Below are 144,179 nucleotides of genomic sequence, written 5' to 3' on the forward strand. Positions count from 1 at the left end.
AGACAACACACAAATCCTCATCCCTATCACAGGCGCCCATTACATAGATTCAGACACTCTCAATGCCATATATCTAACCATTCAACCCTGGATGGCTCACCATGGTCTTTGCCTAAATGACAAAAAGTCGGAACTGCTCCTCATAGGGTCACAACTCTGTCTCACTAAATTGAACGACACCTTTAAAACCTTCAACATAGATGGTAACATTACCTACATCCGCCACATCTACCATCACTATCCATCAGATCTACCGCCCTTCTGGTAATACCACGACCTTCGAAGATGACATCTCACACCTACTATTGACCAACACAAAATGTAAGTCTCAAATCATAATCTTAGGAGACTTTAACCTAGATCTGGACGACCCTAAAGACACTAAAGCGTCTACCCTCAAGGACACCATTTCGGATTTGGGGCTTACTCATCGTATTACCAGTCCAACACACAAGAAAGGCTTTACGCTCGACTGGCATAGCGGACCTTAACTGTAGTATCAAGTTACTGGACAATAATAATAATAATTTCACATTTATATGGCGCTACAAACCCTCAGGTATCTGAGCGCTGCTTATTATTACCCACAGTGTGTGGTGCTCATTTATCGACCTTGGAAGGATGAAAGGCTGAGTTTGGCCCCGCCGGGATTCGAACCTGCGTTAGCAGGCTCTGCACGGATATCAAAGCGAGCGCTCTACTCGCTGTGCCACTTGACCAATACACCACGCGCATGAACTGACCACCACCTTATCACTTTTACCTTAGACAAAGTCATACCGTAAACTACACCAACACAACCGCAGGCATTAATGACATGAAGTAAACGTAATCTTACGTTAGAAAACTATTACGTCCTATAACGCATCCTACTAATACCCTTTCAGACCCATCAGATCTAGTGAATCTTTACAATGACACTTTCCTCAATGCCATCAATACAATAGCCCCACTCAAACAACAGAAATCAAAGCCCCTTGCCCACATCAATAAATGGTATACACCACATCTAAAGATTCTCAGGAAAGAGAAACGTTCAGCGGAAACCATATGGAAAAATTCCCCATCTAAACATAAAAAAGATATCTTCAATGCAGCCTCATTCAACTATAAAATAGCCATTGTCCAGGCAAAAAAAGATAACTTTAATGATCGAATAGCTAAAGCTAACTCCGGTACTAGAGAATTGTTCAATATACTAAAAGAATTGGAATCGCCTGCCCCTATGCCTGACTCTTGTACAAAGGACACTCTGTGGTGTACTAAAAGTCAGAACGCCTTACAAGACAAAATTACACTGCTACTTAACAAAATATCCATTAAGAAAATCTCATCGATAATGCCTTACCACAGGACCCGCCACTCACCTCAAACCCTAATCTCCCACAATTTAGCTTCAAACAACTATCTATAAAGGAAGTAGAGAAGATTATACTTAAACTTAAACCATCTAATTGTAAGGGTGATGTCTGCCCAGCTACGCTCATTAAGGAAGCAGCCTCTGCACTCGCTCCCTTTATCACTACATTCATCAATGCATCATTTGACACCAGCTTTGTTCCCACTAATCTGAAAGATGCATGGGTACTCCCACTATTGAAAAAACCCACACTGGACCCGAACAATCCGTCCAATTATAGACCTAACCCAACGGTCCCTTTCCTGTTAAAAATACTGGCTCATGCAGCATACCTCCAGATCCAGCACTACCTGGAAACAAATAAATTGCTGCGATTAAGACAGTCTGGTTTCAGACCCAGATATAGAACTGAAACTGCACTTATTGATTTAAAGACTCGAATCCAGCGATTAAAAGACAAAGGGAAATCTGCCCTTCTCTTACTACTTGATCTATCTGCAGCAAAAATCCTTTGTAAACATCTGTCATCTGATGCACACTTCTCCAGTCAGGCCAACTAATGGATCAAATGTTTCCTTAGCAATAGATCCATGAAGGTCTTTGCACCAACTGCCTCAGCCACCCCTACACCAGTCTCATGCGGAGTCCCACAAGGCTCCTGCGCATCCCCGACGCTCTATAACATTTTCACCAAGCCTTTATTTGATATACTTGATTATCTGGGTGTCACATACACCAACTATGCAGACGACACCCAGATACTCATCCCCATTACTGGTGATTACGCAATGGATAGCAAAATGTTGAACGACATATACAGTACCATAAAAATATGGATTGCCAAGAATGGTTTATGTCTAAACGACGATAAAACTGAACTACTTCTGCTAGGCACCCCAGCCAAACTAAACAAATTAGGATCTCCATTCAAAACCTTCAATATCGACGGGAACATCATCAAAGTAGCGAATGATGTGAAAACACATGGTATCTATATTGACTCAACACTATCTCTTAGAAGACAAACTAATGCTTTAGTATCCACAACCTCCTACACATGTAAGCTAATCACAGCCTGTCGTCCATACCTATCTCCGGCCAACTGTATCTCAGTAGCAAGATCCCTAGTATTATCCAAGCTAGATCACTGTAATGCGCTCTACCTAGGAAAGTCCCAACAAAACATTAACAAAAAGCAAGTCATGCAAAATATGCAGTCAGATCAGCATGTAATATACCTAGAAAACATCATATTACAACAGTGAGACATGACTTAAAATGGCTGAACATTAAACAAATTAAACAAAGAATAGACCTCTAATCAGTTTCACTAACACACAAGTGCCTCCACAATCAGGCACCTTTATACCTCTGTGACACCTTCTCACTCCACACATCATTGCGACCTAGCAGATCTGCCCAATCTCATTGTGTCACCATACCCCGCTTTAACCATCAACAAGCAGGTGGGGTCAGTTTCCCAGCTATGGCTGCAAAAAAATGGAACACACTTCCTTCTATAAGAGCAGAACCCTCTTTCATGGTCTTCCGTAGCAAGGTCAAAGCTTGGTTACTGGACCAGGCTCATAACCTTTCTACTTAAAAACTCTTGTTTCACAACATCACTATCTCAACTGTAAATATGTTTGATAACTGTATCTTCTCATGCTACTGTACATAATTAACTGTTCAACTGTAATATTGTATACTGTGTAAGAAATGCGCCCAGTTGCCCCAGTGCTCGATGTGCTATACAAATAAAATAAATACAAATACAAAAGCAAATTATAAAAGTGTCCGAAGAAGTAAAAACCCTGGGATTTTACCTGGACTCCTCACTTACATTATCTAAGCAAGTTAAAGCCACCGCCTCAGGGGCAGCCTACACCTGTAACCTCAACAATGCCTGCAGACCTTACCTGTCACTCGACAGTTGCACCACTCTGGCTAGAGCCCTGATTCTGACCAGATTAGACTACTGCAATGCCCTTTATGCTGCCACTAAGAACGAAAACATGAAAAAACTTCAGGTAATACAAAACAAAGCCTTAAGAGCTGCACTTAACATTCCCAAAACTACCCACAACTCCAAAATAAGACAGAATGCTCGCTGGCTTCTGGTTCAAGAACGTATCATGTTCAAAACACTCATCCTGTAACATAAAGGCCTCCACAAGTCTGCTCCGACTTGCCTGTCAGACAAAGTGTTCAGATCCCAATTTAACAGGCCCATATACTCAGCAAACATGCAACTGCTAGCCACACCGAGATTTAAACTACAGAAAGCAGGAGGCAGCAGCTTCCCCACAATGGCTGCCAACCATTGGAATAATTTACCCGCCAAACTGAGATTATACGACTCTTTCTGGACCTTCTAAAAATAACTGAAAACCCTTCTCTTTAGACAGGGAACATGTATCTAACTCATGCCACCCAGCCAGTAAGTCAGCCCCAGCACCACAATCACCAACAAGCCTACACACCATTCACAGACTAAGTCGTCTGATCGGCTCTTCACAGAACCATGTAAATTACAGTACTCTCTTGAGTCCTTCTAATATGTATGTATGTAACTATGTAAAAATCTGTACCTAAACGCGCCTAGATGCCCTCATGTTAGGTGTGCTATATAAATTGCAAAATCAATAAAATAAATAAATTATGAACAACAGCAAGGTTGGGCTGCTGATGTTGCTAGATCTTTCAGCAGCCTTTGACCTTGTTGGCCATGGAAGGCTTATAGGTCAGTTGAAGAATCTCACTGGCTCCTCTGAGGAGGCAGCCCTCTGAATTGAATCCTTCTTGCAGAATAGAATTTCTAAAATTGTCTGCGGTGAAGCCCGCTGCAAACCACAGAGGCTACAGTATAGTGTGCCTCAGGGTGCCTGCCTTTCACCAGCCCTTTTTAATGTATTCTGCCATCCGCTATGTGATTCGCTAGATACCTTGGGAGTTACCTTTTCTAATTATGCTGACGACACACAGCTGATTATAAATATTGGTGGGGACCATGAACAAGACTCTTACCAAATTTCAAGGATCTATGGTACCTTTCAAAGCTGGATGTCTTATAATGGCATGTGCCTCAATGCAGTGATATATGGAGTTACTTATGTTCGGCTCAGCTCAGGCACGCCCGAAACTCGATGACAAATATTCTGGCTTTCTGATTCAAAATCATCAAGTCTGTACTATTACAAAGGTTAAGACCTTGGGAGTCATTCTTGAAGCCTCTCTCAAAGCAGATGCTCAAATTCAATAAATTATAAGCAAGGCACAATATCACCTAAGATTACTTAGGTTAGTTAACCCCTTTGTCTCAGGGGTAAACTGCACTACCATAGTTCGTGCTTTGATCAAGCCACGCACAGACTATTGTATTGCCTTACTGGGTGGTGCAGGTAAGGGCTGCATGCAAACAATTAAAATTCTGCAAAATGATGCTGTGCGCATGATAAAGAACATGTCTAAGAGAGAACACATTTCAAGGCATTGTAAAAACCTACTCTGGCTTTCGGTAGAAGCCAGGGTTCCTTTTAAAGTTTGTACCTTAGTACATAACTGCCTTTATGGCAATGCAACAACCAACCTGAAAGATTCCATAGCGTCGCCTGATCTAAAAGAGTAACAAGATCTAGTGACTCCTTTTGCTTGGTCATCCCAAAGAGTAAGCGGGTGAAGGGTCTTGAAGGTCGTTCCAAGCGCAGGCAGTATGTCTATGGAACAGCCCTCTGAAGGAATTGTGTGCAGCCAGAAACCTTTTGACCTTTAGGAAACAACTGAAAGCAGTGCTTTTCGAATAAACAACCCTTTGAGCTGGAATGCTGAATAGACTTCTGCCTTGCGCCCTTATGCCAGCGGGCTCTGGCGCATTATTAACAAACAAATAGAATAAATAAATAATTACAGAGGGCCAGCCATATTCTTAAGAACTGTGAGGCTTACAAACATGACCCGATTCCCCATTAAAGTCACTTCAGGAGCCATAGGGGGTGACCTATATTGGACGAAGAAGTTATTATCACTCCATGAGGACAAACCATATCATGGACTGCTTTACAAATGGGGATACTGGGGGGACCTATGGAACAGTGGCTCCAAATTCAGGGTTGGCTACTAAATATGTTTTCCTTAAGAGTAGCAGCAGGTGTTATTGATGAAGATTACAGAGGGGAGGGAAAAGGTAATTCTGCTGAACCTTGGGAACATCCCCTTCATTTTAAAACATGACCCACCCATAACATAACATGTTTTTGGGTAGATTCTGGTCCCAGAGATAAAGAATGTGTAGATTATGGAACCTACTCAGTGGACTGTGGGAGGCGTTGATGAGCACAGGAAGAAGTAGTCCAGCCTAAGTGTTACCAAGACACACTTCACTTGAATTTACACACTTCACTTGAATTTGCAGAAACAGTAAACAGATCCTCTTTGGAATAAGCTCAGAAAAGTCTAGTTTCATAAGCCGATGATGCAAACACTGAAGAGCCCCACTTTGTTAAGGATTCCTGTGTCAAATCATTGTGAATCCTAGAGGGAACAGTGTCTTAAGCAATATAGCTCTCCAATCGGGGGAACAACTTTCTATCAAACTGGCCCTCTCCCACACAGCCACTTTGAATCTACATCTTATTTACAAGCTGCCGGGCCCATTCTCTCAATAGAGGAAGACTTAATATCCTTCCTATCCTCAGAAACTAAACCCCTATCCAGAATTGCTCTCCTCTGTAACTTCATACTTGGTCTCAATAACCCGGCAGACATCCATGCTCTGTCCCTTGCAAAATCCCTAAGCACCTTGGTCTTCAATCATTGTATCAGTGAATCCACACGCAATAAATGTCAGACACTGGATTGGCTGGTGGAATGCAACAGTGATATCAAGATACTAACCAACCTGCCATGCCCCTGGTCAGAACATAACATCATCGCCTTTGCCATCCTGTGCAAACTTATGCTTTCGCATATATCACTACCTTACACTCAAGCACCCTGAGACTGCACCACCCAACCATTTGACTTTGCCAGGCCTCTGATTTGGAGGTAAAAGAAATCTTCAGCTGTCATAAACCATCTAGATGACACATGTTGAGCCTCGGTCAACAAAGACTGCATCGCAGAGTCAGCCCCCTATATCACAACCATTGTAAATTCCTCCTTCGCCACTAGCACAGTCCCCACTAACCTCAAAAAGGCATGGGTCCTCCCTCTTAAAAAAAAACTTTCTTTGACCCCCTACATCGCAACAAACTACCAACCGATATCAAAGGTCCCTTTCATCTTCAACATTTTGGAAAGAGTAGAATATGTGCAGACCCAAAAATATTTAGAATCAAACAACCTTCTTGGCCTTCGCCAATCTTGCTTCCATCCATGCCATTGAACGGAATCAGCCCTCCTTGATTTAAAGATACAAATGGACGACTGCATTAACAATGGAAAAATGAATCTCCTCCTCCTTCTTGACCTCTCAAAAATGATTCGATCCAGGTTATTGCCTTAAGTGAGAAGTGAGCTGCCGGGACTAGGTGGCGACACAAAGGCCTTTTGAGCTGGTGGACCAAAAACCTTTGTGTCGCCACCTAGTCCCGGCAGCTCACTTCTCACTTAAGGCAATAACCTGGATCGAATCATTTTTGTTCAACGGAACCATGAGAGTATTCTAACCATCAACCTCAGCGGACCCTAGCAATCTTCCCTTGCGGCGTCCCTCATGGCTCCTGTGTCCCTCCCATGCTCTACAATATTTTTACGAAGCCCCTTTTTCGAACACCTTGACTCCATGGGTATCTTCTACACTAATTATGCAGGTGATACCCAAATCCTGATCCTTATCACTGGCAAATATGACACTGACACTAATGCTCTGAACTCCATCTAGCAAAGCATCCAAGTCTGGATGGCAACTCACACCCTGTGCCTCACTGACAATAAAATTGAGCTCCTGCTCATTGGTTTTCACAATCGACTAAAAAATTTTACAACCCCTTCGCGATAGATGAAAACTTCATTCCAATCTCCAAAGCAGTAAACACTTTGGTAATTCACCTGGATGCCTCCTTTGCACTAAAGATTAGGTCAACGCTACAGCCTTCTCCTCAGCCTACACCACCAAATTAATCAATACTAGCAGACGCTTCTTATCTGTGGACAGCTGCTTTACAATAGCCAGAACCCTTTATCATCTCCAGACTGGATTATTGCAGTGCCCTCTTTGCTGGAACCTCCACCAGTAAATTAAAGAAACTCCAAGTTATCGGAAACAACGCTCTCAGAGCAGCACTGAATATCCAGAAAAAATACCACATCTCTTCCGCCAAAAGGAATGTCCATTGGCTCCCCATCCGTGAGAGAATCCACTTCAAAAGTCTGACTATCACACATAAATGCCTAGCTAATACTGCCCCTAAATACCTCAACAAGAAATTCATTAAAGATCAAGCAAACAGACTAACTAGAACCTCCCAGTCTAGCATGCTCCTAACACCTAAATTCAAATTGCAAAAATCAGGTGGACGTAGCTTTCCCCTAGTAGCAGCTAAACATTGGAATGGACTACCTCCTCAACTCAGATCTGATACCTCCTACTGGTCTTTCTGTAGAAAACTCAAAATGTGACTATTCTCACTAGACAAGGAACAACCAGTTTATGCCACTACAGAGCATAACGTCACTACCAGGATTTAGCAACTGGTTTGACTCATTTTTATGCATCTGAACTGTGTATATTACCCCTGACCTATGTAATGTAACAAATGCATTGTCTTGCTCCTACTGTAACTATGCCTACTTGTAACAGCACCCTAATGCCCATGGGGTTGGTGCGCTATACAAATACACACATAAATAATAAATAAATAAATACAATCTATCATCAAGTATTGGTGCTGAAGCAGGTCCAGAAAGTTGTGTTGGAACAACCTCACTGCAATCTGATGGCGGAACACATTGTGCTGGAAAATATCAAAAAGATTCTGCTGAGCTGGTTCTATTGGGGTATATACAGAGACTAAATAGTTATGTGCATGCTGTCCAGTGTGTCAGAATACCTCTCCTGATGATGCACCTTGAACACTACTTCAGCCTTTATCCATCATAGCGGTCCACTTTTCACAAAATCTGCATTGGAAGAAGTCAGCACCCTGGAGCCATCAAAATCAGCAAATTGATATACTCTGAATGGCTACTACATGACCTGAATTCCGGAAGCCTTCCCCATGCAAAGCAAGACCACCAAAGCTAACTTGAAGGTCCTCAGACCCTTCTTCATAAGAGTAGGTTTTTCAGCAGAAATCCTCCTGGACCAATGAAACAGTCTCATGTCGAGGCTCATGAACAAGATGAAAACATTGAAGAACATCAAAACCTTCTGGATGTCCATTTACCACCCTCAGACCAAAAGCCTTGTGTGGCATTTTAATCACACTTTCAAGGGTATCCTCAGGAAGCTGGTTTATTAAAACAAGTGGATTTGGGATGATATAGTCCCATGGGCTCTATTTGTCGTCGGTCCAGAACAAACCACAATCTTTCACAGAGTTCTAACCGTTCAAGCTCGTCTATAGCAGAATCCCCAAACACATCATAGACATTTTAAGACAGGAATGGGAAGGACTGGACAGTTGACAAACCAGTGACCATCCCATGATAAGGAATACACGGAATTCTAGGGAGAACGTCTTCTAGCTGGTGAATAACCACCTACAAGTGAATCAGAATCAAACAGAAAACGTATAACAAGGAAACCAGGTTACAAACTTTTCAAGTGAAAGACCAACCGCACAGAATAAACTACTTGCAAGCTGGCATGGTCCCTATGTCATTACAGAAGTTGTTTCTCCACTAACCATCAAAGTGCAACAAGCCGACTGAAGGAAGACCCCCCCCCCACAAACATCCCCCCGGGATATCATATACACAAGCAATTTCCATGCTAAGCTTTCATTTGGTGAACACCGTTAAGCACAATTTAAAACATTCAATAGAAAAGACAGAGTTGTGTGGGCCTTAATTGTCCCTGCTCGCTCCATGATGGTGTTCCTGGTTTTACTCTACACGTGCGTGACATGTGTCCTACTAATCCACAAATCCAACACACTGTCTGTTCCCTACTCTGCCATGGAAAGCTTCCTGTGTTGTCCTGGTATACTGGTTGACCGGTGGGGTAGGAATTTCTAAGTCCTCCCACCTGTTGTTGTGTGTTATATCCGTATCCTCTCCCTCTCATTATTCCTCCTCTACCCCTGTTGTAATTATAATACCCAGCTCCTGGCATTGAGTATCCTCCTCCCATGTTGGTCGTGTATGGTTGGAGTGGCGGCACCTGTGGTGTTATAGTCTGTGAGGATGGTACTTGGGAGGGATCTTGTGCAGCCACTACTTGTGTGGGGCTTTGGGTCATTGTTGTAGGTGTAGTTATTAGTGCCCCTTCCATTGTGTATTTAGTAAGTTTTTCCTGTACTAGTTTAGCCTCTTCCGTTTTCCTGTCCTCTTCCTTTTGTTTCATTTTACCTTGCCATGTCCTACAATGATGTACTATTGTTAGTTGTATTTCTGGCCATGCTTTTGCTTCCATTCCCACCACTTTCTTCAGTTGTTTTTGAACTCCTTCTGGGAGCCCTTGTACTAGTATATGATAGAATATTGCTGGTGTTTTGTCCCATTGTTCTCTAGTTTCCATGCGCCACTTCTCTTGAATTTCCTGGATATAATCAACAGGATCTTCGTTCTCACGCATCTTGTGTGAGGTAATTGCTCCTATGTCTGATGTGTCTGGGTACTGTACCCTTAGTGCCTGCCATAGTGCATGTCTGCAGTTTGCGAATGGTGCCCCATCGTGCGAAGTGTTGGTTATTGTTATCCCAGTGAATCCCGCTCTCTTCCAAATGTCATCCGCTGCATCCCCTAATATAGATATTAGAAGGCCCTTTACATCCCCCACTGCCAGTTTCTGTCCTGCGGTGTGTTTTTCCATTTCATATATCCATTTACCCGCACCTCCACTTAATGATGGGAGCCTGCACTTTATATTTTCTTTGTCTGTTTGCTTCCAAGGGACGTATTGTGGTCTGACCCCTCCCCTCTCCAGAAGTGGCATTAAGTTATGTCTCGTTATATCCCTTGGGTTCCATAAAATTGAGTCCCCACACCCCACCTCTTCTTCCGTCTTTCTTACATCGTCAATGTCGTCCGTAGTTCCCCTGCTCGTAACTCTTTCTTCTCCATCTTTTCCCCTTCTGTCATCATTTCCTGTATTTAATGTGGGCGTGTGTATTCGTTCTTCCTGTCTGCGTCTAGGGAGGTCTCTAAGCCTATTTACATAGGGTGTCATTTCGTTTGTGAAGGGCGCGAGTTTGGTTGTACGTAGTGAGCGTGAGGTGGTTGACCATGTAGGGTGGGACGGTGACGGCGTTGTTTCAAGTGTCTGTCTTTCCGCTATTCCTCGCTCTTCCTCCCCACTTCTCTCCAGTTCATCCCTTCTCATACAGATCCATGGTGAGTTTGTATTGGTCTGAGTGGTGTATAGTTTATCTAGGCTCTCCCTGTCACTATTTCTTCCTTCCTTCTCCATTCCTTCTTCCTCACTACAAAAGTCATCTGTATGTGGCGGCCCCCACTCTGTCTTTCTCCCCTTGATCGTTACTGTTTTTAAGTCCATTAGGTCCGTGTCTCCCTTTTCTCCTTTACCAACCGCTCCCCTTTGTGCTGATGTTGTGGCTACTTCTGTATCTCTATATACATACCTCCTTACTTCACTCTCCCCTCTCCTATCTTCTCTTTCCCCTTCATTTCTCGCCTCCATCTCTCTACCAATTTCCTCCCTTTTCCTTTTTAATTCCTCCATTACTTCACTACTCATCTTTCCCAATGCCCTTTCATCCTCTTTCTTCCTTTCCCATCTCACCTTTTCTAATATACTCTCTATCACCCTCCCTTCTTCGTATTTCCTGGTCGTTTCTGATAGTACTCTCTTCTTCCACATTGCCATTTCCTTTTCTTTCTCTTCTTCTTCCTTTTTCCTCTCTCGTAGTACTGCTCTTGATACCCTTTCTGCTGCTGCTTTTACCCTTTCGGCTTCTCTCCTTTGCTCCTCAATTCGTTCCCTTATTCTTTCCAACTCGTTCTTACCTTCTTTCCTTTCCCTTGCTCTCTCTTTTTCCTCCCTCTCCAGCTGTTTGATTAGTTCATTCTGCTCATCCCTTAGCTCTGCTAGTCGTTCCTCCAAAATCTCTTCCTTTTGTCGTATCAGCTCTTCCCCCCTCATGTCACTCTCCCTGGTATTATCCTCGTCCATTTTCCTCACTACCTCCCTCTCTTCTCCTGTTAATGTACCTCGTAATTTAAATAGTATCTGCGCAGCTACCCACTCATCATGTCCTATTTCCTCAGTTTGTTCTTCTCCAGTCCTCCCCTCCCCCTCTGACATCTTCCTATAGGCTGATCCCGTCGTACTAGTCCGCCCCCCTCCCTTGTGGACACCTGTCACTGCATATGGTGGCGGGCTGTATGTCGGGTTCGAGTACCCCTCAGCTGCCCTTAGTTGTTCTCTTCCTATTTCTCCTAGTTCTCTTAAAGGGTACAACCCCCCTCCCTCTGTTTTCACTACCTTTGCTAGGGTTATATCGTCGCTCTGTTCCTTTTTTATTTCATTTTCTTTTGGGTTGTTATTCTTTTCTCCTCCCTCTTGTCCGTTCCCTGTGTTCTTTGGGCCTTCACTCTCCTTTTCCCCATTCTCTCCTTCCTCCTTGATCTCTTTTTCTTCCGGTGTTTCCCCCACAGTGAACATTCCATTTGGTCCTGGTCGGGACCCCTGGAACATCCTCCATAAGTTAAACACCTCCACGTGGTGCGTCAACTTCTTCCCCTTGTATGTGTTATGCAGATGGTTTAATAGTGAATGTTGGGTATATGGATCAAAGCTACCATTCGGCGGCCATGGTGTTGTCATTTTGTTGTCCGTCCCCTGTGTCCAATCTATGCTATATTTGATCAGTTTCTCCCTATGGGGTGACAGTGTTTTACATATGTGTTGTAGTGGGGTAGTGAGGGTGTTCCCCCACCCTCCCGATCCTGCCCCGTAAAACATAGTAGCGCTCCACTCGTTATCTTTCCCCTATCTGGTAGCTATTACTTTACTAATACTTACGATACACAGCTTTATACCTTTACCTGGCCCCGTAAGTTTGGGGACTTGCGATAGTCTGCTGAGGAAAATTATTAAAATATATTATTTACATTTGTATATTCTTTTCTTTCTTTTCTTCCTTTATAGAACACCCTTACGGCCCCCTGCGGCCGAGGCGCACGTAGCCCCCTGCGGCTGCGTATCCCTTGTGACGTTCTTATATAGCCGTCCTATTTTCATTTGCTCCTCCTCCCTCTTCTACACTTGCCGTGGCCGGCGTTCTCCGTGCGCAGCCACGTCCCCCGTTTCGCCTTCCCCCGATCAACTCATTACCGTTTATCTCCGTTTCCACTCCCTTACCACAATTCTCTTCCCCACCACTCTCAGAAAGAAAGATGCCTTGTGCTCGGGATATCCTATGAAAGCCCTACTGGTGACGTCACCGATCTCTTCAAATTACTAGTAAGTTCTTAATACACTTGCACTCTACCCCCGTTAACCCCACAGCTGTCTTCCTGCCACGCCTGGAACAAGGTAATCAACAATATATAATCGGACTGCGCACGCTGCGTCGCCTCACGTGTGATACGCCCCTCGACAGGAGGGCTTAACCAGCCAATTATCTTCCGTATTGGGCAACTAGCTAGTTACCGCCTACAGGGAAACGTCATCTACCTATCGAGTTTCTTGCTCGAACAATAGGGATCCTCATCTACTCATTGATCAATAATTACCAAATCGTAGGAAACCGCGCACACACACACCCTTACACGTAGTCGCGACCCAGGCCAATCAGTGTCTACGAGCGGCCGCACGTGATGTTTTCGTGCTCCGCCCCCCTCTCTCGCGTAAGGTAGCCGACTGCTCTCGCACTCGTTCGGCTACCATTCATTTCATTGCCAACACTAAATTGTCAAACCTTTGCCGCGCACCTGTGCAACACCTCCCACCTCCCGTATTTAATTCCTCCCCCCTCCCTCACAATGTCACATTGCTTGTTGTGCGTGGCATGCTCACCAAGTTCTCTTGATGCGGGGCCGCTCGACTGCGTGCACCCCTCCAAGCGGCTCGCCACCTCCCTCGTCTGGACCACGTCTGGACACCCGCCAACCGCTGACAGGATACTTCTCAACCGGCTCCCGACGGCCAATATCCGGATTGCGCTGTCCGGTCTTCTCGCAGTTCCGCGATGGTCCTGTAGTCCTCAGAAGGGGACAGCGGCAGAGGGGGCCGCGCCGCCGGGCCTCCTCGCAACCAGACTACCTGGAAAAATAAAAATAAAAAGCAGATCTTAAACAGATCTCAGCAGTGCCTCCAACTTGTCGGGGGGAAATTCTGCCGGGGTCGGCCGGGCTGTCCGCAGACCTCCGGGCAGGGAGGCCCCAACTCCTCCCGTATATCCCAAAAAAGAGATAGAGTATGAGACACACGCAAGAAGCAAGGTGATTCTGCTGTTTATTAGACAAAACGGCAGGGATGGGTCAAGGATCGTACGCGTCCGTCCTGACACACACACAATCGTGGGGTTCGCAGGCCCTTTTTACCTTAGTATGACGCGCTACTTGCGTCACCTTAGAAAGTTAGCAAAAAACCTATCTTCACTCTGGATTGGTTACTCGAGTGGTAGGGTTAGTATAGCATACGTATAGAGAACGGTATTAGTGGTTGAGGGTTAGTCAGGTGATATACTTGGGTTGTCCCTTCAGTTCGATACATGAAAATTGTTACATGAAAACCCCTGGGGATTGGTCAATGCTAATGGCGTCAGTGATAAAAGCCCCATGTTCTGATTGGTCCGCTCGCGAGCCTCCCAGTCTGGGACCATCGCTGTTCCCAGCTCGCGGTGTACCTGTCATTTGCAACAATGTTTCACTATGGGTAGGTGCAGACAATGTGAGGATTTATTCATATGCTGGAAGGCCGACTACTCCCACTGTCGCAGATGTCCATTGAGTCTTTTAATTGTATCTGCCTGTGTCTTGAAACGTGGGATTCAGGCGTCTCTTTCCCCTGGCTTTGGCATCCTGTCAGGTTTGGCTTGGTCACGTGAGGTGGGACCGTGTTTGAGACAGAATTCTGCACAATTAATATTGTTTTTTCCACTGTGTGCCTGGTTTAATTTGCAGGTGCGACCTTGACGTCGGCTTGCGGCGTGCGAGATTGCAACATTGTACCCTTGGCTGTGTGCTTTCGCCGGGCTCATTCTGCAGGGTCAGCAACTGAGCTCTTGCTCATTCAATGTTCATGGAAGCTTTTGCTTGCGGCCTACTTGGGCCTAGTGCATAGGTGGAACCGTTGGTGCACTGCGCTTTAGGTTACGGTATCATATTGCTCTATCCCCAGTATCGTGTCTTCGTTATATTCTTCATTATGGTACATGGTTTTAGAAGAAGCGTGAGCAAGCCTTTTTAGATACTGGGGGGACATATGGAACAGTGGCTCCAAATTCAGGGTTGGCTACTAAATATGTTTTCCTTAAGAGTAGCAGCAGGTGTTATTGATGAAGATTACAGAGGGGAGGGAAAAGGTAATTCTGCTGAACCTTGGGAACATCCCCTTCATTTTAAAACATGACCCACCCATAACATAACATGTTTTTGGGTAGATTCTGGTCCCAGAGATAAAGAATGTGTAGATTATGGAACCTACTCAGTGGACTGTGGGAGGCGTTGATGAGCACAGGAAGAAGTAGCCCAGCCTAAGTGTTACCAAGACACACTTCACTTGAATTTACACACTTCACTTGAATTTGCAGAAACAGTAAACAGATCCTCTTTGGAATAAGCTCAGAAAAGTCTAGTTTCATAAGCCGATGATGCAAACACTGAAGAGCCCCACTTTGTTAAGGATTCCTGTGTCAAATCATTGTGAATCCTAGAGGGAACAGTGTCTTAAGCAATATAGCTCTCCAATCGGGGGAACAACTTTCTATCAAACTGGCCCTCTCCCACACAGCCACTTTGAATCTACATCTTATTTACAAGCTGCCGGGCCCATTCTCTCAATAGAGGAAGACTTAATATCCTTCCTATCCTCAGAAACTAAACCCCTATCCAGAATTGCTCTCCTCTGTAACTTCATACTTGGTCTCAATAACCCGGCAGACATCCATGCTCTGTCCCTTGCAAAATCCCTAAGCACCTTGGTCTTCAATCATTGTATCAGTGAATCCACACGCAATAAATGTCAGACACTGGATTGGCTGGTGGAATGCAACAGTGATATCAAGATACTAACCAACCTGCCATGCCCCTGGTCAGAACATAACATCATCGCCTTTGCCATCCTGTGCAAACTTATGCTTTCGCATATATCACTACCTTACACTCAAGCACCCTGAGACTGCACCACCCAACCATTTGACTTTGCCAGGCCTCTGATTTGGAGGTAAAAGAAATCTTCAGCTGTCATAAACCATCTAGATGACACATGTTGAGCCTCGGTCAACAAAGACTGCATCGCAGAGTCAGCCCCCTATATCACAACCATTGTAAATTCCTCCTTCGCCACTAGCACAGTCCCCACTAACCTCAAAAAGGCATGGGTCCTCCCTCTTAAAAAAAAACTTTCTTTGACCCCCTACATCGCAACAAACTACCAACCGATATCAAAGGTCCCTTTCATCTTCAACATTTTGGAAAGAGTAGAATATGTGCAGACCCAAAAATATTTAGAATCAAACAACCTTCTTGGCCTTCGCCAATCTTGCTTCCATCCATGCCATTGAACGGAATCAGCCCTCCTTGATTTAAAGATACAAATGGACGACTGCATTAACAATGGAAAAATGAATCTCCTCCTCCTTCTTGACCTCTCAAAAATGATTCGATCCAGGTTATTGCCTTAAGTGAGAAGTGAGCTGCCGGGACTAGGTGGCGACACAAAGGCCTTTTGAGCTGGTGGACCAAAAACCTTTGTGTCGCCACCTAGTCCCGGCAGCTCACTTCTCACTTAAGGCAATAACCTGGATCGAATCATTTTTGTTCAACGGAACCATGAGAGTATTCTAACCATCAACCTCAGCGGACCCTAGCAATCTTCCCTTGCGGCGTCCCTCATGGCTCCTGTGTCCCTCCCATGCTCTACAATATTTTTACGAAGCCCCTTTTTCGAACACCTTGACTCCATGGGTATCTTCTACACTAATTATGCAGGTGATACCCAAATCCTGATCCTTATCACTGGCAAATATGACACTGACACTAATGCTCTGAACTCCATCTAGCAAAGCATCCAAGTCTGGATGGCAACTCACACCCTGTGCCTCACTGACAATAAAATTGAGCTCCTGCTCATTGGTTTTCTCAATCGACTAAACAATTTTACAACCCCTTCTCGATAGATGAAAACTTAATTCCAATCTCCAAAGCAGTAAACACTTTGGTAATTCACCTGGATGCCTCCTTTGCACTAAAGATTAGGTCAACGCTACAGCCTTCTCCTCAGCCTACACCACCAAATTAATCAATACTAGCAGACGCTTCTTATCTGTGGACAGCTGCTTTACAATAGCCAGAACCCTTTATCATCTCCAGACTGGATTATTGCAGTGCCCTCTTTGCTGGAACCTCCACCAGTAAATTAAAGAAACTCCAAGTTATCGGAAACAACTCTCTCAGAGCAGCACTGAATATCCAGAAAAAATACCACATCTCTTCCGCCAAAAGGAATGTCCATTGGCTCCCCATCCGTGAGAGAATCCACTTCAAAAGTCTGACTATCACACATAAATGCCTAGCTAATACTGCCCCTAAATACCTCAACAAGAAATTCATTAAAGATCAAGCAAACAGACTAACTAGAACCTCCCAGTCTAGCATGCTCCTAACACCTAAATTCAAATTGCAAAAATCAGGTGGACGTAGCTTTCCCCTAGTAGCAGCTAAACATTGGAATGGACTACCTCCTCAACTCAGATCTGATACCTCCTACTGGTCTTTCTGTAGAAAACTCAAAATGTGACTATTCTCACTAGACAAGGAACAACCAGTTTATGCCACTACAGAGCATAACGTCACTACCAGGATTTAGCAACTGGTTTGACTCATTTTTATGCATCTGAACTGTGTATATTACCCCTGACCTATGTAATGTAACAAATGCATTGTCTTGCTCCTACTGTAACTATGCCTACTTGTAACAGCACCCTAATGCCCATGGGGTTGGTGCGCTATACAAATACACACATAAATAATAAATAAATAAATACAATCTATCATCAAGTATTGGTGCTGAAGCAGGTCCAGAAAGTTGTGTTGGAACAACCTCACTGCAATCTGATGGCGGAACACATTGTGCTGGAAAATATCAAAAAGATTCTGCTGAGCTGGTTCTATTGGGGTATATACAGAGACTAAATAGTTATGTGCATGCTGTCCAGTGTGTCAGAATACCTCTCCTGATGATGCACCTTGAACACTACTTCAGCCTTTATCCATCATAGCGGTCCACTTTTCACAAAATCTGCATTGGAAGAAGTCAGCACCCTGGAGCCATCAAAATCAGCAAATTGATATACTCTGAATGGCTACTACATGACCTGAATTCCGGAAGCCTTCCCCATGCAAAGCAAGACCACCAAAGCTAACTTGAAGGTCCTCAGACCCTTCTTCATAAGAGTAGGTTTTTCAGCAGAAATCCTCCTGGACCAATGAAACAGTCTCATGTCGAGGCTCATGAACAAGATGAAAACATTGAAGAACATCAAAACCTTCTGGATGTCCATTTACCACCCTCAGACCAAAAGCCTTGTGTGGCATTTTAATCACACTTTCAAGGGTATCCTCAGGAAGCTGGTTTATTAAAACAAGTGGATTTGGGATGATATAGTCCCATGGGCTCTATTTGTCGTCGGTCCAGAACAAACCACAATCTTTCACAGAGTTCTAACCGTTCAAGCTCGTCTATAGCAGAATCCCCAAACACATCATAGACATTTTAAGACAGGAATGGGAAGGACTGGACAGTTGACAAACCAGTGACCATCCCATGATAAGGAATACACGGAATTCTAGGGAGAACGTCTTCTAGCTGGTGAATAACCACCTACAAGTGAATCAGAATCAAACAGAAAACGTATAACAAGGAAACCAGGTTACAAACTTTTCAAGTGAAAGACCAACCGCACAGAATAAACTACTTGCAAGCTGGCAGGGTCCCTATGTCATTACAGAAGTTGTTTCTCCCCTAACCATCAAAGTGCAACAAGCCGACTGAAGGAAGACCCCCCCCCCACAAACATCCCCCCGGGATATCATATACACAAGCAATTTCCATGCTAAGCTTTCATTTGGTGAACACCGTTAAGCACAATTTAAAACATTCAATAGAAAAGACAGAGTTGTGTGGGCCTTAATTGTCCCTGCTCGCTCCATGATGGTGTTCCTGGTCTTACTCTACACGTGCGTGACATGTGTCCTACTAATCCACAAATCCAACACACTGTCTGTTCCCTACTCTGCCATGGAAAGCTTCCTGTGTTGTCCTGGTATACTGGTTGACCGGTGGGGTAGGAATATCTAAGTCCTCCCACCTGTTGTTGTGTGTTATATCCGTATCCTCTCCCTCTCATTATTCCTCCTCTACCCCTGTTGTAATTATAATACCCAGCTCCAGGCATTGAGTATCCTCCTCCCATGTTGGTCGTGTATGGTTGGAGTGGCGGCACCTGTGGTGTTATAGTCTGTGAGGATGGTATTTGGGAGGGATCTTGTGCAGCCACTACTTGTGTGGGGCTTTGGGTCATTGTTGTAGGTGTAGTTATTAGTGCCCCTTCCATTGTGTATTTAGTAAGTTTTTCCTGTACTAGTTTAGCCTCTTCCGTTTTCCTGTCTTCTTCCTTTTGTTTCATTTTACCTTGCCATGTCCTACAATGATGTACTATTGTCAGTTGTATTTCTGGCCATGCTTTTGCTTCCATTCCCACCACTTTCTTCAGTTGTTTTTGAACTCCTTCTGGGAGCCCTTGTACTAGTATATGATAGAATATTGCTGGTGTTTTGTCCCATTGTTCTCTAGTTTCCATGCGCCACTTCTCTTGAATTTCCTGGATATAATCAACAGGATCTTCGTTCTCACGCATCTTGTGTGAGGTAATTGCTCCTATGTCTGATGTGTCTGGGTACTGTACCCTTAGTGCCTGCCATAGTGCATGTCTGCAGTTTGCGAATGGTGCCCCATCGTGCGAAGTGTTGGTTATTGTTATCCCAGTGAATCCCGCTCTCTTCCAAATGTCATCCGCTGCATCCCCTAATATAGATATTAGAAGGCCCTTTACATCCCCCACTGCCAGTTTCTGTCCTGCGGTGTGTTTTTCCATTTCATATATCCATTTACCCGCACCTCCACTTAATGATGGGAGCCTGCACTTTATATTTTCTTTGTCTGTTTGCTTCCAAGGGACGTATTGTGGTCTGACCCCTCCCCTCTCCAGAAGTGGCATTAAGTTATGTCTCGTTATATCCCTTGGGTTCCATAAAATTGAGTCCCCACACCCCACCTCTTCTTCCGTCTTTCTTACATCGTCAATGTCGTCCGTAGTTCCCCTGCTCGTAACTCTTTCTTCTCCATCTTTTCCCCTTCTGTCATCATTTCCTGTATTTAATGTGGGCGTGTGTATTCGTTCTTCCTGTCTGCGTCTAGGGAGGTCTCTAAGCCTACTTACATAGGGTGTCATTTCGTTTGTGAAGGGCGCGAGTTTGGTTGTACGTAGTGAGCGTGAGGTGGTTGACCATGTAGGGTGGGACGGTGACGGTGTGGCTTCAAGTGTCTGTCTTTCCGCTATTCCTCGCTCTTCCTCCCCACTTCTCTCCAGTTCATCCCTTCTCATACAGATCCATGGTGAGTTTGTATTGGTCTGAGTGGTGTATAGTTTATCTAGGCTCTCCCTGTCACTATTTCTTCCTTCCTTCTCCATTCCTTCTTCTTCCTCACTACAAAAGTCATCTGTATGTGGCGGCCCCCACTCTGTCTTTCTCCCCTTGATCGTTACTGTTTTTAAGTCCATTAGGTCCGTGTCTCCCTTTTCTCCTTTACCAACCGCTCCCCTTTGTGCTGATGTTGTGGCTACTTCTGTATCTCTATATACATACCTCCTTACTTCACTCTCCCCTCTCCTATCTTCTCTTTCCCCTTCATTTCTCGCCTCCATCTCTCTACCAATTTCCTCCCTTTTCCTTTTTAATTCCTCCATTACTTCACTACTCATCTTTCCCAATGCCCTTTCATCCTCTTTCTTCCTTTCCCATCTCACCCTTTCTAATATACTCTCTATCACCCTCCCTTCTTCGTATTTCCTGGTCGTTTCTGATAGTACTCTCTTCTTCCACATTGCCATTTCCTTTTCTTTCTCTTCTTCTTCCTTTTTCCTCTCTCGTAGTACTGCTCTTGATACCCTTTCTGCTGCTGCTTTTACCCTTTCGGCTTCTCTCCTTTGCTCCTCAATTCGTTCCCTTATTCTTTCCAACTCGTTCTTACCTTCTTTCCTTTCCCTTGCTCTCTCTTTTTCCTCCCTCTCCAGCTGTTTGATTAGTTCATTCTGCTCATCCCTTAGCTCTGCTAGTCGTTCCTCCAAAATCTCTTCCTTTTGTCGTATCAGCTCTTCCCCCCTCATGTCACTCTCCCTGGTATTATCCTCGTCCATTTTCCTCACTACCTCCCTCTCTTCTCCTGTTAATGTACCTCGTAATTTAAATAGTATCTGCGCAGCTACCCACTCATCATGTCCTATTTCCTCAGTTTGTTCTTCTCCAGTCCTCCCCTCCCCCTCTGACATCTTCCTATAGGCTGATCCCGTCGTACTAGTCCGCCCCCCTCCCTTGTGGACACCTGTCACTGCATATGGTGGCGGGCTGTATGTCGGGTTCGAGTACCCCTCAGCTGCCCTTAGTTGTTCTCTTCCTATTTCTCCTAGTTCTCTTAAAGGGTACAACCCCCCTCCCTCTGTTTTCACTACCTTTGCTAGGGTTATATCGTCGCTCTGTTCCTTTTTTATTTCATTTTCTTTTGGGTTGTTATTCTTTTCTCCTCCCTCTTGTCCGTTCCCTGTGTTCTTTGGGCCTTCACTCTCCTTTTCCCCATTCTCTCCTTCCTCCTTGATCTCTTTTTCTTCCAGTGTTTCCCCCACAGTGAACATTCCATTTGGTCCTGGTCGGGACCCCTGGAACATCCTCCATAAGTTAAACACCTCCACGTGGTGCGTCAACTTCTTCCCCTTGTATGTGTTATGCAGATGGTTTAATAGTGAATGTTGGGTATATGGATCAAAGCTACCATTCGGCGGCCATGGTGTTGTCATTTTGTTGTCCGTCCCCTGTGTCCAATCTATGCTATATTTGATCAGTTTCTCCCTATGGGGTGACAGTGTTTTACATATGTGTTGTAGTGGGGTAGTGAGGGTGTTCCCCCACCCTCCCGATCCTGCCCCGTAAGACATAGTAGCGCTCCACTCGTTATCTTTCCCCTATCTGGTAGCTATTACTTTACTAATACTTACGATACACAGCTTTATACCTTTACCTGGCCCCGTAAGTTTGGGGACTTGCGATAGTCTGCTGAGGAAAATTATTAAAATATATTATTTACATTTGTATATTCTTTTCTTTCTTTTCTTCCTTTATAGAACACCCTTACGGCCCCCTGCGGCCGAGGCGCACGTAGCCCCCTGCGGCTGCGTATCCCTTGTGACGTTCTTATATAGCCGTCCTATTTTCATTTGCTCCTCCTCCCTCTTCTACACTTGCCGTGGCCGGCGTTCTCCGTGCGCAGCCACGTCCCCCGTTTCGCCTTCCCCCGATCAACTCATTACCGTTTATCTCCGTTTCCACTCCCTTACCACAATTCTCTTCCCCACCACTCTCAGAAAGAAAGATGCCTTGTGCTCGGGATATCCTATGAAAGCCCTACTGGTGACGTCACCGATCTCTTCAAATTACTAGTAAGTTCTTAATACACTTGCACTCTACCCCCGTTAACCCCACAGCTGTCTTCCTGTCACGCCTGGAACAAGGTAATCAACAATATATAATCGGACTGCGCACGCTGCGTCGCCTCGCGTGTGATACGCCCCTCGACAGGAGGGCTTAACCAGCCAATTATCTTCCGTATTGGGCAACTAGCTAGCTACCGCCTACAGGGAAACGTCATCTACCTATCGAGTTTCTTGCTCGAACAATAGGGATCCTCATCTACTCATTGATCAATAATTACCAAATCGTAGGAAACCGCGCACACACACACCCTTACACGTAGTCGCGACCCAGGCCAATCAGTGTCTACGAGCGGCCGCACGTGATGTTTTCGTGCTCCGCCCCCCTCTCTCGCGTAAGGTAGCCGACTGCTCTCGCACTCGTTCGGCTACCATTCATTTCATTGCCAACACTAAATTGTCAAACCTTTGCCGCGCACCTGTGCAACACCTCCCACCTCCCGTATTTAATTCCTCCCCCCTCCCTCACAATGTCACATTGCTTGTTGTGCGTGGCATGCTCACCAAGTTCTCTTGATGCGGGGCCGCTCGACTGCGTGCACCCCTCCAAGCGGCTCGCCACCTCCCTCGTCTGGACCACGTCTGGACACCCGCCAACCGCTGACAGGATACTTCTCAACCGGCTCCCGACGGCCAATATCCTGATTGCGCTGTCCGGTCTTCTCGCAGTTCCGCGATGGTCCTGTAGTCCTCAGAAGGGGACAGCGGCAGAGGGGGCCGCGCCGCCGGGCCTCCTCGCAACCAGACTACCTGGAAAAATAAAAATAAAAAGCAGATCTTAAACAGATCTCAGCAGTGCCTCCAACTTGTCGGGGGGGAAATTCTGCCGGGGTCGGCCGGGCTGTCCGCAGACCTCCGGGCAGGGAGGCCCCAACTCCTCCCGTATATCCCAAAAAAGAGATAGAGTATGAGACACACGCAAGAAGCAAGGTGATTCTGCTGTTTATTAGACAAAACGGCAGGGATGGGTCAAGGATCGTACGCGTCCGTCCTGACACACACACAATCGTGGGGCTCGCAGGCCCTTTTTACCTTAGTATGACGCGCTACTTGCGTCACCTTAGAAAGTTAGCAAAAAACCTATCTCCACTCTGGATTGGTTACTCGAGTGGTAGGGTTAGTATAGCATACGTATAGAGAACGGTATTAGTGGTTGAGGGTTAGTCAGGTGATATACTTGGGTTGTCCCTTCAGTTCGATACATGAAAATTGTTACATGAAAACCCCTGGGGATTGGTCAATGCTAATGGCGTCAGTGATAAAAGCCCCATGTTCTGATTGGTCCGCTCGCGAGCCTCCCAGTCTGGGACCATCGCTGTTCCCAGCTCGCGGTGTACCTGTCATTTGCAACAATGTTTCACTATGGGTAGGTGCAGACAATGTGAGGATTTATTCATATGCTGGAAGGCCGACTACTCCCACTGTCGCAGATGTCCATTGAGTCTTTTAATTGTATCTGCCTGTGTCTTGAAACGTGGGATTCAGGCGTCTCTTTCCCCTGGCTTTGGCATCCTGTCAGGTTTGGCTTGGTCACATGAGGTGGGACCGTGTTTGAGACAGAATTCTGCACAATTAATATTGTTTTTTCCACTGTGTGCCTGGTTTAATTTGCAGGTGCGACCTTGACGTCGGCTTGCGGCGTGCGAGATTGCAACATTGTACCCTTGGCTGTGTGCTTTCGCCGGGCTCATTCTGCAGGGTCAGCAACTGAGCTCTTGCTCATTTAATGTTCATGGAAGCTTTTGCTTGCGGCCTACTTGGGCCTAGTGCATAGGTGGAACCGTTGGTGCACTGCGCTTTAGGTTACGGTATCATATTGCTCTATCCCCAGTATCGTGTCTTCGTTATATTCTTCATTATGGTACATGGTTTTAGAAGAAGCGTGAGCAAGCCTTTTTAGATAAGTTCATTATGCGTCTTGCGTTTCTGCATTTTGAGAACCTATGTGAAAAATAATAAAGATGCACGTCCGTGGGTGTGTCCGTCGCCTACGTCATAGCACTGAGTATGTTCTTCGTGTGGATTGGTGTGGGAGTGTCCGGTGTATACGTTTTGCACAGGCGTGCTGACCCTTGACTAGGTCGTCATGGCATCTCTAACGATGTGCTGGTTTAGTCGAGTTGATCTATGCCGCAGGCGTCGGCATGGGCAGGTCGGGCTGCTGGGCAGGTGGGTGGGCACATCCGTATGTTCCTGTACCAGGGTATTTGGTCGTCTGGTAGATAGGCAACTCCTCTCGTGGCGGGTGTCTAGGCCGTGATCCTCTAGGCCAAGCGCGAGAGGGGATTGGCGGGAGCTTGTTCTTCCATTCTCCCACTTCACCCCCCCCCCCAAACATCCCCCTGGGATATCATATACACAAGCAATTTCCATGCTAAGCTTTCATTTGGTGAACACCGTCAAGCACAATTTAAAACATTCAATAGAAAAGACGGAGTTAATACATTTCATATACACTTTTTTTTTAAATAGGTAACCTAAAAAATAAGCACAGGTCAGAATAGTTAAACATTTTAAAACTGGCAAAAAGTGATCTAATTAAGGGAAACCCATAAAGGAGAGCATGCTTGCAGGCTCTATAATAACCATCAATCTAATCAATCTATAGCCATGCACTACTCACCAATCAACTATTTCTGTCAAGTAAACTCAGGGCACTTAGCTACCAAGGACATTCTAGGAGCTTTGACTGCTAAGACTATTGGGCTTACTTTCCAGGGCCTTCTTTCCTTGCAGCCAAGCTCTGTAAGTATATCTAGCACTGTTTCTGTCAACAGTTTGTATATTGCAGCATGTGTTTGTCGGATGCCTTTTTCCTTCAGCAGTGGTCTTGGAATTCTATCTCAGATTCAATGTTGCAGGACAACTTAACAGATAGTGCAAGATGGTTTTGTTTGCCACTCAGCACACTGGACAAAGTCCTGAATTCTGGGTTGGCCATGTTTCTGTGTACCAAGCTGCATGTAAAATTCCATGCCTGAGGAGGACATACAAAGATCTCTCATATTCTGGGACTATTGTATCCAGAAAAAATGTACTGTTGCCCAGTAAATTGACAGGTTTTTCCTTCATGAGGGCCAGTCAGTCAACAGTCAACACACATGCTCTGGACTTCATTTGGGTATTTGCTTTCAGACATGATTCAGAGGAGGGCCCACAACTGCCAGCAGGATCATCCTATAAAGCACCGACACGCAACGCAGTCAACTTACATTTAACATGAACGGACCAACTCCTTCAGAGACAACATTTTTTACAGCGCCTCGCGATATAATTACAACCCCTGAGAACACACGCTAAAGAGCTGTAAGGAAAACAGCAACTCACAACTTTTTCTGTTACACTTTAACAATGCAAGGGAGACAGCTTTGCCATTTTAAGTAAAGAGGTTAACCATACCAGTTGGGCTATCTACCAAACAACACCAAAAGTTAGCCCACTGGAATAAAGGTTATTCCGACATAGTTGCTCTGAAACCCAGATGTGAGCCCCAAAAGCTCATTTTCACCCTGGTTTTGATCAAAGATTGCCAGTAGTTGGTTTAGTATAAAAATGCCAAACCGAAGAACGCCATTTACATCCACAAAGGATTGCTGAAGTTCACAGTCCTACCCTTCGGAATCCATGAAGAACCTGCAACATTGCATAGGTTGATGGGTTGATGGACGGTGTCCTGACCCCGTTTCACGCCTTTACTGGAGCCCATTGGATGATATTGTCATCTATAAGTGTCCATAAGAGGAACATCTGGGGCATCTCATGACAGTATGTGAACAACAGAACAGAGTGAAATATCTGTGGTTCAAGTAGGAAACAGACAAGTGCTTCCCCAAAATGTTAGGATAGAAGTAGTCCAAAAAGTCCCAGACCAGTCAAGAAGAAGGAAATTCAAATTTTCTTTGGCCTGGTTAACCATTTTCACAAATGTATGCCAAACATCTCAGAGAAAGCAGGAACTCTGACAGATAGCTTGGGGAAAAGTCATCCCAAAATCATCAAATGGGACAGCATTGTCCAAACTGCCGTCGGCCAGTTGAAAAGAGCTTTAAATCAGAATCTAATACTCATCATGCCAGACTTCAAGAAGGAGTTCATTCTCCAGAGCACCACTTACTTTATTAGACTGGGGCAGGGTTATCACAAGGAAATGAGGGGAGGGCGAAACCATTCATTTACATCAGCTGCAAGCTATTCCCGTGCGAGAAATATTACCCGATAGTAGAGATGGAGTTCATTGCTAGCAAGTGGCTCCTTTATAGTTTGCAATATTGTCTAGCCTAGCCGGCAAGTCAAACAAGTGACAGATTATACTCTGCCAGTATGGCGGCCCAGAATAAAGACATAACTCCTTGCAGAATGTTCTGGGCTCTACAACCATTCCCATATAAAGTAAAACATCAAGCTGGTAGTAAACAAGTGAATGTAGATTCCCTGTTCCACCAGTGGACAGAGATAGGAGGAAGAGGTATATGACGGGTCAGAAGTGTGTGACATGGCCAGTATCCAGGAAGGGAACCCCTCTCAGTCAAGGGTGTTTTAAAGTCAGGAGAGAAAGGGATGGCCATAGGCCACATTGAACTCTTAATAAAAACCCTTGGCACATCTGTGAGGTTTGGAGTTTTACTCGTTCCAGCAGAGACAGGTTGGATAGATTATTGTTGTTGTCTTTCTTAACTTGGATTTATCCATTACAATACAGTCATGTTAATACAATATACTAATAAAATCAACATAATATTTCTAACCATCAAATCTTACACACAATGAAGGACAACAGACAAATAGTTGGTCCACAAAGTACAAAATACTATAATTGATTCAATTCTGGTATCAAAATGAACATACTTTACAAAGTACAATTTCTTTCTAAAAATCCCTTTAAATAAGTGCCAGGCCAAGGAGGTCAAGAATGACAAAACCAACCCTGGAGATGGCTATGAGGGTCGGAGGCGTGGGGGGTTGCAAGCTGAGAGTGATCAATAGATAGATATCATGCTGAACATTGATTGGGCATCATGTTCACACAGGTCCTGACATTGGTGCCTTGTACACTGATTGCTTCTGCCACCCCTCTTCCTCATAATCCTAGTTCTGTGAGTGTATGCGATTCAATCTTGACAAATCAGTTAGAACAGAAACTAGGGATGCCCGACCAGGAGGTGATGATATCCCTAATGGAAGACCACCCTAGCCCAGGGACAAAAGCTACTTTTTTATCCCCATCCCTGAAATACCAGTTGTTATGATAGACCCACTAAGCAAGCCCAATTTTGGGTAGTCAGAGGGGATGATAAAAAAGTACATTATCGAGTGGGACTGAGCATGTAACAACCTTTGGGTGGTAATATCACACCTTCTGCCTACCTGGGGTTCATTCCAGTCAAGCATTTGAGGGGGATACTACCATTTCTACCCATCTGGCATTTATAGAGGCTTCTTTGGTAGTAATAAAAGGCTTATTATTGAATCTTGCAACTGGGAAGGATAAAGCTCAAATCCTGCTGGACACATCCATGGGAATATTGGACAGACTGGCCTCTGCTCTGGAACTATGTGGAAGGTCGACAAATGTGGAGTCTACTGAACCCCCCAGGATAACATCAGCAAATATAAACCCCAGGGGTTCCCTCATTCAAGTATGGCCAGTATCACTGCCAGAGAAAGGGGGCAGACAAGGACGACACAAGTGAAAGATACAAAAGCACGACAAATGGAGGGGGGGTTTAGTTGTGACAATAACAGCTTGCAGCTAACTGTTCGTGCCACGACAGAAGGTAAAGAGACGTCCCCAATGCACCCCTACACCGACAAACATAGATTACTAACTGTTGGGGAAAGCAAGCACCGTGCAGGACATGGTAGAAATGCACATGCTCCCAAAAAATCCAGGGGTTGCTGAATGTGATGATGAGTGATGCTATTAAACAATTAAAGCCTGTCCCCCAATTGCCAACTGAAGGGCAGGTCCACGGTTTGGGTGCTAATGCCCCAGTAGATTCACTGGTGGGCTGGAGAATGTTGAATTTAATTTGTACCTTTCGGATTATCCCATGGGAATAAATATTCATACAAGAGGTCCATTTTAAATGTTTTACCAAGCTATTGTGGGTTAGTGAATTTTCTTTGAAAATGTTTTCTTCTGTTTGTATTTTATCTGATTGTACTGTGATGGTTGCAATGTACATATAGAGACTTTAAGAGAGTTTACGCATAAACGATATCATAGTTTTTCTAAATTTGCACAGAAGGGGCTAGGGGAAGACGTGCCTGGGCCTAACTACGCTAATAAGGTGTGCCTTCCCTATTGGTTGTCTTAAAAGCCCCAAAAGACCAAGACAGGTTATTGTTAGTGAATGTCCATTTTCCCGCTAAAAAGGGTAAATCTATTGATGAAGTGATAAAGAAATTGGCTGAAGGCATAGCTAGATACGAGAAAATAACTAACATAATTATTATGGGGAATTTTATTGCCAGGTAATGTACCTCAGGGTATATAAATAAGGACAGGAAGTTATTAGAGGATACTTGTAGAATTCCAGCTAGGAACCTTAAAAATCAAAGACAGGATTTGAGCTTGACTCTTTTAAGGTTGATCATTGCCTAGTGGAGCTTAATGGTCGATGTAAAAAGGTCGATAGACCTCCTAGGTGTACTTTTAAGCGGGGTGATAGTTCATCAATTATAGACTACTGTATGGTGAATTGTTATTTTTTTCTTAGGATACTAGATGTTACTGTGGTCAGTTGCCCAGATAGCATCCATCTCCCTCTTACCTTTGTGGTAAATCTTCAAATAACTGCATCTTCAGCTCTCCTGTCATTGCTACTTCAGTCGCATTGGACTACAACGAAAGTAGATTAAGCCCTCTTTGAGCATATAATTCATCTTCCAGAAATTAGGATTAGAGAGGTAAGACTAAAGAGTGATGCTTATCAGGGGGAACTTTTAAGCCTAAAAATCTCTAACATACACAATGGGCCTCATTACAACCCTGGTGGTAGCCGTGCCTGTAAAACAGGCATGACTGCCGCCAGAGTTGCTTTTTTTCTGGCGCCCAGAAATGGGCAATTACGTGTCATTTCGGCCTTGCCGGACCAAGTATTTGCCCATTCCTGGGCGCTAACATTGTTTTCCCCCATTCCCATTTGAGCCCCATAGGGCTCAATGGGAATGGGGAAACCGGATGCAAAGGAACTGTTATGAACGGTGCCTGTGCATCCGAAATGCTGTGCTCGCAACTGCCTTTCATTCCGCCAGGTAAGACCTGGCGGAATGAAAGGCACCCGTAAGCACAACTCTGAGTTTGCCGATCCGGATAAAACGGTACTGGCAAGCTTACCGGTACCGTTGTATCTGGACCGGCAAGCTTGTAATGAGGCCCAATGCTTTGGCAGAGATAGCATGCTCAGAATCAAAAAGTAAATATACATGGTATACTGAGGGATTCTCATTTATAACTAGGTCGGGTTACTATGAAGTGAAGGAACTGACCCCATAGAAGTTTTAAAAATGAAAAAGGAGTTGTCAAGGAAGGCCCTTTGCCATGATAGAGAATTGTATAGATTAAAGGTGGGCAACCTACTATCCCTCAAATTGAATAAAGCTACCCGGCTGCCAATTGAAAAAGAGGGGGCAATATGCAAGTACAAATCACATGACTACTGCAAGTGTATTTTGATGCCTGTAGTAACTGGAAAGGAGGTGCTGCATCCCCAAAATGTACTTGTGGGATAGGGGCTGATGAAGACCTGGCCATTTTTTGCTAATCTATAAAAATTGAAGTGACCAACAGAAATTAGTTTTATTTTTAATGCATGTGAGTATGTAAGGGCTATAATAGAATATTGGATTACAATTAAATGTGAAATAGAATTCAGGTGAAATGTATTTTTACTATAGATTAATAATTGATACAAATTGATTTTAATTTCTGACCAAATATCCAGCCCAGAGATGTCAGGAAAAGTCAGTGTAAGTTGTAAAAGTGGAAAAGCATCATGCGCTGTCTAGATATTTCCTGGGCAGTGGTCGACACAGGATCTAGAATATTAGAATGACAAATGAAGGACACATTGCGGAAAGTAGGAGCAAACATTTGGGATGCATAGTGCTCACTGGACCATTCATTTTACATGTTGATTTCCACTAAGAAAGAGGACTGGCATCTTGCAAATCATCCATTTTTCCATCTCAAGTTGTTGGAGGACAGATCAGCTGAAAGGTAAACTTTCATACCCATAATCACATAAACTTGACACAAGTCATCAGCCAAATTACAAGTCATTCAGCAAGATAGTGATCAGTGAGATCATGAAATAAAACAATTAAATCAGGCTCCGGATAATAATACAATCTCATGACAGAAACACCACTCTTTGCTTTGAAAGAGACATTTTGAATATTATATTACATTTATAGTGAGTGTTTCCAGACAAATAACAAATTAAACAGTAAATAAAGCGATAAAACCACTTATACCAATGCATTACTAGATGACATTGTATCCATAGAACTGCAACTCAATGAAAGGCAGGAAACAGCTGCAAAACGCATCTTAGAGGATGTGGATTTGGATGATGAATTTGAACGGAATATAAAAATAATCAAAAAGAAAAGCACCGATTTAGCCCAAGAAAAATATATTGCTTTTCAAGAAAAACACCAACTCACATTAGAATTGACACAAAAACATACAAAAGGTGATCAGAGTACAGTGCCTTCGCAAGAGCTATTGAAAAAAATAGATGGGAATGTGACATTAAGAGAAAAGTCAAAAAGAGATGAAGACTCTGGATGGTGCAGTGTTACAGATTGAAGAAATAATTAGCTAGCTATCAGTCAATAAACCAAGAACCAGGGAATGAAACACATCTTATCAGCAAGAAAGAAACATCCATACAGAAGGTGTTACAAACAACACAAGCAATAATGGCCTAAAAACTAGAGCATTCAAATCTAGTTAGCACAGTATGCCTGAATCTAGGGAAGAATTAGTATAATGTAAACAATAAAAGATGATTGAAATGGACAATAATGATGAATTATGAGAAGAAATTAAAGAAAATAAGTTGGACTCGGGACTAGCAGCTAAAGTTAAAAGCAGATAGGATCCATGGATATAGGGAGACTCTATATTATTCCTGAAACAACCTTGTTACTGCTCAGATCTTTCATGATAAATACTAGTGGATCTGGTACACCTGGCCATTGTGAAGACATAGGGGTGCCAGAAACACCAACCCCCTGTTTCAAACACACACAGAGAGACAAAAAGTGCCAAACACCCTGCTAGACAGAGAAGCATAACTAGACCGTCAGGTTACGGGGGTGTCCAACATAGCATGTCAGAGTTGGAATGAAGGGGAAATAAGAGTACTTGCCAACAGAGAATCATTGAAGAAAAGAATTAAAATGAGTTAGGAGTACACCAATTACAATGAATGATCCAACAGAGAAACAATTTGGTCCATCTGACCAACGTTGAGAAACAAGCAATGCGACACAGGAAGGGTATCCTAAAACCCTGTTTTACACCAGGGACTATGAAGAAAATCCAGAACCCTGTAGGGATTAATGTCATATATCCCACACATGAGAAGAAATATAAACTAAGAAACCCCATGAAGCATGATTCAGGAACTATCTCAAAGGCCAAAAGATGAAAGACACAATGAACCAACTAATTTGTGTTGAATCAATATGGCATGCACATAGAGGTAGGTGAGGGCAAGAAGGCTCATGAGGCAAGAAGGACCGTAGGAGCCAGAGTAAACATCTATTAGACAAGCACGCTGAGATAAATTTAGGCTATGAACATGATGTATCTGCAATAGGTGTAGTGCTCACTGTCACAGGGGAAGGATAGCAGCCAGCAAGATGAACATATTCAGATAAAATCATTCAAAGTCATGAAAGGAATGGCAATGACAGAATAACATAGGAACAGAAAATAGGCCTAACAAAGTACACATATACACAATAATTGAGAAACACACTCAGTAGGTAGGAGTGTGTGATAGCAACACTAAGTAACATAGGATATAACACACAATACATATGTATACACATACACATGCATCTATTAACACTTTATAGGTAACTAAAACGTAGTAGTCCTCAAGAATGAAGGCAAGTAATAATTCATTCAAACAGGCCGCAGAGCATTAGACATTGTTTTACACAGCAAAGGCAGTGAGTTTAGGACATTTGAAAGGAATGCAGTGGCAAGGTCAGCAGCCTTGAGTACAGTGTAAAGTCATGCAGTGATTGGTCATAAGTATGAGGTTCAGTCCTTTGCCAGCCAAAGGTACAAGGAAACATGACCTAATCAGATATTGCTAAAGAAAGGAGGGTCTGCAAGTGAAGGGATAAAATGCTGCATAGTGATTGACTGCGAAGGAGAAAGTTCAATCTGGTTGCAGACATTCAGCAAGTGAAACATATAACCAATAGAAGTTCTGCCCATGTTCTCAAAACTAACCAAGACATGGTCATAGCCCTGGTGAGGATTAGACCTTGTGCAGGGACAGGCATGGGACTAAGGGCCTCATTACGAATATGGCAGTAAGTGGCAAAATTGGCAGTGATTCCATTACTGCCAATTTTACCACTGCGCCAAATTACAAGGTTGGGCCTGGAGTGGAGGATTTACCTCCATAAAAATCCTGGAGGTAAATTCTGCCACTCGCGCTGAAAGATCAGAAGAATCAGCGGAATTCCCCCACAGTAATTCTGCCAAAAAAGCCCCATTTAGTCCAATGAACTAAAAATAATGGGGAATTACACTGCCACCGCCATGTGTAATCCAGCAGTAATTGCGCCGGACCAAGTGGTGGTAACGGTAATTCAGTTGGGCGGTATTCTGGTGGATTTACAATAAGGATACTGCCCATCTCGCAATGAGACCCTAAGTAATTTAGACAGAAGGGACACTTTGCCCCCTGAAGACAAATATCCACCCAAGACTGAAAACACATGCAATCGGAGGTCAGGCACCTGCCCAGGGCGAATACAATATACAAATGTTTAACAGCCCAAGGAAAACACTAAGAATGCCATGAAGATTGTTGATAGGTCCTAATTGGTGCACAAATTATAGGGAACATTTCATTTGCCATACCCCACGCTTATATAGAAGTGAAACACACATGGCCCTCATTACTACTCTGGCGGTAGCCTTGCCCTTATTAAGGGCATGGCTGCCGCCGGAGTTGCATTTTTTTCGGCACCCGCAAATGGGCAAGAACCGGGTCATGACGGGTTTGGCAGACCCAGTAATTGCCCATTCGCAGGTGCCATTATGGCCGGCCTCCCGATCCCCATTCTGGCACATAGGGCAGAATGGGGGTCAGGAGCATGGTTGCACTGGCACTGTTAATAACGGTGCAATCATGAGTTCTGCTCACGGATGCCGGCCTGCACACCTGGTCAGACCAGGAGTGCAGCCTGGCATCCGCGAGCAGAACTCGTAATGTGATGGAGAGGTAACAACGGCACCGGTAACACTACCGGCGCCGTTGTTGCCTTTCCGCCACATTCATAATGAGGACCATAGTCTCGAAAAGTGTTTGATCCAGAGCAACAGGCCTAAGAGCACAGCACATGAGGTCATGCACATTAATCATGAAAATGGAAGGAACAGAGTTATATTTCCAATCAGAAGTGGTAATAATATTCTGCCGGTGGACGCAGCTGGAAGGGGAAGAACGGTAAGATGGTGCCAGCGTTTAATTCCCATGAGAATAGGATGTAAAATATACAACTGTTGCCACACTGTCCACACATCACAATGTCATTGGTTGGTGATGATCGAAGTGGCCCACCCCAGGATGGCCATAGGAGCTCCACCAATTAAACACCAAGGACTGAATGCAACAATATTAAACAATGACAATAGTTCAATACCAAATCTGGGAAAGTTGATGAGATGAATATAAATCCATTTTTCTGAAGTAATTAGCAGCATGGTCACAAGGGTTGGGATAAGCAAATAGCTCTAGGAAATGCAGGGATTTTAAAATTCTCAATCCCAAACCAACCCACTCAGGAGGTAACATCATAGACTAGGTCGCCTCGAGTAAAATCTTCATGGAAATCACCAATACTAGAGTCTGTCCATAGTCCGATCACTTCTTTGTGCCATGCTGTCTGTATCCTCCAAGTAGCCCCTGAAAACATACACCCCGCCAAAAAGAATAATCAGTAGGAATCTAAAAAGGGTCAAATTAGGGGAACTAAGACCATGTCTTAAGCAGATCATGGACCTTACTCATGAATCTGACCCTCCAGAGCTTCTGGCAACCATAAGCAGATCATGGACCTTACTCATGAATCTGACCCTCCAGAGCTTCTGGCAACCATTTACGACACTCAACTAAAGTGCTTTTTGGACAGAGTGGATCCATTAATATCTAAAGTGATCAGAGAGGGGGCTCAAAGTCTTGGTACACCCCAGCCCTGGTCAAGTTTAAAATTGAGAAGAGACGGCTTAAACAGATTTGGAAAATACATCCAACTTGGAACTGGAACTGGGAAAAACTACAAAAAGCATAGAAACAAAAAACTTAGGAGACAAAAAAGGGAAATTTTACAATAAAGAAATTGAGTCTATTGAGAACAACTGAAAGACATTATTTGAAATGTATAGAGGTCTTGAGAAACCAAAACTATAGCCTCATCAGTTTGTACCAATTGATGAGGAGTGTACCATGGTGCCACAAGCCTTTGTTAAAATAATCACATTAGCTTGCTCCAAGAATTCTGACTCCTTGAAGCACGACACAATCGTTTGACCCTGACTTCCCAAAGCGAAATCACTCAGAACTAGGGTTTCTTCTGTTCACATATGTCGGAAGAAGAGCTGCAAAATATCCTCAAATCAATGCATCTTGTGTGGGTGAGATCCTCTCACCTGAATTCATTTTACAAAATCCCAACATTTGTGTCCCTTTTCTAGTATGCTTTGTATGCTTTGAAACTTCTTCCTTTAGTTAAGAAAATATCCCAGACAATATCAAACATGTAATGGTTACTCCCTTGCTAAAAAAACCTGTCCCAGTCCAAATGACCCGAGCAATTTGTGCCCTGTTACCAATACGCTCTTCCTACTGAAAATCATTTACAAAATTGCATTGCTATAGCTCTAACAATATGTGGAATATGCAAATATTCTCCATCCAAATCAATCTGGTTTCTGTGCACTCCACGGCACAGGAAGTGTGCTAATAGATCCACATACACATATGCTCAACTTCATGAATGATAGCAAATCAGGGAGCCTGATATGTTTACCTTTCTCTGCCGCATTTGATTTGTTAGATCAACATTTCCTACTGGAATTTCTATGTATTGTTGGTAAATGTTCCAGAGAAGCAACACATTGAATTAGTTCCTTCCTAAGTAATAGAGAATCACAAATGTACTGGGGCAGCGCCACTTCAGCTACTGAGCAAATACGCGGCAGCGTTCCTCATGGAGCCTGCCTATCTTCAACACTGTTCAATCTGTACATTAACCCGCTCTGTGACCTTCTGACCACCTTGGACATATGATATCACAAATTACACGGATGGCACTGAACTCCCTTTGCAGTTGAGTGGAGTCCAATTCAGCTGGACTTAACCATATCTATGGCCTTGTGAAAGGTTGAATGTCCCAAAATTGGATGTGCTTAAATCCAGCCAATACAGAACTAATGATATTTGTTTGTACACAAGCCAGAGCCAAGTTATGCTTGGAATACTTGCATGTGTGCATTGAAAACAATTTACCATTATTAATGATAATGTAAAAATGCTGGATGTGCATATGAATGCCTCAGTGAGTACTGATGCACATGTTGATGGTGTAGTTGGAAGTACCCAGTAACACCTGAGGGAGCTGAGGACTGTGAAAGTGCTCTTGTCACTCAAAAACCGGATAATATTGGTTAGGGCAATCATTATGCCCCGCCTAGATTATTGCAATGCCCTCCTGGTTAGTGCAAGTAACAGCAGTATAAGGATACTGCAGGTACTACAAAATGAAGCTGTGCGCATTATTTACAATATCACAAAAAGAGAACGTTTCACATGCTAGGAAGAAACGGTTCCATGTGTTAATATCCCCGCAATATTGCCATACAAACATATTGCCATATTTTTGCAGCAATATTAATCCATGGAACCTGCGGGGGACACCCCTGCAAACCCATCATTTTTTTTTATGGAGCGGGGGACATCCCTGCACCCCCGGTCCTAATAACCCCATAAATTATCCCCACTGATAATACCGCCTATGGCCTTACCCCACGACCATATTTATGGTGATATTATTGGTGGGGATAATATTACCTGATACCAAAGAAACTTCATTGGCTCACTGTGTTGGCAAAAATAAGCTTCAAAGCATGCAAGGCAATGCCCCTGCTTACTTAAAAGAACAAATGAAACCCTATGTTCAGTCTAGGCGACTTTGCCGAAGCCCACACAGTCTGTTGACTGTCCCCAGGACCAAAATAAACCACAGGCCTTGGTCGAACTTTTCCTGTCCTCACCGCCCAAACTCGTTATACCTTACCTTTAGCACTATATTTGGAAACATGCTATTTAGCATTGAGGAAGCACTTAAAAACACACTTATTCAATTGACCCCCTTGATCACTAGTTGATTGGGCATCGATTATTTTCTGGAGGTATTTGTTTTGTCCTGTTTTGCAATTCAATTGTGTATATGTAATGCCCTGATGCGTGTGAGCTTTGGCGCTTTATAAATATATATTAAATAAAAACTTGTATAGATTCTCCTGTAGAGCAACCATGAGCAACCAATCAGGGGCTCACATTGCCTGAGTGTTCTAAAAATATTGTTGATGCTGAAACTCTGCACTTCACTGTTAAACGCCACCATTTTGTATTTATTGCTGAATGATTTCTTTGGAATGATTCCCAACCATGGTTGCATGTAATACATTTTGTTTTTGTTGCCCCCATGCGCCTTAATAACTCATTTGAATTACTTTTATTATTGATGATTTGGGTCTTACCGTATAACCCATAGGTATATGGTGGCAGCAATGATTCTGAGCAACAACACAAAGAAATACCATATTATTCAAGCCCTGAGAAAACATTGTAAACCCGTAACACAGAATACCAATGGAGAAAAGGGAAAGCGAGGATCCCCTGTGTGATACACATAGGAAACATTCTTACAGCCATTTTGACAGGGAGAGTAAATGTCTAAGCTGGGAGGGGGGTTGATGTAGTTGCTCTAACTCTGATGAGAGAAGTTAGATCCAAGAAATAAGACGTAGAAAATGAAAACCTCAATCATATTCTGTGAAAGACCCCATCAAACAGATTAAGGTAAACAAAGCTTTATGACCTCTTATAAAAATGCAAACATTTGGTAAAAATTGGCTTTTATTCAAAACTTATTTATAACTCAGTCATGGCTGAGGCTGAATGCTTATCCAATATGGGGTATTTGTTATCAAATGATTGGCCTCAAGAGATCCCAGTCCCACTTACTCATGGTGGAGATGGTGGTTTTGAGATTAATCCACGCAATTAATGTACAATGGGCTGCTTTGAATATGACCAACAACATTTTACCAATGACGATCAATCATCATGTGACGTACGATTGGTCTCATAATATTAATTCACTGCACCAATATAACCCATCGCAAAGGGGTTCCTGTTGAATTTCCCCGGTGAGGTTTGTATCATGGAATACACATGGGTTCAACCATCTCTGCCTTAATGACAAACTTTGGTCAGAGGTGGATTTATATGCATTCAAGAATCTCTCATGCTTGACATTCCTTCAGTTGACGGGTTTACAGTTATTTATGAGCCTGCGAGGAAGCGTCCAAACGGTTGGCCTTATAGGGGCCTAATCTGTGCTTGGCGTATTTTTCCTGCTTCAAATATTGTGAATATTTGCACATGTCACAATGATATGTTGGGATGCAAAATTACATGGCTGAAAGCGATGAATACTGGCCATTTGTCATATTATGGGGGTATAGTGTACAGTGGACTTTTATGCAGGCTAGGTGCAGAGTTTAACGGGGGTGGTTTAGTGGGGCTGAGGTCATGGTCATGCCTTATGGTCTAGGCAAATCAACCATTTTATTTTTTTATTTATTTATTTATTTAATATTTATATTGCGCCGGTAGCTCGCAAGCCTCGGGGCGCAAAAACAAGGACACGAGAACGGACGGAACAGATAGTGATTAGACAGAGCAGATGGGACAGTAACATAGAATTAAGCTAACTGAGGTATATGCCGTGATGGCCGTTTATTTGAAGATATGGGTTTTTACCTGTTTGCGAAAACGCGAGTAGTTGGTTTCCAGTCTAAGGTGGTCTGGTAGGTTGTTCCAAAGGTTGGCTGCAAGGGTTGGAAAGGCTCTACCTAAGCCACTTTTGAGTTTGTGAGGTGACGTAGCAATTTTAACAAGTTGGGATGATCTCAGTGTTCTATTAGGAACGTATGGTTTGATCCTAGTTTTTAAGTAGGTTGGTGCCTTTCCGTAGATGCATCTGTGAACGATGGATCTGTGAACCATGACTTGCAACCCAACATCATTATTATTAATAATTTAGAGACAGTGCTGTAACATCATGAAACATTTTCATTCATAAAACAATTGAAATTCAGTAAAAAACATTGTTAAAGGAACGTTATGGAGAAGTTCCACTAATAAAAACCAATGAAATTCAAAGAAAACACTTTGTTAAAGGGATGTTATGGTTAATTTGCACTAGTAAAATCCTTGATTGGAAATTCCTTTATTTTGTACTCTATATATATACTTTGCTGTTTGGGTTCCTACTGTTTCACATCCACACACCACCTGACAATATAAGTCAATGTTGGAGGACGGCAGTATCCCAGGTAGTATCCCATGTCTTTTTCAACCACATAGTCTTTCTTGAAGAAACAACAACATGTTATTTTTTCACCACAGCTCAAACAACTCAATATCTTCCCTAATATCCTTCCTACAAGAATGATTGACTTTCTCCCAAAATGCAGGTTCCAAAACCAAATGTTATTGTTTTGTTATCATGTAACTTTCTTCAAAAGTAACTTCTTGTCAAGATAGAACATCACTCTTTCCCAATGTTTCTTCTTAAAACAAAACTCTTTTATCAGGATATCAAACAGCAACTTGCCTCAATGATGCTACTGTTTGCCAACAAATGATAAAGTACATACATTCTTTTCATTCAACAAAAGTACCTTCAGCAACTCTTTCTGCCACAAGGATATCAAACTATCATCTTCTTTTCCTGGTCCACTCGCCTGCCAGGACTAACTACTATAGGCCATTTCCTGACCTACCACTAACTTCAAACACTGATGGCTTGATTCCAATATTCCCCACAATAGTCTTTCAGCATGGTTTAACAAATTCTTGAATGTTGGCAATGCCAGATTTGGTTGCCTTATTGAGGGTTTCTCACAACTTCTTGGCTGATATTAATATTGGATATTATCTCTCCCAGGGGTTGACTTGGTCTAGTCTGCCTATAGCCTCATTGCTGTATATAATGTTAGTTAGAGACTTCCCCTTCTGGTAGTTCACCCAAAATCTGTTGACAGCCATTTGGCTGTTGATAGTAATAGTTATAAACTTTCCTCTTTTGGACTTTATCCAAAGTCTTTTGACAACCTTTTGGCTCTAGCTAATACGGACTACAACTTTTCCCCTCTTGGAGTGTATCCAAAGTCTTTTGACAGCCTTTTGGCTGTAGGAATCTTGGTTACAAACGTTCTCCTAGTGGAGTTTGCCCAAAGTCTTTCTTCTTTTCCAGTTAACTGCGTTTTCATGAATTAAATGGTATTCATCAAATACATTCTGCTTAGATTTCTTAATTGTTCGGTATTCAAAATCATTAGTTAGTGACAGTTTTCATGCTCCGAGTGCCCCCGGGTCAGCACACTCTATATGCCAAGTCACTGGCCATCACAACATCTTCTTCTGGCAGTCGGTCCATACGGTGGTGCTTCTGCAGTCAATATGCCTTCTCTCCAGTTTAAGCGAGCTTCCGGTTAGTTTTGCGGAGGTCTCCATGAGCAATGACAGCTCTGTTGATCTTCCATGGCTTCCCCAGTCTGCTTCACCTTGCTTTGGTAACATGTCTCCTTCACAGCTGGGCTTCTTCTTAGTACATATCATAAAAGAAGGATAAGATCGTAAACTTTCTCTACTTGCACCCCTCTCTTTCCCCCATCAAATAGAAACCTCTGAAAGATTTTCCAGGCACTACAAGTCTTGACAACATAGACTGTATGCAACAATCCAAATTTCAAAAAATATTCTTGTTTTATTCAAAATATTTAAATTAAAACGTAAAATCTTACCCTCACCTAACACAGTGTAAATGCTAACACTAAAACCTACAAAATCTAAAAAGCTAGGCTTCAAAATAAACAAGTACCCAAGAAACACTTTTCATTGAAACACTTGTGTATAGGCGCGTTACAAATGCCATATCATATCATATCATATGACACAAACGAAATCACATATCACAATACACAAAAACCTAAATGTGTCAATAAAAAACATATAATCCCAACATGTTTCTGTTCTTCAATGCCCCTTTCGGGCGAACATTCTTCAGGGGAACTTTAAAACATCCACTATTCTTCTCAACACCGTGTTGAATGGGTAGTTTCACGCAAACAGCCTGCAAGGAAAAGAGACAGAGGAAACTAGTCAGTGCCACAGGGGAGGGGGTATTACCAAATGTAAATGTGGAATCGGCTGGAAAATGAGAGCAGCTCCACACAAGGTCTAAAAATTAAATTAAACCACTTAGATTTACCTTATCATGGTGAACCTTCAATGCACGTCTGTAAATGACCGATAAGCTAATTTTTCTTCATTGAAAAACCAAAACACTTCAAAAGGCATCCCAGTCCGCCGAGATATCGTCACACCTAGAAAGAACACATCATCCATACCATTTCAGCCACAGGTAACTAAAGAACAACAATCATGATATGTTCAAAATATGACAAATGGGAATTACCTCCACACAGGAGAAGAATCCCACAACGTGGGGCAAAGGGAGGGACTCCCTTGTTGTGACAACCGGATCCAGTCCACAGATAACTGCAAAATGACGCTGTGTCAATCTGCAATTTAAAAGAGCGATCACAAGCCAACTCAGGATCACCATAAAATGTACTGATACACCACGATTACCAGAGTCTGGGGTGGAAACCAAGGTGCTAGATGTTTATGCCTATAAGGGTGCCAAAAAGATCCCACACCCCAAACACCCATGGTCATGCATTCGGGCTTCTACCTTCAAAAGTTGTGCCGTACAAATGTGATCCTATCCAACAAGTTTTTTTTAAAATAGAAAGTGCGTGCTAACATGCTAAAAAGCCATGAAAATGCAAGGAGCCGTATACCACAGCCATCTACTCAGCAGGTGAGAAGTGCAGTGAAAAATGGATAGAACTAACCCAAATCACTGACCATAATGTGAATAGTGTATTTCAAAGACAGCATGCTCACCTCTAATTTCAAAAAGGCATACTCCTCGCTGATAACTCGCGGGGATTTAAACAGACCGTGCGGCACCCGCATGCGTTTACGCCAAGTATAGTAATATGGTCTGGGTGGTAAAACGCTATCAACTTCCTGGCAAACACTGAGGGAGGACTATTCAGTTGAGCACTCGCTGGCAAACAACACGGCGGCCATATTTGCATGAAACAACCCAGCAACAAATGCACGCAGTGTTGAAGGAATAAGTGCATAAGGGGACACAAAAACAGACATAAAAAACCGGCAATACATTGCAGATGTCCGGCAGAAGCATATTAAAAATGTAGTCTTGGCAAATACTAAAAATGAGAAATTCACACTCCTAAATGCAAAAGGTCAAGCATGGCCAAAACTGCAACATTTATACTACAAAGAATCACTTAAGCACAAACATGATCATATCATACTTTTAGGTTTGGCTAACCAAATGCCAATCAATACTTTCATTGAGCCCCAAAACATTGCTTTGCAATTTAAAAATGATTTTCTGTTCCAGGTTCAATAATTTCTGGTCTGTCTCAGCTTTCCCGTGGCCATGCACTTTTTTCAATATAAGCCATGTAAAATCATTGCAGCCATGTTTCATATCAAGGAAATGTTTTACTAAAGGGGCTGCAATCACTTGATTTCTAATGCAGCTCCGATGTTCCACCATACGGACTTTGCATTGTCTATTGGTCTTGCCTACATAGTGTAAGCCACAAGGGCAAGTAATTAAATACACAACGTTAGATGTATTACAGTTGGTCATTTCTTTAAACACCCATCTGAGATTCGGCAAAATTTGTATTGATCTGATTTCTTTGGTTTGGACACACATACTACATTTGCCACAAGGAAAATGTCCTTTTATTTCCGGTAGACCCCACAGCCTAGTATGTCTCACCAGTGGTGTACTCATTTCGGTCACATCATTCCTAATCAAAATGTTCCTTAGGTTTTGACTTTTTCTGAAAGCCACCAAAGGTGGCAAAGCTTCCTTTCCTCTGTACACCTTCTTCCATCTTTTCATCACAATAGATTTAATTTTGTAAGATAAATTGGAAAAAGTGTTAACAAAAACAGTGCCAATCTTTCTCTTCATTTTCACATTTTTCTCCAGAAGAGCCTCCCGCTTGTTCTTGTATGCTCTTTTTGAGGCAGTCTTAATCACTCTGGGTGGGTAGCCTTTGTTTAACAGTTTCTGAGTAAGTGCATCCGCACTTTGACAGACATCCTCTTTCCTACTGCTGTTCCTTTTCAACCTTAAAAACTGTCCAAAAGGTAAATTGGTTTTTAAATGCTTTACATGATGGCTATTAAAGTGCAGAAGATAATTCTTATCAGTAGTCTTGGTGTAGGGCTTTACTTTTAACACTCCATTGTAATGGAAGATGGTAATATCCAAGAAATGAGTCTCAAAATCACATATGGATCCCGTAAATTTCAAAAAGTGATTCTGTTGATTCAACCAAGTCACAAAACACTCAGCTTCTTCTCTCGTGCCATCCCATATGATAAGTATGTCGTCTATATACCTCAACCGCTTCCTCAAATGATGGATATAAGGATTAGTGGCTGGGTATATCACAATTTTTTCAAAATATTCAACATAGAGATTGGCTAAATTAGGGGCCAGGGCCGCCCCGATGGCAGTGCCCTCTATTTTTTGGAAAAAAGTACCTTGGAATTGGAAGGAGTTTTGGGTCAGGGCAAACTCTGTACACCACAAAATAAAGGCACTGCTCACAGGGTGTCCGTCCTCTCTGCCTAGCAAAATCTCCTCAACCACCTCTAATGTAGCTCTTTGTGGTATCATATTATAGATGGATTGAATATCCAGACCTATCAGTAAGGAATGGCCTGGGACAAATTCTATGTTCTCTATTTTGTTGATGGCATCGGTGGTATCCCTCAAGTAACTTTGCATTTTCATAACAAATGGACGCAGATAAAAATCTGCGAACTTGGACAACGGTTCTAAAATGGAGTTGACCCCAGAGACTACAGGACGACCAGGGGGGTCTACTAGTCTCTTATGTACCTTGGGCAAAATGTAGAACACAGGTATCCTACCTTGTTCCCTAGTTTGCTGATTATCTCAGAGTCACATGCTAAAGTAACTTTTTCTTTTATAATCTTCATCAGTCTAGCAGACGGGTCACAAGTAAGTTTCAGATAGCTCACATTGTCAGAAAGAAGTCTCTCACATTCCTTTATGTAATCACTGCGATTCATCAAAAGAATTGCTCCCCCTTTGTCTGCTTGTCTGATGATAAGATTCTTAGCAAGTTTTAAAGCAGAAGGTCTCTGAAGCTTACTGAAATTCGAGATATGGGATTTCTCACAGAACTCTAACTTACAGACTTCTGCCAACACCTCTCTTTCAAAAACCGTTGATTCGGCGGTTTGAGAATGGCTGGGTGCACAGAAGGTCGACGCATTCCGCAGTCCACTATAGTTGTTGTTATTGTAACCCTCATGTTCACTGAAGTATTCATTGAGGCGTACTTTACGCATGAATGCAAAAACTCAGTACGAAATTCAAAAGGATCATGGGTTTCTGTCATGACAAGTCATGACTAACTTCTTCTTAGTACACCATTTTATGCTGCAAGTACTATGCAGTTCTTCTGGTTTTCACCCATTGGGGTGACTCATACTGGTGAGCTTCTCTACATGGCTGCTCCTTCTCTGTGAGTGGCTCAAGCTCCCTCTAACTTCTTCTTAGTACACCATCTTATGCTGCAAGTACTATGCAGTTCTTCTAGTTTTCACCCATTGGGGTGACTCATACTGGTGAGCTTCTCTACGTGGCTGCTCCTTCTCTGTGAGTGGCTCAAGCTCCCTCTGCTATGCCTCCTGCCCAGCCCTTAACTGCTTCTTCTTCTGCTTCATCTTCACTTTCCAGCTGGGTCTCATTCTGGGTTTTGAATAGCCCGGTCAGGTGCTCTAATGGAACATGACTAGACTGCACCTTTGAATACTCACACTTCTGTATCCTCATTGCCTCTGAGTTCCTCTTCTTCACCCTAGTACTTTTGCCATTGTGGGATTTGAAGTCCATAGGAGTGGCTGTAATATTAAGTTGTTCCATTTCATTCTCAATTGTATCAGATTGTCCTATAAACTGAGAGTTACTTGAGTAAGGGGAAGTTGGGTACGGAGTCTGTAATTTCACATTAGAATGATGATTTATCATCCAGAAAGAATCATGACAGCTCAAGAGTTTTGTCTTCAGTGGCGTTTTACAACAGGCCCTCGGAACATTGATATTAGAGGAACTGGTGCATTGACAACATGCCATCATATATCTGGGAATGGCTTACTCCTCATCTACAAAAGAGGATGAATACTGTGTCCCTCCTAGCCGAGTCATGATTTCCCTTTGATAGCTGTCTCCTCCCATGTGATCCTTCCCCCTGATAGCTGTCCCAGGGTTAGGATCAGGTAGCGGCTCCCTTCGCCTGGACACATGGGAGGGGACTTTAGGCTGGGCTTTAGTGATGACTCCATACGATTCATGACATAAAAGGGAATCAGATTAGCAAAAAAGCCAGGGCTTCTACCGCCATGCCCAATGGCTATTCCTCACACGTGTCACTAACAGGGTTGTGTGTGCATGCCATAACCACACACTGTACTTTTTTCGCCCGTGTAACCTCTGTACATTTTCTTCACTTGTTTCATATTCAGAATTATGGTTTGTTAACAATTGTCCTGTGTGGACCACCCCACAGTCAACTTTAGCATCAGGCCAACTCACCAGACTTCTTCAGTGTCTCATCTTCGTGGTCGGCCACAGTGTCAGACCTCCTGTGTCCTGCCTGCTCTGACACCAGATTCTGCGTACCTTTGGTGGACTGTGTGGTTCTCCCTTGGAGCTCTGCCTGCTCCATAGATCTTCTGCAGTGGTAACTGAAGGGACAGCACTAGAACTGGTAGGACTATGGACTACAAATGTATTGGAACAAGGGGGCGTCATACAATCAAATTTTGGATACGTGCAAAAAATGTTATGCAAACATATTTCCTTTATCGTGTATCACTAAGACAAGAATATCTTTCTCTCACTAATAACCTAGGCATAACATTGAAAAACACATTAGAGCTAAGCAGTGTTCAAAGAGCTTTTATTGTTTAGCTGTTGGTATTTTTTACTTTTTTACTTTTTTACATACAGACAGCTTTTGTTGTTTAGCTGCTGGTATTTTTTAACTTTTTTGTACATACTCTCTCAGAAAGGACTTTTTTAGGGTCCAAAGAAAGATACTATGTGACTCTTTCAACATAATACAATGTGCAAACAAAGCAACACAACAATCACAAACAATGCTAGTGCAATTAATAATTATTTCAAAGGAAAAAGCACCCCAAAGATCAAGCATTGGATTAAGAGAAGAAGGATCTCCCGATTTCCCCACAAGAAGCCCCATGAAAGAGGGAGTGATTACCTATGGTAATAACTTGCATCTTCTACGAGAAATACTTACACAATTCTTTCTAAAATTGGGAATGGGCTTGAAGCCCCTTTAAGCAATTGGGTGGTAATATGATGTGTTGGAACACACGGGGCCCCAATACTTTCACTTCGAAAAGCAAGAAGGAGTATCTGTTTCAGAAAGGGGACATCTTAATGTTTCAAGAAACTTGGTTGACAATCCCAATTATTGTAGAAGGTTACACAATTTTTTCCCAGCCAACCTTTCAAAAAAAGCAAAGGGCTGGCCATCAGCAGGGCTGCTAATGGCCTTCAAGAAGATTACATTTGGTGACATTGTCATGATCTCAAACAGCAAACAAGGAATTCAGGCCTGAAAGGCTTCCCTGAAAAATCATAGCCCAAGATTGGATCTAATACTGGTCAATATCTATTGGAACCCTGCTGGCTCTATGCAGCAGGAGTTCCTCAATGTCTTAGCTGCAGTATCAGAGGAGGTAAAACTACTTTTCGGGGGCACCCATTTTTTGCTGGGAGGAGATCTGAACTCTCAATGTATTCCATTGTATAAAGAAGTGTCCCAGTTGTGTGCCTGAAGAGTCTAAAAAGGGTAATGCTTGGGTGGATTTTCTAACGGGATGGGGTTTGAAAATGGCACTTCCAGGGGACATCCCAGCTAAGCCAACAAGGGCTCAGGGTTCCTCCATCTCCACACTTGACTACATTTTTATGTCCCAAGTCTTTTCGAAATTAATGACACTTTGAATTTAAATCGAAAAGGAGGTAGTGATCACTCATGTTTGGAGTTATCCTTCCCGGACATTAGTATTGGACTTTATGAAAAACAGTCTGAAGGAATTACATTAAAAAAAGGGAAAGCTTGCCTCACAAAATATAGGAGGGATGGGGCGGACCTGAATAGTCATCTGATTGGAGTCCCAGCGGGAGAGTGGCAGGATACATATCGTTCAGATTGCTTCATTAAATTTATTTGGGCTATCCATCCCCCAAGTCTTGGAGGGGTAGGGAAAAAACAGTCCCATCGGCACAAGGAGAAACAAACAACTGGCGCAGGGCTTAAGAAAACTCCAAAAGCAGCAGTTAACTGAGACAGATCGTAAAAGAGAAATAAGAGCCCTAAAATCGAATTATAAACAATGGTCTGTCGATAGGAAACTGCTCTGTTTGCAGCAAGATGGGGAACAAATGCTAAGGTTGATCAGCAATAGAGACTCAGAAGGGTTTTGGTTGGTCTTGCAACAAGTAGATGGTGAAATAGGGGATAATCAATGTAATCTGGTCGCAGAAAGAGGGTGGGTGAATTATCTATCAGAGATTTTCACTAAACCTCAGACTGCCCCCTTTTCTGTAAGAAAGGAGGTGGCCTGGAATCTCCCATTGGATGAGAAGCTATTGGTGGAACTTATTGAGGCAGGTTCCAAATCAAGAGCGGTTGGTCCAATGGGCTGATATATCAGGTCTTGAAAAATAAGCCCCCCTCTGGGCAAAACTGTTAGTGGGGCTATTCAGGGAGATCCTTGCAAGGAGAGAATTCCTGGCTCCCTGGAGTACAGCAACAGTGATCCTGCTGTTCAAGGGGTGCGACCGGTTGCTTACTGCAAATTATCACCCGATTGCCCTCTTGGACATCAAGAGTAAGCTGTTCATGAGAGTCTTGATGGGAGAATTAGAAAAATGGGAAAATGAAACGGCAGTACTCTCCAAGTATCATAAAGGATTCAGCAAGGGCCTCTCTACGTCACTAAACGGATTGGTATTAAATGTCCTAAGTGAAAACACAAGAGGTGGGGCCAAGCAACAGCTGTATGGGGCATGGGCCGATTTTTCTAGATCCCTCGACTAAGTGGATAGACAGCGTCTTTGTGCGAAGCTTAGGTCGAGGGGCATTCCTGAGGGGATCCTGTCAATGTTGGTGGAATTGCATAGGGAGACGACAGTAAGGGTACGATTGGATGAGAAAGGTCATCTGTAGGAGCCAATGGGGTGGACAGAGGGGTCTTTCAGGGGTGTTTAAGTGCTCCCTTCTTCTTCAACCTCTATTTGGCGGATGCTGGAGACCACCTGAAACCATTGGCGCTGGCCAGTCCAGTGATCAATGGGGAAAGGGTACACTGGCTGGCCTACACCGATGATGTGGTGTTGTTAGACTGCACAGCAGTGGGCCTGCAGCGGTTACTGAATGGACTGGTCCGCTATGCGGAGGAGAATGGTTTGGCCTTAAATCCAAAGAAATCAAGAATTCTGGTGTTTAAACATACAAATAAAAGAGTCTCCTTCCCACTATGGATATTGGGGATCAATCCGATCATCAGAGTAAAAGAGCTAGTGTACTTGGGTTGCACACTCTACGGCTCCCATCTGTCTGTAAAGTAGAGCAGGACCTTTGCAGTAAGTTCTTGCAGTTCACTGCTCAGATGAAGAAAGTATTGGGGAAGTACTGTCATTTTCAACCATCCCTTTAATTAGATACTATAAGGCAAAAGTCATTCCTGTGGTCCTTTATGGGCTGGAAGCTAAGCCTCTCCTTTGGTTTAGCAACAGGGAAACATAGGAGGGCCTTTTGTGGAAAAATGTTCTTGGACTGCCCTTGAGCCTGCCCATGGCAGGCATCAGATTTGAAATGGGTCTACATTCCCTAAAAGCCAAATCACCTCCTAATAACAGCTAAAGAGGGGTTGTTATATGCAGATATCAACTCGCATCTGGAAAAAAAGCTTGAATACGCTCACTGGTTTGAACACATGGGTAGAGGGAGAATTGGCAAATATAAAGACAAACAGCCTGACCCTAACAGAGAATCCAAAGAAAGTTAAGAAAGCCTGGGATGAAATGGACTGAACAGTCACAACTGATACTATGCGATCTTCAGCGCATCCAAGTCCATTGTTGATGGCTGACAAGAAGGAGGGTCATTTGGCAAAATACCTGGTAAATTTCCCAAATTGGAAGTTGCAGAATCAATTCTTTAGAGTGTGCCTGAATGTGGTTCATACAGGGGAGATCCTGTACAGGAAAGGTCATGGCTTTAATGCGATTGCTTGATGCAATGTATGCAAAAACCCAAAGAGCAATCCTTAAAACATCTATTAATGGAATGTGAGAGAACATGGGCGGTGAGACTAGTGCTTTTTGGAAGATTTGGGCTCGGAACGATGCACTTCCTGCCAGACATGTTCTGGGACAGATTGGTGTCAGGCCAAAATCAGGCTCTCACAATTGAAGCAGTCCAGGTGTTAAAGAGAAGTCAGATAGAGATCTAAGAAGGTAGCTGTGAACCTAGGTGGGTTTAACCCACGGAGGGAAGAAACTAAAGATCTCTGGAAGATTGACAGTAAAACCCTTAAAAATGCTAGTTATAACTGGGAAGATGTTGTCATCAGTGATTAGAGGGAAAAGGGGGTTGTAATATTCTGTGGAGTTACTCCTGCCCTGCCAAAATTTCTTTCTTTCTCTTTTGTATTTTTTCTTTCTTTTCTCTCTCCTTCCTTGCTTCTCTCATTTTTCACTTTTTAGTGTTAGTCTATGCGCAAATAGGATGGTTATAATTTTTTTTATTTGAATGCTTGTGTTCTTAAGTTTTGTAAATGAAGGTTTTTAAGTAATGAGATATTTTAGTTTTCAAGACTGAACAGTGAGTAACTTGTATATTTTTGTGATGATTATGTATTGGGAATTTTGTAGAAGGTTATTTTAACCAAATACAATAAAAAAAACATATATATATATATATATATATATATATATATATATATATAATTGTGATGCTGGAAATGCATTGGAGGGATAGGGCCTCTGTATCCTTGTCCTTTACTGCCTTTTATCATGTGTTCTGATGTGTTTTCTGCGTAGGAGTTCATGTAGGACTCCTGGCAGTGCAGCTCTCTCTTTTGGTTTTGGTGAACAGACCCATGGGATACCCTTATGGCCCCCACGGGTTGGGGTACAACCCTGTGTCCCTAGTGCATGTTTTTGGGCTCCTGTGTCCGGCCCACAGAGCAGGGTATGGGCTGGTGGCATATCCGTGCTGAATTGACTGGTGCCCTGAGCGTACTCCATTTTGGGATGCCCAGGCCCGGTCATTGGAATCAGTAAATTCCTGATGGAGACAAGACGGCCCCCATGGCCTCTTGCCTTCCATCGCCTGTTACCCTGATCTTCCCGAAGTCCCGGGAAGCCCTGACTCTGCCCCTTCCCCCTGACTGGCTGTTGGGTGGAAGTTCTGTACATGGTAGTGTGGGGAAATGCTGAACAAACTGGCTGGAGCCTTCCCAATGACCGTATGTTGTGGGTATGCCTGTGGGTGGGACCTGGGTGAATGGAGTGTGTGACGAATACGCATTCTGTATTGTTGTGGATGTCTAGTATCTGGTGATTGACACAATGACTGAGACAGCCCTGCCCGCAACTGGTATGAATGCAGTGTGGAGTGTTGAATGGATGGGTACCTGTCCCAATAAACATAACTTGTTTTGAGTGTCTGGAGAGAAGTGAATGGCCTGAATGCACTATGCTCCTGATTGGCTGCCTGCCTGCATGAATGCTCTTTGCAGTGATTGGATGCTTGAGTATGACCCAGCGGAATGAATGAGAGATCAACAGTATATCTGGGGACCTCTCACTGCTAGGAATCGTGTTCTGAAGCTGAAGTCCACTATGATGAGTAACTGGAGTGAAACGAAAGCTTGACCTTGAAGCTCTGCTAGAAGAGAAGAATTGCTGTTGCTCTCCTTCACGATGTGAAAGCTGTTGTGTCTCCAAGTCTGACCCAGAGAAGACCTGGTAAGTGGCCGTCTTTCCGAGCTACGAGGGACCATCGTGCACCAGCTGATCTTTGCCAAAGCTCCCTGGTAGACAGACCTTCGACAGGCTGCTGTCCCGAGATGGGGACTGCCGCAGAATTCCAAGGAGAAGCGCCCGGACTGTTGTCTGCCACTGTCGACGACTGCCGTCGCGGACCGGAGCCGCCATGTTCCCATTTACCTAAGAACTTAATTTGATCCAAGGACGCTCTTGTCCGCATCGCCGCCGTCTTATCCCGCTGGAGAAGGCCAGACCGTCGACGCGCCGAGGAGTATCCACTAGTGGGTTTCCTGCCACCCGAAGACCACATAGATGCCGATGATTCGACGCCCTTGCTGGGCCACAGTTCTTAAACTCTTTGCGGTCCAGAACTATTGACACCGAGGTGCCCCGCACACCTCTTCCTTGCAGGACGTTTACGCTTCCCCGTCAACGCGCGCCACTAGGAACAAAGCTGCCACTTCACTGTCGTAGCTCACCCTGTTCTCTGTCGGACGTTCAATGAACCGTGACTCCTGCCTTAAAGGGAGGACACTCAAGAAGGGCCGTCGATTCCCCGACGAGAAACACTACAAAGCCAGGTACTTTGGGGTTGCAGAACTATTGGGAAGTCTCGGGTGAACAATATATGGACTAGGCTTGTGATATATCTTTATTCTACAGGTTGCCCAGGTGGGGGGATCTCCACACAGAACTGTGTTTAACGGTAGTAACCAGTATTCTGCCAATTGTTCTCACCACTGCTTTCCTCTTACCTCTATTGTTGGTTACCTTTACAAACTAATTTTTGTCCATTTAACCGTACAGTTGATGCACTTTAAAGAAATCTAATAGTAATTGTGGTACCACATAGAACTGTATATATTTGCCATTATAGATAACCGAGTACAAAGTGAGTTATCGTGATATTGTACATAACCTTGAATATTAATTATGTAAAGACTGTGTTTGAACTAATAGAGTGTGCGGACATTCCTTCGTGGGTGCTTGGGGACTACACTGTACTTAAGAACCAGCCCGCATCACCTCCTGAGAAGCTAGGCCTTGATTGCTCGTCCATTGCTACCTTATTGAGAATCTTGGCAGGGGTCCTCTGTGCCTCTCCTCTACCAAATAGAGAGCGGAAGTACAGACACCCCCCTCCGGTCTTCAAAATAATGATTTCAACAAAGGGTGGTTAGTAGCTCGACAATGTACATATATGTCACAACCCTCGCCCAAAACCCCCTCTGGCAAACCCATTGGCCAGATGGAGTCAGGACTCGGGCCTCTAGAGCCTGGCATCCTCTTCAAAAGCCCTCATGGGGCCAGTCCTGGCACCTATGGTGCCAGGCTCATACACCATGAAAAAACAATGTGCTTGGGAACTACTTTATTTATTGTCAGCCAACATGGAGGCATCCACATAGCTTGGTTCCTGAGAACCAAGCTATGCGGTCTAGTGTTTTGGGTGTGGTAGCCTAGGGACTACTTTACCTGGACTATTTTGTTGGGGCTATTTAAACCACACCCGAGCAAGACAACACGCTTTGCGTTACTTTGCAGCTTGCAACGTGACGCTCACCGTGTCCAGCTATTCCCTCGAACCTCGGAGAAGCAGAACCTGCAAGGAGGCAAAAGGAACAACATTAGCAGCAGCATCTTACCTACAGTCTTCATCTTTAAACACTTGCAGCTTCTGAGAACAGCTTCCTTGAATCTGCACGCCTCCCGAACAGAACGACCTGAAAGAGGAAGATAGAGGCAACATTAAAGAAAGCAGTAGAGACATTTGCAAGTTACGAACTGCTCAAAAGGCTTACCTGGCTGGTCGCCTCTCGGCTGGCACCACTCTGGACATTCCACCCGCGCTGAAGAACACCGTGACCTACAAGGAAGGAAAACACAGGTTAGCAAAGGCAAGACTTCGCAGCGCTTCGCATAGCGCTTACTTACCGCATCATAGCGCTCTTAATGCGCCATCATTTACCAGCAGGGCTCAACCAAGCCAGTTCGCCGTGCTGAAGCTCTGCATACCTAAGGGAGAAAAAAGAGACATTTTAAACAAAGAAAGGCATGCAGGATAGCAACAAAACTAAAGAACAGCAATAAGACCTACCTGAACAATATCAAACGGGCCGGCGTCAGTGAAGTAACTGGACCGCACTCGCCCATGAAAGACAACGCACCCCTGCAAAGAAGGCAGGACGGAGAGCACGCCTAATTCTACCACAAGGCAGAACCTTCCCCGCAGACCACATCAGGGCAAAGCTGAGAAGCACACCAGCGAGTAACCCGGCTGGGTCGAGTCCCTGTGGATACCAGGTGAGCATAACAATATATCGATTTCACATGTAGAAAACTTCTCCATTGTTAAGCATACAGTAATTGTACAATGCAAACACAGTCTTCAAAGTGGGACAGAACTGGACTTGGAAACAAGTCAGAGCCCAGTAGTGCCACAGAGTTGCATGTGTATTAATAGTCCCAAGTGGTGTGTGGGGTGTCACACTTCTTTTTTGGAATACTTATTAAGGTCTACCAATGCCAGGCAGAAGGGTGACCTAGTGGTAGGACGTTGTCTAGATTTGAAATCAAAGGTCAATGTTCTTGTTACAGACTTTGAGGGCACACAGGGTGCAGCCTCCAATGACGTTTCGGTTTGTTGGAATAGAAGCCTTCTTCTAGGGCCAGGACAAGGTCTCCCTACATAAGGGACATATAAAGGATGATCAATTAGTGGGATGTACTATGAAACGCTAAGGTACATAGTTGCGAATACATGTAGGCTTAAGAAAAAGGATAAAACCATATAAAATTGCGTGTGGTTTGCACACATCCCAGTAAGGCACTGACCTTGAATGAGTTCCTCTGGGTCTGCTCCCGCAAGGAAGGGTGGGTTGTGGGTTTAGAACCACATAGATGGGGTCAATGGAGTATCCAAAGCAGTATAGGAGGAGGAGGAAACTGCTGGACAAAAGAAACAAAGAGTGTTTCAGTGTGAAACAGCGGAGCTAAATGTCTCGAAGAACGCTAAATTCGGTCTATGCAGACATAGAAAGGGAGAGCAAGGCTCTGTTTACCTGCTCCCGTGGAGGACCAGATGCATTGAAATGGACCGGGCTGCCGTGATCATCAAATGGGAGTAAAAGAATGAAGCATACTCCTAAAGGCAAAAGGAAAGGCCATGTTAGACTGTGACCTGCATTCTGTGGACCAGGCTGTAGCACGTCAACCTGCACACTTGCAGTGTAAAAAAATGGTATTACCTTCAAGGGAGTCAAAACAAAGTACTCCCGGGCCACTCTGCAGTGGAGATTCGGCCAATGCAGCGGATAGCGTGGAGAGGACTGGAGCTGTGTGGCCTTTAATGGGGCGCATACCCAGGATAGCAGTGTTCTCGGGCAGGGCTCATGCGCAGAGGGAGTCGCGTTCCATAGTCATGGGAACGGTCAGGGAAGGCTCGGTGAAGGCTAGCGCTTCATTCGCCCGGACCCATTATGCCCTGTGTAATTAGCATGGGGCAGTTGCAGAGTGAAATTGGTCCCAGGACTAATGGAGGCCCATCCTAGAGGGTAAGAGTAACAAGGGGAAGTGTGAGATTATAATGAACAGGCTTGCAACATTGTACCGGAGAACACAGCAGACCCAAATGGCTGCCCTAAGGCACCTCAATGTCTGAACTGTACAACTCCACATGTAATGAACAGGCTCGCAGGAAAGAACCAAATGTCTGACCAAAATCATCATAAGTCAGATGACGCACTCCTAGGGAGTGTGCTGGGGGTCAGGGAGGAAGGCAACTGGAAAATTGACTAGGGCATGCATGGACTTGCAGGGGCTGGATCTTAATGGATTAGATAGGCCGGGGACCCCCATGTGATCATGTATACAGCCCACTTGGTTGTGCCTTATTGAACCCCTTTGAGGTGGATTTAAGCTTAAAGATCCACCAAGACTCTTTGTAATTCAAAGCACTAGTAGCGTTGGTTGTATTCAGCACTTTGTCTACCACCCACCACACAAAACTGTCCGGGCCATGCTGGAATTCAAGGAAGTGGGACAGTAATGGAGCTGTGTATGTCCAACAGCGGATTCTCAACCTATGTTCTCCAATTCTTATATTGATTTGTCTTTTCATCTGCCCAATGTAACGTAGGCCGCATGGGCACTTGATGACATAAATGACGTTAGATGTTTTACAAATGGAAAAGTGTCTCAGATGCCATTCTTTACTTTTCCATATTGCTGACCTAGTCGTCTTCTTCCCTGTTTTGGCGAGTGTGAGCATATCTTTACGATTTTTAGAGAGCTTTAGTGCCATTCTGGGTGTAGGCTCGTCTGGCAAGCTCAATTGTACCAGGGGCCAAAACTTTTTAAAGAGACCCTTTAGTTTGGTGGTAGTTGGTCCAAACGTGGAAACACATGCCATAACATCTTCATTAGTTGTGTTGTGTGGTTTAGATAAGAGCAGCAATTCTCTTGGTGTATAGCATGCTCTCTTTTTGGTATTCTTGAGCAGTTTCTTTGGATATCCTCTGGATGCGAGTTTATTTTGCAGAACTGTTGCGTGTATCTTAAATTGTTACACGTCAGTTAAAAAAATGTATCTGAAGGTTACTGTTACTCATGGTGAACTTGATCTCCTGTGTTTGTAGGTTGATCCAATTGAAAAAACTCTCCAGAGTATCACTTTGCCCTTTCCAGATGAAGATAATATCATCTATGTACCGATGCCAAAGCAAAACTTTGTCGAGAGATGGGCTGGAGATGTTTAATAAGTGGCTGTGTTTGTATTCTCTCATGTAAATCACTGCAATGCTGGGTGCAAAAGATGCCCCCATGGCAGTCCCACAGGTTTGAAGGTAGATAATATTGTCAAAAGAGAAGAAATTGTCAGTGATGGCTAAATCTAGCAGTTCTACAATGAAGTTGGTAGGGACCCTCCTCTGTGTCATATGGTGCGTGAGATGGTGTCTTATGCATTCAACTGCTGCATCTTGTAGGATACTTGTGTAGAGACGTTTCATATCCATTGTGACCAACAGGTCTTCCTCTTGGTTAAATGGTTGGTGTTCAAATTTGACTATTGTAAACATGGTGTCCCTGAGGTAAGCTGGGGTTTGCTGGCAGAGTGATTTGAGGAAATGATCAATACATTTGCCAATGAGTTCTAAGATTGAACCGCAACCCGAAACAATGGGTCTCCCCGGGGGGGTTATGTTGTTTTTATGAAGTTTGGGGATGGTATACAATGCATGTTTTTTGTCCTCTGAGGTATTCAAGAAGGTCTCTTCTTTTTCAGAAATCCAATTATGTTCCAAGGCGAACCTCATAATTTCTTGTATTTTATTTTGGTTTCTGCAGAGGGATCTTTTTAAAACATTTTTGTAATTGCCTTCTTCATTCAGGAGAGCCATGACCATTTCTTTATATTGGTTGAGACTCTGGACCACGATGCCTCCTCCCTTGCCTGCTTTTATCACCAGAGATTTATTTTCAGGAAGGGTTTTTAGGGCTTCCCGTTCTCCTGTGATCAAGTTGTGTCTTTGTTGTTGCAGATTTATTTGCAGTTTTTTTTATTTCCTGGTTGATGCACTTCTTGAATGACAGTATAGAAGGAGGTATCTCATTATCTCTTGGGTTAAAGTTGGATTTTCTTCTAAACCCTGAGTCTTCTTGCTGTGTAGTGTAATCTTTGTCCTTGAAATACACCTTTCTTCTGATCAATCTGAAAAAATTGGAAAGTTCTAAGCACAACTTAAACCAGTCTGTGGGGCTGTGGGTACAAATGATAGTCCCTTAGCTAGCAGTGATGTTTCTTCTTTGGTCAGTGTGGTGCCTGAAAGGCTGAAGATGGGAATTTATGTTAGTATCTCCAGTTGTTCCTGTGTCTCCGGTTGGGTTGTCTCCATTGTGGGTAGTTGTAGAAAGCCAAGGGTTGTGGTTGAGGTGGGCCCCAGTAGCCTCCTCTGGGACCCCCTTGCCCTAAAAAAGGGACCAATGGGGGTGGCTGAAATTGTCTTCCGGAGCCCACCTGGTTAGCTGTTCATTCTTTTTCTTTGTTGTCCTTATATTCAGCGGCCAAATATGGATATGCATGTTCAGTTTTGAAGTTCTTAATATCTTTGGCCACTTTCTTGTTCTTTTATTCTAGGGTGGCTGACATGAATTGGTCTAAGGCTTAGTTGATCTCTTTTAATTTGTGACGTGCATTTTCAAGGTTGTCATTGTTTAGAAACTTAGTTTCCTCTATTTTCAGATTCTCTAGGATTTCCAAGTGGATTCGCCGAGCACTTGTAATCGTCAGCACCATCAGGTCTCTACTGCATTTGGTCGATATTTCACTGAATCCTAGCATATATTCTTTGTCGTCCAAAAACAGTGCGGGTTCATTGCGGACCAGTAGTCCAAGGGGTACCAGGGTGACGTTCAGGTATTCCCATTGAAATGCTTCAGAACAGAAGTAAACAGCCACTTCTTAAGGGAATACCTGAAATTCAACCTGGTACCCCTTGGACTACAGGTTCACAATGAACAAGCCCGTGAGCACAAACATATTGCAATAGTAGGCAGACACAAGGACAAATGGAGAAATGGCAAGTTAAGAGTAACTAAATTAAGCTAACTAAATAGAAAAGAGAGATGCAACACTCTGGGTGAGAATACAGGGGTGAAAGTCAATTCATCATTTACAATTTGCTTTAAAACGGATATGCCTTTTAATGAAAAAGGTGCACACGTGTCCTAACCAGTCTCTAGGCCCCAAATTGAATCAGTGGGAAACTAGTACCATTTCCCAAATCGTTGGCGGTTTAACAGCAACAAACCAGGCTTTGAGATGTTGTGCGGGCAGTTTGAACGCAGTTGATATGCGTCAAGTCATGTTGACCCAAGCTGCAAGCTGGTTTGAACTCAAATTGAATGCAAGGGCTACGAAGGTGACATTCTGTCATGGGGCCTTTCCCATTCTGCCCTGCAGTGTAAGAGGAATGGGAAAGACACCATCTCATTTCAGGATGTCAGCTCATAATAGAAGAGCTTTTTTAGCATTGGCTTTAAAAGGCCAGGTAGAATATATTACCTTGAATGGGGTAAGAAGATGGCTTTCGATATTATATCCTGTGAGGATGTTTAAGTATAGGTAACAAAGGCAGTATTTAATGACCAGATTAGGTCTGCTGCAAATTCCACCAGCAGACTATTGGAAATTCTGATATCTATTGAAAAGCCTAAAACACTTGTCGCCACATTTATACCATCCCAGGAAGCATGTGATAAGGTTGAGGCAGCTTTTCAAGTAAAATCAAAAAAAGATGATAGAAGCCTAAATCAGTGCCAACTAGTATTAAAACGGCAACCATCACTCCCCTGGTAAAGAAATCTGATTTAGACCAAAGAGAACCAAGAAACCTAAGACTAATCACTAATTGTAACTTTCTCCGTAGGGTAATGGATAAAGTGGCTATGGCCCAATTACAATCTCACATGGAAGCAAATGAGCTCTTACACAATCAATAGTCTGGCTTCCGTACAGCACATAGCACAGAAACAGCTATGCTAGACTAACAAACACACATGTTGAGCATAATATATAAGGGGCACAAAGGTCTTCTCATTCTCTTTGATTAAAGTGCAGCTTTCAACCTCCTTGATCATGAACTGCTCCAATGGGCACTAGAAAAAGTAGCAAATTGCTCTAAGGAGGCAACTTGTTGGCTGGCTTCCTTCTTAACAGATAGGAAATCCAAGGTGCACTGGGGAGACAAATGCTCTTAAGAAACTGCTATCTTTTGTTGCATACTGCAGGGTGCAAGCTTGTCACCACTCCTCTTTAACTTATACCTGAGATTCCTCTGTACAGTTCTGGATAACATCGGCACATACATTACCAATTGCACTGATGATACCCAGCTGGTGGTGGAGTTAAGTGGTGTACATGAAGGACAGCACCACAGTGAAGACACTGTACAGCGCAATTAAATCCTGGATGGATAATAATTGGATGCGCCTAAACGGCAATAAAACAGAGCTGATGGTATTTGGGTCCCACCAAGCTCGGGCAAACTAACCTCCCAATATGAGTCTTTCACTATCAAAGACTCCTACATCCAGGTTGTGAGTAAGGTGAAGACTCTCGGGATGATATTGGAAGCTTCAATGAGTGCTGAAGCACAGGTTATGTATTTGAGCAAAAACTGCTCCTACTACCTTGGACATCTCAGAGCAATTAAACCCTACCTGAGTGAGGAAAACTGTGCGACTATCACTAGAGCGACCATACTGTCACTGTTAGACTATGGGAACGCATTTATGTTAGGAGCCAGCAAACTTTTCATTGCAAAATACCAGCTAATTCAGAACAATGCAGTCAGAATAGTGAAAAAGAAGTCTAAGAAAGATCACATTAGCAAAGACAGAAGAGAACTGCATTGGCTGACAGTAGAAGACAGGATTAATTTCAAATCCATGACTATTATTCACAGATGCCTTTATGGTAAAGCACCAGTGTACCTAAAACAAAGGATTATACGCTACGTACCTTGACAAGTCTTGAGATAAGAAACCCTTGGCCACATATCTTTGCCCCCAAACAAGAGAACAAATTGCCTTGGCAAAGCGTTACCAGCGGCAGCGGCAAACAAATGGTATAATCTGCTGCTACAATTGAGATTAGAGCCTAAATATACCATATTTAGGAAAAAACTAAAAACCTACCAATTTAAGTAATAGTTGATATGCTAATCAGTTAGTCAGGCAGTCTCTATCATGCTATGCCATGTGTTCCGTCTCCAAGTAAGTCTATCTGTCTTTGTCTTTATCTTTATGCCCTGATGCCTGTGGGCCTACGGCGCGGTACAAATAAATAACAAAATAAAATAAATAAAAATTGTGATGCATGCTTAAGGACAGTACATACTGCAATACTTAAACCACCAACTGCAATGCTTAGCATTCCAATAGTGTACCCAACGCGCTTTAGTGCTCAAGGAGGCTCCTAAGGGGCTATATTAGCTTTTTGGCAGATAATAACTCTATATAGCAAAGAGTTATAGTAGTAATGTCTCAGACAAAAAGAAAAGTGTGTTTTTGAGTTACAATTCATGCATTAATTTATGTACCCATATAGCATATGAAGGCACTAAACAGCTTGATCGTATCATAGCATGCATGCATGCAAGCATACATATGTAGTGTATCTGGATTAAGCAGTCCAGTTCATTCATTCCCATGAAAACATATAGTTATTGTGAGTAGGCCGTGGAACCAGGTCTATGCCATTTTCTATTTAGCACGATATACAGCAACTTGCTTGGAAGCACCTTGTGATGCAGAGGCCTTGTACAGGGGCACCCTGGCCATTTAGATAGATACATTCACTCAAAGACTCTACTTATAAATGAGCTCTAAGTTTTAGCTGATAATTTCACTAAGGAATACTACTGATACACTACTGATAAAAAAACGGGAATGGTGTTGGGGTAGTACAAAACAATATTGTTTTCCTTTATCCTGAGGAGAATAGGAGGTATATTGAATCCTGAAGCCACATTCTGGGGTATTCATCTGGCAATGGACGCTTTTTGATAAGAAGCAGAATTCCATGTGGTGCTCTATAAATAGGCTTTTAACCCTCAGACCCAGGCTGACGCTGAAGCCATGCAGGGATTGGGTTTGTGATCTCTGATCCTCACCTCAATGTCATAGTTACAGTTATTCCTTGAAATGCATTTGACTCATTGAACTATGCATCTTGGGTTGTTTTAGAAGTAATAGAAACCGTTTGGGAACCTTTAAAAGTGTTATACCTTCCATCATGGAAAGGGCTTTAATATTCAATTTGTAGACTGAGGATACCAAGAGGTTTTGCTAAAGAGAAGTGACTTGAGACTCATCTCATGCATAGTGTTGAGCTGTGGTTATTGTAATGTTGATATTGATAATGTTTATGGAACTCATATTGATTCAGAGCAAAGGAGTGGAGAAGATTGTGATTATTTCTGTAAATAAAATACTTATTTTTGTACATTGTTGTTCGTTCTTATCTCTGGTACATTACTGACACAGCAAGTATTGGGATAGCTTCTCAAGAAGCACTGCATTGTTTGGTATTTCTTTCTCTCCCCATGTGTCTCTCTCTGTGGATTAGGATACGTCAAAAGATTGACTGGGGAAATGGTTGCGGCAACCGCAAGTAAAATGTCAGGCTCTAAGTGTTTGGTTGTAATGCTATAGTGTGAGGGAGGTGTGGGAAAGCATACCTTGATGACCTCACATCTAAAATATTGTAACAAGAGCACAGATCAGCTCTCGACGGGCCCAAGGGGAGATAGCCCTCTTGCAGCTAGCCCAGTGACGGATTTCTCCTTCCTTTCAAGACAGAAAAGGGCTAGCCTTCCTCTCTGAGCTGAGCTGAGATAGCTGGGGGTCTGAGTTTTTACCTGGCCAGGGGATCGTTAACATGATACGTGACAGTTTGAGCATTACAAGATGCACTGCTGACCAGGATCGGTTTGGAGTCGAGCCAGTTTGAGATGGTAACTGTTAAGAAGTGTTGATGTGTGATGCTGCAGTGGTTCAGGTTGTAGATCAGTGATGGTTTGAAGCATTGATCCTGGTGTGCCAGTATGTGAATGAAGTGGTGGTTCAAGGGCAAGCAGGATCAAGTCATTCAGTTGCTCCTGGTTTGAGTCCAGGAGTGACACTGCAGTGGTTCAAGTCCAGTGATGAGTAGTTGGTTCAAGCCATGCAGGTGACTGGCTCTGCATCGACAAATTGTAGCATCGAGCTAGTTTGAAGTTGCAAGCATGGCAGTTAGAAGGTTTGGCTCAGAGCCAAATTCAGCCACCGCAGCGTTTTGTGGTCCAAGATGATTTGACTGGTTTGATATAGCAGAACAAGGTGCCTTAGCTGAGCTGGTCCACCAGGTGCTGTGAGAGCGAATCCAAGGGCTCTATCATAAGATGAGCCCCTTCAGGATGTGCTCTCCCCTCTTAGGGAGGTTTGGTGCAGAGTGGAAAGTCCATGGTCCACAGAAAGAGTAACCCCTAATGTACACTTGGGGTGAGTAGGGAACAGCTCTTGCCTCTCCCTTGGGCTTCTCGTTCTTCACCTCTGTGGTTGAGGGCTTTGGAACAATCAATTCTTCCTCAGGTGTTTGTCAAAGAGTGAATCAGTGAAGGAGTGGGTGACTCATCTTTTAAAGGAAAAGGTATAAAGATGATTGGACCAAAGCAAGACAGATTTTGGGGTCCAATCCCTGTCCTTGGAACAACTGGATCTTACCATCTGACATCATACTCAAAGTGCTTTGCATTAAAGGATGTGGTGGTGACAGGAGGACAAAGAGATCAAGAGAGAAAACAAGAATGTTGTAATCTTTCTCCAGCTGTACTGTGCTATCTCTGTCTAGATTAGCTCCATCCCATCCCTTCTGAATAGCATCAGTAGCCCTTTTGGTGTGCAGCACCTTGATGTGAGTTGGCCAATTTGGGACAAATGTGCTCTTGATTCCTGTTTCCCAGGCCAGCTCCTTCTGTGAGGCTGGCTCACTGCAGAGATGATTATCCAACCTCACAACGGATCAAAAGGAGAAGCATATGATATGATATGATATGATATGATATGACTTGATGTGCCATTTATCACACACCTGTGTACATGTGTTTCTAGGTGCAACAAGACAAGGAAGGGGAAACAAGGGATGACAACATTATGATCTTACTAGACCTTGTGTCATTCAGTGCCAGTGGGGAGGGGAAGAGGGAAGTGGGAAGTGCAGTTCACTCACAAGTGTAACCAGCGGGTGGCTCATAAGTGCAGAGGGAAGGGACTGTAGGGTGTCAGATACAGACTCGTAAGTGCTGAGGAGCCCGGAGGCTGTGCGAGGGCAACTGGACATGCAGGAACCTGGGCCCGAGTTCAGAGGTTGGCCAGGTGACCAGTGCATGGAGCAGTCAGGTGCATCAGCAGTAAAAGAGGAAGAGAGAAAGCGGAAGCAGAAAGGAAGGTCTTCAGTTACTTAGGGAATCAGAGGTGGTTCTGCTCAAGTTTGAGAGAGGCAGGTAGGCTGTTCTAGAGGGAGGCCCCAACAGAGGAGTTAGATCTGCCCACAACTCTCTGCTTGGAGAAGCGTCTGACCCTCAGAGAGTTGGAGGTGGATGAGCAAAGACCTTGAGAAGGTAGAGGTTCTGGAAGAAAAATTTGGAAGTAGAGCGGTCCCATGCCCCAGAAAGCCTTGTGGACAATGCAGAGGGTCTTGAAGTTGATCCTTGCAGCCACGGGGAGCCAGTGACGAGATTTCAGAGCTTGAGAGAGATGATCCCTGGGCTTGAGGCCAAAGAAAAGTCTTGCAGTGCTGTTCTGGATAAGTTGTAAAGGTCGAAGAGCAGAGGCAGGAAGATTTAAAAAGATGTTGTTGCAATAGTCTAGCCTGGAGAGGACCAGAGCTCTGGAGACAGTGAGCTTCTGGGGCAAAATGAGAAATGGAAGAATACTTCTGAGGAGGTGCAGCTGATATTTTGATGTCTTAGAGGTGTCAGAGATGTGAGGAAAGAAGGAGAGCATGGAGTTGAAGATTACACCAAGGTTTGTAGCCTCAGAGGAAGGAGCAGGAAGAGGGCCCAGAGTGTGCGGCCAGAGAGAGAGAGGAAAGGAGGGAGTGGGTGTCCCAATGAGGAGGATCTCATTATTACTGACATTAAGGCATAGATCATTGGTGGAACACCATTCCTGAATTACGGCCAGACAGTCTGGTATGAGAGAAGAAGCAGATTTGGATGAGGAGAGCCTGAAAGAGAGCTGAGTGTCATCCGCATAATATTGAAAATTGGACCAGAAAGCAGCAACGCAGTGGGCAAGAGGTGCCAGGTAGTGGTTGAAGAGCCAGGTAGAGAGGTTAGAACCCTGGGGAACACCACAAGTAGAGCGAGAGATAGAAGAGAGGAAAGACCCCAGTTGGGCCTGAGAGGGTTGGTTGGTGAGAAAGGAGGTCAACCAGGTCAGGGCCTGATCAGTAATTCCAAGGGTGTCTCTCGGAATGATTGAGCAGGATGACATGGTTGACTGTGTCAAAGGCAGAGGATACATCAAAGAGAATAAGGACAGAAGGGCTATTAGAGTCAAGATTGAAGATCACATCTTCACAGGTTTTCAGGAGAGCAGTTTCCATGCTTCGGGTAGCTCTGAAGCTAGACTGGTTGTCATGTAGGCAACCAATAGATTCAGTATGTAGATTAAGCTGGGAGATGTCCATCTTTTCCAAGAGTTTGCCCAGAAAAAGAGTGATGGAGATCTGGTAATAGTTAGCTGGAGAGGAAGTATCAGCTGAGGGCTTCTTTAGAAGTGGGTGCACAAGAGAGTGCTTAAGGGGCCAGGGTAAAGGTCCAGTGGCAAGGGAGTGATTGCAGAAATCGGCCAAAGCTGGAATAAGGATGTCAATGTGGTCCTTGATTGTTCTGGGTGAGCAGGGGAGAACCTGCTTTAATGAGAGTTTCATGATTGGACTTGTCTAGATACATTATCAGGGGTGAACAGGGGAAAGGAGGAGGAAGGAGGAGGAGAGACGGCCTCAGGCAGGCAGGGAGTGGTAGAGGAGGAGGAAGAGGAGGTAGAAGATGAGAGGGTGGACAGGATGTCCTGAGTTTTAGTATTAACATGAGAGGCCAAGGCTGTGCAGAGTGCCTGCTAGGGAACAGGAGAGGTAGAGACTGCAGCAGTATTGGCCAGGTCCTTTCAGATTTTGAAAAGTTTGGCCAAGTTGTTAGATGCCGCAGAGATGCAGGCTTGGATGAAGGCTCTCTTCTTAGAAAGGACAGAGAGTCTGTACTGCCTTTGGAGCAGGCGGCAGGCCTGTTTGTCAGGGGGTATAGCCGAGGCCCTCCACTTCTTCTCTGCTGCCCTACACTTACTTTTAAGGGTGGCGAGGTCAGAATCATTCCGAGAGTTGCACTTGGATTTGGGATTCAAGTGAATCCTCATGACGGGGGCAAGGACATAAATAGTGTTATAGATAGAGAGATGATGTTTAGAGAGGACTGTGTCAGGGTGTGAGTCAATTAAAAATGCAGGAGGAGGAGAGAAAGTAGTGGTGAAAGCCTCAACTGACACAAGCTCCAAGGGTCAGATGACCGAGAAGGTAGATGTGCAATGCTGGAGTCGGCTTGACCTGCAGGGAAGAGAGAGAGAGAGAGGTGGTGGGAAGAAAGGAGAAAGTGATCACTCCAAGAGATAGGAGTGATGAGAGGGTTAGAGAAGGGGCGGTTTGAGGACATCCAGGCTGTGCCCTGAAGAGAGAGTAGGGCCAGAGGGAAGAATAGAGAGAGAGAGAGAGAGAGAGAGAGAGAGAGAGAGAGAGAATTGCAGAGGTTGCGAAAGTGTCCTGAAGAAGTACTGGTAACATCCAGGTGGATGTTCAAGTCTCCGAGGAGGAGAAGTTGGGTGTAGAGGCAAGGAGCGAGGAGGATAGGTCACCCCCTCAGAGAGGAAGAGGGTGACCTGGCCAGGCGGCCTGTAGATAGAGCCCACAGTGAGAGAGGCCAGGAGAGATGGAGGGCCTACTGACCAGGCATTCAAGGGAGGAGTAGTGCTTAATTGGAATTCTAGAAGCTGGAATCCACTCTGGGATAATCAAGGCTACACCCCCACTAGGAGGGTTGGTTTTGGGTTCGAAGAGGATCTTGTAGCCATCGGGAAAGAGAGTGTCAAAACTCGTGAAAGAGCTGGCCGTGAACCAAGTCTCGGTGAGACTGAGTTCATCCAAACAAGCTCATCCAGGAGATAGCAGATGTCAGAGGAGTGATTGACAGCTGAATGAGAGTTGAGAGTAGTGATGTGGAGCAGGTTGTCACATTTGAAGGACTTCTAGGAGGGGTACAGGCCAGAGGTACACCCTGCAGAAGTGTTGGATGTGCCTGAGTATGGGCAGAGGAGGAAGGAAGAGAAGGCAGGATAGCCAGAGAAAAGAGTGCCAGAGGGGTGGCAGAGGAGGGAGGCAACAGGGTGGCCAGAGAAGCATCAGGGGGTACCAAAGAGGTGGCAGAGGAAGGGGGTGGCAGAGGAGCCAGAGAGGGTTATGAAGGGATAGCAGGCGAGCAAATAAAGTTGATAAGGTGCTGGAAGTGTCTATCAAAGAGGAGGAGATTGGTCTAAGGGCCCTGGACCAAGACGTGGCATTTAAGTAGACATTAATGATGGTTTTAAAGGAGTGAAAGGGGGCCAGGAGGGCCTCCCACCAGGTGCCACCATTAATGGGAGAAGAGAAAACAGAGACCATATGGCTAGTCCATGGGCCTGGTGAGGGAATGACTAAGAGTATGCCAGTAAGGGTCTGTCTGGAGGAAGCACTGGTATAGTTATCAGTGATAGGGAGGCCTGGGTTGGAGACCAGGATGTCCCTTTTGCGCTTCTTCCTGACAAACTTACTGAGACAGAGTGCATCATGGAGGGTGCGAGGGGGAAATAGGGGGGTAAGGGGCAGAGGGAGCCCAGGCAGGGAAGGTGGGAGGGGAGGTTATGCAGGGGGGCAGACAAGAGGGAAGCACAGGGGGGTGGCACAAAAGGGATGGGGGCACAACAAAGAACAAGAACAACAGACCCACAAATCAGATGTAGTACAGAACCATCAGAAAGAAAAGAGCACAACAGGGAACCTAAATGTAGAGAATGCAGATGTAGTACAGAACCAAGGTAAAGCACAAAGCACAAAAGGGAACCTGGAAGTAAAGAAAGCAGATGCAATACAGCACCGAAAGCAAAACGCAGAGGTCAGCACAGAACCTAGAAGTGAAGAATGCAGACAGTTGCAATGTGATCCCATACACCATGGATAGCAACACAATATCAAGAACCGTAGAGAGCAAACAACAAGTCAACATAGTGAACAATACAGTGAACAAAGCACAGAACACAACAGTTACGTAGAAGAAGAATTCAGGCAATGCAAAGTCATTCCAGAAAAACAGTGGAGCACGAGACAGTGTCAGAATATTAAACAATAGATCAAAGAGGGAAGGGCTAAGATGCGAGAGGAAGGAAGGAAACACAGAAGGGGGGAACAGACTAGGATGCAGGGACCTATGATGTGAGGGAATGCACAAAGACAATTTGTTGGCTAAGTATTTGAGCTCAGCACAATACAGCACACGCAAAATTGACTTTCCAAAAAGTGGGGAAAAGGCTAATTTTTGAGCACAGCACAATACAACACACCCAGATTCGACTTACCTGATCAGTTGCAGCAGGCTGATGGCTGCAGCATATGTGCTATCATGACGAACACCAGCAGACACCACTGGAGCTGTCCATAGCCTCTGGTCCTTGGCCAAGGGGGCTGCCACGGCAGGGGGTGACTTGGGTGGTCGACATAGCCATCCATTCTCCTTCCCTGTCACTTGGCAGGACCAAGCGGTCTGACAAAAACACATATAAATCTTACATAGGTGAGCTGGGCACATGTTACAGCCACATTATTCTGATATCATACATGTATCAGCATTAAGTAAGAATGATGCTAGCAACCTTACCCTTACTCAGGTGTGGCCTGTATTTAAATTTTACAACTGCCACCAGGATACTAACTCTACAAGTTATGTTGTTTTGGGAACAGAGATGCACATCTTAAGTGCAGCCCTTGCGCTGCAATGGCTTGGCTATTACTGCAGCTGGCAGAGGGAACCTGTGCTAAATGAACCTGCGCTGTGTCACACGGGGCTAGACTCTGCATATCAGGATACTCCTGTAACAGGGCACTTGTGTACACTCGACCTTCAGGATGGTGTTTGTGCAGAGAAGGTCTGGTCAACAGATTACCCTCTCTGGGAAAGAATTACCTGCATCATGCTATACTTAAGGAAAATAAAAAAGACAGAGCTTCTTCACCCTTGTCAGATGGCAATCCTTCAACAGTGTAGTACCCAAGAGAAAGGATGCTTCTTGTGAATGACGCATTAATCAAGGTAATTAATTAGGATTATCCACAATAAGGCATTAAGAAATTGTGAGGACATGAAATTTCTCTATGAAGACAATTCCTACAGAGGAATCAATATCAAGAATGTATCTGTGTCACTGAAGGAATACAAATACACTGTAGCAGGATAAATAAACAGGACTGTTCCCCTGATAAAGAGTGTGTGAATATTCAAAGCGCGTTGGGCAAGACATTAATGGTCCTACATTTTTTAAGAACTAAGAGATGTTCGGGAGACCATTATCATTGTAATATTGAAATCTAAATAGGAAACAATAATACAAAACACTCAAACTAGGTTTTTATGGGAAAATGAGTTCCAGGAAAGGTTTTCAGCAAATACACAAGGCAGTTTTTTCCCTGATTGCCATATGAAAAACGTAAACGGGAAATACAGGCATTTTTTCATTTGTTTTGAGATTTTATAAAATATGAGTTATCCCTAAAATAACATATAGTGGCAAAACCTTTCCAAATAATCTAAAAATGTACTGGAAAAAGTACTGAATCTTCCCCCTTGTGTCAATAAGATATGACCTAGGTTTACATTCTATACAAGCTGCTATAAATTGAAGAACGTGTTGACATTTAGAACAATATTAGAACCTCCTGACAATTCCTTGTTTGTTGACCTCCATGCCTCTATTTTATCTGGGAAAAGTGCAGTTGTACACAGTTGGATATTGGAATTTAATGATTTATAGGAGAGCATGCATTTGACAATTATCGATCAATAGGATGTTTTAATCATGCATCGTCTAATTCAGAGGAACTTTCCACCCACCCAAACCAGGCTCACATAATTTCCTCTATGTGATAAAGCTCTTTTCATGATTCTAGGACCTCCCATTTAACAGCATTAATTCCTTACAGCCTAACTGACCTTTCAGGACAAGAAACACACAGGGCTGCATAGAAGGTCTATTTATTAACCAACTATAAATTATTAAATAAGTTTAAAGTTAAAAACATATGCATCCTTTTTATTCCAATAATCTACACACTATTCACCTCAGTTTTCAATGCGCTGTTATAGAAATAGAGACTTTTGTAACACACATATCACCATGGGTATCTATTCATTTACTTCACCCTGCACACGCATTAGGATTGAAAATGCATGAAAGTCCAGGAGGAACTTTCATTTTTTCCTTATTAAAGTATATGGTTATAAAATAAACCTCTTGCCAAATAAATACATCAAATATCTCTAAAACACTCTGACTCATTATATAGAAAAATATGTTAAATATAAATATATAAATATAATAAAAATTAATAAAACTTACAGGTTTGAGTGATGAAAAACTTTGTTTTTGCATGGAGCGTTTGTATATAGATACTCTGTATTGTTAATATTACATTTTTAAACGGCCATTAGCTGGCAGGCCAAATTCCATACATAATAGACCGCCACCATCGTAATAACATGTTAAGCACAATATAGTGTGTTCCAGAATTGATCTCCCTCTATGGATACAATATGGTGTATTAGGCCACCATAGCTGGTCCTATAGCAAAATATGAGGTCCAGACAGTGAGTTAAAGGATGGCAAATCATTTCAATGTGTGCCTTGGATATTCTGCAAAGTCTTTCATTACATGGTATGTTCTGCCATCTACCCGTATGCTTGCGGATCAGGAGAATCTTAAATCGTAGGCACACAATAAATCTGCGTATGTTAGGAGACACTAATTTAGTTAAATAGGTTGGGAGAGAATCACAACGAAAACCACGACGATATGCTTTGTATCGAAATGTGTATCTTTTCATTGTACATTGTTTTCCTTTTTTTCAATTTTATTCCCTGTGTACCAATTAAATGCCTAATGTTTTCCATAAAATCACAATTACTGTTCTTCTTTTTTAATATGCAAAAGGAGTTGGGAGCTTCCAATAACTTAGACAAATCAATGTCCAGATGGGATAAAAACTCAAGGGCAGACTTTTTGAGTAAATCAAGAAATGTGTTAATGGTGCCCTCTTTGTATAGTCTAGCCAGGTAACTACACACATTCTCAATCTCCATCGGTTCACAACAAAGGGCCTCTACAGGGACAGAAGGGGAGAACCCCAATATGGATCTCAATAGTTTGGCTTCTAAGATGTTCATCCATTTCATCATACTATTTGAGAAAATGGCAGTGCCATACAAAATCATGGGACCGATACTACAATGATACATTTCAACCATTTCCTCCACATTGTTCCCCTCTTGGTGATGTATAAATCTCCTGATTATAAGCCATTTATTCATAGATTTGGTGTGTATGTAATTACTATATATTTGTGGTGACTGTGTATTACTAATAGGAACCTCGTAAAACTGGTATTTTTTCCTGGGGTGGTGGAAAATTATGTGCAGCTTCAATGCATGTGCCCATATCAGCAACGTACTGTTGGGTGTCCTGACCCACGTTTGGATTATTATGCTGCAACACTTGGTGCTGTGGGCTTAGGAAATCCAAGAGGGCGGAAAAGCCCACATTTGTGCCAGCATCCTGGAAAACCGCGCAGTCTTTGCGCACAACAAAATGGTCGCCTGACCTGCCACCCACCAGTGTGAGCATGAGGGGCCAAAAGCGCCATGAGCGAAATCAGTGCTAAGGAATATGGTGCTGTTCAAAATCTGTTGTTATTAATGTCAAAAATGGGTGCAATACTGGTGCTCACAACTACCAGAAAGCCGGGGTTTTAAAACCACCAGACACTTGTGTAAAACTGAACAAATGAACCAAACCAGGCCAAAGAAAGACTTACTAAGAGGTGGATACAATGTAAAACTATATTCTGAAATGACTTGAAGGAAGTAATTGTCTAATGTATGTATTGAAAATAGCTGGGGATGTCAGCAGCTTAAGTGAATTTGGGTTTAAAGCCACTAAAATCGAAATGTTTAGAATAAATGAGTGACCTACATTTGAGTGTCACATAGGTTGCAATTGTTTAAATGTCATAGTTTTGAACTTAGAATCAGTGTTCTAGATGCATGGGTAAAAATTGCAAGTTTGGTTTGAATGTAGAAAACTGGGAACCAAAGTGACATTTAGCTGAAGCCTGGCTTAGACAGATTGAATTCTGCCTGACAACTACCCCCGACAGGAGTTGAAACTTGATCAGCAGCTGTGTTCCCAGGCCTGGCTGCATTCTGCTGCCCCTACCAAAATGAGATGACAACTCTCTGATTGAATTAGGGGAGTGGCACCTGGGGACTGCAGGAAACTGAACAAAGCACTGTCTTGGGCTCAGGCAAATGTTATATTGGGGGGGTCGTAAAATAGCTTCCTCTTGGGAGAAGTGCCTCTGTGAGCAAGCTGAGCTTGGGGGAAGTGGACAAACCAGAAATTCCACCATGTGCTTTGGAAAACCACACCCCTTTGGGGCCAGAGCATAATTTTAAAAAGATGGATAATTCATAGGGCGGACTTATAAAAATTATATAAATAATATCATCATTCTTGTGATTTTTCTGTGCACATTTTAAGAGGTATCAGGACTCTGTGGTATGTTCTGGTGAGTAGTAGCGGAAAATAAGGTTGTTACTCCAAATGTATGCATGTTAAAAATCTGACACTTTATCATCTGAAACCCATATCCCTTGTGCACATTTGTGTAAAATCTGGAAAAGTTTAGAGGTCGTTATCTGGATGAAAAGGGCAGAATTCTGTCAAAAGTGGACACGACATCTTACAAAGACAGGGATCGGATGGTTTGGTGCTACAGAAAATATGTTAACTGGACATATAATATTAGAAAAATGGTACATAGATAAATGGGTATTTGGATCAGAAATAGATTTGTGTGCAATCTGACAAGGGGAGAATCCTCTGACCATAAACCTACCTCATCACTCTGACTCATTGTTTCCTTCTCAAATCAGGTCAAAGAGAAATCCCTGACCTATCAAATCGTGAGTGGGTTGGGCAAAGAAAGTTAGCATCCATACCCATTTTCAAAAGACATAAAAAGAGCCACTGGAACCCAGGTAGGGACATTCACCTTCCACTTTTTTGCGGGACGCTTTGCCGGGAGACTCCAGACTTCAAATCCATCAATCTCCAGAGACCAGAACTTTGAACCCAGACTCCAGAACTTGTAGCAGAGAGGTCTGAATCCACAAGCTGAATCCTTTTTCAGCAGGCCTCAAAATAATTTGCAAATTATTCAAACAGCCGGGCTGAGCTGTCGGATTCTGGCTTAGAACTCTGTGCCAGAAACACCCAGAAAGCAGATCTGTATCCAGAACCGCAGACCGGACCCAGACCAGATTGCTGTGAGCAGAACCAGAGATCCTGACCAGACCAGACCAGAACCAGAGATCCGGAACCAGAGAACCAGTACCAGAAACCGCCCAGAAGTCCAGTCCAACCTGTTGATCGATCTGTGACAAAGTCGCATTCCTGTCCAAATTATAGTGTGAGTACTCAGCCAGAACTGTGCAAAACCCAATCTCTTAGTTTAAAATAATCTAATTCAAACTATTTTAACCTATCTAGAACTACATCATAGAATTATGTGTCCTTCTGTGACTTTAAAGCTGCAAAACTGTCATTTGTCATTCTGAAACTTTAAAATTTCATTTCTGAAAATCTACATCCACAAACTCGTCCGTATCTCTTGAACCGTTTGTGCTAGAAGCGAGATTTAACTTTCATTATAAAGCTAAGATTCTAGGCTTTCCAACGAACCCAGAACCGACTTCCGTTTCATTAAACTTTTTCCGTAATTTGTAGCATATTTTTCCCTTCTTTGCATACCACATTTAAAGTACTTTGCCTGCGTTTTAAATCATCCCTGTTTCTCTAAGCTTGCTGGGGGGGAATTGGAACTTTGTATTGCATTTTGTTGGTATTCTTGAAGACTGTGTGCTCTCCTTCCATTTCCTTATATTGCATAAAGGGGGGGGAGTGAATTATCTAAAGAAAAAGTGATCACATTATCTCTTGTTGAAATCATATCAAATTATTTCTGTGTTGCATTCTGTCCCACCTTGCATTTCCTTGAACCATATAAAGCATTCTCTGCTACCTTAGTCCTCTGTTCTTATTCATAAGTAACCAAGAACTGTGCTACTGTAGGATTACATATTGCTGATTACTGCTCATATTCACAAGTGTGCTATCAATTATCAATTTATTTATAAAAGGGTGATATAAATCTATCGTTTAATTTCTCAAATAAACCTTTTCAATTTGCAAAACAAACCTACTTCTTGGCTCAGTGGGGTCAGGGGGATTCTAAGAGAGGGGCGTTATACAAGGGTTCATCATCCAGAAATTAACTTGTCATAAAAATATATAAATACGGGCTTCCCTTGAGCAATCCCAGACAAGGCACTGACTTAGTGGGAATGCTTGATTGGAGTCATTAACAGAGTGGGGGCTCGTAGCCGGGGATTCTGGATTAGATCTATCATTTGTGCAGATTAATACAGTGTGTTAACTGACAGGATATATAAATTCTGTTGGATCACCATGCCGTGTTACACTGTAAAGACACCCCTCAAAGGAACGCTCTAAGGAAACGGTCTGTTTTGCAAAATAAAATACAAACTTCTGTAAGTCAGGAAGGAAATCCAGTTCCAGAATGACGACCTTGGTAGATATCAAAATAGACAGAGAACGCCTCTTACATAAGCTATTTGTGAGAGGTGAGTGGGCTCATCAGGACCTGGCAAATAGGCAACTGATGGCATTAGAGAAGGCCCAATCTGACCTGGTCTCTTCTGAGCAGAGGCTGCAGAGGAGCCAGGATTCAGAAAATGATAGTAGGCAGTATATTAGTAAAATAAAGGAGGATATGGATATCCTGCAACAGGAAAAGGCTGACCAGGATACCAGATTTCTGGCCTTGCAGAAGGGGTACCAAGAAGGTTTGGACTCCCTACTGCAGAGCCAGAAAAAGCTGGAGCAACAACTAGACTTTAACAGGGCATGCACAGAGCAGGTAGCCACCCTGCAAATCCGACTAGACAGAGAGAAAGAGGAAAGCAATAAATAGATTTTGAAAGACCTGGATACCCAGGCAGAGTTTGATCAAGAACGCCAGAAAGCTGGTGCCTTTCAAAGGCAGAGGGACGACCTGGCGGCACAGATGCAGGCTCTTAGTCAGGAAAGGGACACCTTAGGCCAGGAAGTCTGCCAATTAAAAGAAAAAATTGAAGGAAATCACCTGGCCCTCCAGGGGCTGGGTGACCTCCAAAAAGAGCATCAGAACTTGTTAGAGCACACCAGGAGGGTGGAAGATGCTCTGGCAAGAAAGGAGCAGGCCAGTAGGGATGGGACTCAGGAGGTAACCCTCCTGCAGCAAAGACTGGGCCAGTATTCCAGGACCAATCAGGAGGCTCAGAGAGAGAATGAGGCTCTCTGTCAGCACAATGATAGGCTCCAGCAACAGGTAGCCATGCAGGAGAGACTGATAGAGTCTAGTAAGGCCTTAACTGAGGAACTGAAAGCGCAGGCTCTTGCATTGCAACAGGGATCAGGGGCTGATAGAGATGAAGTTCGCTGGGAAAGGGAAACACCTGAGCATAACCTCAGGAGCCCCCATGTCCCCTGGCGCACATGAGCACAGGGCCACAGAGAGGGCAGATTACTATCTGGCCAAAAGTATGGGGTTCATAGGTCAGTACCTCCCAGGAATGGATGGGCGGGCATCCGGGTATGGGCACCCAACCACAGTGCAATTTCATGGGGAACCCCAGGAAAGTAGACCCACTAAGGGCATCCTAAAAACCTCTGCCCAGTTAGGTCAGTGGGGGGGTACCCATCAAATCCTGGCTGCAAGGAGGGATATGAAGACTCCTCTGAGTGGCCCAGGACACAGGAGACCAGGTCCCCACATTCTGCCAGCCATTCCCAGGCTCGCGGAATCCGGGAGAGCCTGGAAGATCAGACGGGCACCTCCGGGAGCAGTGCTTCTGAGTCAGAGGAGGAATGGAACAGGGTTACCCGAACCAAAAAGGCCAATAAGGCAAAAAAGGGCCTTGCTTAAGGACCCCTTAAAGCAGATCAAGGCAATAAGGAGTGTCATCACCCCTTATCACAAGAACTCCAAGTATTCTGTTTGGGAACACTTGGAGCTCTTTGAGCAAATGATGGAGACTTTCCATTTGAAGGACAGCAGTAGCTGCATTCAGTATGTCAAATGGGCATTCTCCCCAGAATACTCCAGTTTCTTTGCGGGGCTGGAGGACCAAAACCATTCAAGATGGTCCACATATAGGATGGCCATCTTGAAACATTTTTCTGTTCACCGGAATCCCCAAGAGGCTCGCAAGGCAGCCTACAATTTGCAATGTAGGGAGGATCTGGCCCCACAAGAATTCGTGCAAGAATTGAAGCGTGCCTTTGCGCAGACCACCAGAAGGGTGTGCACGGACAGCAGAGAATTCATCAACACATTTTTCCATGCACTCCCCAAATACATAACGACCCAGCTCGTGAGAGATTTTCACGAGAAAAGATCTTTAGACTGGGTCATTGAGCAAGTCACCCGCATCTATGAGGTGCAGAAACCGGTGGAAAATAAGAATCAGCCCAAAAACCCCAAAACCAACAGCACCCCTGCTGCTGCCAAGGTGGCAGAGGTAAAGGTTGCCCCCGTTTTAGATTTGGAGATGGGGGGCCTAAAAACCTGCCTGCACCGAACAATTCACAGCCCAGAAGGCCCTCGGGCCAGTCACAGACAGGGAGTCAAGGAGGTAATCCCACAAATGGGGTCCCTCGGTCCCCTGACCATGTAAGTTCCCACTACAAGGGAAACAGGCCAATCCTGGGTTATGTGTGGACTCCTCCAGCCCTAGGGGGGCATCCCGCCAATCACCTGACCCAGGGAACTTCCCTCCTAACTTCCCACAGGAGGGCAGAAAGTCCCCAAACAATGGGCAGAACATTTTTCCCAGGTATCCACCCAATTTCCAGCCCCAAAATCATCCATCCTTCTTTCCCCACTTCCCTGAGCCCAGACAACCTAATCCGGGAGAGGGGAGGCCAAGGGTGGAGGGGTACCCAAATCTTCCCAACCCGGGGCACTACCAGAGAAGGGATAGCTACCCTTCCCGGGATCAGCCCAGGGGAGAAAACAGAACCCCGTATCAACCTGAGCGGGTTTCCCAACGATGAGCATGCCACCGCAGAATGCCCCAAACTCTGGGCCTGGTGCTCCAGAACAATGACGGGGGCAGCACCCCGATAACCCACCGGTTCCCAGGGAGGAGGCACAAGGGCAAGGGGGGTGTAAAGCCTTGGAGGAAGCTTCCTTCCCCACTTGTAAACAGTCCCTGGAAACCCAGGAACAGGAAACAAAATCTCCTACCCCTGAAAGTCTGCCACCCAAGGAGCAAAGAGGAGGTAGGAGAAACAAAGGACCCAAACAGACCCATTTTGTGGAGGAGGTACAGGTCTTCCAATTTGAGGGAGAAGGATCCTCAGAGGATCCTGGGAAAAGGATCTTCTCCTTCAGAGATGGGGGAACTCCTCCCAAGGAAAAATGGGTCCCAAGGGATTCCAACCTAGACTGTGTATATGTGGGGTTTGAGCCTTTGCCGCCCATCATCCTATCCCAGAACCAACAGCATCAAAAACCCCTGGTTCAAAACCATCCTGGTGACTGCCTCCAAAAAGGGGGGGGGCGGCCCAGAACCGGAACCAGGGGAACCTAAAACCGAATCAATAGACTGGGTAGATGTGGGGATCGAGCTGTCGCCGACCATCATCCTATCCCAGAACCAACAATACCAAAAACCCCTGGTTCAAACCCCTCCTGAGCTCTGGCTCCAAAAAGGGGGCGGGGCGGCCCAGAACCGGAACCAGGGGAACCCGAAACCATTTCCAGTTGCCAACTTTTTCTTTCAGATTCCAAAGGCTCTCCACAGAATTCTGCCCACATTTCTTCTCTCTCAATGTCCAAAACCAGAAAATTAGCCTACCAGTTGTAGAAAGAATGTGCATTATCTGTGCCCCCTTGAGGAGAAGGAGGGAAGATATTATGCCCCGGTACAAGTACAGGGGCAGGGTACAATTTTGGCACTGGTGGACACTGGCTCCCAAGCTACTCTACTGTCCAAAAGGGCCTTCGATGAACTAAATGCAGGAAGGGGGGCGAATTACCATATTCCTCTCACCTCTCTTCCTGGACAACTCCAGAACTTTAACGGGAAGGAAATTCCCATCGAGGGGACTGCAGATTTGGGCATCAAAATTGGGCGTCACAAGGTGAAACACCCGGTCATAGTAGTGACTCCAGAGGGCACCCCTTGTTTACTAGGGAATGACCTCCTGAGAAGGTTGTCACCCCTAATAGATTGCGTAAACAAGGTCCTCTGGACCCAGACTAGCCGACCAATAAAATTAAAACAGAGTGTCAACCATGTTAGTTTAAACGGCACATGGTTGAACAAAAATCTGACCAAGTAGAATTTCACTTCCAGAACAACCAAATTCCTGAAAATCAACCTTCCTTCCAGTTTAAGGTGGTATTCCACACTGGAAGGAAATACTCTGAAATTCTTTACTAATCCACAATCAGACATTCCCACTCATATAGTCCAGAAAGATGTGAAATCAGCCCAGAGCCTGGCTGATATTCAGCAAATTGGAGAGCAGTTGTTCATCCCTGTTCAGTTAAATGATGGGAAGGACTCTGTTCTCGCCCGAGTGTGTGTGAACAACGGTAAGCCATGTTCCGCCAACTCCCAAAAGATCCAGCCATTCCCGCATTCATACTGATAGACAAATGGGAAATGGACCTGGAAGCACCTAATTCCAAACATCTCCTGCCAAGCAGGTGTATGCTCAAAATCTCCATTGGCAACAAGAGAATAGTCCATAATTGTTGGGTCGTGCGAGACGTCACTGCCGCCTTTTACTTAGGCAGTGACATTCTCAATCGCTTTGCCATTAGTTTGGACCTAATAAACTTCAAAGCTTGGTCCCGATTAGCGGATAATCCCATGGGCTTTGATGATCCAGAAAAAGCATTTAGGTCAGCTCAATTGCTACCTTATGCAGTTGAAATTCAGATTAAGGAGGAAGTCACCATCCCAGAAAGGACCCAACAATTCTCCCTGGAAGTGAAAGTTAAAAGAGGACAAAAATTGAAAAACCCTGATGCTTATATTCATCTAAATGCTTTCCTCCAACAGCAAGGGTTAGGGGTAAACCCAACACCATTAGTCAACATAGAACGTGACACCATTCCAATAGAGGTGGATAACAGCGACTTAAAGAGTATTACTCTAGCCGCAGGCACCATTATTGGAATGGCGGTTGATGACCGACATTTCTCCATTGATTTAGGAAATGAACTGTTAGGACCAATCCCCAAGGACTGTTTTGACAGTGACAGTGATGACAATACAACACCAGACAGGATCTTTACCCGGCATGGGGGGAACTTCCTGGTGTACACTTCCTGCCCTTATGGTAAGGAAGATGTGACTTGTGACTTCAGGAGGGAATGGTGTGATTTTCCAGGTCCATGAGGGCTGCCTTTCCTACCTGAAGCCTCCGGTCCAAATCAGCTCTCTGACCAGGGACTTCTCCACCCAGCTGGAGGAGGCAACTGAGATAGCAAAACCAGAAGTCTTTCCAGGCTTCAGGCAGATGGTGGAAGAGAGAGTCAACCTAGCTGATGCCTGTATGACTCTGGAACAGAAGCAAAAGTTGAAACAAGTTTTCTTGGATTTCCAAGATCTCTTTGCGGTAGACTCATATGACTGTGGTCACACCGACATCCACACAACAACAATTCCCACAGTCCCTGGCATGACTCCAGTGTTTGTGAAGCAATATTGCTTGCCTCTTGCATCAATGGAGTCCCTTACTGAAATAATTAAGAACCTTGAGTCCCGGGGAATAATCCGTCCAGTACACAGCACCTTCAATAATCCGGTGCTGGGAATATTGAAGCCAAGCGGCCAGTGGAGACTCTGCGCTGACCTTAGGGAGCTCAACAAACGGGTCCATACTTCCCGATGGCCTCTGCCCTACATTGACCAAGGGCTGGGCCAGATTCAGGGGTCACAGGTATTCACTGCAATAGACCTGACCAATGGATACTGGACCGTGCCAGTCAGTATGGAGGACCAATACAAACTGGCTTTTACCTTTGGGGGCCAGCAGTACACATGGACCCGGACTCCCTTCGGATACCTCAACTCCGGCAATGAATTCAACATTTTCCTACACAAGGGCATGCCGACCTGGGTGCGAGGGGTAACCTGGCTTATGTAGATGATGCCCTCATTAAAAGCTCAACTGTTGAGGAACACATAGCGGAGATCCGTTATGTCCTGACCCAGTTGAGGGCCGCCGGAGCAAGTGTTCTCTTCATATACCTTGTGCTGGATACCAGGTATGCCACTATATTGTTATTGGTGATTAGACATTCATCCTTAGGACAATGTTCTTCAGCACAATAATGTACGTCTGGCAATCTATGAGTTAGAAGGCTTTTCTTACTTTGGCCATAACTGACCTCCAGAGGAAAGCCCTGCATTGACATAATCTAAGAAGTAATTCTTGAATTGGAGACATTCCTAGCCCATATTCTATCACTTTGTAGATATGTTAACATTTGGTCTAAGGTCTCTACTATGCTTAGCTCCCTCTGGATAAACGGGCAGTAGTCTTTCAATGCCCACACCATTGCCAAAAGTGCTTTTTTGCAATCAGTTTTGCTCCCATAGGAGATTTACTTGTTAACTTTTTCATGATTTTGGCATAACATTGCCATCAAACAGGTATCTGAGAAATGTGAGAAACCTGAGGGTATTCTCACTCCTAACACCACTGGATCCTCTTGTCATGTGGCCAGGGAAAGGCCATCACTCTCGGATCCCGACCCTGGGGCTGGAGAAGCGAGGGAGGTTCACCTGAGTGGTGGTTCCTTGGGAACTGGGAGTGGGGTACCCTTAGGAGAGACATGGCACCCCCCTTATCTTGTTGAGACTCACCCAAATCCTTCCCCCACCATTATATTTTTGTGAAGCTGTTCCCCTTATTTCCCCACATAGAACAATTAACAGTACTGAAAGGAAGAAGAGCCACTAAGAGTAATGAACACCACACACTTTCACCACTTTGACTCTGGGATGAGGAAGATGCCTGAAGGGATATGTAAGGGTCCGGCATGTCCTTGTAATTATGGTCATGCAGTGCTCATTTTATACCCACACCTATAGCCTGTCAAGGGGATGCAGGTGTATAAAATGATACTGGTAGAGCAGAGCAGGGATCAAGTGGGAGGCCTGGGCGGAGGAAACCAGCAGGTGACTGTGCTCCCATGGAGGCAGCCATGGGGGGACCGAACGAGGAGTCAGGACATCGGCAAACTGCCCAGAAGACTTTCACAGCCCATAGCCAGTGGCCGTGTAAGTGTTGTCAGTCTGGGAGCCTCTGTGCCCTGTGCATAGCAGCAGGAGCTGCCACAGAGCATCCAGTGAAGAGGACACTGTCCACAACTGAAAGTCAGTATACCATTCTCGTGTGTGAAGAGATACTTGCAGTGGACTAGCAGAGTCCAAAAGGGTGAGTTTCCCCATCTCCACAGTGAAGGAGAAGGAGAGGGAACAACCGGACGAGGCACCACAAGCAGGTAGTTGTCGGGGAGGACATGTGTAGACTGGTGCACTCCTACATTCATATATTGAACACTGAATGAATGGAACTTTACAATGAAGCAAAAACATGTAACAATCAAGGAAAACCCATCCTTATTAAATACTGAATTGAATGGAACTGCAAAAACTGCAAAGTCAATGCATATTGAATACCTCACTGAATATAACTTTACAATTAAGTGGCATGAATGCTTATCGAACACTGAATTTACAGAAACCCTGAATTTAAGCATGTTAAGTGTTGAATAGAATAAACCAAGTAAACCAGATGAATAGTCACAATGCCCAGGGGAAAACAAATTACAGAAAAAGGCACAAGTGTAACAAAGTGTTATAAGAAGGTGGGTGTGAGTGAAACACCCTTAACTGGACTTTTGTGAATGAATGCAAAGTGACAAGGCCAATGACTGGTAAGGATGTGTGACATGTGATGGCAGAGCCAAGAGACTGATAAAGAAAAAACAGAAGATTGTAAAGGTACACATCAAAGCCAAGAGGCCAAGAGTCAGGAATTCTGGTTGCGTGACCTGTGATGGGTGGACCGTTTGGTCTGACAACTGCTCCAAGACCAGTGAGCTCTACATGTTGGAAACTTAAAGACATTGTGATCAAGAAGATAACATCTTGGGGAAGGGAACCCTGAGACATGAGGAGCTGCATTGTGTGTTCTTGTGAACAAATCCTCCAGACCTTTTGTTTTCTATTAACTTGTTTGCTTGGAAGTAGAATTTGTTTGGAACTATATCACCTTGAACTGAAGAAAGGTAATCTTGAGACTTTTTCATGGAACTTTCTAATACTTGAGGAAGGGCAACTGAAAGAAAGGTGTGAGCTGAAAGAAGCTCAGAATTATTTTGAGTTGAACACTGTTTCTTTTGATTTGGATAGCCCTATACATTGGTTAGCTTTAGTTGTGAGGGCAAGTATAGGTTTTTGACACAGACACACTTTTAGTTGAACTCTTGGACTCAGACTTTCCTTAATTTAATAAAGTTTTTTTTTTTACTTTAAGTCTGTTGTCTCTGTCTTACTTAATGATGCCCTCACTGATACCAGTTTCTAATAAAAATATTTCAGCCAGAAGCCAGACAAGAAGCTTATGACAGGCTTCTTTTCAATTTCTTCGCAGCCTCAGATTGTGCTTTACCCCACTCCTACTTTACCCCAGCCTTCAATAAGTGGACCATAGGTTGAGTGATTTTTTACTATAATTAGTCAATCAAAGGAGGCTTTGCAACTCACGTAGAGTTGTGGGATTGCTTAATTTTAGTAAGGCCCCAACCTTCCTTTTTCGGGAATTGAAACCCTCAGCTGTGTTTTGTGTTCCAGAAAGTTCATTAAGGTTTTACACCATTGTTTTACACCGTTGTGCTTTCTGTAAAGATAATTTTGCAACATTGGGTAAGAACATATCTGATTTCTGCCAGATGTTTTTCCACAGTTCAGCTTTTTATCAACAGATCATCCACATAGGTCAAGTTTCATCTCAGACGCAGCCTTGTGAAGGAAATGTTGAACTAATTTCCTGAAAACGTATCCAAGTATGTTACCTTGAAGGTAAAGGCAAGGGTATACTGTTCTTCCCTATTCACAGGTACTGTCCTGTAACAGTTTGTCAAGTCAAGGGCTGAGTACAATTGTGATCCTTGGATCTGTGGCAGTCCTTGGTCAATATACGGAAGAGTCCACCATGACACATTGGCCCATTTATTAAACTTACCCAGGTCAGCACAAAAGTTTCCATTGTCAATTAGGTTTTAGGATCCCCAATACCGGGTTATTAAAGGTACTGTTGGGTAGGATAAAATAAGCCACAGTATTTCAGATTCCTAATGATCTCTGTGAGTTACTCCATTTACATAAAATGAAACCGGTATTGTTTCACAAACACGAAAGTCATTTCAGGGTCTGTGTGTATGGTTGTTAAATGAATAGTTGTATGCCTACAGTCATACGAGTCAACTGAAAATATGCTCTGTAAATCCAGCAATACCTGTCTCTCTTTTTGTCGCTGTTCATCAGTCTCACAGTCTCACAAGCATCAGTGAGACTCATCTGTTCTTTGACTATGTGTCAGAAACCCAAAAATACCTGTGGTTTTGGTATTTAAGAAGTATCCTCCAGTTGAGTGTAGAGAGATCTTTTAATGGTGTTTACTTGAGCAGGGATTTCCATGGATTCCAGATAGGTATTATGAATACTGCCACATCTTCGAAGATGCCACAGAAAATATCTTCTACCCTACTAGGGCATAAAGAATACACCAACAAGTGTGGCCCCTATTGGGTGTTAATCTTTTTGGTTGGTACTATCTGTCTTGTTGAAGCAATCTTTAGGAACTGGTCCTATGATTTTATTTTCTAAATCTTTCGAAAACCATTGGGAATCAACCACCATTTAATAGCAATCTCTGCGCTCAATGTAACACTTTGAGGATCACTATTTTCCTTTGAATGGTGCAATATTTTAGATCAACTATTGGTGTTGGATGTAGAGACAATCCTAGTTGTTGGAGAGTATGACTCAAATATATGAAAGCTTCCTGATTGTTTAGGGTTTGTCCTCTTTTTATGATTGGTGATGTGAATTGTCACACCTGGGATAGTAACCTCTTCTTTTATTGGACTTAAACAGCACAAGGCAACAGTTGAGCTGACCGAAATTCTTTCTCAACATTGTCAAAGTCCATTGGATTACCCACTTGTCTAGACCAAACTTGTTCATTGTTGAGTTCTAACTCAATATTGTAAATTGATGTAGGATATACCTATCCGGATACAATTCAGAAGTGACATCTCTAATGATCCAGACCAACTTCCCATTTATTTGTCAAATTAAAATAGGGAATGGGCTGATCTTTTTGGAGTTGCTGAAACAATGCTTCACTTAATACGCTCTTTCCATTGTTTAGACAGACACTGACAAGCACAGGATCTTTCCCTCCATTTATCTAAATGGAGAAAAATGTGTGTTCACCCCGTTTCTGCATATCAGGCCAAGCCCGAGTATGGTTTTCTGAGCTCTTTTCAGGAGCATTTGGATTTCCTTTATGTCCTCCCGTCTTTAGAATTTTAACATTTTTCTTTCTAACATTTGTTGCTAGGAGGGAGATTATTTTTTAGGAATTAGGATGAGGTTCCCTCACTAAACTGTTCTCCAATTGAGATGATGGTGATCTCGGCAAACTGATTATTTTGAAACTGAATTTCAATCAACTGACAATACTATTCAGGCTGACATAACTGGGCCTTCCCTTCAACTTGATGGGATGGTTTGTTTGAGTCCAGAAAACAGGATTGACACAATCAATCAGAGATATCAGCTTCCAAAGGAAATTGTTAACCAGTAATCAGGATGTGCCCTCTGGAGCCATGACAGAGCCATGACAATCACAAGATTTTTCAAACGGCGTCTCACAATTTTGATTTCCAGATCTGCAATTTCATTGACAGAAATATCCTTTCTGTCAAAGTTTTGGAGTTCTCCTAGAAGAAGTTTGAGAGGAATTGTATGGCTCATCCCCCCTTCCTAAGTTGAGTTTATCATGTTTGCTTCAAAATCAAGATCGTCTGTGAGCCTGTCTCTACCACAGATGGTAAATCACACGGACCTTGCATCTAGACAGGAACACAGAGCCTACCTTCTTTAGACTCTAGTTTACAAAGAAAGTCTTAGTTATTAGACAGCCCGGCATGAATTTCCTTGGTGTCATTAATATTTTGCACTTGACCTTGGGTCAGCACCATATATGCGCTTCCTTCCATGAGGTCAAGCTCACGTGAGTTGGCTTGAAAACCAGTCAAATAAACACAAGCTACCGCTACTGTTTCTGAATTTTCTTGGTGTATCACATCTGTTTTTATCAAATTTCTATGGGTTCTTTCACACTTTTCAGTCTCTTTTTCTACATTCTTGGATTTAGGTTCTTCTATGTTTAACCACTTTTCTTTCTTTTTATTTATTTATTGTTTGCTTGTTAGGTGCTTATACAGCAGGTACAATTCTATTTCAAAGCTCCCTCTTTAGGCAGTATCACACCATCTCTGAAGGAGAAGTCTTTCTTTTGTGTGCTTTCTGGTTTCTCCTGTGTCTCAATGGTGACTAGTCTATTTTTCTTTTCTTGGAATGTCACTCTCTTTCTCTCTTCATTTGGTTCTAGTTCTCAGAGGAAAGAGTCCTTACTACTATATTCTTGTGTTCCTTCATTTAATTCAGGATTCATTGAATGAGTCCAAACGGAAGCTGCTTCTATGACTTGACATATCCTTTCCTCCATATACCCATTTCTCTCTTCCTCTAGGATACTGTTACTTGGATTGTTTGCGTCTTGCCATTGTCCCCCGGGGACACTTGACCCAGACATTGGGGAATTTTGGGGAACACCATTAGTTTAGTAGTTGGAGGGTTCTGTTGGGCTCTCAACAGTTGTGCAATGTTCCCGGTCCATTCCTGGAGCTGTCGCCCATATTGAGATATCTTTTTCCTCCTACTGAACCCTACATAGGTGTTTGTTGATCAGAGGAGACTTCTTCTAACCCCCTGACTTCAGATCCAAACTAGGGACACTCTTCACCTCTGCAACTTTCACAGTGATAGGTGTTGAAGATGATTTGGGAGTTTTGGGACTGTTTTTGCTTCCCTGCTCTTGGTATTTACCCATTGAGAAAGATGTGTGAAGGCACACTTCAAATCTTGGGCAATTTCTCTCAGAGATTGTTCCTCATCACACTCCATATTGTATTCAGCTTTGCAAGCATCATGTGGGTTTTGTTGCTTTTAAAAATGTTTTAAAGTGGCTGCCTTGTAAGAAGACCATTTATTGCCATTTTGGTCCCCTAGCCCTGCAAAGAAGATGTAAAACTCAGGGGAGAATGTCTGTTTGGCATAGTCCATATTATTGAAATCACTCCTTATTCCAAATGAAGACACCATTTGCTCAAACAGCTCTAGATGTTTCCACACAGAAGATTTGGAATTTTTATGATAAGGGAGTTATACAACTTATGAAGGCTTTAATTTGTTTGGCATGGTCCTTTGGGATATGCCCTTCTTGTGTCTCTGAGTCCACAACCCCTCAGAGTCAGAGCTAAATCTTGAACCCCATTCTCTATTGCCATCTGGGCCCTCCTTACTGTTCTGATTTTCGGGAATGGTTTTTAGATGCAGTGATGCCAGCTCCCCCTTTGTTCTATTCTTTGCGAATTTGCATGGTTATTTCTCCAGGTTCCCTATTTCTCCAGGTTCCCTTGGATAATATTGGGTTTCTTTCTCAGAGGACTGAAAATAAACACTGGCGCTTCTCCTATATGGCCTAGAAATATTGTGCCAGTCTGCCTGATAGAAAGAGACTTTTAAAATGCCTTTTCTGGGCTGAAGATTTTGCCTTTTTATCTCAGTCAAGTGGGTTAAATTATTTCTCTGCGTGATCATTTTCTGCAGCTCCAGATCTCTGAATCCTGCATGATATTTTTCTTCAGGTACAGATGTATTTTTTTTCTCACTTCTGTCCCCTCCTGCATTGCTGAATGGTTCACACACACTCCTTCTCACTGGTAAAGGTGTGAAGCCATCCATATCAGATAAGGAATGCTCTCCTCCCTGGTCAGACATGTTTTGGAGCATGGATGTTAGGCATCTATCAGCCTGCCTGTAGGAAGTTTTAGGTGGGTGGAATGAGGCCTTCGGCAAATCAAAATGATCTCCCCTGGCCAAAGTATTTGCCTCTGGTGGTTGTCTGTGGGGTAATTTTAGGACAAATGTTCATTTTTTTTCCATTTTAGTAATCATTTTCCTCTTAAACAGGACTATTTGCTCTCTCAAATCACACCTACTGGACCGATTAGCTTCCAGTGTTTTGCTAAGCAAAGTTAACATTGATTATCGTGTTGGCAATTTTGAATGATGCTAGACTTTTCCTGATTTTTCTCATGAGGGTGCAACATTTCTTTTACAAAGTACTCTTTTTGTTGGACTCTCTGTTTCAGGTCAATTTCTATGTGTTCCTATTCGTCACTTAGACTCAAAATTGCAATTTTCCCTTTGTTTAGTTCTTGGGAAGAGGCTTGGCTCAAACCCTCATTTGTAGGTTTTTCATCAGTGGATTTTTCTCATGAATTAGAGCATCACACTTTTGTGCAAGCGCATCTCTGCCTTTTTTGACACACAATGAATTGGATCAAATTTGTTTTGGGACTCAACTTCTTTGAGATTTAATTCATTGTTTTCTTGTTTACATTCTACAATGTGTAATTTTAGTGTCACAATGTTGTCTAACAGGGCATTCATATGCACAGACTGATCATTATATGTTCCTTGTAGCTGATTTTGGGCCTCCGTACCCTGATTATAGGTGTTCGGGAGACTCAAAAATGCCATCATTTGCTTCTGCAGCTCATCGCAAGAAGTCTTAGTTTCAGCTTGGATTTGGTCCAGGACATTATACTGTTGCAATATGGAAAAACTACTTTCTTTCAGTGCCTCATGCAATCGCAAAATGTCTTCCTGTGTGTTGCTACTAAATTGCTTGACACTCAGCAGCTCATCAGAAATGTTCTGGGGTGCTTTGTGGCACTGTTTAATCTGAGAATCCCTGTCTGATAACCTGCCCTCTACTATCTGAAGGTGAAAATACCTGTCCACAGACATATCTGTTTAACGTTCTCTTCTTTGACAGTAGATGTCCTATGTAATCTAGGGATTCATTTATTGGGCCACCTTCATCGCAACTGTCTGCCCCCCGCTGAAGCTAGTCTGTCTAGCATTTTGGTCTTTCAAACACCAATATCTGTGGCTTTCCAATCCCCTTTCAAATAAAAATTTGAAAGAGCATGGGTGTTTGACAAAGGTATTGTTATGTCAGACATCTCGCAGTTTCAAATGTAGCAGTCTACCTCCAAAACTCTGGCTAAACTAAATAGAAAGGGTTACCTTTCTTACTCTTATTTTACCACTGTCACTTAATCACTTGCAAATTCAATTCAAACCTTCATCATTTTCTGTGGAACAATCTCTACTTCTGTGCAAACCTGAGAATTTCCATATGAGGCTGTGGTATCAATACCAAATCATTCAATGCAACACAATGGTTCCATGCACTTGTGTGAGCTTTGCACAGTCTAAGTTAAAAATATCTATGTTACAGTAACACTCACAATTTTCCTCTATTTGATAAAGCTCTTTTTATGAATCTGAAACCACCAATTTGACAGCATTGATTCCTTAAAGCCTCCCTCCCTTTTCAGGACAAGAAACACAAAGGGCTTGATTCACAGAGCATTTTCCTATGGGGTTGCACTATTATAAAATGCTTCTGTGAATTAGGCCCAAAGTGTTGAACAGAATGTATATTTATTAACCAAACAGAAATAATTAAACCAGTTTAAAGTTAAAAAAAGTTATGCATCAGTGAAATTCCAATGCCAATGATGAAAAATAATCAACACACTTTTCACCTCCATTTTCAATGCCACAGTTTTAGAAAGGGAGACTTTTGTAAGACACACATCAACATAGGTATCGACATTGAATTAGACAAGAACATGCATGGAAGATGTATTGGAAATGCACCAGAGTCCAGGATAAATCTTTAATTTGTTAAAAGCAAAACTAGTTCCAAGCATCCCTGCCTATCTAATCCTATCTGCTTCCCATTTTTCAAAATATATACAACCCCCTTACTCAATAGACAAGTAAACATGCCCACAGCATTCTAAAAACTCAATTGCACCAACATTCTAGAGTTTCCTGTTTGTAAATGGCTTGAAGAAAGGAAAGTGTATGTTCAATATGTATGTAGGCTAGATTCCCTTCAATGATGTTTCTCTTTAATTACTGTGTAAAAGTGTATCTTTCTCCATTTCAATGGACACCTTAATATGGGTAGTGAATAATAACCCTTTCCCTTCTATCTTGAGCAACACATCATTAATATTCTGCTTCATAGTATACGCAGGAATTACTTCAATTATATTCAATCAAAAACATTATTCGGCAAAAATGCCATAAAAGTCACAGGGATAAACATACATGAATAAAAAGATTAAAATACGATCAAAGTTCTTTACAATCAAAAAAGTATACATATAATTAAAGTGCAAAGTGCCTGATAAAAGAAATGCCAAGCCTCTGTTGAGAGACCAGCGGGGAGATTATAATTGTAGCCCCACTGACTCCTAATTATAGCAGAGGTTGGTGTATTTATCAAATTATCATGTCGAAAGGTAGTAGCTGTGTTTTGTGTTCAGATGATTTCAAAGTCACTTTTCCTCTGTCACTGGGCCCATCAGTATTCATCTTAGAAGCAAAGCTCTATGGACATATTGGGAAACAGAGCTTACAATGTGTAGGTTAGTTGTTCCTTTGCATAGTTCTAATGCCTCAATGGTGGGATAAACACCTGCTTCCCTCAGTAGGGGGCATTAATATCTCACCTCAGTGGTTTAGTAACCGTACACAAGATGAGACAATGGGTCTCTGTCTCATCTCCCACACCACATACAGGGCAAACCTTTGAGCCACCCCCAGCCCACGTACCCTGTGCCAGAATGTAATTTATTTGCATTTTCAGTCATCTTTTCCTTGACAAGACAATGGCTGCCATCTTATTTCTTTTTTTATTTTTAATTTAAGCATTATATTAGTTTACATTTAAACTTTTTATGCTTAAGACAATAACAATTAAATTAAAATAAAAAAAAAAGATCCATGAAATCAGTTAAATCAGTTTTAGTACAAAAAAAAGGAGAGAAAAAAACAAAAAAAACAGAACCATATCTTCAGTATCAGTCCATTTTTCCTTAAATAGTTTGTTTTTCTGTAATCTTCAAGAAAATTTCTATAACAAACAACAATAGTGCCATGATGTCAGTAGTTCTCCTCCTGAGTTAAATACTTCCAAATATCCCTAGATGAAAGTGTCATTAAATGCTGGGAAAGTGGGCTCAAATATTTTGTTCTCAGTAGTGTCAGTGCTCCACATTCTGTCACCAAGTGTGCAAGAGTTTCTCGATACCCCAGACAAAGCCTACAAGTGTAGACACGCTCCACTGATGGTTTCTGTCTTCCCATAACCTCCCTAGTAGGGTAAAGGTTGAAGCGTAGCCTCATAAAGTCTTGCATCGTACTTTGTGAGGGTGATTTAATTAAGTATCTGGGTAATGCAGCTCGTTTCCTGTTGGCTCGAGAAATCCCTTGCCACTTTTCATTGTGCAAATTCTTTCCCCTGTGGAGATCCAGTCTAAGTCAAACAGTTTTCTCTTTACATAAACTGAATTTGTCATTAAGGAATCTTCATTTAGGGCTAGGCTTTTTAAGATATCCACACAGGTGTTTCTCCCTTCCTTAAGAGTCTTTTCACAGTTAGAGGACATAGATTTGTTCAGAACCTCTTAACCTCCTTTTCCCAGAGGGATCAAACATTTTCTTAGGAAAGAGAGTGATTTCCACACCATGATAGAGTAAAGTGAGGTTAAGCCCATTTCTCTTCTTATCACCTCTATTGGGAATGATTTGGGCATATTTAAAACCCTTCGCCAAATGAGTCCTTCCACTTGTGACCAAACCACACCTGAAAGCTGCAACTGAGCTTCTGAGCCGTATGTGAGGATCGGAGTCACCTTTAGTCTATAGAAGTGAATCACCGGTAGCAGGGAAAATGTACCGTACTTCCGGTTGATTATTCTCGCCTAAATTGCCAAGTTTGTTGATTTTAATTTCACATTGGCTTCTCCTTGGGAATCAGTCATGCTGGTGTTTAATATTAATCCTAGGTACTGCATAGACAGTATCTCCGGAATTTTCTCCCCTTGAATACACCAGCTTCTCTTCACACCTTTGGTACCTCCTGCATCACCAATAACCATGATTTTTGACTTTGTAAGGTTAATAGCTAGTTCGTTTCTTCCCACATATGTTGAACGGGCATTCAATTGCCGCTGTAGTCCTATCTCTGTTTGGTCAAGGAGAAAGGGGTCATCCGCATAGAGGAGTCTTCCCACTGTTGTTCCTGCGACCTTCGGAGGAAAGCATCTTATATCCTCAAATGCCTCTCCTACATCAGACGTGTATAGGTTATAAATTGCTAGCGCCAATCGACAACCTTGTTTAATTCCCTTGGAGGTACTGATTTTGTTAGTCAAGGTTCCAACCCTATCCATCCAGATTCTTATTTTTGTCCCTGAATGTAACTGCTCCAAGGCCTCTCTCAGGTCAGCTGGACAGTCCCAGGATCTCAACTTCTTCCATAAGAGATCTCTGTCAATTGAATCAAAGGGATGAGCCAGATCGATTGTGGCTATATAGATATTAACGTGGCCAACTGCCTTTATCCAACACTTTAACAAATTAATGAGGAACAAATTCAATGCTGTACCCGACCCCTTTTTAAATCCTGACTGCCATTGATCGTGGTAATTATTTGTTGATGACCATTTATCTAGCTGTTTCAAAAGAATTGCTGCAAACAATTTACCCACTACATCCAAAAGGGCGATAGGACTATAGTTTGTTGGATCCGACATATCACCCTTTTTGTAGATTGGCACAACAATTGACTTAGTCCTCGATCTTGGAATTCTTTTACGTTTCTTTATTTCCTCAAATAACAATACCATGAACACTGCCCATTGCTCTGGATTCTCTTTTAAAATGATGTTTGTAAGACCGTCTGGACCGGCTGCCCTTGAGGAACTTGCTTTTTTTATCAATAACAAAATCTCTTGTTTATCAAATTCAAAGTTCCAGGATATGTTGGAAGGTGTTACCATATTATGACCTTCAATTTTTGAACTTGAAAATAAGGTCATAAAGTGAGTTTCCCAAGTAGAGGCTGGAACCGAGTTCTCAAGAATAGCATCCTGCAGGGCCATGGTCTTATTCAATAGCTTCTAGATCTCCACCATATTTTTGGTAGCTAGGAGGCTCATCATTCTCTTCCCATCCAACTGGAGCATCTGATATTGATAGAATTTGATACAGTTATTATACGATATTTTTTTCCGTCTGATAACTTCTCTTGCCTCTGGTGTTACATCCAAAAGGGCGATAGGACTATAGTTTGTTGGATCCGACATATCACCCTTTTTGTAGATTGGCACAACAATTGACTTAGTCCTCGATCTTGGAATTCTTTTACGTTTCTTTATTTCCTCAAATAACAATACCATGAACACTGCCCATTGCTCTGGATTCTCTTTTAAAATGATGTTTGTAAGACCGTCTGGACCGGCTGCCCTTGAGGAACTTGCTTTTTTTATCAATAACAAAATCTCTTGTTTATCAAATTCAAAGTTCCAGGATATGTTGGAAGGTGTTACCATATTATGACCTTCAATTTTTGAACTTGAAAATAAGGTCATAAAGTGAGTTTCCCAAGTAGAGGCTGGAACCGAGTTCTCAAGAATAGCATCCTGCAGGGCCATGGTCTTATTCAATAGCTTCTAGATCTCCACCATATTTTTGGTAGCTAGGAGGCTCATCATTCTCTTCCCATCCAACTGGAGCATCTGATATTGATAGAATTTGATACAGTTATTATACGATATTTTTTTCCGTCTGATAACTTCTCTTGCCTCTGGTGTTACTTTTTTTTCTGTTGTATGAATGAATTCTTTTATAGCCTTTTTTTATCAACAGTTTCCTAATTATATGTATGTTGTCTCATGTAGATCTGTCTCAGGCCAGTGACTTTCTTGTTCTGGAATGCTTTGAGTACCAAAGGATACTAAATTAGCTGCGACTCTTGACCACTGTATCTGTCTAAAATCATTGACCTAGTGATGCCCGTAATGACCTTGGGCGTAATTCTAAGCCGATTAAGGCTGGGTTTAACCTCCAACCTTGGGTTATAAGGCCTTTGTACCCCTTCCTGTGGCCCTCCTCTCTCTTCCCTTCTGGGCATTTCCAACAGGTTATGGTCACTATTTGCAGATTTCAACCACCTCCATATAGTCTATCTGATCAAAGAGTGTCTCAGAGGCGAACACATAGTCAATTATTTTAGACTGTTGGCCTCTTTTCCATTTTGCATTCGGCGGAATATCCCCCTTTTTATTGCCATTCATTAGATTAATATTTCTTTTTTCCAGTGCTGCTCTTAAACAAAGTCCTCTTTGAATTTTTGGGTTGACATTTTTTGGCGTATTAATAATCAGTTCCTTCATTGAATTGAAACATTCCATGTTCAAATCCCCACACACCAACATATCCACATTCTTATAGCTAACTCTGGTCTCAACAATACAACTCATGACTGTGTCTGGTAAACTTGCCGCCTTCGGGGATACAGGGTTCTAGTAAAGATTACAAATGAGTAAGTACTACTTGACAGATTTCGTTTTTTTCTCCAATAACACAAGTTGAACAAGAGGTGAAGGATTTTGTGAGAAACTCTTTGTCCATCCATTTGCTCTTTTGTTAGCTATAAGGAGGCCCGTCACTGGCCTCCCGTTTGGCCCTGTTGTTGCTGGATTTAAGAAAATTTCGTACACCTCCAGGGTTGGTTCAGCCATCAATCAAGTTTCCTGGAGGCATAACAAATCAAATGTCTCTATTTTCATTTCCCCCTGCCCAAAAAGGTGCACAAAACCTCTAGTGTCCCAAGAGCAAATATTCAGATTTTCAAACAAACAGGGTTCTCTGGACTGTGAGCGTTATGCTTTAGTGGCTAGTGTCTTTGCTAATCAATTCCACTCCTCACTTTCAATGACGTTGGATACTTCACTCTTAATTCTTCTATAGGCTGCCTTGTCTGTGTTTTGTGGCTCTTCCCACAGTCTGGTTTGTAAAGTTCAAATCAAACAAGCTTTTTTCACATACGCCCCCCAAGGAATACTTTTACCACCCTAATGCCCAGGAGATGTTTCAAGGCATCTAAATACTTCCCCAGATCTTCGGAACTCCAGAGCCTCACCCATTGCAATGAGAAGCTAGGTCACCAATTTAACATATGTATAAGAGTGCCAGATGTATGGGAGCATTTGGGGTTTAGCTATGGAGCTGTAACAGTTGTTTCATAAATTTCATGGCAAGACTTAGTGTACTTCAGTTACCCCATGAGCTCTGAACCATAGAAGGTGGCGGGAATAGACTGTTTGCAATGCAGTTTGATAGCCGGGTGAATTGGCCCTCTCCCATATCTGTTGAAAAAGGATAATGTTGCTTCACTGCATTTCACCAGCGTGGAGGTTGCCTTCACTAGCTGGGAGAACCATTGCCCATTTTCATTGAAGTGGACACCCAAGTAATTATACCATTGTACCTGTTCTAAGAGATGGCCTTCCATGTTGCTGTTCAATCTATATTGCTTAGTACATTTTGGCTTAAACACCAGAAAGTTTGCCCAGCACCAGACAATGGAGTTGACGCGTACGCGAACACGGGAGATACAACACTAAACGGCATTCAAACAGAAACCGCGTACGGAAGGGCAATCGAGTGGCTTCACGTAGGTGTGGCAGTCAGGCGGTCTACTAGAAGGGGCTGTTCCGGCCATAAGATAAAGTGGACTTAGGCGCCCACCACGTTTTTGAGTGAAGTTTCCACTTGACACAGCTGCAGTCAGCCGGTGGCGCCATTGCGCATGGTGTTTGACTGCATCGGTGGGTCGTTTGACTTAGGAGACGAACCTACGATACCGTGGACAGTTTAAATCATTGAAGTTACCACGGGCCATAGAGGAACATTTCCACACAAAGGTTGAGAAGAGCAAGAGAATCTGGTCATCAAATTTCCCCTGAAGAAGTTTGTCATGTGTCTTACATTGTTAGAACGAAACATGTCAGGCATTGCGGTTGCTTTATTATTAGGCAATTTTGTGTAAAGCTTAATTAAGTTAATGATAACCTTTTATTGAAAAGGATTTGTTAAATAAGGGAACAAACCGGCTGGAGGGAGCAATCCAGAATCTAGGATCTCTCTGTTTTGTGTATTCGACAAGAGTCTGCATAACTTTGTATGGTGGAGAGAGTGTGGTTTAACATTGGTATGTAAGGTATGTGAGTGGAAAGTAATCACGTTTGCACTTTGAGTGTGTTTTGTAGTGTGTTATGAGTTTTAGGTAATTGTTTATATTAAGTGTTTTTTATTATTATTAAATGTTTACATAGATTTTTTTAAATATTTTTAAGAGAAATGTATTATCTTAATAAAGTCATGTGCTACAATATGCTCATTTTTTAGTGCTTCAGTGTATTTTTGATTAATAAGCACAGGTATTGTGAGTGAATAATGTTCCTCTTCCTGCCTTTGGGGCATAGCATAAAGGCAACGGGATTCCTTAGTCTGGAAGTTTACACAAGCCCTTGTTAGGGGGGATGAATCCTGGGGCCATGAAATAATTTCCCCTCAATCTTTTGATTGTATATGTTTGCCAAAATTGAAACATATTCTTTTTCTAGGTTTGCACAGTCTTTCATAAATACATTTTTCTTGAAGTGCATACTTTTCTGAAATGTTCCCTCATTTCTTGGGAGGCACAATCAATTCACATATTCCCACCCCTCACTACTGACAAATAACAGAGGCCAAGGTTTAATCTAATTCCCTTTATCTCATGGCTCCCCTCAGGATTACTTCCCCTTTAGATCATACTCACATATTGTCAGGTCTGGGTTAGAGGAAGCTGGAACATGGTCCTTTGAGCATGGGCCTCATTATAAGGCTTGCGCTCCCGGAATGAAGGGGGCCGGTACAGCACCGGCCCCCTTCATTCTGGGAGCGCCGATTACAAGCTTCCCATCGCGGGACCCGGATCGCACGCCTGGTAGAACCAGGCATACCTTCCGGGTCCCGCGAGGGGAAGAGGGAGGCAATAACAGGCCCGATGTAATCTGCCCGTTATTACCTCCCTCCCCATTCCCATTGAGCCCTATGGGGGCTCAAATGGGAATGTGGATGGGTTCCTGCAAGGGGGAATTACTGGTTCCTCCTATGTCGGAGTAACCCGGTAAGTCCCCATTGCAGGAACCCGGTAATGGAGCCCGGAACGGAGGCAGCCATGGAGCTAATAGCTCCATGGCTACCTCCGTTCTCGTAATGAGGTCCTATGATACTCACTTCTCACATTGAGCCTTAACTATTTTGTTGTTAATAGTTTATGTGTTATCTTAGAATATGAGAATGAGTAGGTTTAGCCTTAACTTTCCCTTTTACAGAAAGAAGCCTTTCTAACCATCATGGTGACAATGGTGCTGGGAGCTGATTGGTTAATGATCTCCCTTCAGGACTCCACAGGCATTCTAAACTGCCTTTCATTGGGCCTCATTACACGGTAGGCGGTGGACCAAGGTGCTATTAGCACCTTGGTCCATGCCGGTAAAATACCGGCACCGCCTTGGCGGAAAGGGGATTTACCGCCCCATTCCAAGGTTGGAGGGGCGGTAAATCCCCTTTCCGCTATTGCCCTTCCCCATTCCCATTTCTGCCCCATAGGGCTCTATGGAAATGGGGAAGGCGCTAATTACGACACCGCAATTTTGCGGTGCCGTAATTAGCTCCGAGGTCCCTTAGCGGGTTGGATATTAACGTCTGCAAGAAGCAGGCGTTAAATCCTCCAACCCGCAAAGGGACCTCGTAGTACGGCGGTAAGGGTTAACGGTCACCGTTGCCATTAACGGTGACCGTTAACCCTTACCGCCGTCCGTGTAATGAGGCCCATTGTCCTAATTCAAGCAGGAATATCCTGTTTATGTTTTGACTCCAGTTTTAGGCCCCAAGTCACAGGAACCAGGTTATCAGGAGAAGAGGTTGTGAAGCAGTAAGCTTTGGAAGTTTCAGTGCTGCAAGGGACAAGAAAGCCTGTTTTATTAGTCTGAGCGCAGCACTGCAGTTATTAGGAAAACACGCAGGAAAAAGATTGGTTTATGTAAATATTCGCTCAGGTTATTAGTTTGTTATTGAGGTGCCTTTCCAGTGAACTGGCAATCCATTTTGAAGAGACTACCTTCTTTAACTTCAGGGAAAAAAGAATCCCTTTTTCGGAAGCTTTAGAGGTACGCACAGTAGCAGGCACTTCAGGCAAAGATTTTCAAAGTGTTGAACTGACGCATGCTGTGATTCCTCACAGAAACTCTTGTAGCAGAGATTGTATTTATTTCTGAAGCCGACTGCTGGCTACACAGAGAGCAACGCTTCCACTTTAAAGTTTGCCTGATCGCGCGTAGTGTTTCTGAAGGGTTTCTGGTGCCTGAGCGGGAGTCGAGTCTCGCCTGTTGTGCGCCTGTGTTCAAGGGAATTGTCAAGGGGTTCTTTGGACATTTCACCGATGTGCGCATGCAACAAGGAGAAGTGCAGTGAGTTCTTTTGTGAAAGAGAAAAGTTAACTGTTATGCATAAACAGCCTGTTAATGCCGTAGAGTTCACATGTGTTCTTCTGGTAAAAGTCTCCATTATGTCAGAGCAGTAGAGACTCAAACCATAACGTTGCTTAAAGGTTTCGATGAAGAAAAGTTAATATTCATTTAAGTGCATTTGCAAGACTAAAAGATTGCTAAAGTGAAAGTATATTTTATGAAGGCTACAAGTTTTAAAAGCAATGTGTTTCGGAGTCGATGTGAGAGAGAAAGTTGTATACACAGAAAGTCAACTGAGTCAAAGCACAGATTGAAAGATGAGAATCAATCATCCTGTATAGACTTTTGGATTCAAAACTAATTTACCTATATTCAGCGGCAGCTTATGGGATGTCAATCTTTTGTTAAGGAACTTACCTTATCTTCAGTAAGTTGTAGAGGAAGTCAACTTTAGTGAATAACTTTGTTCTGTAACATGTTTGTCTAGGAAATGGTTGACTGTCTAGAGCTGTTAATCCCTCCCAGCCAACAGAGGAGGGATACAGGTACATGTTACATTTAGAGGTTTGTGTTGTGAAAGTCAGGGATTTTTAAGGTGAGAATCAATGTGCTTGTCCTTGTTTTCTCCCTGCAGATTTCTGCCCAGCCAGGAAGCCGAAGTCTGTGGTTTGTTATATTTTCCACTTTTCCTTTCCCCCAAGGGTGTTTGGTTTTCAGCTGATTATAAAAGCAGTTGTAGGCCAGACACCTTAGAGGGTCTGTGGGGTTCAGCAGCTCCACAGACAAGAACTGAGCAGGACCAGACACATGTATTTATTTTGGCTGTATTGCAGATAGGTGGCCAGCCTCTGAAATGACTGGTCAATTATCCCTGTCTAGTAACAGGTGGTCTGAAGTCAGCAAGATGATCCAGCTTCCCCTCCACAGCCTGTCTGTTGTTTCTTTCACTGGAGAAGGCTTGGGACTTTAACTTATGTAATGGGACACTTTCAGGGCTCTGGTAATAATCCAAAATGGGTCCAAAAAGAGAGCAATCTATTAATTCCCCTTCCTGTTGTTATTATTTTATTATTACTATTATGGTATTTATTTATGAGAGAGGGCCTACCATCGAGAATCAACGGAGCGCTTTACAGAGGAAGACACCAATACAGATACATATATCGGAGTGCTTTACAGAGGTGTACAACATTAGAGATGTATAACAAAGCACTTTTCTGTGGTAACAACAAAACATGCATACCGCAGAGGGTAGGATACAGAGGGAGACAGAGGAGGGGTACATCTGTACCAGGTGGAAGAGGGAAGAGGGGAGGAGGGAGGGGAGGAGAGGGGATGGCGGCGTCTTGTAAGTCAGGTGGCATGAGGGTTGATGTGATGGCCTATGTTTTGCGGAGGAGAGAATCCTTGGAGAGGTGGGTCTCAAGCTCTTTTCTGAATTATAGGAGCGTGGGTGCAAGTCTGATGCTGATTGGAGGAGGTTCAATAGTCTTGGGGCATGGGCAGAGAAGGCTTGTTTTCTGGTCCTTTCCCTTTTGCAGCAGTGGATTTTAAGTCTGCATGTGCCTTGGCTTCTGGTGGTGTGCTGCCTGCCAGAGATGCAGAGTTTCTCTGAAAGGTATCTGGGTGACTTGACGGTGACTGTCTTATAGATGATGCAGCAAGACTTGAAGGTGATTTGTGCGTGCAGTAGCAGCCAGTGAAGATATATTCAGGGCTGGGGTGATTTGGACCAGGTGATTATAGGCCCAAGCGAAGCGAGGGCCTTAAAAAAGGCCCCGGGGCATTACCTGAGTCGGTAATGACCCTGCCATGAGGGTCATATTGCTTTTAGTACCCCGGCTCGCTATTTCTGCGTGACCGGGGCACTAAAAGCATTTTCTTTTGCCCCGAAACGCTGCAGCGTTTCGGGACAGAAAAAAAGAGAGAAACGACCAAGAAAATGGCCGCCGGGAAAGGGAAAACAGAATCCATTTTCTCTTTCCATGGTGGCCATCGGGAGTGGACGCGCTGGGAACACAAGTGTTCCCAGCGCGTCCGCTCCCAAAAAAGGATCAAAAAGAAGGTAAGTGGGGTCGGGAGGGGGACAAAAAAAAAGTCAAACAAAAAAAACATACCCCACTTCCAGCCTCCTCATTGGTTGAGGGGCTGTCACGCCCCCGTGTAGAGGACAAGGCGGCAGGAATCCCGGCCGAGAATCGAAGGATTCTCAGCCCGGTAAGGACCCGGCGAGAGACAATCAGAATGCGTGTTGCATTCTGCTTGACTCTCGCCGGGAACTAATAAGAGTTGCTGCATATTGTCTGATACTTAGAAATGTTTATCTCGGGCCATGTCAATCATAGTTTGTTTTTAGGGACTGCAAACATAGCACATTTTGCTTGCACATGTGTTTTAAATTCTGTGCACAGTCCGCAGCTTACATGTTTGTTTTTAAAATGGTGCATTGTTCTGCATCTTTCTTTGAATTAGATTTCCCTACATATCTGGAGGCTGCCATCGTCCTCTGCCGGGGACGCAGGAGAAAGAAGGTAAGTGGGGATGGGGGAAGAGGGAGGAAAGGGAATTAAAAAAAAGCCTTATCCGAGTCCCAGGCGGGGGGCGAAGGCAGCCTCTCAGCCGCGGGGAGGCTCGGAGCGGGGATGGCCCCACTTCCAGCCTCCTCATTGGTTGAGGGGCTGCCATGCCCCCGCGCAGAGGACAAGGCGGCGGGAATCCCGGCCGAGAATCGAAGGATTCTCAGCCCGGTAAGGACCCGGCAAGAGCCAATCAGAATGAGTGTTGCATTCTGCTTGACTCTCGCCGGGTACTAATAAGAGTTGCTGCATATTGTCTGATACTTATAAATGTTTATCTCGGCCCATGTCAATTATAGTTTGTTTTTAGGGACTGAAAACATAGCCCATTTTGCTTGCACGTGTGTTTTAAATTCTGTGCACAGTCCGCAGCTTACATGTTTGTTTTTAAAATGGTGCATTTGTCTGCATCTTTCTTTGAATTAGATTTCCCTACATATCTATTAAAAAATCCTTCCAACATAAAAAAGAAACTGCAAATCTGGGATAGGTCTAAAACAAAGTCATATTGTTCTACATACTAACTAATGAAAAAACATATATTTGCATACCAAAGTACCTTCTAAGGTTTACAGATAAATAATGCATGATAGCCTTTCTCCAATTGCAATTAAACTTACATTCATCCCTTTGAAACTGTAGGTGCTAAACATAAGTTATCTCGAGAAGAAAGAATGTACATTATGTCAAGTAACAAATATTGTGCAAGCCTTGGCACACAGAATGTATTGAATTGCACACTATTTGAACTTTTTACTTCATACAATGTGTCCATAACGAGAGGACTCTCATGACTAATGAAGTTAAGATAAGAATATTGCATAGCAATTACACAGTATTATCGATAGCTGCACTTAAGTACATTCACAAACTGCTGGGTGTAAGTATTTATTTTAGAGTGCAATCAACTGTTCTTTTAAACACAGTAATAATAATTTAATTGGATGAATTGTTCATTTATGTTGGAAGTTATTCTTATGATTTTTGTGTTAATATTACACATTTTAATGATTCTCTCTTTTTGGAAAATTAGTTTCTTTTTTTCTTGTATGTTTCAATTGTGAAAGGTTTTTTTAATAAACGAAACACAAAAAATATATTGTAATTGACTCATATTTGTAATGAAGAAATGCACTACTTTTGAGGAAATGTGAAGAATGTTTCAGGAAAGAGTATTTTGCTCTAAGTGAGTTCTGAATTATGAATTCTTGCCCTTACTTCGGGATCTTTAGCACTGGGACCTTGCACAGGCCACCCTGGAAGCTCTGGAAGAACGTGTGACTCACAGGGATCCATGTGACCTTCTTTGGCACCGTTTTTGATGCAACCTCATTGAGGAGTGGGCAAGTGTTTCATATCTCTTGATAATAGGCCTGCAATAACCCAGGAAGTCTCTCACTTGAGTCAGGGTAGTGGAGAAGTCCCAATCCACCAGTACCAGGAGTTTGGCCTGGAAAGGCTGCTTCTTACTACCACCCACTTGTTGGTCTAGGTAAGTCACAGTTCTCTGCACTATCTGGCACTTGGAGTCCTTGATAGTCAAGCCAGACTTCTGCATGGCATGAAGCACCTGTTTCAGGTGGAATCGATAGTCTTCCCAGTTATTGATTAATGATACAATGTAATCTAACTAGGCAATGCTGAAGTCCTCCAGTCCTGACAAGGCCTGGTCTACTATCCTTTGAAATGTGGTAGGGGCATTCTTTAACCCAAACGACATAACAATAAAATGGTAGTGTCAGTCTAGAGGTTGCTAATCTTTACTTTGCTTGATAATTGAGGCTACTGTTAAACCTGGCAACACCCACTATGTGAATGAGTCTGTCTGCCCTAGGTATGGGGTATGCATCTGATTTGGTGACGGAATTGAGCCCCATGTAGTCCACACATAAACTGATTTTAATTTCTACACTACTGTACTATTTAGGGTCCAGTACCAATGGGCTAGCCCAGGGGCTGTTGGCTGGCCCTAATACTATCTATGAGACTTTGTTCTTGATGTTGCCCTTGAACATGTCAGACATCTGCCCTTTTCTGTTCACTTTTCAGGGAGCTGTAGCAAAATTGTCAAATTTGTATTTCTGTCATACAACCCCTCCCAAATGTTGTTTGGAGCCCAAGGAAATGCGAAGAGCCTTGCGGCCAGTGTTTTTTTGGGCATGGCTTCAACATGTCCCAGCTCACCATGCAGTTAACTGTATTCTATGGAGTACATCGCTGAAAGGAGAGATAGCTGGAAACAAATGTTCGCTGTGCCAGGGTGTATGTCTGGAATTTACTAAGATAAATTTGGTCCAATCGTACACATTGCTCTTCCATATTCTCTTTCTCATGCCTTGCTGAGCACCTTATCTATCCTTTGCCCTCATCCCAACTATCTACCCGACTTTGCTCCTCCCTACCACTGCTAAATGTTCTATCATACTCTCCCTTTGCCTATCTGACAGGCAAAAGTGATTGGATAACATGAACTTTGGCAATAGGCACTATACAAAAGATAACGTACCATCATATAAACGCTACTCTTCTTTGGGTTATTGTCTCCAGTAACGATATCTTGGATGCACCAACCAATATTACCTGGATAAATGGAGTACAGACCTACGAATTGGCTCAACAGCTTCTGGCAGTCTCAAAATTCCTGCTTGCTGATGTCTGGGGAGGTCTGGACTCCCTCTAGAGACCTGTCAGTTGACTCAGTATGCAACAATTCTGGGAGGGTATCTATCACCACCACAGTCTCATCATCAGTGACCATAGCCATCACTAAGTAATCCTGGCTGTAAAGTGGCTTCAGCCAGGTGTCAAGGAAGATCTACCTGGGATATTGGTGTCAATGAGGTTGTTAACCTTACTTTCTCCAGCACCACATAGTGCCAAATCTGCTTAACATAAAGGGTGTTGGGCATTACTGGTTCCATGATCCAAACCATTTGGCTTGGCGTATACTCAGATATGTTAGCCTTCTGGTCATGCTTCATGAGCTCTTGACTATCATTCAGGTTCTGGGTGCTCTTCTCCCTGTACTTGACCAACTGGATCTGAGGCCAAGTCACAGTCCAGTATGTCCTGGGAAGGACTTCAAGGATTGCCCTCCCATCCTCCCCACACCAGACTTAGAGGACCCCTAGCAAGGGGCCAAACAGGAGCTTCAAGGGATTGAACCAACATTATTATGTGGCACTTCCTGGTAGGAGAACAACGGGCATGTCAGGAGAATATCCCACTAAAACATTTGCTACCAACAAGATATTGGTTAAAAATCGTCATAGAGGATAGGTTGGGTCATTTATGTAAAAGCAAAAGTATTGTCAAACACTTCAAAATATATGTTTTGGCTGCCATTGCACAATCAAAGTATTTTAGGAAATGTGCACATAATGCTATTGCTATTGCTATTGAACACAATCTCTTTCTGCTCTCAATTATGTGTGGGAAGCATATTTCCCAAATTGTAGCTGTTGAAAATGTTGTACTCATGTTCTTATTAATATTTAAATGTTCTTATTCATAATACCATATTATTGTTTGCACATGTTTTACATTAAAACCATGTGCACTGTACACATATGAATTTAAATATACCTTGAGGTGCTCTCAAACCATTATAACCAGCTCTAAGAGCCTGGCCATCTACGAATCCTACATCAGTGGAATTTTCTAAGGTGTTGTGCTAGATTATTTTTAATAGACAAGTGTTCTGGGCATAGTAATTATGCACATGCTGGGTTAGGACCCCTCACAATGTGCTCCTTAAAGAAGACTACGTTCATCATGCCCTCAAAGATGAGACTGGCCCTGGACCATGCTTGGGGATGCTCCCCTTGTGTTGAAGTCCCAAGTCTGGAAGAGCCAGCCACGGTTTTCAGGGCGTCTCTTTTGAAAGAGAGGCATGGTATTACTTGGGACAACTTCAGGAGTGAGTGTGGTGTTGCTATAGTTACGTCCCTCTGCCAAGTGAGCCAGATGGAGGGAGAGCACACTGGGGATCTTCCTCATTCCACCACAGGCCAATAAGCTAGTGTCTGGGTGAGGATTCCATGAATTTAGGAGGCAGCAATACCGAGTTCCATTAAAACTGTGTAGTTCATTGACCTGCCCTGTGGAGTTTACAGACCTGTTCAGGCCTGCTGGTCTGTGTACAAAGTCATTTAGCCCACACATATGCAGGGACTTTGTGTTTCATAGAAATACTTGGTAATTATCAGAATTGCTGACAATGCTGGCCTGCTTGATGGTTGGATTATTGTATACCTTGTTGTATATCACAGATACTAGAGGAACCTAGATTTGACATTATGGCATTTACATGTGGGTCTAATTTTCTCAGGGACTCATGCACAGAAGTGGAAAACTATCCCATGTTGCTTAACCACATGAAACCTTTTAAATTATTGGCCTGTAGCACCAGGGGCCTTGGACATGGAGTCAACCTGGTGCAGAGTCCGGCCACATTGACTTATCTTAAGACCTTCTTAGGATTGTCTTGAGGGGCACGTTCTTATGGTGTGGCTTTTGACCACGTGCTGCCCACGTGCATTTAAACAGGGTGAACAATGTTGTTCACCCTGTTTAAATGTTTGCATATTGTGTTGATAATTATTTGGGGCTCAAAATTGTGATGTCATCTTTGATATATTGGATGTTAGTCTTTGCAGTGCATGATGGTGACGTGTGTTATGGTTGCTTACCTTACAATAACTGGGGAGCTTCTGGGGTTTTTCAGGGTTTTCCAATTTTACTTGTAACTATAACATCCCTTTAACACATTTTTTCACTGAAGTTGATAGGTTTTTATTAGTGCAACTTAACCATAATGTCCCTTTATCAAAGTTTTTTCACTGAATTTCATGGGTTTTTCGGACAGCATTCACACTGCCCAAAAGCATAGGGGTTATCTTACAATGTTGTATCCTGCAACTGACAAAGACATATACATGAAACAACAATATATATATATATATATATATATATATATATATATATATATATATATATATATATATACTACATCCAAAAATAAGATTTATAGGGAATCTGCACTTCAAAAACTACAACTATGTTTTCATTTAGTGCACAATATAATGGAATGCACCAAGCACTAAGCTTAACAGTACACTTCATAGTATCACTTCAGTGCAACCTTGCTTACACACTGACAAACACCTGCCACTTATTTCAGAAGAAGCTCTTATAAAATAGTAAGTTGACTGTATTATGTTCTCTATTATTACCATTTGTTAAGTGTACATCACTTATAAAAATATTTCCCAAAGATGAAATGACTCTAGAAAGCAGCTGTAATGTTATGCAATACTTTTTTAAAACTAAAAAGTAGTGTAATTTGTTCAAATGTCACTATAATATGCTTTTCTTTTTAACAGGACATACTGGTTATGAGGAAACCAGGGCTCAATTCCATTTGAGTGAACCCGAAGATGTGCCCCTAACCCCAAATGTAGATAATGAACTGGGGAAGTTATCATCCAAAATGAATGAATTGAAAAATAATTTCATGCAGTTGCTGACATTTGTGAAAAATCATGTGAAGAAAAATGTTCGCTATCACTGGCCTACTTGTACCTGTACATGTTCACCTTGTCCCAACCAATCATCCCCATCAATTTCCCTGAATGCAAATGAAAGATGCTATGATGATATCTCACTCCCTTCCTCCCCTCATGAACATTGTATAGGAATTGCCAATTCTCCCATGTATGTTTCCCATTCCAATTGCCCATCTATTTGCTAATTGAATGCATGTTTCTTTCAATAAATATGTGTGTGTATAGTCTTGCTGCCAGTTTTTTTTTTTATCCCAATTATGAGTCCGCAGACTGCGCAACTGTCTGGGATGTCTGAAACCATAATGGAGGTGCTCACAGACACCTCACCTGTCTGGACATGTCTGTTCTCATGTGGCACACTTTTAATTAGTTTGGAGACAGTGTCACGCATGCTCACATCATCTGACTGTGCCCCTGGACACAATGCCTGTCCTCACATGCCCGCTATAGTGTGGCACACTTTTAATTAGTTCAGGGACTCTGCCCCTGTCCTGCAGGCAGTGGCGCGCATATACACCTCATCTCACTGTGCCCCCAGACACCACACCTGTCCGAACATGTATGCTCGCATGTGGATCACATTTAATTAGGTTGGGGACTCTTCCCCTGTCCTGCGGACACTGGCACACATGCTCACATTGTCTCCCACCCAATAGTTGTCCGCAGGTCAGCCGTTGTGTTCCCGGACGTCTGGGGACGTCATCATGTGACTGCACTTGCGCAGTATGACAGAAGTGTTCACGGACAGTGTCCGTACCCCAGGACATTTTAAAACTGCATTTTTGGCCAATCCAGGTTGTTTAAAGCTGATATGTTACCCTTGCAGAGCTCCTGGCCTATTTCTTAGTTGATCTGACAAACTTTACATCTCTTTAAGTCTCATTTTTGGCTCGATAGTCCACAGACAGTCGTGCAGTCTGGGGACAGCCCCTCAGAATGGAACCATCCATTACTGTTCTTCATTCTCAATCTTGCTGTCCAGGAGAGAGCATCCATTGGGTTTATGTGGAGATGTTTGCAGAACAGAATGGCTTCTGCTATGGCCACTGCAGCTCCCCAACCACCATCACCACCACCATCGGGAGGGCCTGGAGAGGGGAACATGCATGTAAAAACAGAGGAGGATCAAGAGGAAGATGAAGATGAGGTCCTGGAAGTCCCTCTCTCCAGCTCCCGTCATGAGTCCTGGTTGTGGTAGCATCAAAATGTTAGGAACACACCATTCCACTTTACGCAATCTTCTGGGACTGTACTATACAAAAAGTCCTGTTTAACATCTGCAATATTTTAATATCATTCTCCTACATGGAGCAGCCACAGAACTCCTTCAACCAATAGAACACATCCAAAGTAAATAATTTGGAAGTGAATATTACTCAGAATAGTATATTTGCCATTAAATTGTAACGAAAATATAGAAACTCTAGGGCTGCAACAGCCAATAGATCAATCTTTGATTATCCTGGTTAATGGTGTACCAACAAAAGACAAAAGAAATTGGCAACAACTAGCAGACATAAACAAAGTTAGAGAAGCCCTAGAATCACCGTAGGGGGTGTACCAAAGGCTCGGGCAGTCAACGTTCGATGCACTGAGTGCAAGGTTGTACTAAGTCGCAGAAAACCATGTCTGTAATCCTATGGGACCACCTCCATGCAGTGCCACGTCAAGTAGAATAACAAGGGAGCAGTGAGAAAGGTGGTACCTTTCGAAGGGACGAGTAAGCTGATGCCCTCTGCCTCATCCTCATCATCTGCTCCTGTCATTACAAGGGGCAGTCCTGCGGGGTAGAGAATCCCAGCGGAAGCCTCTCCCATATATAACACTGTCAACCCGTACCTTTCGAGGTCACAATACTGTGTAAGTACTGTGACACACCGCTCTGTAGGGGGGAGCAGTTTCAAAGTACTTTCAAGGCAGCGGTCAAGGAGCACAAGAAACACTGCCCCCTAACTGATTAAGGCCCACCCAACAGCTACTTCTCTCCACCTGCCCTATCATCCCTGTGGTTGGTACCCCTTCCTTACCTTCACTCCCCTCCTCTTTCTCTCCTGCAAAAAAAGCCAAAAAATAATATAAAACACAAAAACACAAAAAAACAGTTCATTTGGGAACCACTTTCACAGTTGAAAAAATAGAACTAACAAAAACAAAAAAGTTACAGGCCCCTACACAGCCTGTAAAGTGTTACGCTCACCTGGTATCCACGGGGACGCCACCCAGCTGTAGGGACTCTGGTATCCTTCTCTGCGGTTCCCAGATGTGGCCAGCGGGGGAGTTCTGCCTGTAATACAGGTGGGCTATGTTCAGGACTGGCTAGCTGGGGTAATCAGCCCCCCACCACCCCGTATGCCTGCAGCCCCTCTGGGCCTCTCCTCACCTTATTGTTTATTCAGGTGTGCTCTCCATCCTGCCTTCTTGGCAGAGGCGCGTTGTCCTTTGTGGGCGAATGCGATCTAGTTACTTCACTGATGCCGGCCCGTTTGGAGTCTTTCAGGTAGGTCTTATTGCTGTTGTATATTGTTGTTATTCTTGCAAGCCTTTCTTGGTTTAATAAATGTCTCTTTCTCTTCCTTAGGTGTGCGGAAGTCCAGTGTGATGCGTTGGCTGAATTGGGTCTCGCCGGTAAATGATGGCATGTAAAGAGCGCTATGATGCGGTAAGTAGGCGCTATGTGCAGCGCTGTGATGCCTTGCCTTTGCTAACCTGTTGTCTTTTCTTTCCGATAGATCGCGGTGCTCACCCGGAGTGTGGAATTCCGAGGCGATGCTGGTTGAGGGGCGACTTGCAAGGTAAGCCTTTCGGCACAGTTTGTTATGTTGTAAAGTTTCTAATATCTGGTTTCCTTCCTTTTTTGCAGATCTGTCGATCCGGGAGACGCGCTGATCCTAGGAAGCTGTTTGCAGGAGCTGTGGGCAGCTAACAATGAAAATTACAGGTAAGCTGCTGCTGCTAACAATGTCCTTTTGTCTCCTTACAGATGATGTTCTTCCGAGGTTCGCGGGGAAAGCTGAACACAGTGAACGTCACGTTGCAGGATTGCAAAGTAACGCGAAGCATGTTATCCAAGTCGGGTGTGGTTTAAATAGCTTCAAGAAAGTAGTCCAGGTAAAGTAGTTCTTAGGCTACCACACCCAAAACACTATATCGCATAGCTTGGTACAAAGGAGCAAATCTATGTGGATGCCTCCATGTTGGCTGGCACTTGAAATAAAGTAGTTCCCTAAACACAAGTCTTTATTAACTATGAGCCGAGCGCCAAAGGCGCCAGGACCGGCCCAATGAGGGCCTAGGCAATGGATGCCTAAGTTTGTTGGAGACCCGAGCCAAGACCCCTTCTGGCCCATGGGCTTGCCAGAGGGGTTTCTGGATGTAGGTCGTGACATGAAGTCCATGGACATTTTTAGCTATTATAATTTTGTTCAATGTTTAAAGTAAACTAAAGAACATTGTAATAAACTTGAACTATTTCTTTAAACTTGCAAAAAAATAGGCATTTTGTTTTCCCAGTGTTTCCATGTATTTTATTTTAGGCCTACTGATAAATGCTTTGTATATTTACAAAAACTGCTACAGAGCATTCTGAATGTTTTGCAGAAAAATCTGACTAACTGCATCAGTAAGATGTACTCCATCTCTGCGGAAAATGTTGGCAATGTCACATTTTATATTTTCATTATAGAAAGACGTCATGCCAACATCTCCTAAAAATGCACACACAGCCTTGTTGACATTGCACCTCCTTTCTCCATTTGTGGACCAAATGAACTTGAGCGCATTCATATTTGTCTCTGGGCAATGCTAGAATATATTCATTTTTGACATTAACATTTCCTTAAGTTTTCTGAATGTCTCCTTCATTGCAAACTGCAATGAAATTCCAGTCACATACCTTAAACTGTTCCCTCCACAATAAACAATGATAATGTCCAAATGTTTCAGTGTGACCATATGTACACAAAATGGGAGCAAGCCCACCCACTTCATGTCAAGCATTCCATACCATTCTACATGAAAATCATAAAATCCAAGATTTTCAGCAACTTCACACTGCTCAGCATACACCTTCAGCCAATGTATCCACGAGTCCCCCAAAATCCGTTCACTCTGCCTCCTAAAAGACATAGCAATAGCCATCTGCCGTCTTCTCAGCAAACCAAGATTCTACCAGCCTCTCTCCTTGTATGCCACACCCAGGAAATCTAATTGGCTAATCCCCTGGGCTGCAAAGTCCCATTTTCATGCCTGGCATTCTCAAAAGACCCAGATGTGGCAGGTGCCGCCTGCAGACTACCACAGTGTCCAGGGACAGAACACCTAATTCAAGGGGGTGGGTAGGTTTACACTTACTTTCAAAAATGTTCTGTACAATGGTTGTTATTAATAGAATTAGGGGCTTTTTATTGTTTAATTTCCCACACCTACTTAGAAATCTTTTCACATGCATTCTACATCATTTATACAGGAACTTTCTGAGTGCATTTTGAATGTTTTGGAGAGAGATTTGATTTCCAAAATCAGTGAAAGTCATGCCATCACTCAAATAATTGTGTGCACCATCCGGCACAATGTCCTCATTAGCAAAAGATGTCATCTCAACACCATTCAAAAATGTACATACCCTTTGTTTACAAGGCACCTTTCTGCTTCTTGTTGGGGACAAAACACATTGGTGTATCCCCATACTGCCCTAGGATGTATTTGTGAAAAGATAATCTTTCCACGTAGAAATAGTTCCATTAATGCTTGCAACATATCTTTCAATGCAATCTGCAAAGATATTGCACTAATGTAGCCCACAGTATATCCCCCACAATGTACCACAATGAAATTTGGACATTGAAATTGAGACATACTTTTGCAAAAATGCAAATAAACTCCCCAGGTTTTAGCCAGGCGCACTATACCAAGAAACCTCCACTCACTCCAATCCAATGCTACTAGAAATGCCACACATTTCTGTGTACCTTTTCAGATTAAGCATCCAAGAATCTCCCACCATCCACACAGTAAACCTTCTCATAGCAACAACTACATACAGCAATGAAAAGAACTGATATCCTCTATTCCTATAAACTACAACCAGAACACCTCATTGGCTAATCCCCACAGTCCCCTTTCCAAACAAGGCATCCTTAAAAGACCTGGATAAGGAATGCACTGTTCGCAACTGACTGCGGTGTACATGGTCCCTGTAACACAGAGCAGCCCCTCTTCCCTTTCCACTTTAATCTTTGTAGCACTCCTTCATTGGCTGCTTTCAAGCAGTCACACACCCATCCACCAATCATATCCAAAAGCTCTACATCTAACTCTGATGTCTTAGTTTAACACTTCAGATGTACTGTTGAACTCAAGAGTGCATGTCTCCTGTTACTCACAAGCACCTGCATCAAAAACTACTATACAAATCTACAAGATTTGTATTTGCAGATACAACCACATCTGCATCTATCAACACAAAGTACAGATATACTTATATTTTTAAAATTAAATTTCCAACTCTTTCACAAATGCATATAAACAGAATTCCTGCCACTTACCCTGAATTAACCTAGTCAATAATCATACTCTCTTTTGTCCCACCTCCTGACATTAAGTGGCAGTTACTGTTAGGCAGAATCCTGTGCAGTTCCCTTTGGGAACACTGCACAAAGATTAAGACTACAGGAGTAAGCAGTAAACCCAATCGGTAGCAGTCTGCATCACCCAGATTTACCTGGTAGCTGTGGCTGAGCAGTCAGACTTCTCTCAAGAAGAGTAAGGAGGATGTAGAGTATACACAATAGGACTAAAATCACAGTAGAGCAAACACACACTGACCAGATCTTTGTATCAAAAGTATAGAGTTATTAATTTAAAACACACTTTAGGCAATACACTAGCACTCCAAATCAAAAGCAAGTTCAAAAACAGTCAGATAAAGTATACACACCTCCCTTGATAACTATTAGACTTGTCAGAGTTAAAACACCACTATTTGTTAAGACAGATGTGAGCGCTTAACTAAGATGGCACTCCAATAGTTTGGTTAGACGGAGAGAAAAAGGCAGAGCATAAGAATAATACAGTCCCAACACTTTTTAAGAGTCAGAGCAAGGGAATAAAGGCAGAATATACTGTAGAGCCAAAGTTCATAGGCCAGGCCCACTTTAAATGGAGCAAAGCGAAATGTGCCCAGGATCACACAGTTCAAATTGCACTAAAATTCTTTGCAGAGTGTTCAAAAGAGGTTGGTTTAGTTTGGAAGGTCTGGGGCCAACCCAGTATAGAAAGAAAGCCAAGGATTTAAGGGTCACCTTTAGCAATCTGTAGAAAGGGAGGCCTGGTAGGACACAGTTCCTTAAGAGAGAGGAAGCTCCAGCGGTGGCAGTTGTTCCTGGCAGTGGTTGCAGTTCATTGTTCCAGCCAGGGGAAGAGAGAATCTCGTAGAGGAGGAAACTTGGAGTCGTTGCACTGCCCAGGGATGAAACCAGCCACAGAGTTCCCAATTAAAAGGTGTGGTCCTTTTATTTGCGGTCAAAGTGGTGAAGCTTGGCTATCCGGCCGCCGGGGTGCTTGGCACAGGCGATTCGACCAAGAGGCGTCTTTGGAAGGCAAAAGAGGCGAACTGGTTGGTCCCACCAGCTAAGGGGGAGAAGACTCGTCCAGCAGAAGATCTTCTCTTGTCGTTGGGAAAGTGGTGAGTTTGTTGCAGCAGAGCTTCACCGATGGTGTCGTCGTTGCAGATGGCTCAGCTTCTTCCCTCTTTGGATTCTTAGGTCCTGTGGTGACTTCTGAAGTTCCAGTCCCAAAGGCCCTGCTTTTATGCAGAAAAACCCCCATTCATCAGCCTAGCTGTCAATCACACATGCTGAGTGGTGAGCCGGGCGACTCACCACTGGGCAAATCAGAGAAGAGTGCAACTTGAGTTGCTAAGGCAAATCAGTCCAGGGTGCCAAATCCCCCCTCCACCCCTCCTCTGGAATCCAGACAGAGTGGCACCATTTGGAGGGCTTCTGTGGAGAAGCCAGCCAAAATAGTGGAACAAAGGGCTCGACCTTGGTCAGAGTTACAGAGACTGACACAAACGCCATTTTTGAGCCGAGTTCTGGCAAAAAGACCCACCCGTGGATTTAATATTAAATAAACAAATGGCCGGTATCTTTAACATTGCACCAAAAAGTGGTGCATTTAAAATCAATGGGAAAATCCCATAGAGAATATTCAAAAGGAATATTTTGCATGGTAACCACTGCCACCAGCCAGAAACTCGGCAAGGGGGGACTGCACAGTGCCCCCTTGGAAACAGACCCAGGGGCAATCGAATTACTCCCACCAGTACTTCCACAATATGATGGTGTGTACTGGTTCTGTTCACAATTTAGGACTAGTAAAGTCAATGGTGACTTTACATGCTCTGGGAGACAGTAGTCAGTCCAAGGGTATGGAGTCTATGTTGGGGAGTCACTATGAGACCCCTGTGTTACTGCACTGAGGGTGCTGTGTAACACACATACAAAAACAGATGATGCCCTATGGAGTAGAAAGAGGTTACCCCATAGCCCATGAGCACATACTAAGTCAAAAAGCACCTCAAATCATGTATAAGAGTGGGAGGAAAAGAGTCTCACTCTTAGCAGGAGAAAAAAAACGCCAAAAATCCAGCAAAGCTGCTGGGGGACTCACTAGGTTTGGGAAATTAGCCTTATAAGAGAATTCTCCCTAACAGTTACTTACAATGATGTGTGGTAACAAAGTTTTCTTTTAATGAGCATTTTAATAACATTTTAAAAATAGATATGTGCAATTCCAGCAGCAGTGTCTGTCTTTTTTGTGAAAGAAAAGAAAACCACATTTAAAACATTTCTACAGCATGTTTAAATGACAGATCCCGTGTGAAAGTTCAGTTTATTGACAGCATATGCATACTTGTCAATAAGACACATTATAATCTACCAAGTTTTATTTTCTTCTTTCATTCTGTCACTTTTAATACCACTTCTCCCACTCACAATGTTACACGAAAACTCCCACAATGCAAATACAAAATGAAAACGACATCTATGTTACTAAAGCATGGCATGTATATGGAATGAAAAATGGCAAAATGAATGCAATGTGTTTAAAAATATTTATTTCAGCACCATTTCAAGTAAAACTAATAAATGCATGTATACATTTACAACAGTACTGTGTGTATTTAAAAAAAAAATTGAAGAAATGGAAATGATTTGTGCAACATTTTGAATTAACACTCAGTGTGTGCAATTTTATTAACTTTGATGCACATGCATAACTGATAACATTCCCCTTTCTAATCTGTACGTGCGTATTGGCTCCTACATTTTTCTCAGCATTCTGGGACTCGTAATGCACCTTTTCTAATGCAGAAAGTGCAACCACAACTCACACAATACAAACAAAAGAACCATCATTTAACAAGCAACTACACATTGAAATGCATCACATTGGCATGTATGCCTGTACTGAAAACATAGTAAATGTTCATACAAGTGGCACTTAAAAATGTTCTAAAAACTCAAAAAAAGAAAAAAACAGTATTTACATCTCTGTTTCTTTTTTTATAAATAAAATAAGTTATGCACAGTGCTGCTATAAATCCTAAAAAGCATTTTTTACTTGCATGTACAGCCTCAAGAAAAGGACAGCTTTTTAAATGCTCAGCATTTTCCATTTTGCATGTATAAAAATGTCACACTTTCTTCCTGCGGCCCTCTTACGCATAATTATCACAGGACCACCTGCCCCATTAGCAACGGTGCCAGTGCTACCATGCATGTCTCCATTCCCATAGAGTCCTATTGGACTCCACGGGTATATGGACTAACATTTTCCAGCACTTGACTTTCCAGGTCAACGTGACTTGTAATGTCCTGGAGGCAACGAGAAGCTAGGTGGCAAAGAATTATTAGGAATCTGATGGCAACCTGTCTGCAGCAAATGCAGGGTTACCACCATGCTCGTAATGAAGCCTAAATGTATTAACTCTTCTTCCCAACAACTCCTCCTACATCCATAAATAATGTTTTCTTGTACTAAAATGACTTCACCATTACCATACATACTCATTAATTTTATTCTTTTGCAATTGAGAGTGAACAGCAACCTCCAGGAAGAAAACAACCTGAAGAAAACTACTCTTTACATCCTACAAAATAAGTGAATAGTGTAGTAGTATTCTTTCATACAGCATAGTTTAGCCAAAGAGTAGCCTACAAAATTCCTTTCAAATCAACATTTATTTCGCTCTTACTCATTACACCTCAACATGTACACCCTTTGTATTGTTACCATAGCACCATTATTATAACACCCACTATTATCCTGAAAACACTGTAATGTCCTTAACAATTCCTTCGCACTACCACTCTCTTACGCACTAACCTAAGCTCTTCATACTTCTGCACATACAGCTGCTCTTAATACCTTCCCTTCCACAACTACCAGCCCATTACACAATCACACAGCCCTCTATTTATAACTGCCATCATATTCACACACTCATTCACAATACATGCATATATATTCCACTACTTTCAAAACCACTCTTTCCTTTTATTCCAACAAGCAGAACAGAATTCCTACTAAAAAGCAAATCTATAGAAAACAAAGAATAAATAGAGCAGTCAAATTAAAAGTATTTCAAATACTCATCCACCTCTAGCAGAATGTATAGCAAATATTCAAATAAAACTGCTAATACAATCAATCAACAAAACTAAACCAGCAACCACTAAAAGAATGAGGGCCCCTCTTCCGAGAAAGAAAAAAATTTATAAAGAAGAAGAAAACTGCTAATGACCCTACAACTATATCTAACAGTGTTAACGTAGCCACAGTTAAGCATTCCAAAAACTTAATTTTACAAAAAATGTTCCACCGTAGAGTACTTCACAATTTTATGAAAACAGCTGAAAAGTCATGCTCTGCCCTTAAAAATTACTGCAGAAGACTTATACTGGAAGCTCTAATTGACAGTGCAGTTCTGCTGAAAAGAAAAGTGTTGATGTTCATTTGAAACAGAATGAAACCACTAACAAAATTATTCAGTAAATTACAAAAAGTAGTTCTAAACATGTGCAATGTCAACATAGATACCTTTTCAAACTTCTGTGAAGGTGAATGGATTCACACAAGCAGCACAGAACCATATTTCAATGAAGAGGCTATTAAACAAGAACAGAAAAACCCAATTGCCATACATAGTAATGGTGGAGGGTGTGAAAGTCTAGAAAACACCATTATGGCACAAGAAACCCTTATCGAAAAAATATCCCCAGCAAACTTTCAGTCGACTGGTGCTTTTACCCAGCCAATCCGTCTGGTCTACAAATGGTCATGCAGCTCAATGTGTAATTTACGGCACAATCTTTCAAATCTTTCCAATTCCTCAATCACTATGTGAAAGTAAAAGACAACGTTAGAATAAAAACGTTACAAACCATGGACTCCTGTCCAGGGTGCAACTACACTGGACTGCGAGAACATTCACTAGCCTGCATTTCGGGAACTGCTTGCAAAAGCACCTTCTACCACATCAAAATGTTAGGAACACACCATTCCACTTTACGCAATCTTCTGGGACTGTACTATACAAAAAGTCCTGTTTAACATCTGCAATATTTTAATATCATTCTCCTACATGGAGCAGCCACAGAACTCCTTCAACCAATAGAACACATCCAAAGTAAATAATTTGGAAGTGAATATTACTCAGAATAGTATATTTGCCATTAAATTGTAACGAAAATATAGAAACTCTAGGGCTGCAACAGCCAATAGATCAATCTTTGATTATCCTGGTTAATGGTGTACCAACAAAAGACAAAAGAAATTGGCAACAACTAGCAGACATAAACAAAGTTAGAGAAGCCCTACAATATCTAAAATAAAACAATGAGTACTACAAAGAAATACACATAGAAGAAAACTTAAGAGAAACCACCCAAATAATTCAGGATTCATCACCAATTGGCCGATTTGAATGTTTAGATCCTATTACTGCAGTTCATATTTTGGACCAATATACTTTTTACCCACTGCACTCCAAAGACACCATAGACGATGTATTAACAACATATCAAATGTTTCAAGCCAAAGGATTTCCAACCAGCATATGGGGGAAAAGTGTAGAAGCACAGAGGAAGAGATGATGAAAGATTCACACAAATAACAGAATCAGAATATCACTCTTTACCCATGTATTCTGAAGACCCCAGATTCAGACAAAATGTAGAATACATATTCCACCTCCTGTTATAAAGTGAACTAGCAACTCAATGTCACAGAGTTGCACACACATTCAAAACAGGCTCTAATTTGTAAACATGTCTGCTACACAACTGATTCAAAAGATAAAAGACAAAGGGCCTCATTACACGGTAGGCGGTAAGGGTTTACCGGTACCGGTATTTTACCGGTACCGGTAAATCCTTACCGCCTTACTACGAGGTCCCTTTGCGGGTTGGGGAATTTAACGCCTGCTTTTTGCAGGCGTTAAAAACCAACCCGCAAAGGGACCAGTGGAGCTAATTACGGTACCGCAATTTGCGGTACCGTAATTAGCGCCTTCCCCATTCCCATAGAGCCCTATGGGGCAAAAATGGGAATGGGGAAGGGCAATGGTGGAAGGGGGAATTACCGCCCCGCCAACCTTGGAATGGGGCGGTAATTCCCCTTTCCTCCAAGGCGGTACCGGTAAATTACCGGCATGAACCATGGCGCTAGTAGCGCCATGGTTTACCGCCTACCGTGTAATGAGGCCCAAAGATTAAGTTTTGCAGTCAAGTATCACAAATCTCTTGGCAACCATGCATGGTACAATAGAATACTGGTTACGATGTCATGCTGATGTACGTTGTATGCTAAGGAACCTTGGCACCCCCACATGGTTTGTTACTTTAAGTTGTGCAGAATATGCATGGGATGGCTTGCATTACTTCTTGCGCATATCAAACCAAAATAAAGATGGAATAGACACAAAAACACCAGAACTCTGTTCTCTTGACCCTGTAAATATATCTAGATACTTTCACCATCGCTATGCTGCACTTCATCTGGAATAAAATTACCCCTCCACTCAGAGAAGTGGAACACTTCTTTTGTAGAAAAGAATATCAATCCAGAGTAGCATCACACAGCCACATGCATTTGTGGATTAAAGATGCCCCTGAATTTGGTCATGACAGTGAAGCCACTGTTTTGCAGTTTCTTCACAAATATATATCTGGTGACATCCCTTCAAAAACCACACATATTGACCTACATACACACATTGTATGCTTCCAAAAACAAATGTGTGGCAAATACTACCGACGTAGATATAAAAACACAGTTAAATACTACACCAAATGCTGCTTTGGTTTCCCTAGACCAGTTTCAGCAAACGGACAAGTAAACAGCTTGATGTCTTTTGTTAGACATAGTGTGAAAGGCAAAACACCTACAAACACATACAACATTAAAAGAAACAAAGCTACAATGCAATCATTGCCCTCTTCTGGAATGCAAAGATAGATATACAATATATTTCAGACAATTCCACTGCTTTTGTGAGATATATCACAGCCTATCTAACCAAAGCTGAGAAGACAGACCTCTGGGATGACCTATCATCTGACAAAACATTGTAAAAAAAATGGTACAGCTTTGGCATGAAAATGCTCTCCCATAGAGAATGCAGATTCTACAAAGCTGCAGATCTTTTACAGGCACCGTCTTCTATGGGAAATCTGAACACATATTCTCCTTGGTCCAGCTGCATCCAGAAAAAGAGTGCTGAAATCTTACCATGACATAGAAACAATAGCCAGAAATGATCCCAACAGCCAGGACGTTTTAAAAAACAATTTATTAGACACACACTAAAGTACTTCTTTTGAAAACATGTGCTGATACCACATAGCCCAAAACTACTCCTACAAAAATAATGTCAAGCCAGATGAAAAAACTGGAAAACAAGTGCCTCAGCTTTTGACTGAAGCCTTGTCAATCTTAGCAAATCCAGCCTAATTAATCATCTACAATTATCATTTAAAACTCCTAAACATAGAGAACTTTATTACAAAGCCCTACTGCAATGTTTTAAACCATTGAGAAAAGAAGGATTATTAAGTGACCATGACTCATTTGAAGCTGCATTCAATGCAAATGAAAGCAGTATAACAAATGTCAATTTCAAGCAATGCAAAGAAAATTCAACAATGAACGCCAACAAGAGGAAGAAGTTCAACGACAATTAGATGAAGACACTCCTGAGGGCAGCCAACCTTTTCTTACAGGATGCCAAGAACCACTTGAAGAACCACTCATTCTAAATGAAGCGGAAATAGCCATGACTGAAGTAGTATCAATATAACAAATCAGACGAAAACTTGTCAGTGCTGAAATCACAGCTAAGTGATTAACAACTGACCATTTACATAGAAGTGATTGAAGAAATTGAGCATGGTTTGAAGCAGGAGCCAATGGGGTGAAGTCAGAATCCCCTCTAAACCATAACGATACTGCAGCGCTGTGGAGCCTCGGTTGGCCTAGGATAGCCGGCCTCTGGGCCGGTGCGTAGAGCCGCTCGCCTCGGGACTCGAGTGTGGAGAGAAGGGGGCCACCTCTCTCACCCATAGTGCACCGCATGTTCATGGGGAACCTGGTGCTACATCATTCGTAGACAACCTGATTCTGGGTCAGGGTTTCGTAAGTAGCAGAGCAGCTACCTCGCTGTGATCTATTGAAAGTCATCCTCTGAGCCAAGCTTTTGTCGCACAAAAGGCCCTCTCCGCAAGGGTCTCCATCCCCCTGCGCCGCGGGGTGCACAGGAAACTCCCACCCACCCTGGGTACACACCCGCGGGGAGCACTCTCCTCTTCTCACCTTCCCCGGTCAACCCGGCCGACCAAGTGGCCTTGGCCCCGGGCCGGCGTCCAGGTGGCGCCTTAAGCCCCCCCAGCCCCGGAAGAGAGGCTGCGAGCCACCCCCAGGGTGGAACCTTCCTTAAGCCCCATGCGCCTGGACGGTGGGATCGGGGCAGGCATGGCCGGCTAGGCTGCCGGGCCAGACGTCCCAGGGCAGTAGGACCAGATGTCCTGAGTCACGGCCGGCGTACCAGATGGCCCGAGTCGAGGCTGGCCCAGCTGGCTCCTGCACTTGTCTCCTCCGGTCGGGCTCCTTAAGCCCCTCCCACTGTGTGGGGGCTTAATAGCCAGCGGGGAAGTGTTGTCTCCCGGGCCTGAGCGTGCATGAGGTTGGTGCCTTTAGCCCCCGGACAGGGCGGTGAAGAGAGCCGGCGGCTTAAGCCCCCCCACCCTGGAGCACCCGGGTGAAACCTTAAGCCCATTCTCCCCCAGACGATGGGGTCGGGGCAGGAGCGGGAGGCGGGCCGCCGGGCCATCTGGCCAGGGGAGTAGGACCAGATGGCCCGCGTTGCGGCCGGGGCGGCTGGCTCCTACATTTGTCTCTGGTCGGGTTCCATAAGCCATAGTCGGCGTGCAAGTACCACCCTGCGGCCTCCGGGGCAGCCGTTGCGCTGTTCCCGGTCTGTGTTCCATGGCATTCGTGGGCTGCTCCCGGTCCCCGGTCAAGTCCAAAATGGGGTGGTGCGTGTGTCGAGGTGGTGTCCTGAGCGGAGCCCCTTCCCTCCACAGGGCTATAGCTGCTCATAGCGTCCGGCCTTGAGTTCCATGGCACTCGTGGGTTACCCCCGGTCCTCGGTCCGGTGCCTCGCGTGTGCGGTCAAGTCCGAAACGGGGTGGTGCATGTGTCAAGGGGTGCTCGCAGTGGCCGGACCCAAGTTCCACGGTGTTTCTTGGTCAGTCGCGGAGGGCAAGGTTTTAACGTGGAGGGAGAAGCTCTAAGGGGGGCCCAGCCAGAGCTCCAAGATGGCCGGGGCTGCTTCCCCACACCCCTGGCCTTGGGCGCCTGTCTCGAAGGTCCCCAGGCCCAGTGGTGGTGGCGGGGAGCCCCGACAGGGGTCTCCATCGCTGCTCCACAGGGAAAAGCTCTAAAGGGGCCACGCTGAAGCCCTGGGGTGGCTGGAGGGGCTGGCCCCTGGCCTTGCGTGCCTGCCTCGCGAGTGGGTTAACCGTCCCCAAGCCCGGCGGGGGAAGCTCTAAGGCGGCCCGGGCCAAAGGATCCAGGCTGCTGCAAGCCAGGCCTCGGGCGCCGCGTTGACCAACCCCCAGCCCGGCGGGGAGGCCCGGCGGGGAGTCCCAGCAGTGTCCCCGTCCCTCCCCAGAGGGAGAAGCACTAATGTGGTGGGGGGAAAGCTTTAAGGCGGCGGCCCGGGCCGGGGCACCAGACTGCTGCAACTCAGGCCTTGGGCGCCGCGCCGACTGTCCCCCAGGAGACCCAGAGGGAGAAGCTCTAATGCGGAGGGGGAAAGATCTAAGGTGGCCAGGTCCTGAGCTCCAGACAGGTGCCCAAGGCCGGGCTGCTGCCACCCAGCCCTGGGCTTCCATCGACCGTCCCCTAGCCCGGCGGCGGCGGTCCCTGTGCCTCCCCGGTGGGAGAAGCTCTAATGTGGTGGGAGAGGCTCTAAGGCGGCCTGGCCAGAGCTCCAGGGAGGTGGCCGGGGGCTGCTGCAACCCGGCCTTGTGTTCCACAAAGGTCCCCACACCCAGCGGTGTCTCCGTCCCTCCCCGGAGGGAAACCGTTCTAAAGGGGGGGCTGCTAAAGCTCCAGCAGGGGCTGGGTGGGGCTGCTGGGCCCCCACCGGCCTTGGGCGCCTGTCTCACGTTGGGGTCGACCATGGCCCAATACCCCGGCGGCGGTACCGGGGGCGCCCCAGCGGGGTCCCCATCTCCCTCCCCGCAGGGAAAAGCTCTAATGTGGCAGGAGAATCTCTAAGGCGGCCTGGCCGGAGCTCGAGGATGGCCCTGTCGGAGCCGGCCCATGCCCTTGTGCACCTGCCAGCCCTCGGACCTTTGCCAAGCAGGCTGGGGCCCCACAGGCACTTCCCATCCAAGGCCCATTGGAATGCATGGCCCTACCAGATGGCAGCTCTCCGAGCTGCTCTGGAAGTCCAGATGCCCATCAATTTGCAATTCATCTCCAGTTGGGTCTATAAGGAGCCAAGACGCTTTCGCAGAGAGGTCCCCCTCTGTCGCTCCGGGCGTGCACATTGCAAGATAGTTCAGTCACCTTCCTGCGGATGACTATAGACAGAGGGGGGGGGTACCTGTCTGCGCGTCGTCCAGGGTATTCTCGCAGTTCGCTGCCCGAGCTGGGCTCCACGGCAAAACTACTGCATCACCCTGGGCCTGGCCAGCCGGGGGCCATGCCCTGCGGTCAGCTCCCAGCAGAGACTGGCCTGCTGGGGGCGCTCTTTTCCGACCACTCCGTGGGATCGATTTGGCGCACTTGGTCCGTCTAGGGTTGGACTGCTTGGCCAGCCTTGGCTGTTGTTTCAAGCAATTCGCTTCCACCCGCCTTGGGACCGTGTCGAGGGTATGCCCCTGTCTTTGGGGAGGGCCCCCGGCCCCCGCCCCCCCCGTGGACGGCTGTCCCCTCCGAGCAGAGCGAAGGCGATCAGCCCGGCAGCTCCTCAGTGTTCAGATCAGAGTGGACGGGGTCGGGTGGCGCTAGCTAGCCGCAGCGCGGGTGTGCCTACCGCAAGCCACGACGCAGCCCCTGCTCCACCGAGCACGTTTCTCCGCTCCAGTGGCAACATTGCGGGCAAACCCCCTATGGCTCCAAGTTGTGCCTGGGCCCGGCCTCTCCCTCCCACCCACTCTGTGTGGTGTGGCAGAGTGGGCCGGCCCGCCGGCGCCCGCGTGACCGTCCTGTCCGCCCCAGGCCCTAACGCTCGGGCCCTCCAAGAGATGGCCCCCTCGCAAGGCACGAAGGTCGGCTCCAGGGCGGGCGCGCGGCTCCCCTGTTGCCACCCTCCAGCAGGTGCAGCTACCTGGTTGATCCTGCCAGTAGCATATGCTTGTCTCAAAGATTAAGCCATGCACGTGTAAGTACACACGGCCGGTACAGTGAAACTGCGAATGGCTCATTAAATCAGTTATGGTTCCTTTGATCGCTCCATCTGTTACTTGGATAACTGTGGTAATTCTAGAGCTAATACATGCCGATGAGCGCTGTCCTCCCGGGATGCGTGCATTTATCAGACCAAGACCAATCCGGGCTCGCCCGGCCGCTTTGGTGACTCTAGAGAACCTCAGGCCGATCGCACGTCCCTGTGACGGCGACGATGCATTCGGATGTCTGCACTATCAACTTTTGATGGTACTTTCTGTGCCTACCATGGTGACCATGGGTAACGGGGAATCAGGGTTCGATTCCGGAGAGGGAGCCTGAGAAACGGCTACCACATACAAGGAAGGCCGCAGGCGCCCAAATTACCCACTCCCGACTCGGGGAGGTAGTGACGAAAAATAACAATACAGGACTCTTTCGAGGCCCTGTAATTGGAATGAGTACGCTTTAAATCCTTTAAGGAGGATCCATTGGAGGGCAAGTCTGGTGCCAGCAGCTGCGGTAATTCCAGCTCCAATAGCGTATATTAAAGTTGCTGCAATTAAAAAGCTTGTAGTTGGATCTTGGGATCGAGCTGGCGGTCCGCCACGAGGCGAGCTACCGCCTGTTCCAGCCCTTGCCTCTCGGCGCCCCCTTGATGCTCTTGACTGAGTGTCCTGGGGGTCCACAGTGTTTACTTTGAAAAAATTAGAGTGTTCAAAGCAGGTCGGTCGCCTGAATATTTCAGCTAGGAATAATGGAATAGGACTCTGGTTCTATTTTGTTGGTTTTCGGAACTGGGGCCATGATTAAAAGGGACGGCCGGGGGCATTCGTATTGTGCCGCTAGACGTGAAATTCTTGGACCAGCGCAAGACGAACCAAAGCAAAAGCATTTGCCAGGAATGTTTTCATTAATCAAGAACGAAAGTCGGAGGTTCGAAGACGATCAGATACCGTTGTCGTTATTCCCATGACCCGCCGAGCAGCTTCCGGGAAACAAAAGTCTTTGGGTTCTGGGGGAAGTATGGTTGCAAAGCTGAAACTTAAAGGAATTGACGGAAGGGCACCACCAGGAGTGGAGCCTGTGGCTTAATTTGACTCAACACGGGAAACCTCACCCGGCCCGGACACGGAAAGGATTGACAGATTGATAGCTCTTTCTCGATTTGTGGGTGGTGGTGCATGGCCGTTCTTAGTTGGTGGAGCGATTTGTCTGGTTAATTCCGATAATGAACGATACTCCTCCATGCTAACTAGTTACGCGACCCGAGGGGTACCTTAATCCAGACTGATGGTCATGGAGACAACCAAGAGATTCAGTGTGAATATTAAGCTGGGAGATGGCCAGCTTTTGCAGGAGTTTGCATGGGAAAGGAGTGATGGAGATCAGGCAATAGTTAGCTGGGCAGGAGGGGACGGCTGAGGGTTTCTTGAGAAGAGGGTACAGAAGAGAGTGCTTCAGGGGGAAGGGAAGACTCCAGTGGTGAAGGAGTGATTTCAGAAGTCAGCCAGGGCAGGAAGAATGGTGTCAATCTGGTCCTTGATGGTTTTGGAAGAACCTGTTTTGACAAGGCTTTCATAGATTGAACTTGTCTAGAAAACTTGTCAGGGGAGAACAGAGGAAAGCAAGTGAAAGACGGAGTAGAGGTGGCCACCGTGGGGCCAGATTTAGAGGAGAAAGTAGAGTGTGGAGGAGGAGAGGACAAGAGGGTGGACAGGATGTTGTGAGTTTTAGAGATGAAATGAGAAGCCAGTGCCATGCAGAATGTCTGGGAGGAGACAAGAAAAGTAGAGACTGCAGCTTGATTGGCCAGTTCTTTGCAGATTTGAAAGAGTCCGGCTGAGTTGTTAAATGCTGCAGAGAAGCGGGCTTGGATGTGTGATCTCTTCTTAGTGTGGACAGAGAGCCGTTTTTGCCTTTGGAGCAGGCAATCAGGCCAGTTTGTCAGTGGATGCACACGATGCTAGCCATTTCCTCTCAGCCACCCTGCACGTGCATTTAAGTGTGACGAGGTCAGAGTCGTACTAGGAGTTGCACTTGGTTTTGGGCTTCAAGCGGGTCCTCATGACAGGGGCAAGAACTTCGAGAGTATAAGAGATAGAAGAGTGGATCATGGAAAGGGCTGTGTCAGGATGTGAGTCAGCCAGAGGTTGAGGAGGGGGAGAGAAAGTGGTGATGAAAGCCTCAACTGACACACACTTCATGGGTAGGATTCCCAAGAAGGTAGGTGGCAGTGGTGGAGTTGACTTGGCCTGACTGGTAGAGAGGGAGAGATGGGGGAACGGAGAAAGTAATTACTCCAGGAGAGATGAGTGGTGAGAGGGATACAGAGGGGGAGATCTAAAGTGATCAGAACATCCAGAGTGTTCCCTGGAGGGTGAGTCAGACCAGAGGGGAAAATAGACAGAGAGAGAGAGTCGCAGAGGTCGTGAAAGAGTCCATAGGTGGGACAGGAAGCATCCATGTGGATGTTGAAATCTCCAAGGAGGAGGAGTTGAGCGGTCGAGGCCAGGAGGGAAGAGAAGAGGTACGCCCACTCAGAAAGGAAGGAGGTGATTTTACCAGGTGGCCGATAGATAGTAGCCACAGTAAGTGAGTGGCCTTGAGGCTCAATATCACACACTAATAAACCACAAAAATACAACCGGTAAGTAAATGAACAAGTTTAGCTCCAAATGAAGTGGGAGCCGAATGGCACTTCAGATACTTATTAAAGGAGTAGAAAGACAAGGTTATAAGATATACAGTCCAAAATGATTCATAGGCAGGGCAAAGGGTTTCAGTTAGATACAACCAGCAATTCTTCTCAATAGGCCTTGGCCAAAGTCAATGGTTCACAGTCTTTTGTTCTTTTGTGTAGCATAGCACAGTGCTGGTATATAACGGTTAAGTCTTTGCCATGGAGATTAGAAGAATTTGGCTAGCCTTTGTAGTTGAGGAAAGTTTCATTCACTTTATCAATGGCCGAAAAGATTTCCGGACCGCGTTTGCACAGTACCTTGTCAATGAAGAAAGCTGTAGTTGTTCCTGGTAGTTCGAGCAGATCTCTCTGCTCCTGAGCTTCAGTCGTGGGGACAAGAAGGAGGACGTCGGGAGGTTCCTGCACTGTCCAGGGATGAGGCCAAAAGCTGTAGTAAGACTTTGGTTTAAGGTGTGAGTGCCTTAAAGTCCACAAGTTGGTTTCCTTCCCTCTGGCTATCCGGTTTTCAACAGCACTCTGATGAAAATTCGACCAGATGGGGGCGGTCTCCAGGTGGCTTGCGAGTTGGTTGTCCCACCAAACTCAAGGGAAGACGTTAACCTTGAATGGCTTCTCTGTCGATGGAGTTTCAGGCAATTCGGACCTGCAGCAGGGCTTCACCGGTCATCCAGGAGTTGCAGCAATTCTCTTCCTTCAGATCGTCTTCGGTTCTTTCATTCTAGTGGTCGACTCTGCTTTCCAAGTCCCAGAGACCTGATTTGAAATAGTTTTCGCCCATTCATTCCAGCCTGCCTGTCAATCACACAGAGTGCATTCAGGTCTCCTAGGAGACTAAGCACAGGGAGCTTCGGGCACCTCCCTCACATCCTGTCCACCCCAGACACTCAGACACCAGAGGAGAACTTCAGCACTGAAGCCCGCCAAAGGCCAACAAACAAAAGTACCAAACCTGGTTTGGCGCGCAGAGACAAACACAAGAAGGACTTTTCCTAAAAGAAATGGTGAAAAAAGATGACCGGAGTCTGTTTTTACAGATAGGTCTTGGGCGAATTATTGAAAAACATGGCTGACCCGATTTTTAGCTACCGTTGTTAGCGGTCGGGAAAAATAATGGTAATTTGATATAAACCACTGCCACCAGCCATTTAAAGTAGGAAAGGGTAACATTTTACTGTTACATGAGTTTTTTGACTCAGTGGAAGCTAGGCAACCCCTCCAGCACTCTATAGGAAGATAGTGTGTGCTGGGTCAGTACATTTAAAGAGACTAGTAAAGTCAATTTAACTTTACATACTCTGGGAGATGATAGTGAGTCCCAGAGAATATATTTAAACCTTGGGGAGTCTGGAAGACACCCCTGTACCACTGCACTGAAGGTGCTGTGTGACATATAGCAAAATATACACAAAAGTAAAACAAACACAAAATACATGGAAGAGTGGGGAAAAAAAGGCTCATACTATTCCCAGGTAAAAAAATCAAATCCTAGAAATCCCCCAAAGTTGCTGGGGGTCTCAAAAGGTAAGGGAACTTAGCACATATCGAGAATTTTCCCTAACAGTCGTCCCCCCAGACTAAGTGACAGGAGGATATAATCCACTCCTGGATGAATCTCCTTACTCCAGTCGGTCAAACATCCTGGAGAGACCATCAGCATTTTGGTGGTGACACCCAGACCTGTGTTCAATAGTAAAATCAAACCCTTTTTGGCTGATTGACCATCTCAGTAGTTTTGGGTTTTCCTCTTTTATTTGCACCAACCATCTCAAGGGTTGGTGTCAGTCTGAATCACAATAGTAGATCCTGACAAGTATGGTCTAAACTTCTTCAGTGACTACACAATAGCAAAGCACTCACGCTCACTGGTTGCCTACCTTGTTTCTGGCCTTCAGTTTCCTGCTGATGAAGCAAATGGGGTGCTCCCTACCTTTCTCATCCAGTTGACTAAGGAATGCACCTTTACCTGTATTTGAAGCTTCTGTCTGCACAAAGAAGGTTTGGTTGTAGTCAGGAGCTCTTAGGACTGGAGCTTGACAAAGGGCATTATTTAGGCATTCAAATGCTTGAGTGCACTCCTCATTCCACCTGACCTTTTTAGGGAATTTGGGAGAGGAGACCACATTCAAGGTAGAAGCTATAGTCTGTCCCATAGTTCTCTATGAAGTTCCTGTAGTAACCAGTGAGGCCTAGGAAGGCTCTTATTTGTGTTTGAGTAGTAGGGGTGGCCCAGTTTTGTACAGCTTGTACTTTGCTAGGCAATGGCCTGATTTCACCTCCTCCTACACCATGTCCAAGGTAGACCAGTTTATTCTGACCAATTTGACATTTACTAGCCTTTATGGTCAGATGGGCCTGCTCAAGAGTCTGCAAAACATATCCTAAGTGGTCAACATGTTCCTTCCAAGTAGGGCTGAACATTGCAATGGCATCCAAGTATGCCATGCAGAAGTCCTCCATCCCATTCTGAACTTGATTAACCATCCTTTGGAATGTAGCAGGTGCATTCTTTAATCCAAAAGGCATTACCTTAAACTGGTAGAGACCTACTCGGGTCGAGAATGCAGTTTTATCCTTGGCATGGTCTGTCAGTGTTATTTGCCAATAGCCTGAAGTGAGATCAAATGTACGGAAGTACTTGGCTGACCCAAGTTTGTCCACCAGTTCATCTGTTCTTGGTAATGGGTGGGCATCATTCTTGGTGACTGCATTAAGAGTCTATATTCCACACAGAATTTCAACTCCTTGGATCCTGCCTTTGCTACTAGAACAACTGGACTAGATCATGGACTGGTAGAGGGCTCTATTACCCCGAGATCAGGCATCTTTTTGACCTCCTCCCTTATGTGGGATCCTACATGATCTGACATCCTGTAACCTCTGTTTTTAACAGTTAAACAGTCACCAGTTTGAATATCATGCTGGCCCAAGGGGTCAAGCCTGGTGATATTGAAAACAGGGAGGAAAACTGATTTAACAGATACTTGCACTCCTCCTGTTGTTCAGGTGTCAAATTAGAAGAGAGATTAACTCCTTCCATTTTCTCATTTAAAGGCTGGCCTCTGAGTAGGTCAGGTAGAGGTTCACTCTCCTCCTCTCCTTGAGCTGAAGCTAGAAGAAAAGTTCCCACTTCTGGTCTTGAGACATAAGCTTTTAAACAATTGGTTTATAAGACTCTGGGAGCCTCTTTAGGCTTGCCTAATTCCAAAAGATAGTTTACCTCTCTGAGTTTACCCACAACTTTGAAGGGTCCTATCCATTTGTCCTGTAAGCCCCTCTACCTTGTAGGAACCATAACTGGAACCAGGTGGTCTTGAGTAAAACTCAACCATGTAGGCCTTCTGGTCATGCCAATGCTTTACCAGAGCCTGACCTGCTTTCAAGTTGTCTGATGCTTCGGCCATCATGTGTGACATTCTTCTCCGGAGACCTATCACATGGTCAGGGACTCTCACTGGCTTGTGGGGAGGAATGCTCTCTGACCCCTCCTTAATTAGGGCCAATGGGCCTCTAAGTGGATGGCCATAAAGAAGTTCAAAGGGACTAAATCCAACTCCCTCCAGAGGGACCTCTCTATAAGCAAAGAGTAGGCATGGCAGTAGAAGGTCCCACTTTCTTCTAAGGGGTTCCTCTAAAGCAACTATCATGTTCTTCATTGTATGGTTGAACCTCTCTACCAATCCATTTCTTTGAGGATGGTAGGCAGTTGAGAACTTGTAAGTTACTCCACAGTTTTTCCACATGGCCTGCATGTACTGGGACTTAATATTGGACCCCCTGTCAGAGATAACTTCCTTAGGAAACCTTACAATGGTAAAAACACCAAGGAGGGCCTTAGCAACAGCCTGAGCTCTAACAGTTCTCATGGGTATAGCTTCAGGATACCTAGTAGCATGGTCTACTACAACCAGGATTAACCTGTTTCCTGGAGATGTGGGAGGATCAAGGGGACTAAAAATGTTGATTCCTAGCCTCTCAAAAGGTACTCCCACCACTGGGAGAGGCACCAATGTTGCCACATTCTTGGCTCCACTCTTGCCAGGGGTTTGGCAAGTGTGACAGCTCCTACATAACCTTATCTACCTCAGACCCCAATATAGGCTAGTAGAAATATAAAGAGAGCCTGTCATTGGTCTTCTTAAAGCTTAAGTGACCAGCCAAAGGTATCTCATGGGCTAACTGTAGGAACTGGACTCTGCTTTCAAGAGGTACGGCGCGTCTTCTGTAGTCCCCTGGGATAGACTCAGTCGGTTCACTGTAGAAGAGGCCATCTTCCCAGTACAACCAATGTTTCCCTGGTTCTTGCCCATCCAGCTGGGAAGCTGCCCGTTGGTGAAGACCTTCACAAATAGGACACTCTCTTTGACCTCTGCTGAAGTCTGCCCTACAGGACCTATCTTCTGCCAGTAAAGACTGCAGATCAGGATGGTCTGCAGGATCCAGATCCCACACAGCAGCCAGGTCTTCTTCCAGCTCTGATTCCTCAGCAGCTGATTGAACCACACAAGGTTGTTCCACACACTCAGCCTCAGCTGGTGGAGGGATCACAGGTGTGATCTTGGACAGTCCTCTCAGGGATGTCCTGGCTGGTAGCACAGGAGTGCTGGCTGGTTTCTTCCTGGAGGATTTAGGTTGCCCCTTTTCCTCTTTCTTCTTAGAAATTGCAGTCAGTAAGTCCTGTGGACTGGTAATTATAGTTTCCTCTATAATCTCCTCTGGAGAGCCCCTTAAGGTACTCTCTCTGGCCTTCCTAGATTGCTCCTTTTTCCTTTTGCTGGGAGGCCTGCGGGTGCTTGATACAACTCCAATAGTTTTTAAGTCATTCCCCAACAGGACTCTCCCAGGTAATTCACTCTACACACTTACAGGTATCTTGACAGTCATGTCATTGCACTGGACGAGAGCTGGTAACTGTGGAAGCATTTGGACAGAGCCTCCAGCAAGCTTAGTTAGGATTTTGGGTGCCTTAGCAACATCCTCAACCTTGAAAAATGATTAATCAACTACAGTTATGCTGGCCCCAGTGTCTCTGATGGCAGGGGGCTCCTGGCCCTTCACAAGAATACTGTATTTGTAATACTCTTTAGTATTATTTGGAATAGAGTTACACACATCTAAGTTCTGTTGTTCCCACAGAACCAGGGATACTAAAGAAACACTGGCTGAGACTTTCATGGGTTCATCAGCCAGTAAGTGAATGTTTCCATGTGCCATTGGTACTTCATCCACAGGGGAGATGGCTAAAGAGACAGTGTGAACCACTGAAGGTTTACCCTTACATCTGGGATCCCCTTTCACATGGTCAGTTGACCCACAAGCATAACATTTACCAAATGTCTTGATGAATGGGGGTTTGTTCAGACCTCCTTCTGGTTTGTCACTAGAAGGTACACTAGCCTGATTTGGTTTTCCCTGGGGCTCACCCTTGTTATGTTTGTGGCCCTATTTTGGAGTGGAAGTATTAGAATTCCCTTTGGTATCTTTCTTGTGCTTATTTCCCTCATCCTTCTTCTGAGTTGCCCCAGAATCCTTGTGAGTAGCCCTGTTGGCAACCCACATGTCAGCAGCCCTTGCCAACTTCTCTGGATCAATTTCCTTAGAGTCAGCCAAGTGCTGTCTCAGCTTAGGAGAGCAGGCATCATAAATAGATTCCAACATAAACAAATTCTTCAAACCTTCATAAGTGTTGACTCTGTAACCCTTAACCCATCCATCTAAGTTTTTCAAACATTCAGTCACCCAGGTAGCCCAAGCGGTACCATCATGCTTTTTCAGGGTTCTAAACCTCTTAAGATACTGAGACGGGTTCTTCCTAAATCTAGCTATCAAAGCTAGATTCACAGTTTCATACTCCTTTCTGTCTAAATCCCCCAACTCCATTACCACATCATTTGCAACAGGGGGTAGCCTAGAAAAAAGCCAAGGAATCAACTGATTCCCTGTAATGTCTTGAATACCATGGTTATATTCAAAAGCAGCCAACCAATCCAAAATATCAAGCTTAACCTCATACATACTTACTGTATCTTTGGGCATGCGAGGCCTCTTAGGACTGGAAGACCTAGATGACTCTGGGAGAGAAAAAGTTTCAAGAGACAACTTTTTCATTTCAAGTGCATGATTCAATTCCATTTCTCTGAATCTAAGCTCTTGGTGCTTGTTTTCAGATTGATCTTGGATCCTTTTAAATGCTAACTCCAGTCTCATCTTTTCAAGTGAAACAAATGCAGGACTTAGGTTTGGACCTGATGGGGTCCCTGTGGTCAAAGGTTGAGGCCTATGAGCCGGCACAGGTAAGACAGGGCCTACATTCTGAGACTCTTCTGCCTCATCTAACTCATCCACAATATTAGAGCAGGGCTCTGTCATTTTATCACCCTCATCAATATATTCCACATTTGCTGTAGGTGTGGGGGTTTCAGACCCACTCCTCAGACTTTGGCATTCTAACAACTTTTCTATCAATTCAACCTTTTTGCCTTTTACAGTGAGATTCCTAGCTTTACACATATCTCTCAATTGATCAACAGTTAAAGTCACTAGGGTCTCCTGTCTGTAGCTTTCCAAATCAATCATGATAAAACAATTGCTTTACTAGTGTTGCTTAGCCATGGGAGGATTATTTGAACAAATGTAAAAGTAGCACTCTTAGTGTAACAAGTATAATTTATCCTCACCGCTGTACACCAATGTAAGGCATAATCACCTACAGTACCCTTTGGGAACACTACAGGTAATTAGGACTACAAGTGTAAGAACAATTTCACCTTTGGTACAAGCCCGTACTACACAGTAAAGTGGTAGCGATGGCTGAGCAGCCAGACTTATCTCAAGATTTTAAATGAGCAGTAGAACAAGTTACACAAAGGACTGATAATCACAGTGATTCAAATATCCAAGTTTTCTTGGTAAAAGAATATAGATTTATTTACTCAGTCCGTTAGAACACAATACACTAGCATTGCAGCTCAATATCACACACTAATAAACCACAAAAATACAACCAGTAAGTAAATGAACAAGTTTAGCTACAAATAAAGTGGGAGCAAAATCGCACATTAGATACTTATGAAAGGAGTAGAAAGAGAAGGTTATTTGAATAGACAGCCTCAATACATTCATAGGCAGGGCAAAGGGTTTCAGGTAGATACAACCAGCAATTCCTCTCAATAGGCCTGGGCATAAGTCAATGGTTCAGAGTATTTTGTATAGGATAGCACAGTTCTTGAAAACTCCATAACCAAACAACACAAAAGTAAAACACACACACAATACATAGAAGAATGGGGAAAAAAGGCTCACACTCTTCCCAGGTAAAAAAATCAAATCCTAGAAATCGAGCCAAGTTGCTGGGGGTCTCAAAAGGTAAGGCAAATTAGCACATATTGAGCATTCTCCCTAACAAAGGGCTTAGGGACATTGCAGGTTGAGAAAAACCACTTGCTTCTGCCATTAATTCAATGAACACTCATTTTGGGTGGGGAGTGCCAGTGATGTTTAATAAATTAAAGGGATATTGTGTTATCCTTATGGAAACATATGAAGGGAGTGACCCGTTCGTAACACCAAAGGAACTGCAGGAACTCAGGTAAGTGGGGGCATGGGAGAGTCTGGAGGGAAAGGGAGAGGTAAGGAAGACGGCAGGTGGTGGGAGGGAAGATGGCTGGTGGGTGGGTCGAGCAATTTGGTTGCTCTCAACCTAGTCTTGGATTGTGTGATTCATCCTGGGTTTGGAGCAACCTGATTGACTGACACAACCTCAATGGGTGCTAATGCTGGAATAGCATTGCATTCTCTGCATGAAGATGTTCTCCTGCACATTATGAAGATGCTAATGTAGCATAATCACCATCAAAGGGACTACAAATACTGCAGCCTATGCTTGTAATCATTACATCAATAAAATGTTCACACCGTCAAATTGTTTACCTAAGGAATGTGAAATGTCATTTTCAAAAGACGGATGACGTTAAATAGATGGTGAACATGGGAGACAAAGAGAGAAACAGAGAGAGAACATTTTCCTTTAGTTGATTTTTCAACATTGTCATGGCCAGCGCTCTCGTTTATCTTAAGACATGTTAATGTACCGATAAGCTGCAGAGCTGCTCTTTCAGACAGTTAGCTGTGAGAGTTCATTAGACTTCTCATGAGGTGTGAAAGAGGGAAAGGAAGCGAGTGTGGAGTTATTCATTGTCTTATGACTCAATTCCAATCACTTCAGTCAGTGTGACTGACAGAGAAATGCTTTCCACTCTGATTGAGAGTATTGATTTCTCATCCCCTTTTGGGGCATATTGAAGAAACACAATCACAGTCTTACACTTTCAAAGAACCTCTTTATCTGCCTTAATCATCTGATCGATAGCCGGCTTCGGCACCGCGGACCTTCAGTAAAGCTTAACCAACGTCTTTATTTTCTTTTCTCCATTGGGCAGCCAATCTGCTGAGTCAAGGTGATTTCGGCAGATCAGAAACGCGAAGAGTAAGCAGCATTAGTGATGATCTTCAGTGATGATAGCCAGGCATTATGTTTTAGATGAATATTCATGTTCCTGTACCTTTCACTTCCCGGCCCACAGAGCCAACACGAATTCTGCACGAAACATTTGTCAGCAAATGATCCCAACGAAAACAAATAGAAGCAGAAACCACCAAGAACATAAAAAGGCCCCTTTGAGTGACACCGAAATTTTACTGTAGGCATCGAGCAGCGCAGTGCGTAGAATGGTCTCATGAAGATCACGTATAATACGAACAGAAGATGAGATGTCTACATAAGGTTGACTTAAATGCACTACTTTAAGGCCCCCTTAATATTGGTGGACATAGTGGAATATGTTAACTGCTGAGCAGAGCCGGTGCAGAATGACGTCATTGACTCATATTCACGAACTAAAATGCTATTATGTCGTCACTTATTGCTTCCAGAAGCACAGACCAAAACACGGAAGTCTTCACAGTGTTTTTATGCAGTATATTACAATACAATACGCATGGAGAATGTTGCCTTACCTTAACGTTTCAGCAACTGATGAAAGTGTAGAGGACGTTTTGAATAGATATTTCTGTTTAATTGATTTTAATGATTGCTTGGATTATGTACACCTTCAGAAACTGTACGTGCGAAATCTAGGCACTGGGCACTGAAATCCACCTTTATGTGTCGAAAAGGGCAGAATAAATTAAACACTGGCGTACGTCAATTTGTCTGCACGTAAACATCTTGTGTACAGCAGCATCACCAGACCGAGCACCTATGCAAATATTTAAATCTGCCTAGCTGCTCACCGAAATAGTAGTGCCTAGTTACGCAATACCAAACCATAGGGCAGATTTTCACTTGCATGAAAATCTCATAGAAGGGGCTGGAAATATGTTCATTTACACGCATTGCTGTCCTCCACAGCGCTCACTTTTTAATTCCCTGTAATAACACGGCAGAACCTGTTAACGTTTACACTTTTGCAAACACAGGCCAATGGCGTGTTATTTTCTGCATGTGCACCACAGAGTTCAAAAGGGGTGTGTAAAAAGGCAGGCACACTTGCACTCCACCGTGCAAATTGAGTAATCGCAGCCTTTGATGTACGCATGGCAGCAGGTGGCAGTTCTAAGATTCCTATGGAGTCTGCCTGATTTTTGCTGGTGCATAGGAACCCCTAGCATTATTACGAGCACGAAAATGCATGGTGGCGCAAATACTGCTGTACTAATAGGCAGAGAGGAAAGCAGCAGCGGAATCATAACGCATGATATGCCCCTCCTCTCTGGTGTGGTTCTGCCCCTTTAAGGGAAGGGCACGCAGTGGAGTGACGTTGCACTCCGCCACATGCACTATAAATAAAGGGGGCGTTCCCGGCTGTGGCAGGGCAACCGGGGAGCTTGAACACAGCAGACGTCTCCAGGCTGAGTATGTGGTAGGTGTTTGAGGGCTCACAGGCATCGCAAGCAGGGGGCACTGGCAGACCCCCCAACAGTGGCGACGAGTCCGGTATGTCGTCCCGGGCCCAGTGGTGAAAACTGAATTATTTTTCTATGCGGAGTGGATGAGGGGGCTCGTTCGTTCCATGCCGCGAGCCGGGTGATTACCATGCAGCAGGCGGCCATTTTGACTATTACGCAGTGGATGTTCACAGCGCTCTGGAAGGGCCCGTGATTGACACCCAGGCATTACATTTTTTTACATTTTTGGGCGAATTACATCGAGTGAAGGCGAGGTGCTGGGGGTACACTGCTGAGGCCTGCCTGTTCCCTGGACCTCCCTGTCTCAATTTTTGGGGCACTTTTGCTGGACTGTGCATCACCCACACAACTCTGCAGCTGGAAGATACTCATCTTCATCATCATCATCATTATCATGACCAGCTGCTGAATACAAGTCAGAACTCTGGACTGGTGGACTTTGGGGCCTGCAGGGCCTGCTACAAATCATCCTCATCATCATCAGGTCTGGACATTTGGCTCTGTTTGGGTGGTTGGACTGGTGTACTCCACGGCCTCCGAGGCCTGTGCTGGCTGGGTGAGTTGCGGCCCCTGCCCCTGCGTGCTTTAACCCATGAGTGCACCTGCTGATCAAGACGGTGGGCAACCTGTGGACCAACAGCTACCTCAAGGTCAGCCTCTACCTGTGGCACAACCAGCTGTTCATCCGGTGCCTCAAGTCATGGCACAAATGCGGGCCCCTGTCTTTGGCGTGTGCATGGGGTGAACCTGATGATATGATCAGGACCCTCCTTATCCAGGCTTGCTCGTCGGGGAAGTTGCCGTGACAAGTGCTGAGGAACCAGGGACTACCCTTGCTCGCATCCTGGAGCTGGGCCTGCCATGAAATCTCAGAGGCACGTGCATCCAGGATGCAAGCAGGAACTCGCCCAGTGAAAATGGAGGAGGTATGTGCGGTGGGGCATGACAGTAGAGGTGCCAGGAGGCCCAGCAGCAACTTCCGTGACAGGGGTGGGAGAGCTGGAGATGCATGCCACAAGTGTGGCTATGACCTGCCCCACCCTGCCGAGCGGTAGGCAAAACCTGTGGGCGGTGCAGCCTTGCTGACAACTATGCAAGGGTGTGCAAAGCATCTCTGCCAACAATGGTGCCCAGAGGCCCAGTACGGTCTGGTTTGCTGCGTCAATCTCGCCAACCGAATGTGGCCCAAGGAGACTAAGGTGAAGAAGGTTCCCAGGCAGACGAGGAAGAGGAAGAAGACAAGGACAACATCTTCTTTATATCGAGTGTGGAGGCCCTCAAATCGAAGAGCAGACGGCAACCACGATGCATTTTCATGGTGAACAGGTCCCCCGTCTCAGTGTTGGTGGACTTGGGTGCGTCTGTTAACGTGATGGCTCGAGGACACCATGATGCGGTGGACACCCCACCAAAGCTGGTCACCCCCAGAGCTCACATTTTCATGTTTGGAGGGTCCGAGCCAATTCCCTGGATGGGGGATTTGTGGCCAAAGTAGAGCACGCAGGATCAACGATCACCGCAAGTTTCTACTTGACGCTGGTGAGCACTAACACACTGCTGAACTGCGCCGGTGCGGAGGCCCTGGGCATCGTGAGTTTCGCTTACTCTATATACATGGAAGACATTCGCAACCTGCTGGACAAATACTCTGGCCTGTTCCAAGGGATCAGACAGATGGCTGGTGATCCGGTGAGGCAACACATAGATGAGTCCATGCAGCCCATCGCTTTGAAACACCAGAGTGCCCTTCCACCTGAGAGAACTAGTCAACAAGGAGCTGGACAATTTAGTGAACTTGGACATCATTGAAAAGGTGGAAGGTACCACACTGTGGATGTCCCCTATAGTGGTGGAAAGGAAACCGAAACAACCCGACTCAGTAAGGATTTGCGTTGATATGAGGCTCCCCAACAAAGCCATACAGAGGGAGCGACACCTCACACCGACCATCAATGACATTATTGCAGAGCTGCAAGGAGCTCGCTTCTTTTCAAAACTTGACCTCAGGGCCGGATACCATGAGGCCATCCAGCATCTAGAGTCAAGGTACATAATGACTTTTACCACCCACAGAGGCCTATATAGGTATAAGAGACTCAGTTTTGGGGTGTCGTCGGCAGCCGAGGTATTTCAAAATATCATCAGAGGTGCCCTGGCTGGCCTGGACGGGATATTGAATATCAGCGACGACATCCTGGTATTCTCAAAGACTGAGGTAGACCATTTGCGCAAGCTGGCCAGGACTTTTGTGCGGCTGCAGTCACTGGGCCTTATCCTCCACCGGGAAAAATGTGAGTTTTTACGACCTACCATCGAATTCTTTGGATTCTTGTTCAAGGAGGGTGGCATGTCACCAGACCCCAGGAAGGTAAAGGTCATTAAAGAGGCCCGACCACCGGAGAATGTGTCTGAGGTGAGGGATTTTCTTGGGATGGTGACATACTGCAGGCGATTCATCAAGAACTTAGCGTCCAGGTCAGAGCCCTTGAGAGGCCTCACCAAGAAAGACATAGTATGGCAGTGGGGCCCTCTCGAACAAGTGACATTTGAAGACATTAAAGGTGCCCTCCCGGCCGAAGACACAATGGCATTTTTCGACCCGGCACTCCTGTCGGAGATAATTGTGGATGCCACCCTGTTTGGCCTGGGGCAATGCTGATGCAGATCAGCCCCGATGACAGCATCCGCCCTGTGGCATATGCAAGCCAGGCGCTGTCTGACACCGAACATCGATACTCCCAGATCGAGCGGGAGGCCCTTGCAATCCTGTGGAGGTGCGTGCATTTCAGGCTGTATGTCTTAGGCCGGCCTGAGACTGTTGTGACCGACCCTACGCCCTTGCTTCCCATTCTGGCAGGGTCATCGTCAAAATCATCAGCGAGAATTGAATGATGGATGCTCGCGCTCCTCTAGTACGGGGTCTCGCTGGTGTATAGACCCGGCTCCAACAATGCGCCGGACTACTTGTCCCGCCATCCAGGGAGTGGCAGCGAAGATGCACTGGACACATGTGCGGAGGAAGCGGATGACCACATGTAGATAGATGGTGGTGGAAGCAGCCACCCTGAATGCTGTGCCGCTGGAGGATCTCGAGGCAGCATCTGCCCAGGAGGAGTGTTTTTGCATCCTGAAGACCGCTATGCAACAGGGGTCGTGGAAGACGTGCTTGAATTGCTGGCCAGACGCACCCAAGAAGCAAAAGGGGTGCTAGAACAACTGTGGAAAGTGAGGGAAGAACTGTCATTTTCTGCCACAGGCCTCCTACTGAGGGGCGACCGTCATCCCCAAGCCAAGATCCAGGAGGTAATAAGTCTTGCCCATCAAGGACACCAAGGGGCTGTGAAGACAAAGGCCCGTCTACGCCTCAAAGAGTGGTTCCCTGAATTCAAACGGTGGGTGGATGAATATGTGGCTGCATGCGTCTGGTGCCTGGCAGCATCCCCCATGCAACGAGACCCTGCCATTGAGACAATGCCCAGAGGGACATGCCCGTGGGAGGTGGTACACGTACATTTTGGATCCACTATGCAGGGCACACACTTCCTGGTGGTGGTGGATGAATACTCCCGATACCCGGAGGTGGAATTTGTTGACTCTGTGGCATTTGAGCACGTGGTGGTGGCCCTAGAGAAAGTCTTACCCTCCCATGGTCTTCCCCATACCCTGTGCTCAGACAATGAGGCGCCATTCCAGGGTGAGCAGTTCACAGAATTGATGGACGGATATGGGGTCCAACATCGGAAGCTCACCCCGCTCTGGCCAAGAGCCAACGGGGAGGTGGAAAGGTTCATGCAGACTTTGAACAAGAAATTCCGCATAGCGCAAGGCCAAGCACGGTGCCTGAGAAGAGCGCTGTACCAATTTCAGAGGGTCTACCGGTCTACTCCCCATACATCGACAGGGGTGGCACCGGCAGAAGCCCTGTTCCAGCAGTGCCCTCTGGGACTGCTGCCAGAGGTTGTGGAGAAAGAACCGGGGGTCATCGATGACCAGCAAGTGGAGCGTGATCGCCGGCTGAGGACCGAACAAGAGAATGCAAGGAGAGGACTCCGCCCCAACACCTGGCACCTAGGGATGAGGTGCTGATCAGAAATAGGCACCCCCACAGGAAACTGTCCCTCCCTTATGAACCTGAGCCACTGGACATTGTAGCCGTGAAAGGATCAATGGTGACAGCCTCTGATGGCAAGTCGTCAGTCACCAGAAATGTGAGTTTCTTTAAGAGACTGGGCAACACAAGCACTGACATACCCCAGGAGCAGGACAGTATGGAGGTACCCGATGAGGGTGGAGGTGCTGGACCCTGCCCATTGTCTCCTGCTGAGGGAAGGCCCGCTGATGGAGCTCCTGTGCCGGAGGTGAGCAGGAGGTACCCCCTGAGGACAGGGCAAGGGAAACCTGCTCGCCTCACTGACAACGTGGTAGGACAGATATCCTGAATGACCCATGGGTCGCTGTAGTCATAAGGGGGACCCAGGGTGGCTGTGATTAAAGGGGTACCACCGGGTGACATGTTTCTCGTTCTAGTGGTTGATGTGTTGTTGTTGTTGTTTTTTGAGTTATTGATGTAAATTTTGTTGTCCTCATGAAAAAGGTGGAGTGTGATGCTGCCCCTTTAAGGGAAGGGCACGCAGTGGAATGACGTTGCACTCTGCCGCATGCACTATAAATAAAGGGGGAGTTCCCGGCCGCAGCAGTGCGACCGGGGAGCCTGAACACAGCAGACATCTCCAGGCTGAGTCTGTGGGGAGAATTTGGGGGCTCGCGGGCATCGTGAGCAGAGGGCACTGGCAGACCCCCAACATTACTGAAAATGGGGCATGATGTGAATGAAGGGCATTAAAGCCTTACACAAGGATTTTACGCCTTTCTTTTATCATTACGACCAATCCAACATGAGCTCTCACGTGTTTTAGTTGTTTGCACTATTAAACAAGATCCAGTCAGATTCATTTTTACATGCTTACATTTCTCTTTGTACTACATACAAGTCTGAATGCCTCCAGCAATATATGAATTGCAGTTGCGATTTAACATGGATTCCTATGGAATCTGCCATCATCTAACCAATTAGAGAAATACAATGCTTTTCTCACAGTGTTAAAATGTAATGCTAGCAGTAAAACATTTGCATTTGGCAGGTGGTATGAATGGGGGTGAGGATATTTATGTTTTTTTTGTGCACCTATTCTGCCTGTCAAATTTTGGAAAATGCCTCTGAGTGGTAAAATGGGTGTAAAGTCATATTTAAAGTTTTAAGACATGTTTTTTTACATTTCTTTAGTGCTCCCAGGCAGATCTTAAATTAGCTCCTATATGGTTATAGTTGCCCTTCAGAACATTACCGGGGCATATCTTTTCTATGACTGGGCCTGATTCATGGACTTATTTGTTTGCAAAATAGGCAGACCTTCCAGGATTTTGTGACATGAAATGGCTTATTTTGTGGCATGAAATGGCAAAGTTTGCGGCACAAACCTTTAGTTATTGCAGCATTTTTGCGGGACATTTAGTATTAACTGGAGGGTGTAAGATTGCCACATTGCAGGAAATAGGCAGAGTGCAAGGCTACAAGAGAGCCAGGGTATCATTATTATGAATCTTTTGTATTAATTTAATAGGAGGAGTCCCAGATGTCTCTGGCTTGGCAGAACAGTGTTTCATTTGGCTACATTTTTGGTTTAATGTGCATGCCTATTTAATGGTATTAACTAAATTGATCATTATCAGTTGTAATGCTGAAAATATTCCCCGTCTATGTTCTCCAATACCCCAAACACCCACACACCTCTCTCACCAACACACATTACACATCTCACCAACTCCCCATCACAACTTGCATTCCTGAACCTCTCACTCTGTCATACAAATACTTACGTGCTATGTTACACTGTCAAGTCACAATTTGCACTGCCCATCCCCTGCACATTCAAAATGATGCTCCCAACTCACAGCTTACACTCAATTCCTCCCGCAATATACAGTCCTTCATTCATTTGTGCTTCTTATGCATCTTGCATACTTTTTCCCATTCTATTGCACTCTTCCCTCTTCCTTTATCCCAATCTGCAGCTCACTGCCTCTTTCCAGCCAACCGCTTCCTCTCTGCTTTCTGGCTCACTGATCACATGCTCCCTCTACTTTCTGTACCTCCGCTCGCTCTCAGATTTCGGGCCCACTGCATCACTACTTCCCCTGCGCTCTTGTGCACCGCTTCCTCCTCGAACCCACTGCTCTCCCTCTGCTTTCTTGCCTATCACTTCACATCTCACCCATCACTCTCCCTCTCTCTCCTTTCCCTCTCATTGTGTAACCATTTTTTTAAATGTAGATTTTGACCCAGATCCTCAAAAAATGGGGCATTTAAAAATAGAGCCAAGGATATGCTATTTTTAGACTACCCATTTTTGGAAATGAGCAGGTTACCTTATTCTCAAAGGTGACCGGCGCATTTCCAAAGGCTTGAGCTGTGGCGCAAATTGTGCGCTGGCCAGCTGCCTTGAATGGTGTTCTCGGTTGTTTGAGCGAAGTGTAATTATTTGTGGTGAATTGACCATAGTACATTTCGCCGCAAATTGATTTGCACTTCAGCCAAATAACCCAAAATATACCTTTCACCACCACCCCAACCTCTACTTAACTGCGTTGTCAGATCTGTCCCTCTAACGCGGGTCGGATCCGACTTCGCAGGGTCCCTTTTTCGTTATTTTCTTTTCTTTCCTGTCCCCGTCTACAATTTTGAAAAGTGGGGAACACCCCTGCAAACCCCTAACCCAAATAATACTGAACTTGGGGAGCGGGTGACACCCCTGCAACACATGTTCGGTATTTATAAAAATCGATCGAATAGTACTGGACGAAATAGGTCAAATTGTACCATTCGATTGATTTTTGTCATCAAAATGGGTAGTACCTTGAATAGATTTGCTCTCCCGGCAGTGTTCTGCAAGCTCCCAGCGCCTTTCACAGGGACAGGCCCATCAGGGCCCTGCCACTGTAAAATGCGACCCAAAAAAATTGCATTTTTATCCTGTTTGAGGAACAGAAATGCAAGCGACAAAGCAGCGGTTCATACCTAAAAGAAATGCATGATAGGGTCAGCAAAGACCCTGTCATGCAGTGGCACCCCCACATAACGTTGCCGTTGGGTTGCCTACAGTTTCTCTTTTTTAAAAGTGCATCTTGCTTGGAAATGAATGATGTGATTTTAAATTGGCAGAAACGCCACTTTATTTGATCAAGGAGGTGAAAAAGGCCATCTGAATGGGAGCACATATAAAATGGCCCATTCATGTGTCCCTTGTGGATTGGGCTGCTCTTTTTTTGCGTGCAAGTGATGAGATGTATTGGCGCATTTCATTTCTTGGGAAAAAAAAAGTTGAGAACCTGGCACCCTGAGTATTTATTTTTAAACAGTAATTTTAGCAGATTCATTTTTGTACATTTTTTTTTTAAAGGTGCTGTTTTTGCACAAAACAGCTGTTTTCACTGCATTTTGCGCAAAAAAAGGCTGTTTCTGTGGCATTTTGTAGGATCGTAAAATGCTGGAGGGTCTGAATAAGGGATGTGCGTGCACAATTGTGCAAGCGCCAGTTTGTCGATTTATGGAACACAATGCGAGGAATCTGCGCCGGTCCAACACATAACTGCGACACCACGAATGCCTTGCGCACGACTCAAAGCGAAGGCCCAGTCATGTCTGCGCAGTCACCTAAAAAGGAGGCGGAACATGTGGAATGGGGAACAACAAGCAAAAATGTGGGTGTAATGAGGGAAGTCCCACAGTAAAATCCTTGCAACGCCCATACGCGTGCTAAAAAAATTTATTCATGGAATTGAACATGGCTCGCCGGCGCTCGGAAAAATATGTGCAAATTCTCAAACACGTACGCCACGCGATAGCTGGCGTAAATGTCAACGCACAAAAAAACAAATGCATAAAAAGCCTGCACGATCAACAAACGCACATATACAGCTACTATGAATGTACCATTTGTCGCAGCAGTGATCGTGGGACACCGCAGGAGGAGGAGGATGGCCAGGGCCCATATCTTTCTACCTAGGACCAGCCTTTTTGGAATGCCTGATAACAAGGTCTATGGCAGGTATAGGTTTCCACCTCATATCATAATAGGGCTGGTCATGGAATGGGGGATGACCTTACATAACCCACCCTGTGCATTTTTTTACCACTGGGACATTTCAGCAGACAACTGCCATAGTTGGGGCATTTCACAGCCCACGCAGTCAGGCTGCCTACACCAGGTGCTCGCAATAATGACTGCATGCCTCTCAGTCCTCAGGCACATCTACATGCCCAGAACTGCATGTAGAAAGGCAGGCCTTGGTCCAGGACTTTTATGGGGTGTTGCACTTCCCTAAAGCGCTTGGTGCCATTGATTGCCCCCATGTGGGGCTACAGAGCACATTTATGGCAATCGCAAGCACTGGCATTCTATCAACGTGCAGGTTGTATATGATGCAAAGGGCATAATTAATTCTGTGTATGCAAACTATCCAGGGTGCACCCATGATAGTTTCATATTCAGAATGTCACCCCTACACCGAGTCCTGGAAGCTGTGAGCCATGGCAACACATAGCTCATTGGTGAGTATAAAGGCCCCTGCACATGCATGCATGTCACACACAGACAAATACACACCAATGACAAACATTTCCACCTCTACAGGGGACAGTGCCAACCCTCTGAGCAAAGACATGATGACGCCAATACGGAACCCTGCCACACCACACAAGGTAAGATACACCACAGCCCATATTGAAAAACGGCCATAGTGGAGCGCACATTCGGAGTGCTGAAGTCACATTTCTGCTCCCTTGACTACTCTGGTGGTGAGTTGCTATATGCACCACGACTGGTGTGCAGAATCATTGTGGCAGCATGTGTCCTGCACAATGTTGCAACACAGCGTGGCGTACCTGTGGACATGGTGCTGCCCCCAAATCCCCAACCACATGCACGCCGCTTGCGCATGACAGGTCAAAGGGCATGTGGCGAGGCTGCCCGTATCCTGCTCGTGGCTACATTTTTCACCTAAAATCCAATCCCTGTGGAGTGCACACAGCCCTGGCACATTCCAGGTGCCATTCAATGATGACGAAGGGCCAATCATCTGTGCCCACAAAACCACTCTGAGAATTTGTCCTTGGAAAAGCAAAATTGTGTGCATACCTTATAACTAAAACTAATTTAATTTTGCATTTCCAAAAAAAACACATAGGAGAGTGTGCCACTACCACCATGCCAAACTAGACATCAAA

Source organism: Ambystoma mexicanum, chromosome 9 (genome assembly GCF_040938575.1).
Source record: "Ambystoma mexicanum isolate Mex_15411 chromosome 9, UKY_AmexF1_1, whole genome shotgun sequence".
NCBI lineage: Eukaryota > Metazoa > Chordata > Amphibia > Caudata > Ambystomatidae > Ambystoma > Ambystoma mexicanum.